Source organism: Dromiciops gliroides, chromosome 6, assembly GCF_019393635.1.
Source record: "Dromiciops gliroides isolate mDroGli1 chromosome 6, mDroGli1.pri, whole genome shotgun sequence".
Taxonomy (NCBI): Eukaryota; Metazoa; Chordata; class Mammalia; order Microbiotheria; family Microbiotheriidae; genus Dromiciops; species Dromiciops gliroides.
Window position 1 is genome coordinate 69,441,582 of NC_057866.1, and position 144,179 is coordinate 69,585,760.

At 38.7% G+C, this 144,179-nt stretch overlaps 1 protein-coding gene across 1 annotated transcript; it reads left to right on the top strand.

The window, feature by feature from the left end:
- Positions 1-11,449: 11,449 nt before the first annotated feature.
- Positions 11,450-83,343, top strand: SEPSECS (Sep (O-phosphoserine) tRNA:Sec (selenocysteine) tRNA synthase). The gene is made up of 11 exons (XM_043973054.1): positions 11,450-11,662; positions 14,479-14,633; positions 19,027-19,145; positions 19,298-19,456; positions 32,286-32,439; positions 45,333-45,435; positions 48,417-48,546; positions 48,672-48,763; positions 65,794-65,887; positions 76,866-76,956; positions 79,024-83,343. The coding sequence occupies exons 1-11, from the start codon at positions 11,549-11,551 to the stop codon at positions 79,334-79,336; spliced, it is 1,524 nt and encodes a 507-aa protein (XP_043828989.1). The 5' UTR covers positions 11,450-11,548; the 3' UTR covers positions 79,337-83,343.
- The last annotated feature ends 60,836 nt before the right edge of the window (positions 83,344-144,179 follow it).

Genomic DNA, 144,179 nt, shown 5'->3' on the forward strand with positions numbered 1-144,179 from the left:
GGACCCATGGGTAAACATCACTTCCTGATGCCAAACTGACCTTTGAAACCCCAGAAAAGGTCACTTCCGGATGCTAAAGTAACTTTTCAGGCCAGAGCTCACAATCTCCCTCACAGCAGGTGGTGTCATTCCAATTCTCACATTAAGTACCTACTCTGTATCAGGCACTGTGCTAAGTGCTGGGGATACAAATATACGTGTGTGTGTGTGTATATTTATACTTATATATGTATGTGTGTGTGTATATATATATATATATATATATATATATATATATATATATATGTATGTATACACACATATACAGAGACAGTCTTTGTCCTTCATTCTTAAAGAGGACCATGATGTCATGACATTCAGTTAATTGGATTTAAGTGAGGGAAGGCTGTGCAAAGTCACCAACTTCACTCTCCCGATCAGAACCATCTGGGTCCAGTGGCAAGATATAAATCAGGACGAGTAGGATGTTTAATGCAATTGGGGTTGTGACTTGCCCAGGGCACATGGCTAGTAAGTGTCCGAGGTCACATTTGAACTCAGGTCCTTCCAATTTTGGGGCCAGTACTAGCTGCTTTCAAGGAGTTTATAATCTAATGAGGGAAGAAGATGCAGAAACAAAGTTGATAAGCAGGGAAAAGAATGGGGGAAGAGGGGGAATGCATTTTATTTTGGGGCATGATAAAGTACAGCTGAGTGGGAATTGAAGAGTGGCTGGCCTAGGAGCCCAATTTATGTGGAGGCTTGAGGAGGAGTTAGTGTTTTGTGAACCAATTGCTTAGCTTTTCCTCAGGCATAGATAACTAGAAAAAGTCATGGGTAGGACACAATTAAGCCAGTTTTGTCTTTCTATAAAATCAGAACTCTGTTAGAATGTAACCCAGTTTTCCAGGATCTTCAGGGAGAGGTTAGCGTAAAGGATCAGGGAGACTCAAGTAAGCTTGGAAATGCAGAGAGCAGATGAGCCCAGACACTGCCTTGGGAAATTGATTGGAGCAAGGCTGGCAGCTCTTGTGAAGGACCCTGGTGGCAGTAAAAACAAACACAATTCAGCTGCAGTGTTTTCTTCTTTCCTTTCCCTCAGAGCAGTTGCTGAAGATGTGGGCAGCTGGGTTGCACAATGGATGGAGCATTGGCTCTGAAGTCAGGAGGACCTGAGTTCAAATGTGACCTCAGATACTTACTAGCTGTATGATCCTGGGTGAGTCACTTAACCCCAATTGCCTTAAACATCTGGGGCCATCTCTAGTTGTCCTCATACACATACACATACACATACACACATGTATATATACATATACACACATATATGTTTGTGCATGCATACATGTGCACATGTATATATATTTATGTGTATTTACATAGACACAGACACATACATATTTCCATTGGACCCAGATGACTCTGGAGGAAAGAGTAAAGTTGGTGACCTTGCACAGCCCTCCCTCACTTAAATCCTGTTCACTGCAAGTCATGATATCACTCTGATGTCACTGGCCTCTTCCATTCTGAAGGACAAGCAACAATAGTCATGCTGAAGATGTGTCCATGGGTTTTAAACTTGTGCAGTCCTCTCCTTTGTGTCCCCTTTTCAGACTAGCTGGGAAGAGGAGCGGTGGGATGGTGCCCTGTCCCTGCTACAACAATCCTAAAAGTAGAAGCTATTTGAAAGTCTTTTGTTGTACTGTTTGGGATTCTATGCTATATTATTGTCTTTTTAAATTTTGGTTTTTTTTGAGGGGCAATGAGGGTTAAGTGACTTGCCCAAGGTCACACGGCCAGTAAGTGTCTGGGGCCGGATTTGAACTCAGGTCCTCCTGAATCCAGGGCCGGTACTTTATCCACTGAGCCACCTAGCTGCCTCCCATATTATTTTCTTAATAAATCACATAATTTCTAAATGGATTGGAAGTTGTGAATGAGGGAGAAAGAAAAGTACAATTTATGAGTCAGGGACCTGAAGAAGATAAAAGAAGAGGGTTTTATATTTTTGGTAATTTGGGGCATATCCCATATTAGAGAGGATAGACGTGAAGGCAAAAAGAGCTGGGTTCAAGTCCTCTCTCTGACACATATTAGCAGCATGACCTTAGGGCAAATCACTTAACCTATTAGTGCTTTAGAGAGTTCTCTAAGTCCTTAAGTTACAGAGAAGTGGTAGACATACATGTATTGATATACGGAGTTTTCTCTCTTGGGATTTTTGTGTGCCAATGAAATCACAGGTCTAGTACCTATCTTTATCCCTATTTCAAACCACGTCTTATATGGTAGACTACTCATAGGTAGTCAGAACGCCATCTGGTGGATAATTAATGTGTTATCATCATTTAGGTGGTTAATTAATTAATCACATGACATTTTACTGCCCTCTATAGTTACAGAGAGCACAGGAATGAAGCAGGTGTAGGTGACTATAGCATGGCAGAATCTCTATTACCTGCATCTCTACCTAGCCTTTACCACCTGTACCTGCTGTCACAAAAAACAATATAAATGTTGATTAACCACTAATTTAAGGGCTTTATTAAGCCCTTACTTTGTGCAAAGCACTGGGAATACCAATAGAAGAGTAAGGTGGTCTCCACTCTGAAGAAGCTCACATTCTATTGGGGGAGACAACCCATATGGAAGTTTTCTGCAGCTAGTCAGATGGAAAGGTCCCATGGTCCTTAGGGTACAGGGACAAAGCAGAGGGTAGTGCCTCTTCTTCTTTTTTTTTTTTTTGGTGAGGCAATTGGGGTTAAGTGACTTGCCCAGGGTCACACAGCTAGTAAGTGTTAAGTGTCTGAGGCCGGATTTGAACTCAGGTCCTCCTGAATCCAAGGCCAGTGCTCTATCCACTGTGCCACCTAGCTGCCCCTGTGCCTCTTCTTTAATGTCATTTCCACTGACAAAATCATATTTTGAAGGTAGACCACTGAACAATGTCAAAGACTTTGGTGACAAGGACTTTCTTTTCTTGGACATTAGTAGATGTGCTGGAAGGCTGGAGGATTTTCTCCATAGGAGCTGCTTCCCAGGATGATGTCTGAGGATACTGGGCTAAAAATATTGCTGTTCCCAGGGCTCTTGGGTTCAGGGTTCTCAGTTCTCCAGTAGAGCCAGAAGAGAGATGGCGGTCAAGGTGGTGCTGGTGTTTTGGTTTGTCTGGCATATGCTACCTTCCCATCTCTCTTCCAAGGGTATCTTGCTATTTCAGGTAAACTGGTTTTCCTACCTGGAATGGGGCAGTTGGTAAGTCCTGTTGGTCCTTTCTTCACAGGACTTGCTTCCCCTGATGATAGCTATGAGGCCTGGACTGGACTGGAAGCAGAAATGGTGGTCTGGGGAAGGGGGGGCTGTGCTTTCACTCCTAGGGCTCCTGTGCCTGTTGGTGGCAGGTGGTCAGTAGCTGTTGCTGGTAATGGTGAGGAAGATGGGGCACATCTCCACAATGATTTTTGCCTTTCAATGATGGCTGTGGGAGGTGGACTAGAAGTACTTCTGGTGGTTTGGGGGATCACTGCTATACCCAAGGCTGTTGGGTTCCAGGTCTTGGACTGTCCTCATTAGGGGTTATGGGGAGATTATGGTCAAGGTGGTGGTGGTAGCTTGACTTACCTGGCACATGCTGCCTTCAGACTTCTTGTAAATAATATGAAATACAATTTAGAGCAAATATTTTTTAAATGCAGCTAGTCAAGTTAAACACTTTTCTCACTATGCTCCCATTGTTGTTATAACTGCTGAATACGATTCGGTGCATTGTGTTACAAATTAGAACTGACATAGAAGGAAACCCATAAAAAATACATTGTCAAGGGCCTATAGCATCAGAAAAGGAAGGTGGACCAGTCGTGTTACAAGAATAAGACATTGTCGATGGAAAATCTGAGTGGTACCCTAAAGACATCAAAAGAATGAGAGGGAACCACCCATGCATTGAATGAATTCTTTATGGAGTATTTATGGGGAAAAAAAAAAACAAAGATAAAAATTGCAGGGAATAGGAAGGCATGGAAAGTTGACATCTGCATTGGCCCAAGTGCTATTCACACTGATATATATAGTCATGAGTCTACCAAAGAATCAGTCTCATAATGGGTCTTTCTAATTCTGCTTAAATGCTAGTCTGGAACTTTCTCTCACCTATGGTACTTCATGCATCAAAAAGCCCATGACCCTTAAAATTTTTGTAGTGTATAACTTTTATTCTATTGCCTCTTTACCTAAGAGCCATCATGGGCTGGACTTTTCATGTTGCTAGTTGGTGTTTAGCTCTCTCAAACTAGTTTATCTCTCTCCTAAAATAGAGTTATCTTGCTGATCTTAGGGTAGGCTTTTGCCTTTTCTTACAGCACCACTTTACTATTATTTTTTCTTCCAGATCAGGAGGAAAAAAAAAGTACTCTAGGGCTTTAGTCTAGTGTGTGAAAAATTCTATGATTGCTTTTTTTCCCCAGTCAGTAGAGTATCCTTGGAAACCAAATGAATCATTGTACTAAACTCTCTTCTTCCAAATTCCCTTAGAATCATAGGATTAGAAACTCTTGGAGATCATCTAGTTGAATCTCTTTATTTTTGCCCGACTAGACTTCAACTCTCATCATAGATAGTGATTGACAGCAAAAGGTGAAGGCTAGGGAAAACAAAGAGGGTAAAAGGCATAATTTGCATAAAAGGATATGTCTTGGGTATGGTGGTAGATTAAATTATTATTATTATTATTTTTAAATCCTTTGGATTTTTTCCCAGTTCCCGATTTCCAATAGGGAAACAGATATATTAGGAGACATAGCAGCCGAGCTTCTGATTCTAGGGATTGGTTTGTATATTCCATCTGCCCATAGGATTTGGGGTGATATAATTAATGATGATGATGATGCTAACAACAACAACAATAATAATAGCTAGCATTTACATAGCCTTTTAAGGTTTGTAAAACACTCTACATATATTTTCTTCTTTGGCCCTTAAAATAACTGTGACATAAGTGCTATTATGATTTCCATTTTACAAGTGAGGAGATTGAGAGTCACAAAGGTTAAATGAAGTCATGGGCTAGTTTTCATGGTTATACAGCTAGTCAGTGACTGAGAAAGGATTTAAACTCAATTATTCCCCACTCCAGGTTCAACGCTCTTCATGGTGTCACCTAATTACCTTTATCTCTGCAATATTGAAAGATGAATATTTACCTTTACCATGGGGGCAGCTAGGTGGAGCAGTGGATAAAGTACTGGTCCTGGATTCAGGAGGACCTGAGTTCAAATCCAGCCCTGGACACTTGACACTTACTAGCTGTGTGACCCTGGGCAAGTCACTTAACCCTCATTGCCCCGCCCCCTCCCCCCAAATTGAAATTCCTTGATACCTTTACCATGAATGGTGTAGTCTAAAAACAAACAGAAAATACTTATTAGAAGTGATATTAAGTTCTTAGAGTTGGAAAAAAATCTCTTTCAGGAATAGATTGGTAACTTCTGCTGTGTTTGAGAAGTCTAGCAAAGGTGAGAAAGTGATTCATTTGAACTTAGAAAATCTGGTTTCAAATCATGATTCTGTTACTTACCTTGGATACATCACTTAATTTCTTTGGTTTTCAGTTTTTGTCTCTATAACCATCACCAACCTAAAGAAATAGAGAGGAATTAACAGAAGTTAAAACAAGCTTGGTGGATGAGTGCATATATGTCTCCCATAACTAGCCATGTTGGCTAATGTCATGTCATAATTATAGCCACCAAAAATCTCAGACATCAGTGAATAAAGTCTTAAGCAAAACTTTGTGGCCTATCCTTGGGATATTGTGTCAGAGGTAGATCATTGCCCATTGAACTTGCCAGTAGAGATGCTTAGGCTTAAAAGGAAGTGTAGGAGGGGCAGCTAGGTGGCACAGTGGATAGAGCACCGACCTTGGAGTCAGGAGGACCTGAGTTCAAATCCACCTCAGACACTTAACACTTACTAGCTGTGTGACCTTGGGCAAGTCACTTAACCCCAATTGCTTCACAAAAAAAAAGAAAAGGGAAATGTAGGAGCCAATCCAAGACTGAACTTCCTTTGGGCATAGGTATGTATAGAGGTTGGACATCTCATCTTGTGTAAAGGCATTCGACACCTGTTTCTTCTTCTTTTTGTGTCAGGTTTGTCTTTCTGCCTCTTCCCACACCTGTATTCCTTCAGGAAAAACTCTAAAACAAACTTAGTTCAAGTCTAGGGACTCCCCAAAAGAATCTCTTCTTTGAAAGATGCTTAAAGAGTATCAGGTATGGGGCAGAATTTTAATTTTGCCTCATATGAAATGCCTGAGATACAAAGGAATCAGTCATGCATGAACAAATACAGGAGACATAAAACAATGCTTCCTGGTATGCTTATTATATTCCCTTCAGAAGGTAAAAGTCCTTTGGGGGACTGTGGAAAAAAATGTTTTTCATTCACCTCAGACCTGCAGTGTCTGAGCAATTCACAGCAGTTATCCTGGAGGGTTGGCAATGTTCTGGTCTCTTGGCCAGCTAGGGCCGGTCTTTCTTTAGTTCTGCCTCAGCACTTTTCTGGTGTCATGAGTCCAAGATGCATGCTATTAAGAGATCCTTCTGGCCTGCCATTGCTCAACTCTGGAACTCTTGAATTTAGGAGTAAACATTAGGTAACTCCCATGATTGGAAATATCCATTTGCCAGGATTGCTAGTCAGTCAATAAGCATCTATTAGGCACCTACTCTGTGCTGGTTCCTATGCTAAATGTGGAAGATACAGAGAAAAGCCAAAAACAAAAACTAGATCCTGCATGGCTGGCAGATTGAGTTGGCCATGCCAATACTGTCATGGGCTCTGACAGAAGGGTCTGTGAAGGCTCTATCCTAAGGTCTTTGCTTTGGCAAAAAGATTGCACCTCTTTTTCAACCTGCATGATTGCTGACCCTAAATTCAAAATATTGTGCTTCCAGAACCCTCATGATCCTTGAACTGGCTTGAATTCCTGAATCTAGACATCTGTGGTCCTCAGTTCTTAACACCTGCCCCCCCTTTTTTCTGTAACTGCTTCTTGAAACCTGTTTCTAGCACTCATTTCTCTCTTTCTTTTCTGTTCCTTGTTGCTATACCCTCCAGGCAAGTGAGCATGTAGTCTAGATTTTATTTATAAGGGAGAGGAGGAGATGCAGTATACCAGGGTAAGGTAATAAGATGTGCATATAAAATAGAACTGCCATATTGAGTTTCCCCTAAACTTTCTAATCTAATTGTCACAAAAGTTTCCTAGACTTGGCCTGAGTCTGTCTCTTGGGGCTAGGCAGAAGTGTCTAGTCTTTTCCCTCTTCTAGGCCAGAATAGAATCTTTTCTACAAGAACATCCTAAGGCTGAATTTGAGATTCATCTACTTGGGCTCACTGAATTGAGTTCATCGCTGGTTTCCAATCCCAATGTCTCAACCAATTACTAAGCCTCTTACTGGTGTGGTAGGTTTATGGCACTCCACATCACTATTTGCTATCTCCCTTCTTCTTTCCTCAGACTCAGATGAATGGGGTGCTGTTCACTTCAAATGATGAAATACTTCGACCCTTCCCATGTTATTGACAAAATTCACAAAAGACAACCTTTTCTCTTACTGGACTTGGCCTATCAATAGGATCTTTTCAGACAGTATGTTCAGTACCTCCATAAGAGTCGCAGACTATGACTTATACCTGTCTCTGTGGCAGTTCGGTGCCCTGCAGAATTACTCCTGGAATGTGTAACACACAACAGTAATCCTTTATTGCTCAGCTGCCCTGTTTTTTTTGTTTGTTTGTTTTTAATGGGGAGAAGGACTCCTGAGAGAAAGCATGCTTACTTTATACCTCCCACTTTTAAAATCGCACTATCCATAGTAGCATTGTATCTATTGTCTATTGCCTTTTGGTGTGGAGGTGAACTTGAATTCTGGAAAGCTACATCAGTGAAGCACAAGTGCTGGCGGGTCCTACTAAGGTGACAAAATTTTGAGTTTTGAGCTGATGACAGACTACCTATGTTTTTGTTGTCCAAGGACCAATCTTGTTAAGTTCAGATAAACTCACTACTGGGTTAGCTGCAGGGTGATGACTTTTCTTTAGGCTTCAACATCTCTTTAACACTATTATGTTTTAGAAGGTTGCCCCCCCCCCTTCTCTCCACTGTATAGAAAGGTTTTGGTCTCTGTCATTGGAGAGAGGATGTACACCCACAACGTTATATTTACTTGAAATATATAGTATGAGCGATGCCCTGTGCTAGGCACAGGGCACCAATCTTTTCTTTGGTAACAATCTCTAATTCTTCATTTGGACTATTGCCCACCACGTGAGGCTTCTGCCCCTAAAGGTTCTGTTCAGATCCTCTCCCTGGCAACAAGAGGAAAGGATATTGATTTGACACCATTCCAACTTTCCTTTATCCAGTCATATTTTTACTTCCTCATAGGCTTCAGTGGAACCATCTGGCTCAAATACACCATTTAGTAAGTTTTAGATAGGCCTTTTATTTTCCACTTGGTAAATATTTATTAGATATTCGCGGTATGCAGAGCCCTGTGCTGGGGGGATGTGGTAAGGGTAATATTGAGATAGAAAGTTTAGTTAAGTCCTAGTCCCTTCCCTCATGAAGCTTACAGTCTACTCGTTTCCATATGCACAAATAAGGCCATGTCTCTAGAGGCAGGATAGATGATAGATACTTAGCATTTTGCTTGTTTAACTGGGTTTACTTATATCAGCCTAGTTTTCTTACAGTTCTATTTCTGAGATCACTACTTTTGAGCTTTAAAAAGAATGTTTTAATTACTTTAAAAAAATATCTTAAGGGCTCTTTTTTGTACTTGAATGGGTCCCATTTGTGCATTTGTAGATAACATTTTTTCTTTTCATTCTCTTTTATTGTTTTTGTTTGTTTTTGCAGGGCAATGAGGGTTAAGTGACTTTCCCAGGGTCACACAGCTAGTAAGCATCAAGTGTCTGAGGCCGGATTTGAATTTAGATCCTCCTGAATCCAAGGCCAGTGCTTTATCCACTGCGCCACCTAGCTGCCCCTTTTCATTCTCTTTTAAAGAGAGGCAGCACAGTGCAGTGGAGAGTGCTTGCCAGTGTCAGAAGAGTTGGGTCTGAATTTAGTGCCTATATATAATAATGTATAATTATATATGAATGTAGAGCCTATATAATATATAACAATATTACATTATAATATATAATATATAGGCACTAAATTCAAATCCAACTCTTCTATAGATATATTAAATAAACAAATAAATATTTAAATTAAATTAATATTATACAAATATAATATATGTATATATTGTGAGAAAATAATGGGCTTTGCCAACACCCAAAGGCCCCAGTTCGAGGAGATTGATTTGGATTGATTGGATTGACTGGCTCTGCTGTTAGACTCACTTGAAGTTGACTTGATTGAAACCACACCTGCCTGGCTCTCAAGAAGGTGTGTTCTCAGAGGCTGTGGCCTCTGACCTCAACACAGGACCACCCTCAAGTCCAGTGAACCAATGGATTTGAGTTATGCTAGCCAATTAGCTTGAAGCAGTGTAGAAGGATGGCCTCTCCTTGGGACAAAGGAGTAGCTTCCTCTCACAGTTTGGCTCTCCAACAGGTTGGTGAAGGAGGACTTGAGGAAAAACCAAGACAGGCTGGAACTCTAGGCTAGATAGGCCTTTTCTTAACTTTCTGACCCTGGTGTTCTCTTTTTACTAATACCTGGCATGCTTTAATAAATGCTTAATGCGGGGCAGCTAGGTGGTGCAGTGGATAGAGCACAGGCCCTGGAGTCAAGAGTACCTGAGTTCAAATCCGGCCTCAGACACTTAATACTTACTAGCTGTGTGACTTTGGTAAGTCACTTAACCCCAATTGCCTCACTAAAAAAAAAAAAAAGCTTAATGCCCCAAAACTTGTGCTATAGCTTCTAATTTAAAAGTAAACCCTAGCTAATTTTCCCTACACTTGGGACAGGAATAAAGCAACCACACATTAAATTTTAAACACACACACACACACACACACACACACACACACACACACACACACACACATATATATATATATACACATATAGTGATGTTTAAAATTTATGTATATACAATTTATATATATACAAACACATATATGTCTATCTCTATCTATGTGTGTGTATATAGATATATATAGATGTATAGATTGGCCCTGTGATTTTGGGCCAGTCATTTTGCCTCTGTCTTAGTTTACTCATCTGTATTATGGAGCTAATCCTTATCCTATCTCAGAGGGTGGTAGTTGAAAAATGTATTTTCCATCTTAAGGTACTGCAGCCATGTGAGGTATTATTTTGTATTGTTTTGTCAGTTGCCATGGATAAATAATTTATCAACTTGTTGCCACCCCTACTAATGATATTTTTCTTTTTCCTAGCTAGGTTGGCCCTTGTTGAGCACTCAATGCCTTTTCTGCATGATAAAACTTGCCAGAACTTAAGCCCTGTAGTTAGCCTTTGAGAAAACAAGGGGTCATCAAGCCCCCAGCATGATAGGGCAAAACCTGATTGGTCAAATCCGTGGGTCCTCAAAAAGTATTGGTCAACAATTTACACAGGAAAACCCAAATGAATGAAAAATGCCTAATTTTCCAAATTGTTGTTGTTTGTTCTTCCTTCTCAAAGAAGACCATGACGTCGGAGTGATGTCATGACTTGCAGTGAAGTGGATGCAAGTGATGGAGGATTGTGCAAGGTCACCAAGTTCACTCTCTCCTCCAGAGTCATCTGGGTCCAGTGGCAAGATATAGATCAGGATGCCTGGAGATGGCTTCATATGTTTAAGGCAATTGGGGTTAAGTGACCTGTCTGAGGTGAGATTTGAATTCCTACCGATTTCAGGGCACCCTCGCTGCCCCAATTTTCCCACTGATGTTGCACCAGGTAGAGCTGATTCCAGGGTTCCTTAGCAATCACAAAGGATGGGCGTTCCCCATCTGTGCATAGCGGATTGGAGAGATGGAAGCCTCGCATCCTGGATACCCTGGTGACTAATCTCGCCTTTTGGGGAAGGGGCTTCCCATGCTAAACGATTTGATTCCCTGTTCAGGGGATTGATCGTGATTTCTGATCCCTGTGTTTGCCAACAGTAACGTGGGAAACATTTGTTTACTTCATTCCACCAGAAGTGTTGGTTGTTCTTGAAGGAGCAGGAATTGTGGAGGCATAATAGTGGTTCTAGAACTACTAGGGAGCGATCAAAGCTTTCAGCCAATTAGAAGAGTTTTCCCGGAGAAGGGGTAGGGCCCTGCCGCCCTATTCCCGCCCCCTCCCTCCCCCTCCGCCATACTTCCCGGGAGTCATCACGCATGCTCCATTCCTCTCTAGTCTTAATGGTTGCCGAGGACAGAAGGAGTGGAAGGGGGGGTAGGGGGGAAGAAAGCCGCGCGCTCGCGCACGCGCACGTGCACTGCGTCCCCGTCGTCAGGCGCTGACTCGCAGTCTACGCTCGCTCGCATCTCGTCTGGTTTCTCCTCAGTCTCCGAGTCGCTTTCCCCGCGCGCGACCGCGGCCGTGGGCGCCATGAACTGCGAGAACTTCGCGGCGGGCGAGCGGTTGGTGTCCCCGGCCTACGTGCGGCAGGGCTGTGAAGCCCGCCGCTCCCACGAGCACCTCATACGGCTCCTGCTGGAGAAGGTACCGGGTGCCCGCCCCGCCCCCCGGGCCGGCGGCCGGTCAGGGAAGCCCGGCCCTGAGCCCCGGGAGGCGAGCGCCCCCAGCGCGGGCGCTGTCTCCGCGGCCTCCCGGGCCTGGGGGGCCCGGCCGGGCCGGGCCTAGAGAGCCTCTAGGCGAGGGGAGTGAACTTGGCACCAGTCAGGCGTAGAGGGCGAAGTCCACCCCTCGGGTCACCGAGGACATCCCGAGGAGCGGGCGCCCAGCCCTGATGTCAGTCAACAAGCACTGAGTAGGCGCCTGCTGTATCCGGGCGCCGTGCCCGGGAAGCGCCGGGGATACCACGCCCCCCCCCCCCAGGTTGACAGTGAATAATTATAGCCGGAGAGTGAGCCCCAATAACAGTGGGAAGAGCAGGGGCCCCACAGACAGGCGCGGCTTCCACCCCGGCTGTGGGACCGTGGGCGTGTCACCTCTCCCCAGTGGAGCCTCGGAGCCCCACTGATGAAACAGAGTGGGAAACAAGCGTGAAAGGACGAGCGCCCCAGTGGCCCGAGCCTGGGATTCTGGGCCCCCTAACTCCTCAGTACCCACAGACCTTAACGTACAGGGGAGCCGCTGATCGGCCTAGGTGGAGATAGAGAACCGAAGGGCATCGTAAAGTCTGTCAATGTTAGGCGCCAGGTTCTGGGGATGCAAAAAGGGGGGTGGGAAGAGAGGGTTAGTCCCTGCTCTCCAGGAGCTTACAGTCTGAACAGCGCACAAAAGGAAGCTGAAAGGGGGAGGGGGGAGTAAGGGAAGGTACCTGGTGCAGACCGTTATGGAGAAACCCAAAGAATTGCAGCCGGTGGTGCCTGCCTTCGGTGGAGGCTTTGGGAGGAGCCCTCTGCTCTGCCCCCACCTCAGAAGAGGGTCAGTACCAGGTGTCAGGATGGTGAAGTTCCATGTGGCAGCATGCTGCTGGTGGGAAACGGAGATATGGCTAGCCTGGGGTTCTGAACACGTTTTGTGTCACGGACCCCTTTGGCAGCTATCTGGTAAAGCCTGTACACCCCGGATCAGAATAATTTTTGTTTGTTTGTTTGTTTGTTTTTTTAGTGAGGCAATTGGGGTTAAGTGACTTGCCCAGGGTCACACAGCTTGTAAATGTTATGTGTCTGAGGCCGGATTTGAACTCAGGTCCTCCTGACTCCAGGGCCGGTGCTCTATGAGCTCTATGAGCACCGGCCCTGGAGTCAGGAGGACCTGAGTTCAAATCCGGCCTCAGACACATAACATTTACTAGCTGTGTGACCCTGGGCAAGTCACTTAATCCCAAGTGCCTACCCCCCCTTGCCCCCCAAATTATAATGGAAGGAAATGCTAAATTTCAGAGGTTAGTGAAAATAGACCCCCTTTTTAAGAATTAAAAAAAAATTATAATTGAAGTTAGTGTAAGGTGTTTTTTTCTATTCAAGTTGATGGACCCCTTGAAATCCATTCACAAACTACCTGGAGGGTTAAGACCCCTCCCTAGGTTAAGAACTCCTGTTTTAAAAGAATACTTGTTCTGGGGCAGCTAGATGGTGCAGTGGATAAAGCACTGACCCTAGATTCAGGAGTACCTGAGTTCAAATCTGGCCTCAGACACTTGGCACTTACTAGCTATGGGACCCTGGGCAAGTCACTTAACCCTAATTGCCCTGAAAAAAAAAAGAATACTTGTTCTGCCTATCTCACAGGGATGTTCAATTCAACATACATTTTTTAACTGCCACATGCAGTGTCCTAGGTTAGGTGCTTTTCTGCACAGATGCTTGTATGGAAAGCATGTAAGTAAATGTTACCTATTAATATCTTGATTTTAATATTTTTTCTTGAGGGTGTTTGATTTTCTAGTTTTTCAAGTTAACATCATTTAAAATTAATGGAAGTGAATTGGAACAGTCCTAATTGTTAGCATCATCTCTTTCTTTGCCTATCCACATTCTCCATGGTATTGATAGTGTAGTAAGAATACAAGAAACTTTGATCTTAGGCATTTTAAAAATAAAAATAATATCTGATAGGTAGATGACTTGGAATCCAGTTCCTAGAGTGCTGGGCCTGGGGTCAGGAAGAACTAAATTCAAATTCATCCTCAGACACTAGCTGTGTGATGCTGGGCAAGTCACTTGCCTTAATCCACTGGAGAAGAACATGTCAAACCATTCCAATATCTTTGCCAAGGAGACCTCATGGATAGTATTGGTGTGCTGTGGTCCACAGGGTCATGAAGAGTTGGATGCTAACTCTATATACATTATCTCATTTGAGCTTTAGTATCCTTGTACAAATAGGTGGTAGAGGTATTTTTGAGATAAGGAAACTCAGGCTCACAGAAGTTGTTAACTATAAGCAAATGCTAATGGTCACAGTTCCTAAGTATTGGCTGTGGAATTGGATGGGCAGCTAGGTGGCTCATGGATAGAGTGCTGGTCCTGGAGTCAGGAAGAATCATTTTCCTGAGTTCAGATGTGGCCTCAGACACTTGCTAGCTGTGTGACCTCGTTTCAGGTCACTTAACCCTGTTTGCTTCAGTTTCCTCATCTGTGAAATGAACTGGAAAAGAAAATGGTGAACCACTCTTTGCCAAGAGAACCCCAATTGGGGTCATGAAGAGTCAGACATGACTGAAAATAACTGAATAACAAAAATGTGCAATTGGAACCTTTGTCTTCTTGATTCCAAGCACTTGATCCACTATATAGAACATAGAAATGGCACTAAAACTCTTAGAAAGGAGCACAGTAGTAGCACTTAGCTTCTGAAGGCCAACTTCCTTAATTATATCTTTCAAAACATATTTTCTTCTCCCAAAGGGTAAATGTCCAGAAGATGGTTGGGATGAAAGTACTGTTGAGCTGTTTCTTCATGAACTTGCCATTATGGATAGTAACAATTTCCTGGGCAACTGTGGTGTGGGAGAAAGGGAAGGTAGAGTAGCATCTGGGTTAGTTGCCCGTCGACATTACAGGTAATTTTTAAAAATACTGTGTTATGTATTGCTCTGTAAGAATGTTTAATTTTTTAAAGTCTTTGTAAAATGTTTAAAATGTTTTAAACACCAAATTATATGGTTGTTTTTATTTTCCAATTTTTTGAGAAAGATTTAGAAGTAAATATCTGAAAATTGTTCTTATTCAACTGCATCTCATTTTCTGAGTACATGTGGAAAAGTCTAAATTTCATTTTAGTAAATGGAACTGTTTTTTCTACTGACTCACCTTATAATTTTAGAGGTTTTTCACGTTATTTACTACTTATTTGTTGGATTAAGTTAATGTTAGGTTTAAGTGTAAAGATTCATGGGCCATTTAAATCTTTTGGTTTTAATACTTTCTTATTAAAGTGAAAACCATATTTTCATTTATCTATTTTGTTTTTTTTTACTATTTCTAAAATTTTATCATTTATTTTCAGTGTTCTTGTTAAATTTTGAGTTCCACATTATCTTCCTCCCATCCCTTTTCACATCTACTAAGAAGGCAAACAGGGGGCAGCTAGATGGCGCAGTGGTTAAAGCACCGGCCCTGGATTCAGGAGTACCTGAGTTCAAATCCGGCCTCAGACACTTGACACTTACTAGCTGTGTGACCATGGGCAAGTCACTTAACCCCCATTGCCTAAAAAAAAAAAAAAAAAAAAAAAAAAAAAGGCAAACATGATGTCAGTTGCATATATGAAATCATGTAAGACACATTTCCATATTAACTATATTTCCAGAAAAGCAAGAAACATAAAGAAAGTGAGAAAATTATACTTGTTTGCACTCAGAGTTCATCAGTTCTCTGTAGGTGGATAGCATTTTTTCATCAGGAGTCCTTTGGAATTTTCTTGGATTGTTGTTTTGATCAGAGTAGCCAAGTCTTTGACAGTTAATCATCATTCATCGCAACATTGCTGTTATTGTGTACAATGACCTCCAGGTTCTTCTCACTTTACTTTGTATCAGTTCATATAGGTCTTGCCATGTTTTTCTGAACTCACCCCCTCATCATTTCCCACAGCACAATAGTTCTCCATCACAATCATATGCCGCAGCTTGTTCAGCCATTGCCCAATTGATGGAGCACCCCCTAGATTTCCAATTTTTTACCACCACAAAAAGAACTGCTTATTATAAATATTTTTGTACCTATAGGTCCTTTTCCTTTTTCTTTAATTTCTTTGGGAAACAGACCTAGTAGTAGTACTGCTGGTTCAAAGGGCATGCAGCTTATAGCCCTTTGGGCCTAAAAAACATATTGTTTTTAAATATCTATTTGAAAGGAAAAAATAGTTATACCTTATATAAAACTTCACTATTACAGGTGTTTATTTAAGTCAAATTTGGGAGCAAATGTAGGTGACATACTCAGTCTAATGTAGTTTATTAAAATTTTTGTTATAAGTGGAACTCACCATAATGAAAATATACTCTTAGGCTGATAGCAACATTGAATTTAATAATGTATATGAAGGCACTTTGAATGGTTTTGCACTATAAAGATGTAATTGTTGAAGCATAAAATTTTAGAGTTCATCTTAATGATCCCATCATCATTTACAAACTGAATGTTGTCTGTCAGCTAGCATTTATCGAATGCCCACTAAGTGCCAGGCATTGTGCTACACACGAGGGATGTAAAGAAAGGCAGAAGACAGTCCCTGCTCTCAAGGAGCTCACAGTTTAATGGATTCCTATTATTAATGGACTATGTTGTTTTTTAAAATCATAATGAAACTCATCACTGGTATACTCTGCTTTATCACAGTCTGATATAAAAAAACCTCCTGAGTAGCATATCAGGAAATGGTTACTCAAATTACAGAGGGATTTTTTAAAAAAAGAAATTAGTGATTATTTCAAATTGTGAGAACCTCTATTCCATTTATAATATGCTTTAATTTAGGAACAACTTTTCTGACCTCTATTTTTTTTTGGGGGGGTAGGAACAACTTTTCAAGGAGCATTTTTTTGTGTATAGTCAGATATACCAGTATCGCAGTTCAATTCTTCAAACATTTATTAAATGTTTGCTATGAGTAAGACACTGCTAGGGGCTAGAGGTAAAGAGATGAAGAGTGAAACAGCCTATGCACTCAAAGCACATGTAGTTTAATGGGGTGATAGAGTGCATCTAAATGAGTATGATATAAGAGAGATTATGATAAATGCAAAAGACCAGTGTGAAATTTGCAGATAGATTACTTTGAAATGGGGAAATCAAGAAGGAAGTAGCCCGTGAAAATTAGGGCATACATTCTAGGGAGAGGGATGGGTCTACATGAATGCTTAGAGATGGAAGAAAACAATATTGGGGAACCATGCTAATAGTCCATTTTGATTGGTATGGATTTGATGAAGATCAGAAATGAGAAATAAGGCCAGAAGGGTATATTAGTGTCAAATTGTTGAAGACTAAGCAAAGGAATAAGCATTTTTACCTATAGGTTGTAAGGAGCCATGGAAAGTGTTTAAGCAGAGGGGTAACATTTTTAACCCTATGCCTTAGGAAAATTATTTTGATAATTGGTGATGTGATAAATTGTAGAAAGGAAGACCAACTACTATCAACAGTAGTTTAGGCTAGAGGTAATAATGACCTGAACTAGGATGGTGACTGTAAGTGGAACGGTATGAGAAAATAGTTTTAGCAGAATCATGAGGATAGGATCCAAAATGCAAGGGGTTGATCGAAAGATGAAGAGGAATGGAATCAGCAAGAGTATATTAGTTTTTCTAGTTTTTCTAGTTTTCTAGTTTTTCTAAAAGTTTACAGTGAAGAGGAGGAAGGAGATAGATTGATGCAAGATCAAGGGAAAGATTTTTGGAGGAATGGGGGTGACCTGAACACATTGTATGGCTGTTGAGAAGAATCCAAATTAAGGTTTTGAACCCAGGTTTCCTGGCTCTAAGATCCACTACTCTTTCTATTGTACCATCCTTCCAAGATTAAAAAATTACTATAAATTAAAATCTTTTTCTGTTACTTTTAACAGTTCTTTGGTATAGGTATTTTAGGATTGAAGGAACTATTCTCTCTGCAGAGAAGACCTGCCAAATCTTGATTAAGGGCTTTCATGTTATGCTATCCTTATTCACCTATTCCTTTCTAAATATTAGAATTTTTCTACTTAGATAACATTTGGATCATTAGACATTATGGAGCCTGTGTTGTTTGGGTGTATACAACTGGCCCTGTAGAAAAAAGAAAGAAAAACAAAGCTCATAAACTAAGTCTTTCAGACTTGTTACAATGTTGTTATATATGTTGTTCATCTGGTTCTGTTTACTTCTTATTGATCAATTCATGTAAGTTTTCCTGGTTTTCTCTGAAACTATTCCTTTCATAATTTCTTACAGTATAGTATTATTCCATTATATTTACATACCACAATTTCTTCAGCTGTTCACTAATTTACGGGCATTTCTTTGATTTCCAGTTCCTTGCCACCTCAAAAAGTGCCTGTTATTATTTTTGTACAATTGGGTTTTTTTCTTCTTTCTTTGATCTCTTTGGGATATATACTTAGTAGTGATATTTCTGGATTGCCACCGTTTTCTTATAATGATGCTACTATAGTATTGTGAACTATCATAGTAATAACTGGAACTTTTTTCATTGCTAAAGTTTGGGTAGCACTGCTATATCACCTAGCTGAATTTTTTTCTCAGGTCAGTGGTCCAAATAAATCCTGCCCCATAAGAGCTTAAATAAGGCACCCTAGGAAGGGTATGAAAATTGCACCCCTATGTTTGTACTCCCTGCTTGAATTTTGAGCCTGTTGTGTAACACATGTAACTTGATGTAACACAACATGGAGCTCAGCATTTTCTGGCATTAAATAATATTAATTTAAAAAGTAATAATTTAAAAGGGTCCTTTGATTTATCCTCACGTCATTTTTATAACTTAAGACTCTTGCTTTCTTTTTCTACCCTAATCCTGGTTCTGTTTGTAGGCTTCAGCAACAAGGTAGCAGTTTTCTTTTATTTGGGGAGAAAATTGCCATCCAAAAAAAAAATTAAAATGTTACTCACCCCTCCTTAGTACCCAGAGTGTTGACCAAATTTTAGCTTATTCTCCTGATTAAGAAAAGGAGGAATTAAAAGGGAAAATTTATTTTTCAGAGATGATTAATTGGTCACTTAATTATTATGGTTTCCATATTATAAATATACTTGTTGGGAATATTGTAGAAGAGATTCTCATACCTGGTAAAAATTTTAACTGAATATTCTCTAGGTACCTTTTCAGTCTCAGGTTCTATCCCTAAAACCTAGCTATTGCTTCTAATTTTCTAGGTTATCTTGTTTGCATACATGTACATAAATTATTTTGCATAAGACTTTTTTCCCATTGATTGACCCTTCTTTTGTTTAGGTTCATTCATGGAATTGGAAGATCAGGTGATATTGCTGCTGTGCAACCCAAAGCTGCAGGTTCTAGCCTTTTGAACAAAATAGCCAATTTGTTAGTTCTGGACATCATAAGGCTGGCTGGTGTGTATGATATTAATTGTGCTACTTTTTGCTGACCTGCTACAAATGAGGGAATTGGGCAAGATGGCCTCTGAGCTCTTTCCAGCACTAAATTTGTGATTCAATGAAGTACTTTTAGTTGACGTAATTTCTGATTGTTTCTTTATTTATAGGCGTTCGTTCAGTGGCTAACTGCTTTGTTGTTCCAATGGCAACTGGTATGAGTCTAACCCTGTGTTTCTTGACACTACGACACAAAAGACCAAAAGCAAAATATATTATTTGGCCACGGATAGATCAAAAGTCATGCTTTAAATCCATGATCACTGCAGGTAATGGAATATATTATTATTATTATTATTTTTTTTTTTTGGCAATGGGGATTAAGTGACTTGCCCACGGTCGGTCACACAGCTAGTAAGTGTCAAGTGCCTGAGGCCAGATTTGAACTCAGGTACTCCTGAATCCAGGGCCGGTGCTTTAACCACTGCACCATCTAGCTGCCCCAGAATATATTATTAATGTTGTATCAGTATTATTATATTGAGAGACAGTGTGGCTTAGTAGATAGAATGTTGGACTTGGAGTTGGGAAAAATGGGTTAAAATCTTGACTTCAACATTAGCCATATGACTATTGGAAAGTCACTTAACCTATCTGAGCCTGAGGCTCTAAAAATTATTTACTATGTTATCTTCAAAATCTGCATTTCTAGAAAGATTTCTTACATTGATAAAAATGACAGATCATCCATGTCGTGAGGTTAGTATTACCTAGTCTTTTAGACTTGTTTAGAATCATAAATCAAAACCTAAAAATTTATTAAACAGAATACAATAAAAACTAAGTACATATATACATCTAAAACAAAGCTAAAATACCATTACCATGAATCAAAGAGGTACCCTTTCAACTATTGAAAAATTGGAAAATAAGAATAATAGTAGCTAACATTTCCAACTTTAGGTTTTGAAGGTACTTTACAAACGTTATCTCATTTGAGCTTTGCAATAGCTTTGTGGGGTAGGTACTATCATTATCTACATTTTACAGATGAGGAAATTGAGGATGAGAAGGGTTAAGAAACTTGTCTGTGATCTCAGTATGTACATGAGATAGGATTTCAACCCAGGTTTTCCTGCTCTTAAGCTCAGCTCTCTGCTATGCCCTACTATCTCGAAGAGAAACAAAGGCTGATGACTGGGTTATGATATTCAAGGAAATTAAGAAGTGGACTCAGTTTAAGGTTATCTGATGAGGCAGAATCACTTCCACAATTTTCAAGAAGGATAAAAGATCAAAACTGAGCAAATAGTGTTACAAATTTAGAGTGGGATTTCTATATATTTGCTTAAAAGAGGCCTAGATCATAAGTTAGAGAATTTAGCATTTTTTTGAATAGTCTCAAATTAATTGAACTACTATATTTCTACTGTCATTCTGTAGTTGAACTACTTATCAAGTCATAAAAATATTCCACTTCTATCAGAATTGATTCATATTTGTGGAGTAATGCAAAAAAAACCCTCTTATTGCCATGAAAGCATCTATAGATTTCAAGGTCAGAAACCAAAGACTGATTCCATGACAAAACTTTTCATTAAGAATTCAGGATAACTGTTTTCATGCCATTGTATTTGCAGGAGAGTGAACCCCCAGGTTCTGTGAGGAATGATTTGTAGCTACTGTTCTTACTATGCAATTTTAGTAAATGCCATTTCTTTGAAAGAATTCAAGATATACTTACTTTTGCAAATGGTAATGTGGTTTGTGGTCTAAAGTTCATGTTTATTGTATTCTAAAGGTGTTAGAGGATGTAAAACTAAGTGCAAAATTTCTCTGTTATAGTTTTGGTAATTCCAACTCGTGTTAGACTTTCACACTTCCAATGAGGGAAAGGTAGAGTTGAAAAAAAAGACGGATGCAGATGCACAGGGAAAATTATCAATCAACACAGATTTTAAAGACAGATACAGAAGATGGAAGCAAAGGTCAGTAGTGGAAAATGAATACCTAAATGTGGCATGGTCCTGTAAGAATAGTACCTGAAGAACCAAAGCTCACAATGAGCTGATGTTGACAAATAAAACCAAGGACAACAAAAAAGATTTTGTTAGCTATATTGGATGGAAAAGGAGAATTGGAAAAGAGAAAAACGCACTACTTGGATTGCATGGTATGATGATAAAGAAATGATAGAGAAAAGACAGAGCTTCTCAACTCTTACGGAATCTTTGGACTGGAAAGAACAGAGCAAAAATAGCTAATAGGGAATTGATGCCTATGCTAAGTTGAGAGATGGAAAGCACTTAGCTGCCCTTGTTAAGTTCAATTTACTAGTCTCAGATGAACTGTATCGTAGGATACCAAAGAACATATATGTGAGAATGACTGCTGAGTCAGTGTGAGTGATCTTTGAAAGATTATGGAGTCCTGGAGTGGTGCCACCAAACTGAAGGCAAAGTTCTGATGCTCACAAAAGGGAAGAGTGGCATCTGAAAACTGTAGGCCATCTAAATATGACTTAGATTCCTGATTCCTGTCAGAATTCTGGCATGTATTGTTAGAGATGTTAGTATTCAGAAAAGTAAGTGGCTATATCATGAGGGTGAAGGATTCATCAAAAACGAGTCAGGACAAACTAACCTCACGGATTTTTTTTTTTTTTTTGATAAGTTACTAGACTTGTAGATCATGGGAATATGTGGATTATAGCAAAACAGTTGAAAAAGTCTCCCATGCCGTTCTTATTACAAGAGATGACAGAAATGATAGCATGGTTGGGTGGATTTGATGCTACTTCAATGCCTGAATTGAAAGAGTAGTCATTAATAGCCCATTGTCACCTTTGAAGGAAGCTTCTAGTGGAATCTGCCCCAAAGATTTGTGCTTTTCTTGGTACTTTTGATGTTTAACATTTTTTTAAATCAATGACTTGAATAAAGAAATAGATGGCACGTTTGTCAAATTTTCAAACCAGGGATAGATAACTTAATACATTGCATGACTGAGTTTGGTTACAGTTCTTGACAGACTAGAACATTGGGCTGAATCTAGTAGGATAAAATTTAGTACAGATAAATGTAAAGTCTTATACTTGTTTGAAAAGTTCAATTTCACAGCTACAAGATGTGACACATGACTACACAACAGTCTGAAAGATTTGGGAGAATTAGTGGATTATAAACTCAATTATAAGTTGGCAGTGATGGCAGTAAGAAAAGTGAATGTAGTCTTTGACGGTATTAAGAAAAGTGGCAGTACTAGAGAAGTGATATACCTTTTTTTTTTTGTTTTCCAGGGCAATGGGGGTTAAGTGACTTGCCCAGGGTCACACAGCTAGTAAGTGTCAAGTGTCTTGAGGCCGGATTTGAACTCAGGTCTTCCTAAATCCAGGGCTGGTGCTTTATCCACTGCGCCACCTAGCTGCCCCCCTAGTGATATACCTTTTGTATTTGTTCAGATCACACCTGGAGTACTGTGTTCAGTTTTGGGTACCTCATTTTAGGAAGGATATTGATAAGCTGAAGATCATCTAGGATAGGGTGATCAAGATGCTGAAAACGATCTTCAGGATATTGCTGCATGTGGATCAATTGAAGGAAATTGGGATATTTATCTTGGAAAAGAGAAGATCTAGGGGAGAACATTACAAGTGTCTTCAAGTGTTTGAAAGGCTGTCATGTGGAAAGAGGGATTTGATTTTTGTCTTCATGGTCCCAGAGGGCACAACCAGAAGCAATGAAAGATAGTCACAAAGAGGCAAATTTAGGCTTGAAAAACTAACAATTAGAAGTATGCAAAAGTGGAATGAATGGAATATCTTGGAAGTGGTGGATTTCTCATCACTGAAGATCTTTTCTTTTCTTTTCTTTTTTGGTGAGGCAATTGGGGTTAAGTGACTTGCTCAGGGTCACACAGCTAGTAAGTGTCAGGTGTCTGAGTCCAGATTTGAACTCAGGTCCTCCTGACTCCAGGGCTGGTGCTCTATCCACTGCACCACCTAGCTGCCCCTGAAGATCTTTAATAAAAGGCTAGTTGACCAATTGTTGGGTATGTTGTAGAGAAACTTCTTATATTTATGGATTTGACTAGTTGGACTCTGAGGCCCAACTCTGAGAATCTCAATGATTATACTTTATATCATTTGAGCTTGGTGATTGAATTTGGAGTCTAATTGAATTTAGAGAAAACCATTGCCAGAATGTTGGCCGGGTGATATATGTATATATTTTTTAGTCTTAGCAAGATCAACCTCTAAAGTGCTTTTGAAGTTTCAGTCTCTGTCAGTTGAAATAATGGATCACTAAAGCGTATTGTAATTTATACTTAGAGTAAGTGCCTAGTGACAAATTGATTAGGAATCATTCTTTCCTCTCATCACCAAACCTCTATTATTATCTTCCCTTTCTTTTTCTTCTTCCTTTTCTAAGACAGTAATAATTGGATATGGGAATTTCTTTTCTTTAAGGAAAATAAAACAACAAAAATAAAACCTGATGACATAGCTCCTGGCACTGAATTCCACTTATATTTATGAAACCATAACTGCTTTTCAAACTCAACAGAACTGATTATCTATGCCCCATATCTTCCCTTCTGAATGTCACAATTTCTTTTGCAGGCACAATCAAGCTTCTAGTTTTCCAGTTTCCTGACCTTAGTGTTCATACTTTGACTCCCCACTTTCCCTGTATTCACAGTGCCTCTTTTATGTCTGCTCCTCTTAACTCATAAAATCATCACTCTCATTCAAGCCATAATCAACTCTTGCCTGACCTATTGCAAAGATCTTATCTTTATGTCTTTTTTTGCCTGAAGTCCCTCTCTCCTTTAGTCTATTTCCCACATAAGTTTTGAACATGCTACTCCCTTTCTCAGTAGACTATAGGGTTCACTGTGACCTCTAGAATCACATATAAACTCATCTGTTTGGCTTTTAAAGCTTTTCACAACCTGGTCCCGTCTTACCTTTTCAGCTTAATTAGCCATTATTTCCCTTCTTACACTCTACGGTATAGCCATGCTGGCTTTCCTGGCTTTTCCTCACATGTGACCTTCCATCTCTGTCCCATTTCCTTTTGGAATGGTTGTCCTCCTCATCTGGAATGCAGTCCCTTCCCATCTTTCTCTTTTGGAATCCCTGGTTTCCTTTGAGACATAGCTCAAGTGCTACCTTCCACATAAGAATTTTCTTGAGATCCTTCCAGCTGGAATCTCAGCCAGAGTACCTTACACCTGCTTTGTATTTGTTTCATATATGCTTTTTTATATGTGTATGTATGTGTGTTTGTGTGTGTATATATGTGTATATATACATATATATGCCCAGAGTTTTGCATATAGGAACTTAATGAATACCTTTAGGCTGATAGATTGATTGGAGATGGAGCATAAATTTTGAAGCCATTACAATACTCTTTAAACCTTCTCATTCAAAAAATATTACTGTATCATGGTTTTACCAGTCTGCAGAGATCAAAAACACAGTTCCTGTCCCTAACCAGTACTGTTGGGGGCAGGGAAATAAACAGATAAAAGGGAAAAGAGAAATAGTGATAAAAATTATAGAAATAGTATGAAATAGTAATAGAACCCAGGCAACAGGAAATTAAAATCCTTTCACATCCCTAGCTTTCTTTTTTTTTTTTTTTTTTTGGACAGGGCAGTGAGGGTTAAGTGACTTGCCCAGGGTTACACAGCTAGTACGCGTCAAGTATCTGAGGTCAGACTTGAACTCAGGTCCTCCTGAATGCAGGGCCAGTGCTTTATCCGCTATGCCACCTAGCTGTCCCCACATCCCTAGCTTTCTAATGACAGGAAATATAAAGATTAATTATTAGCAAGGATACTCAGATATCAAATGGATGTGATTTCATCAGTTGGGAGGTTACCTCCCACAGTACAGATTACCACCCATCCGTGCTTGTCCTTCCTGTATGATTCTTGTCCATATCCTTCCATGAGTTTGACACAAAGGGGTCCACTTATTGTTCTCTAGAAGGCCTCTAGGCCTTTCTTTTTCCTGACTTCTTGCTGTCTCTCATCTTCACCATGTGACCATAGCCCCTTTCTTCCTTTCATGCAAATTCTTGGTGACGTATTTAACTTCTGTTCTTCAGATTTTTTTTCATTGTTTATATGTTGAAGTCTGTTAATATCCACCGTTCACCTCTCCATTACATTCTGCGGTATTAATTTTTAATTCTTCAAAGGCCATTGTATCCCATGTTTTAGGGCCATTGCAAACCCAATAGAATAATAGTATTTAAAAATGGGAGGTAATGCAATGGTACAGAAGAGTTCCAGGTAACTCATGATAGAAGAGGATCTCCAAATCCAAGAAAAAAAAAGAAAGAAAGAACTGTGGAGTATAGATGCTGATTGAACCATATTATTTCTTTTGTTTTGGGTGCTGTTGGTTTTTTTTTTTCTTTCTATTTTGAGGTTTTGCATCACTGCTCTGATTCTTTCTCTTGTAACAGGATTAATGCAGAAATAGGATTAATGTTATTATGTGTATATATATATATATATGTGTGTGTGTGTATATATATATATCTATGTATATGTATAGAGATATATAGATATAACCTATATCAGATTACCTGCTGTCTAGGGGAGGGGGGAGGGGGGAGGGAGGGGTGAGAAGGAGAAAAATCTGAAATTGTAAAGCATGTATAAACAAAAGTTGAGAACTATCTTTACATGTAATGGAAAAAATAAAATACCTCATACATTAAAAAAAAAAAAATGGGAGGTCTGGGGTCAGTAGTGGAGCTTTTCAGTTTCCCAAAGGCAGTCCAGCTTGTCTTCCTCTTGTCTGATTGTAGACTCATCTTGCTCATTTATGCGGTCTGTTCCAGGCGTGTGTGAAAACACACTCTCTGTTCCCCATCAGCTCTAGGGTGTCCATTCCCATGCGTGTTGTAATCTGGGCAAAATAGAGTTTTTATTCATTTTTATTCATTTGGGCCACGGACCTGAGTAATTGGAGGACATTGCAATCCAAAGGAAATTCCTGTTCAGTTTAGACTCTGTGATTGCCTTTATCATAGTGCCAGTCATATCTCTCGAGAAACTTCTTTCTCTTCTATGTTTTGCCTGGTGTTTTTGAGCAGAGTTGAACAGTTAGATTTTTTGTCATGTATGGGTTGAAGACCTTTTTTGGAAGAGTGGTACTTTTTCACAGGCAAGAAAATAGTGAGCGCAGTGGTTTCTCTACCACTTTCAATTCATTATGAAACAGTAAAGATATGATCCATTGCTGAATATCCCTTGTAAAAGCTAGCTTGTACCCTACTGTTTAAGGTTCATTGGGTTAATTCCAAGGGTTTCAAAGGTACTAAACATTTAGCTATTAATGTTACCTAGATGAAGTTACAAGATAAACACTGCTCTTGTGCCAGAAAGCAAAACCTAGTACCCACAGTATTGAATGTTCCAGTGGGGTTTATTGAAGGACATAAATTATGAATGAAGTGAATTAGATCTGACGGGATCGTGAGTGCAAGGAGTCCAAAAGCTCCATGATTTTCTTGAGTACTTCAGGTGAAGGGCGTACTCCTTGAGTTTGTCGAGTTCCTTTTAGTCTTTTTCCAGCTTTTTGTATGATAGAAGTGCTAATGTCTGTGTAATGGTAGCAAGATGAATCTTTGGAGTTTTCTTGTATCATGATGAAGCTATATTTCTGGTGTCAGCCTTTATCAGTAAGGTCCCTGTTCTTCACGTGCTCTTGAAGGTTCATAAGCCTTAGTTGCTCAGGAAGGTTTAAAAGCCTTAATTTTTCAGGCAGATGCATGTATGGATTCATGTATAGTCTTTTCTGAGTGATAATTGGCATGGGCACTTAAGATTAGTTAGTTGTGGGGTTTTTTTTACATTCATTGTTAGTCATTGAGGCAATTTGGCCTTGGTACATATTCAAGATCCTCACTTGCCTTATACATAGGTGCCCGTTTTTTTGACATGTTTTTATTGATATTTTGTGTTTGTGCACCACATAAATATCCTTCTGTATCCCTTTTCTTCTTATATAGGAGAGCTATCCCATATAGTAAAGAATTGAAAAGAAAAAAGAGGAAAAAAGAAAAAACCCATGAAACCAATTAATACATAGACAAAAAATGAAAATATATGCAATATTTCATGCCTGTGGACCTTCAACTTCTGCAAAGGAGTGTGAGGGACATTATCTTCTGATATCTCTTCTTTGGAGTTGAACTTTTTTTCTACCTTGCTTCCTGCTCACAGTAATTTTCTTTTGCTTTGTGGTTCTTTCTGTTTATATTGTTGCAGTTATTGTGTTTATTGTTTTCTTGGCCTCACTTCACTTTGTATCAGTTCATGTAAATCTTTCCATTCCTCTCTGTTCATTGTATTTGTCATTTCCTTATGGTATAGTAATATTCCATCATATTTCTGTACCACAATTTGTTTAGTCAGAGGTATCACATAGCTTTTTTCTGTAGGAAAAAACTAGAATGGATTGGGCCTTATAATTATAGTGTAAAGATAATATATAGCTGATAACATTGGCAGTTGGGTGGTTATCTCATCATGGTCAGTCAGCTTACCTTTGATACTAGTAAATATCCTGAGAATGATCTTGAGGGAAGCTACTGCTACCTTGGGCATAGGGGCAACATTTTGCAGAAGTTAAAAATCTGTTGCAGAAAAAAATATAACCTGTTGAACTTAATTCATTCTGATTTATGTAGCTTCAAGCAGCTATCCTTCAGACAGGATTACAATAAATCACACTTAATGCAGTAGAAGAATCCCAAATGGAGGTTGTGCTTGTAGTTTCAGAAACAATAATATGAACTTTATCCATTACTTAGTCTCACTCCTTTCTACAGGTGGGGATACAAACATCACAAAGTTTTTTCGTATAGATGGGAGAATAGGCATATAGACTGGTAATTGTTTTCTCCATAGTATTAGCTGGTTTTGTGAGATTTTGGTTTATTCCCCTTCTCAGATACTTTGCATAGAGAGCCTTTACCTCTTCTCTCTAGGTTTTGTGACATTATTCTCTTCTGATTCTTCTCTTACCTATATGACCTTTCTTCACTTTCATTTGATATACTTATCATCTAGTTCACATTCACTAATCATGGGTGTCCCACAGTGCTCTGTCTTGGGCCCCCTTCTCCCTCCAAACTATTTCACTTGATGAATTAAATTATCTTGTACATACTGAAGATTCACAAATTTAACCTCTCTGATGATCTGTGGTCTCATGTCTCCAGTTGCTTTTTAGATGTCTCAAAATGGATGCATCACAGACATCTTAAACTCAGTGTGTTCACAACAAAATTCATTATATTTTACCCCAAACCCCCCCTTCTTCCTAACTTCCTTATTTTGGTTGAGAGTTCCACAATCCTCCCAGTCACCAAAGCATACAACCTAGGTGTGACCCTCAACCCGTTACTCTTACCCTCTATGTCCAGTATGTTGTCAAAGCCTGTCATCTTACTTTTGTAATGTCTCTCTTATATCCCCTCTGTCTTCTGACACTGCTACCACCCTAATGCAGGTCATCACCACCTCGTGCCTACACTATTAAAATAGCCTGTTGGTCGGTCTGTCTGCCAGTCCATCCACCACTCAGCTTCCAGAGTGAATCTTCCTAAAGTTCAGGTCTGACTGTGTCCGTCTCTTCCCCTCCCTTCAGCCCCACCTTCAGTTAAACTCTAGTGGTTCTCAGTCACGTCTAGGATATAATATTAAATCATCTGTTTAGCATTCAAAGCCCTTCATAACCTCCCCCTCCCCCCTCCCCTGTCTTCTTAAACCCTATGCTGTTCTACACAAGTCCTGTCTTCCTGTGTTTCCTTATCCCCCGGCCTGCTCGTAGACTTTGCTCTCCAGTGACTCTGATCCTCCTTGGTGTCACACAAGAAAATCCATCTTCTGACTGAATGTTTTCCCAGGCTGTTCCACATGCATGGAATGTGCTCCCTCCTTATCTGGGCCTTCTGATTTCCCTGGCTTCCTTCAAGTCCCAGCTAAAATCCCACCTTTCACAGGAAGCTTTTTCTCTACACCCTTCATTCCAGTGATTTCCATCTGCTGATTATTTCCACTTTATCCTGTATGTAGCTTGTGTATTCATAGTTGTTTGCATGTTGTATCCACCATTACACTGAAGTCCTTGAGAGCAGGGACTGTCTTTTGTATTTCTTTGTGTTCTCAGTGCTTAGTACAGTGCCTGACATATAGTAAGCACTTAAATATTTATTGACCATCTGATTGACTGAACATGGCTCTCCTTTCTATGTACTTAATTTCACTCAGTTTTCCCCCCATCATTGTTCTCTTTCTACTTTATTTTTGGGGGGGGGGCAGGACAGTGGGAGTTAAGTGACTTTCCCAGGGTCTCACAGCTAGTGTCTGAGGCTGGATTTGAACTCAGGTCCTCCTGAATCCAGGGCTGGTGCTTTATCCACTGTGCCATCTAGCTGCCCCCCATTTCTACCTCTTTTATAAACACATCTGAGACAGTGATATTCAATTCTGGTTATTTCACTGTCCTTAATGGTGAAAATTTGTCATTGTAATCTTTTAAGACTTTCTATTTGACAAGGATATATAATAAATTCACAAATGTACATTGCAATAGAATGAAATAATCATTGATTTAAAAAACATATTTGTTCTTGTAGAAGCACATATGTAATTTAGTTCCTCCTTACTGTTTGCCTAATTGTTCTCCCTGTTGCCAGGCTCTCCTCTCTCTAGCCATTCCTCTGTAATTTGTCAGATTTGATATTCCTAAAGTATAGATTTTTAACCATGTCATCCTGTTTCAGTAACTTTCTATGGCCTCTAATTGAAGATAAAGTAAAACTTCTTTTTGTTATTTAAAACCCTTCACAATCTAACTTCAGTTTTTCAGATTGATTTCAATTTACTCCCTTTTAATTGAGAGGTTGAATGGTATATTGCAAAGAGTACTAGCTTTGGAGCCAGGGAGACCTTGTTTCAAGTCTTCTGTTGTCACATAGCTATATAGTGATCTAAACAATTTGTGGTGAAGGTGTCACCCATATTGGTAGAAGGAATTTTCTTATCTGGAATCTCCCTAAATCAAGTAGTTCATCTATGGAGGATTTATGGAAAAACATGGACAAGAATTACATAGGATGAGCAAGGGTAAATGCATTGTGATAGAGGAAATATACATATGCAGAAATGCCATACTGGATCCATCTGCTATTTCAGAAGGTGGTTATCTATTTAGAGTAATGGACTTGGAGCCAAGAAGACCTCAGTTCACATTCTGACTCAGGTACTTATTAGCTGTGTAATTCTGAGCAAGTCACGTAATGTCACTGTGCTTCAGTTTCCTCAGATGTAAAATGAAAGGGTTGGTCTTGATTTCTGAAGCTTCTTCTAGCTCTAAATTCATGATCCTTTGATACTATTTTAATGCAGTGAAATATCATTCATACTCTTCAAATTTAGTTCAAATATTTTCCTGGTGTGCATTCTACAGTTCAATCAATCTTGGCTTAGCTCTGCAACTCTTGGACCTTGGAAAAGTTAATCTCTTAGCCCTTAGTTTCCTCAACTTTAAAGGAAAGGAGTTGGGCTGCATGATTTCTAAAAGCCCATCTAATTTTTTAAATTCTGTAATCTTATTACTCTAGTTGCTTAGGTATTTAATTGTAACACTTTTTACTTTTTTTAACTAATATTTTAAAGGGTAGTTTCATCACAATGAAAAAAAATTGTGTTTGTGATTGATATGCAAATAGCCTTAAATGCAACACTTGCCAGTTTGATGTTTTTACCAGTTACCAAGGCTTGTAATCATAATTTCTCTTTTCCTTTACTTATAGTAAGTTGTCTTCAAATGTATGTAAAATAACCTCTGTATTTTTCCTACCTAATGTCTTACCAATAATTTCTGTATATAAATAACTGTGAGATTTAAAATTGGATATTAGATCATAAATCTCCCCTCTTTAACCTTTCCCTTAATTTATCTTCCAGACTAGTAAATGGAAGAAGCTTCTGGTTTTCTAGATAGACCATTTATTGTATGGTAGTCACAAGGTGATGTTGATTAGAAGGATAGGAAAGTAGAAACACGATACAAATCGTCTTAAGTCTAAGCTTAGTCTATATTCCGTATAAAGCTCACCAAAAGAGAAGGCCACCTTTGGGGAGAGAGAGACCGTCTGTGCAGCGCAGTCAGGAGACCAGCAGAGCAGGAAAAAACACTCCCACTTCCGTTCTCTCCTTGCCTTTTAAGCTCGCACCCCGGAAGTGGAGTCTGAAAGAACTGGCGTCTTTCAGTTATCCTAACCGACTGTTAAAAAACTTTCATATTTTTTTACCACATGCCTAAATGTATACTTTGAAAATAGAAGTATAATATCATTTATGTGTGTGGCATCTTTAATTTGTCCTGCTTTAATGATACATACTTAATACAACAAAATTCTGAAAGTTTTTTTTCTCAGTTTAAAATGTGCTATCTTTTTTTTTTCCCCCAGCAACAAACATTTATTTTATTTTCCATTTACATGTAAGGGTAGTTTTCAACATTTATTTTCATAAGATTTAGAGTTAAAATGTGCTATCTTTCATTGTTACTGTTTGTTTTTTGGGGGGTGGGGTGGGGCAATGAGGGTTAAGTGACTTGCCCAAGGTCACACAGCTAGTAAGTGTCAAATGCCTGAGGCTGGATTTGAACTCAGGTCCTCCTGAATCCAGGGCTTGTGCTTTATCCACTGTACCGCATAACTGCCCCTTAATGTTTGTCTTAATGTTAAACAGTTGCAATTAATTACTAAAATTTTATGTAAGTGGTAGATTAGTCCACAGGGATCTTCATATCTGAAATTCATTCTTTTCTCTAAAACTTCATCTTAAGTTGATTTTAAGCTTTGTGCCATTACTTAAATTGCTGTTACTTAATACTTAATTGAAAAAAGTCTTTTTGATCACCATTGTCTCTATATTTATATAAATATGCTTCTCTTTCTTATTTCTTGTACTGCTTAGGTAATCTTTTACCAGAAGCAATAATCAACCAAGCTTTAGTGATAGAATGGGATTGATTCCTACTATTTTTATAATCTTGCCTTAATATGAACAGTTTCAAACATGAATACTTCTTTTCTTTTTTGATACCTTTGTTAGGTTTTGAGCCTGTGGTGATAGAGAATGTATTAGAAGGTGATGAGCTCCGCACAGACCTGAAGGAAGTGGAAGCTAAAATCAAGGAGCTTGGGGCTGATAACATTCTATGTGTTCATTCTACTACATCCTGTTTTGCTCCAAGGGTGCCTGATAGGTAAATAATCCATGTATGTTATTTCTAAATGTTAACTGATTTTGTTAAACAAATGTAGATATCTTTATTTTAATGTTTAATTAACTTTTGGGAATAATTAAGTAAATTGATCTCTTCCTAAGGGGATGTAGAGAAAAGCATGTGAAGGAAAGCATAATGGAATAGGAAAAAGATATATTGAAATAGGAGAAGAAAAAAAGGAGTTAATGCAATGTAAATGATTCCTTTTACTTCTTTTCACTTGAAGAGATTCAGCTGTCTCTACCTTCTGCCTATTTTAAAACTATGATTGCTTCCCCTCCAATACTATTAGTTCTTCTTCATGAAAAGATAATTTTTGTCATCTTATTTAAAAGATGTCTTCCTGCTATGTTGGATGTCTTTTTTTCTTGTGTTCATTTATTTCTGCTGCCATCTCTAGTTCAGTATTCCTTTACTCAAAATGGGCTTATGTTTTCAACACTTCTGACAGTCATGGGCGGGAGCTATCAGTGATATTTGCTGTGCAAGAATAAGAAAATGATCTTATGATGATAGATGAAGATTAGCAACGTTGAGTATATACCTTATAATGATACATATCAAGCTTTTAGCTCAAGATAAAACAATGCTTAAATTTGTACTTTAATGGTGTTAAGACATAGGTCCCTTAGAAAAAAATTAAATTAAGAAAATCTTGCTTACAAATTATTTTTTAATTGATCATATGTTAATCTTAAACACAACGGCTCTTTTCCTTTGTTTTTATTGGATCATATAATGCATAAGTGTAGATATTTTGCTTCCCAAGTGAAAGCAAGTACAAATTTTCTAGTTCAAATTGTAATTTGTCCTAGTTTAAATCACTCAAATATTCATTGAGTGCCTACTCTATGCAGACATTGTACTGGACATTGGGAACACAAAGAAAAATGAAACAGTCCTGTCCCCTGGTTCTATTGGGCAAGATAACATGCTTACATAAGCATATACAAAATAAATATGTTAATTGTGGGGTGGATACAAGGCAATAGCAGCTAGAAGGATTAGGAAAGGCCTCATGTAGGAGGTGAAGGTTGAGCTAAGCCTTGATGGGAACTAGGGATTCTAACAGGTAGAGGTGAAGAGGGAGTGCATTCCATGCAGGCATGGTAGACAGCCTCTGCAAATACACAAGAGGGAGATGGAGTTTCATGTGTGAGGAACATCAAGAAGGCTAGTTTGACTGGACCACAGAATGTATGAAGGGGGAACCATGTATATTAAGATTGGAAAGGTAGGTTAGAAGCAGGTGGTTGTGAAAGACTTTAAATTCCAAGAAGAGGAGTTTGTATTTGGTCTTAGAGGTAATTGGGAGCCTACTGACTTTTATTAATCAATATAGAGGCGCAGTCAGACCTCTGATTTAGGAAAATCACATTGGAATCTATGTGGAGCATCCTTGCATTGAAGAGAAAAAAGATTTGAGGCAATGAGACCAATTAGGAGGCTTCTACAGGAGTCCAGGTGAAAGGTGATATAGGCCTGAATTAGGGAAGTTGCTGTGTGAGTAGAGAGAAGGGGATAGACAAGACTTGACTACTGATTCAATATGTTGGGTCAGGGAGTGAGGATGAAGCTGTGTGACTAGAAGGGTGGTTGTTAACCTTGACAAAATAGTGAAGTTCAGAAGCAGTGAGATTGGGAAAAAACATTGAGTTTTATTATGGATGTACTAAGTGTGTAATCCTTGCAAGACACTTAGCTCCTTGAATAAAATGTTTCTGGTTTTTTAAAATCTAATTGTATGCTTTTAAGTTTAAAAAAACATCTATTTTCTGTTCCCTGTCCCCAACCCCACACCTCCAGTAAGGAAAACAAAACCCTTGTCATAAACATTCACAGTGGAGTAAAACAAATTTCCACATTGGCCATTGTTTTGTACCCAGAATCTACCGCCTCTTTATTAGGGGGTGGATAGCAAACATTTATTGTTAGTCTTTTAGAATTGTGATTGGCCATTGTGATGATCAGAGTCCTTAACTCTTTCAGAGGTGTTAGTCTTCACAGTGTTGCTATTGTTTAAATTTTTTTCATGGCTTGGTTCTCTATTCATCAATAACTTCCAAGTTTTTCTTTCTTATAGCACAATGATATTTCATCATATTCCTATATCATAATTTATTTAGACATTGTCCTTGTGATGGGCACCTCTTTAGTTTCCACTTTGCCACTATAAATATTGCTGTTATACAAACGGGTCCTTTTCTTCTTTTATCTCTTTGGGGTTTAGTTTTATAGTGGTATTGTTAGGTCAAAAGGTATTCATAGTATAGTGACAATTCCAAATTGCTTTCTAGAATAGCTATATACATTTATAATCCTTGAATAGGCATTTAATTTGCCTGTTTACCACAATACCTTGAACATTTATTATTTTTCTTTTTTGTCAGCCTTACCAATCTGATGGGTGGTATGAGGTAGAACCTTTCATTTGCATTTTTCTTCTTTTTAGTGAGTTGGAACATTTCAGAAGCATTTTTCTACTTAGTATCTTGGGCTATATCATACAGTTGGAATGTTTCATGCTTTGGATTTCTTTTTCTGAAAAGTACCATTCATATCTTTTAATTATTAATTCGAGAATGGCTCTTACTCTTAAAATTTGAAGCATTGTCTCATGTATCTTAGAAATGAGGCTTTTATCAAAGATACCTGTAGCAAACTTTCCCCCCATTTTTCCCATCTAATTTTAGTTGCATTTATTTTTATTTATGTACAGATGTTCTAATTTTATGTAATCAAAATTGTTCATTTTATTTTCTGTTATCCTCTCAACCCCTTGTTTGTCATGACTTCTTCTTCCCCATTAATACATCTGAAAGGTAATTTTTTTCTTGCTTGTCTAATTTATGTTGTCAGTACGTGTGTTTAAGTCATGTAACCATTTGGAGATTATCTTGGTATATGTTGTGAGATTTTGTTTTGTATAGTTAAGTTCTAGCTAGACATTGCAAAGTCATGCAGTAAAAATCATAGTATGGGAAAAATGGGGTTAGGGGCACACAACTCTCAAAAACCTTTGTTAGTAAAGTAATATGTTTTTTAAAAGATAGGAGCATAATAAAAACAATAGCACGATTTTATACGTGTTAAATGGTTGAAAAATACATAAATACAGCAATAAATATTGGCATTGACCATGGCTTCAGACTGTCTGGGCTTCTACTTGGCCTGCACCCAGGTTCCCAGTGGGCCAGGTTAGCAAAGTGTCAGGAAAGTTGAGTAGGCCACCATTCCTGGCCTCTGGGTTGGAGGCCGGAAGGTGTGGTGGTGTGGACCAGCCCTTCTTTGTCAGCAGCTCCTACTACACCAGGAGATAAACAGTAACTATGGCATTGGTTTTGTTTGTGCAAAAAAACAAAAGCCAAACCAGAAGTTTGCTCGCAGAAGTGGGCAGGTATCAGCTTGTGAAGAAAAGGTTTTGTTCTCTCCATTCTTGCTGTTGCTCCAGGAAGGAATCATGCATAAGCAAATTTGAAATTTTTATTATGTTCAAATTGTTCCCTGATAAAGCAGTCGAATTGGAACAAATTTACATTTTCAAAACAAGTGTTAATAGCAGAATTGATTATACTTAGTTTCTGTGAGATTATATTTCAGTTATTCCAGGCCTTTTTTCAAATAGTTGCTACATCAGTAGCTGGGGGTCTTTGAATTTATCATTAGGTCATTGTGTTCATTTTCTTCTGTACATATGTTGTATACCTAATCTATACTATTGATCAACCTCTGTTTCTGTTGTCAGATCATTTTGATGATTACTGTTTTGTAAGTATGGTTTGAGATCTAGTATTGCTTGGCCCCTATTTCCTACTTTTTTTGGTCATTTCCATTGATATTCTTGACCTTCTGTTTCTCTTGAGGAATTCTGGTTTTGTTTTTTTCTAGCAAATAATCCTTTGCTGGTTTTGTATGGCATTGAAATAAGTAAGTTAAATAATATTGAGCATTTTTATTATATTGGGTAAGCCTACCTATGAACAATAAATATTTTCTTATTATTTAGGTCTGTCTTTAATTTTGAAAAAGTGTTTTATAATTGTATTCATGTAGTTCCTATGTGTGCCTTGCTAGGTTGACTACCAAGTATTTTATGTGTTCTATAGTTTTAAAAATAGAATTTGTCTGTTTTTTCCTATTGAGTTTTTTTGTGTGTGTGAGGCAGTTGGGGTTAAGTGACTTGCCCAGGGTCACACAGCTAGTAAGTGTGTGTTAAGTGTCTGAGGCCGGATTTGAACTCAGGTACTCCTGACTCCAGGGCTGGTGCTCTATCCACTGTGCCACCTAGCTGCCCCTCCTCTTGAGTTTTGCTTATGTTAAGAGAGAAATGCTGATGACTTGTATGGATTTATTTTATATTTTGCAACTTTGCTGTTATTATTTCAGTTATTTTTTAGATGACTAGGCTTTTCTAAGTAAACCATTATTTCATCTGCAAAAAGTGAATTTTTTTCCTTCTTGCCTATACTTATTCCCTTAATCTCTTTTTCTAATTGCTATAACTAACATTTTAATAGCGCTAACATTTTGTCAAATAGTGACACTTGACATCCTTGCTTTACCCCTGGTTTTATTGGAAAGGTTTTGGTTAATCCTTATTTCATAAAACATTGGCTCTAGATTTTGGATAAATGCTATCATATCAAGGAAAGATCCATTTATTCCTTTGTTTTCTAGGTTTGTTTGTGTTTTAAATAGGAATGGGAATTATATCTTGTCAAAAGCTTTTTCTGCATTTATTGATATAATAATATGATTTTTGATAGTTTTCCTAATGTTAAATCAACCTTGCATTTCTGGAATAAATCCATTCTGGTCATAATGCATGATCTTTGTGTCATATTACTGTAGATTCTCTGCTGATATTTTATTTATAACTTTTATGTCAGTGTTCATTAGAGATATCAGTCTTTAGTTTTCTCCCTGACTTAAGTATCAAAATCATATTTATATCATAGAAGGAATTTGGTAGAGGACTCCTTCTTTTCTAAGACCAAGGCTAGGACTGCTGAATCTGAGAATCTCTGCCCTGCTGTCAGAACCACACAGCTTCAACTCTTTCTTTTGCTTGCCCAATAACCAGCCTCAGCCTAGACTGCTTCTTGCATTGCTGTGCTTCCACAGTTTGACAGTCCCTAGGCATAGGTCTGCTTCTCAGTCCACACTGGATTTTTAGCCCTACTTCCTGATATCTGCACATAATCAGGCTTGCCACTGCTGGATCTATGATGACCTCTTCATGCTCTAGGACATAGCTGAAGGCCCAGTTCAGTCCTGGGGTTCAAATGACTTTGTGAGATAACCTTCCTGACTTGGCCTTGATCTCAGTGTCTATAGACCTCTCTCTGTCTTCCTGTTCTGACTTGGGATAGATATGTGGCTTAGTCAATCAAACATTTACTGAGTGCCTTTGATGAGACCAGCCCTGTGTTAAGCTGGGATACAAAAGGAAGCAAAAGACAGTTGCTGCCCTCAAGGTATTTACAATCTAATGATTATAACAATTCACTGTATTTTCTAGTGTTTTTTCCCCCAAGTAAACAAGCATTTTGTAAGGGATTTCTATATGTAAGATACTGTGCAAAGCAGGGAACACAATTGCAAGCAAAAAGAAAGATAGTCCCTGCCTTCAAGGAGCTTGCATTCTAATGGGAGGAGATAACTCAAAGAAAGGAACTCAAGGGATGGGAAGATTTGGAGAGTAGGTTGAGGGATGGCTTGGTAAAGAAAGTAGAATGAATTATCGATGCAACGTAGTAAGGATTAAAAACTCGGTTGGCTCAGGCTTCCTTCTTAAAGTGATGGTTCTGGGAAGAGCCAGCCATTCAAAGGGAGAGGCCACAGACATGGGGGAATACTTCTAGTGTGAATTCAGGAGTGAGTTGGGGTGAGCTTTTAGGTTAAAAGGTTTCTTTGGCAAGGTAGAAAATGTCTTGGGGGGGGGTGGGTCAGTAGTGCAGCTCAGAGAGACATGCATTCATTCACTTTCTAGCTAAAATGGACTGTTCGCTCTTTGCCCAAGATTTTAACCTCCAAATCCATGCTCAAGTCACTGCTTTTATGTTGAGTGCCTCCCTCCCGAATCTCTGCCTGTAGAAACCCTGTGTGCCCTTCAAATCTTAGATACTATATTTGCTCCTCTCTTATGTCATTTACATTCTTTTACTATTTGGAGTCATCTGTCTAATTATTTTAGCCGTGCTACTGAATTATAGGCCTCTTGAAGACAGGCATAATTTCTTTTCTTTTCCTTTTTTTTCCCTTTAACATTTTAGTTTTCCCCAGTTACATGTAAAAAACCATTTTTAACATCCATTCGTAAACATTTTGGGTTCCAAATTCTTTCCCTCCCACTTTTCCCTCCCTCCTTCCTGAGATAGTAAGCAATCTGATATAGGTTATACATGTGTGGTCATGTAAAACATTTCCATGTTCGTCATGTTGTGAAAGAAAGCAGACAAAAATCCCGAGAAAAATAAAGAAAGCAAAGAAAAAATATGCTTCATTCTGCATTTAGACTTCACCTTTTCTTTCTCTGCAGATGGATAGCATTTATGTCATTTGAAATTAGATAGGGTGCCTATCTCTGTCTCAGGTTTTAGGGAACTTAGCTGGGGTTTCTAATATATTGCTACTTAGAAATTAGACACTTTGGCCTCAGTTTGGGGCATCAAGCACTTATTTATTAAAGCATATTAAATATTAGTAAAGAGAGAGCATGTGGCTCAGAAAGTTTAGAAGGGAGAGAGAGTGGGCCATGTGGCTGCTCCTTCTCAGTCCCTGGCCAAGAGAGTGTGAAAGAGCATAAGCTTCCTGTGGGTCTGGAGGAGAGGCAGCCCTTCCACACTGCTCAAAACTGATTGGCTAGCATCATTCAAATCTATTGGTTTGCTGGATTTGAAGGTGGTCCATGAGCTAACTTCCTTTAGGTAGTCAGGAAGGTCAATCTACATTTCCTTTGAAATTCTCCTGACTCTGGGCTGGCCTTAAGAAAGGTCAGGCAAGGCTCTCTGGGCCCCCCAGAACTCAGTTATTTTCTCACACAGTTTTCATCATAAGTCCTTCAGAATTGTCTTGAATCATTGCGTTGCTCAGAATAGGTGTTATTCACAGTTGATCATCATATGATATTGCTATTACTGTATATAATATTCTTCAGTTCTGCTCACTTCACTTAGCATTAGTTCATGTAAGTCAAGGTTTTTCTGAGAGCATCCTACCCATTATTTCTTATAGCACAATAATATTTTATCACAATCATTACAACAACTTATTCATCCATTCCCCAATTGATAGACATCTCCTTAGTTTCCAATTCTTTGCCACCACTAAAAGAGCTGCTATAAATATTTTTGTACATATAAGTTCCATTTCTTCTTGTTTTTTTTATCTCTTTGGAAAATAGACCTGGTAGTGGTATTGTTTGATTAAAAAGTATGCATGGTTTTATAGCCTTTTGGACATAGTTCTAATCTCTCTACAGAATGGTTGAATCAGTATACCACTTTACCAGACATATGTAAGTGTTCCAATTTTCCCATATCCCCTCCAGTGTTTGTCATTTTTCTTTTCTGTCATATTAGCCAATCTTAAGTATTTTTTGTACCTCCTTTACCAAGTTGTTGATTCTTTTTTCATGTTTTTTGGCATCACTCTCATTTCTCTTCCCAATTTTTCCTCTCCTTCTCTTACTTGATTTTCCAAATCCTTTTCCAATCCTTCCATGACTTGAGACCAATTCATATTTTTCTTTTGAGTCTTTGGATGTGCCACTTTTGACTTTTTTTCTTCTGAGTTTGTGTTTTCATCTTACCTGTTACCATAATAACTTTCTGTAGTCAGGATCTTTTTCTTCTGTTTGCTTATCTTTCCAGCCTATTTTCTGACTTTTAACTCTATGCTAAAGTGGGGCTCTGCTTCCAGAGTGGAGTTGGCATTGTCCCGAACTTTAGGCTTCTTGTGTAGCTGTTTTCAAAGATAATTCTGGGGACCTGTAAAGTTTAGGTTCTTCCAAGGTGGTGTGATCTAGGGAGTTGTGTGTTTACTACTTTCTTGGCCTGTGCTCAGGTTTGTAAGCATGCTCTCTTTTCTTTCCTGGAATTGTGACCAGGGCCCCAGTTCTGCTGTAGTCACAAGCCATGCTGTACTAGTACTCCTTCTCATCCTGTGAGGACCCTGAGATCCAGGACTGTGACAACAGTCCAAGCATTAGAAATGTAACAGAGTCCTGACCCCAGTGCCAACAAAGGGTCCCCCCTGTTAATGTCCTTCTGATCAGTTTTCTGACCCTCTTACTTTCTGTGGGCTGAGAAGTCTGGAAACCTCCATTGTTGCCACTGATTCAGTTGTTCTCAAGGCCTTTTGCTGGTTTTCTGGGATATGGCCTGCACTAGATTTTGCTCCACTCTTACCCCATTGCAACAGATCTTTCCTGCCAGCTTTCTAAGTTGACGTGTGTCCGGAAAATTGTGAGTTCTGTCAATCTAGAATTTGTTTTGAGGCATTATTTAAAGTTGTTTGGAAGGGTCAATCCCTGCCATTTCTCTGCCATCTTCCCCACCCGCCTTTGTTTTCTTCTCAGGTTTCCTGGTCACAACTCAGTTTTGTTATCTTTCTCAGTCTTTGTTGAAGTAGTTGTAGGAGAGAGTTGAGCTATGTACTGTTTCCAACTACATTATCTTTTTTTGGTCTTCAGTTTTTCCAGTTTTGAAAACAACATTTCTTCTACTTTGTAAATTTTATTTTAATACTTAGAATGGTTGTTTTAATATGCTTTAAAGAAATATAGTGACCTTTTTCTTTCTCTATAGCTTGGGGAGACTTTAGTTTGGCTTAAACTCCTGGATAGCACATAATTTAGCAATAATGAATGTATGTTAAATTTCATTATAACACAAACAGTTTTTAGAGGACTACTATAAAAATGTAAATAAAAACCGTTCATGGTAATAGACTTGGCTGTTTTTAAGAGCATAGGACTTAGCTTTGTAGGTTATAGTGCTTTGCTTTTAGTAGGCATATTCTGAGTAACTAGGCTAGGAGAAGGACTTCATTCTGATTTCATTGGACAAGTCTCTCGTCATTCCTTAGACCCAGTTCCCTCATCTTTAAAATTAGGATAAGAATACTTGCTCTGTGTACCTCATATGAGAAAATATATTTAAAAGCTTCTTCCAGAGCTAAGATGGCAGAGTATAGGTCATGACATAGCTGAACTCTCCCAAAATTTCCCTCCAAACAATTTAAAAATAATGCTTCAAATAAAATTTTGGTGTGACAGAGGCAACAAAAGGTCAGAGGGAGACATTTTTCCAGCCTGTGACAACTTAGGAGGTCTGCAGGAGAGGTCTCTAACACTGAGGTGGTTGCAGACCTGGAGTGTAATGGTAATAGCAATGTTGTAAAAAATGATCAACCTGAAAGACTTGGGCTACTCTGATAAATATACAGTGATCTAAGACAATTTCAGAGGACTCATGATGAAAAAAAATGCCATCCACCTCGAGAGAGAGAGAACCAATGAACTCTTGAGTGCAAATTGAAGTATAATTTTCTTGCTTCCTTTTATTTTGGCAATATGGCTAATATTGAAATATGTTTTGCATGATTTCACATGTATAATTGATATATTGTTTGCCTTCTCAGTGGGTGGGGGAGAGGTGAGAGGGAAGGAGAGAATCTAAACTCAAAATTTAAAAAGAAAAGAATGTTAAAAATAAATATTTTTTTTTTAAGTGAGGCAATTGGGGTTAAGTGACTTGCCCAGGGTCACACAGCTAGTAAGTGTTAAGTGTCTGAGGCCGGATTTGAACTCAGGTACTCCTGACTCCAGGGCCGGTGCTCTATCCTAAATATTTTTTTAAAAAAAGAAAAAAAGGGGCAGCTAGATGGCGCAGTGGATAGAGCACCGGCCCTGGATTCAGGAGTACCTGAGTTCAAATCCGGCCTCAGACACTTAACACTTACTAGCTGTGTGACCCTGGGCAAGTCACTTAATCCCAATTGCCCCTCAAAAAAAAAAAAAAACACCAAAAAAAAAAAGAAAAGAAAAGAAAAAAAAATCTCTTCTCCCGACCTGTTCCTGACTCTCCAGACTTTACCACCCTGCTTTGACTGCTCTCTCACCCTGGAAGTTCCCCCCTCTTTTTGTACCTTTTTTCTCTGGAAGATTCCTCAACCCCTGGGATCCCTTCCTCCCATTAGTGAGTTCTTCCTGAACCTCCATTTTGAGGAAAGGCTGAGGCCAGCCATCCTTCACCCCTCTCACAGTGACTCAGTGGACTTTGTCACCATTCCATTCTGTGGGTACCTTTCTCCTTCCCCACTCCCCTTTCACCTCCTTTTTATATGTTGTCTTCCTATATTAGAATGTAAGCTAGCTGAGGGCAGAGATTGTCTTTATTTTTGCTTATATTTATATGCCACATATCCCTGTGCCAGTCCCTGGCACATGATAATCTTTTAAGAAATGCTTATTGACTGACTATGGTATAAAGTTCTAGTTGCAGATATGAGTAATTACTTTATCTTAATAGGAACAAAAGTTTGTCAATTTAGCTATTTTGTCTCTTTCAAATTAGAGAGCTTTTGTTTTATTTGTAACTTGAGTACTTGAAAAAATCAGATGTATTAGTAATAAATAACTTCTGTAGTATCTTAACAAATCTCTTTGATGTTTTTATATGACCTTGTACTTGGTTAAAAAAAATGAACATGTAATAAGATTTTTCACCAGCCTAATAATGATAATAATAATTAATATGTATGTGGCTCTTGAAGATTTGCAAGGCATTTTACATACATTATCTTGTTTGAGTCTTATAGCATCCCTATAAGCTTACTCCTTTTGTCATCCCTGTTCTATAGATGAGGAAACTTGTGGAGGGAGGTTAAGTGACTTGCTGAAGGTCATAAATATCAGAAGCAAAATTTGAACCCAGCTCCTAACTCCCAAGTCTGGTTCTTTTCCCACTATAATGTGCTGCCTCTCCTGCTTTATAATACTGATAAGGGAGATGGAAATGAACAGAATTAGGACTGTTAGCTGTTTCTCCATTTTAATGATATTTCTTTACCCAAAGGCTTCTGGTAGGAGGTGAGCTTTTAGTTGAAACTTAAAGGAAGTCTGGGGGGTCAGTATTGGGAGCAGAGGAGGTAGAACATTCCTGGCATAGGAGACAACCAGAGAAAAGCACCAGGAAACTAGTGGTACTGGATCGAAGAATCTGTCTCAAGGAGTAAGGTGAAGAATATTGGAAAGATAGGAGGGTGCTAGGTCTTGAATGGCTTTGAATGCCAAACATCATTTTCTGTTTGCATCTGGATGCAATAGGAAACCACTGACCTTTATTAATCAGGGGAGTGATTGGGTCTACACTTTAATGGCTAAATGGAGGGCAGATTGGAGTGGCTAAAGGTTTAAGGCACGTAGACCCAATAGCAGACTATTGTGTCCATGTGTACAGTGATGAGGTCCTGCATTGTGGTAGCAGCATCAGAGAAAGAAGGGGCATATTTGAAATATGTTGCAGAGTTGAAATCAATAGACCTCGCTAACAGTTTGGATATGGGGAGATGAGAGATAGGAATCTAGGATGACTTCTAGGTTGTGAACCTGAGGGACTCAAAGGATGGTGTTGCCCTCTATAGGAATACAGAAGGCTAGGGAGAAGGGGAGGGTTTAGGGTAAAAAATAAGTACCATTTTGGACATACTGAGTTTGAGATGTCTATTGGACATCTACTTCAAGTTGTCTGAAATGCACTTAATTCTCTTTAATAATAGTTTTTTATTATTGTAGTCCTTACTTCCTGGATATAATCAAGGAACTATTTTTATTTTTTATTTAGTTTAAAAATAAACTACTTGCATGTTTTTTAGGATTTGTAATGTGTTTAAATATTACTTCCCTTTAATTGTTCTCTTGCAAAACAGTTGTGTTTGAATTTGTTTATAGGTTTTATTTTTAAAAATTAATATGGAAATGCTTTCATTTAACAGAGATTCAAGCACGTCACTTGAAAATTACAGACATAGCAGTGTTATACATTTTTTTAACTTTAAAAAAAATCACATACTATAAAAGAAAATATTTACACAATAACCAAAATGATCTCACAGACTGTTTTGCCTGGCATTTAAAGCACTGTAGCATTTCTAGTCTGCGCTCATATTGTCCTCCTTTATACATATTAACTCTCCTGCCAAACTGTACCACTCCTTTCAGTAGCATCAGGGAAACAAGTATTGCATTTGCATTAATTTTGTCTCAAATGGCATTAATACAGTGTTATAGATTCTTTTATATTTCACATTAGCAAAAAAACCTAATTCCTATGTTGGGTGAGGCAGTTGGGGTTAAGTGACTTGCCCAGGGCCACACAGCTAGTAAGTGTTGCTCTATTCACTGCGCCACCTAGCTCCCCCTATCTATAAAAATTTTAAAAGTTGGCACCAACATATAAAAATAAGTTTAAAACATTTTATAATTTTTAACCTGCAAGTTTTCTTAGTCATGAAAATTCAGCTCTTAATTTTTTTTGTCAATGGAAACCATTAAATAGAAATTTTAAAATGCTTCATTAGTTTGACACGGGTCAAAACTTATCTTTCCTAGTATGTTAGATAATTAAATTGAAATTTTCTAAATATGTGCTGCCATTTATCACCTGATATTACTTGACTTGAAAAGTCCTTTGTTGCTGTAAAATAATAAAATGGATATTATTATGTTTGAGTGATACTTGTATCAGTCATTGAGCTTTACTGTAGTAAACGTGAGAGCTGAATACTGTTCAATGAATAAATAATTTGAATACTATAACTTTACAGTATGCCATGTGACTCACTAAATTGTATTTTTATGTTTATAGATTGGAAGAACTGGCTGTGATCTGTGCTAATTATGATATTCCACATATAGTCAATAATGCATATGGAGTGCAATCTTCAAAGTGTATGCATCTCATACAACAGGTAAAAAAAGGAGTTTTTAATTTAAAAAGTTTCCAAGTGTAACAAAGTTTATTATTTTTTAAAAACAGGGTAGTTTTGGAGTACATATACCATTTCTATTGACCAATTATTAATCGCCAAACCTTAGAATGCTAGTTCTGAAAAATCTGGAATTAGAGAATGTGGAAGTCAGTATAAGGTTATAGAAAAAGAGGAAGTGAAAACACATAAATGCATAAATTTTATTCTTTCAGAGGGATACCTAGCTCTCAAGTCTTCCTTAATGTATTTAGAATGGGGAAAAATCCAGTGCTCCTACCTCTTACTTCCATCTCAGTAAAATTCGAAGAGAAAATGGGCATTTAACTTGGTATTAGATGACTGGCTCAAGCTATAACTTTGTCGTGTATTAGCTGTAATGACCTTGGGCAATATTTGCCCTCTCTGTGTCTGTTTCCACATCTGTTAAATGACAGGGTTGAGATAATGATCTCCACATCTTCTATTCTGTAACTGTGTGTTACCTTTAAGCTCCTTCATTTTTCTCTTGTCTCATAACCTCAAGTGGACTGAGGTTCAGGTACCTAACAGCATCTATTTCCAGATGTTAGATCATCTGCCAATACTTTCCCCAACTAAACTATGTTGACCTCGGTCTGCTTTTCATTGTTGTATATTCATCTTCATGATGAAGGGATTAGAGTGCTGATGTGAAGTTTTGCTTACTAGTGCAATACTTCTTGGCATTCCTTCTTACAATATGGACTGAGTTTTTGTTTTGAGAACTCTTAAGAAATATTTACATTGTATACAATAACAACAACATTGGGTGATGATCAGCTGTGATAGACTTAGCTCTTCTCAGCAATATGATGATCCAGACAATGCCAAAAGACTCATGATTTAAAATATTCACCACATCCAGAAAAAGAAATATGGAGGCTGGATGCAGATTGAAGCATACTATTTTCACTTTTGTTGTTATTGTTGTTGTTTTCTTCTTTCATGTGTTTTTTTTCCTTTTGTTTTGATTCTTCTCTTACAAACTGACTAATGTGGAAATATGTTTAACATGATTGTAATGTATCACCTATATCAGATTGCTTGCTGGTTTTGTGGGGGGGGGGGAGTGAGAAAAATTTGGAATTCACAATCTTAGAAAAATGAATGTTGAAAACTATCTTTACATGTAATTGGAAAAAAAATACTATTTTTTAAAATTTAGTAATCTAAGATTCAGAAAATGTAACTCTAACCATAATACTTGTGTTCTTAGCTCTTTTTTTAAAAACCATATTCTATGAGGCTGCCACTTTTTCTCTTCATTATGCTAGTGGTAGGATTTATCACTGGTCAACTTGGGCCATGGGGTAATCAAAAAAAAAATAGGAATTTACAAATGAAGTTAAAGATTTAAAGATTTTCATTAGGACTTACTGCCATTTAAATTTTCACTTGGAAACATTTATTAGCAATATAATTAAATAATTTTAAAATAATTATGTGATAGGGAATTATACAGAGAAGTATTACTTTTAGGATTTGCAAAACAAAATCAATCTCAATTTCTGAAAGTTTGATCTTAGGGATAAAGTTTTGTCTTGTTTTGTTTTGCATTAGTCGTGGTTAAGTCATAGTTAAAGCAAAACTTGGTGTTTAAAGTAAGTCATGTAAAACAGGAATTCCAATTAACCAGGAACTTCAAGCAACTGTTGGCCAAATAGATAATTGTGATCTTTGGAATCTTTTTAGTCATCCTAAACCTTATGGACAGTAGTCAGAGCTCCTTTATTTAGGTGTAGAAAATACTGTTGAAAAGTTACTATTAAATTTTGGATGTGTGTCACTGGTCTCTCAGTAACTCTGATGTTTCTAAGAAATAATCGAAGTTTCGGTTTCTAAGTTTCAATTGCACTATACTTCCTATTTGGACTGAGATAAATGTTGAAATGTATTGGAATATTAGCTGTTGTTAAGATTCATTTGGGGCAGCTAGGTGGCATAGTGGATAGAGCACTGACCTTGGAGTCAGGAGGACCTGAGTTCAAGTCTGGCCTCAAACATTATCTGTGTGACCCTGATTGCCTTCCCTCTACCACCATACTCCTGAAAGATTAATTTATTACTTTGAAATAACAACTGAAAGATGGAAGCAGTATAATGTAAATGTGTGCCCTAAGTTCCAGTGATTTTTAACCACTGAGAATAGCTTAACTTTCTGTGTAGGTGCTGCTTTTTTTTTTTTTTTAATCTAGACCCTACAGGCCACATGCTATCTCCTCAGTGTTTGTTTCTGAGACCTTTCTCTTTGGGGAGCTTATCTCCTTTTCTCTATTTTTCCGGGGAGAGTGGGAAAGCATGAATCTTATACTCAAGTTACTCTTCTGTTATAGATGCCATGTCCATTATACATGCCATGTTCATTCTTGCTTCTTTGCGTTAGTTTATGATGTTTCACCAAATGGAATGCTGTCTTGGTTATACCTTCTGCAAGTCCAAATCTTAGACTTCTTTGAACCACAGTTCAAGTTGTACGTGCATTTTTTATTATTCAGTTGGATATTTGTTAACATATCTTGTCTGTTAAACTAGACTAAAGGATCTTTGAGGATGGGAATTTTTTATTCTTTTTGTATTCCCAGAATTCCAAGAAAAATGTTGCTATATATACTTATTGACTTGATGGATAGCTATACTGTGGCAGATTTATAGATATTAATTTACATTTATTTTCCTTGAATTTTGTAAAGTACTAAGACTAAAGCACACATTTCTATACTGCTTTACTCTTCTAAAAGTTAAAATTGGTTTATGAAGAAAAAGACTAATACTTCTGGTAGTTAGTAGAATTAAACTCATAAAAAGGTATTTTTATTTAATTTAACTTCATTTAATTTGTACTTATTTTAATAAAATTCCTTGGTATTTCTTTACTGCAGATATTGTACATGTGATTGTAGCCTACCAATAAATTCCTAATATTTCATGTCATTTGATTTTAGGGTGCTCGAATAGGTAGAATAGATGCCTTCGTTCAGAGCTTGGACAAAAATTTTATGGTTCCAGTAGGTGGTGCTATCATTGCTGGCTTCAGCGAATCCTTCATTCAAGAAATCAGCAAGATGTATCCAGGTAAGTATCCAGGTAAATAAGCTAATTGTTCTTCAGAAGAAATTGTGCATATTTTGCCCCGTGATAACTTTTCTTTCCCAGAGCAGTGTCTTTTTATGAGAATAATCTGTCCTTTATTATTTCAGGAAGAGCTTCAGCTTCCCCATCTTTAGATATTCTTATTACCTTACTATCCTTGGGATCAAATGGCTATAAGAAGCTATTAAAAGAAAGAAAGGTAAATGTGTTTCTAATTGTAAATATATTATATATTGCAACAACACTTGTTGGCATATATGATTGTTGTCTGGGAGTGCTGATTTAAGCTAGTATCAATGGCTAGGGAACCTTCTCTGATCTGGACACAGTGAAAGCTCATATACTTGGTGTCAAGGGTATGCGGGTCATTTCTTTTTTTTTCTTCTTCTTTTTTTTCCTTTCTTCTTCTTCTTTTTTTTTTTTGGCAGGGCAGTGAGGGTTAAGTGATTTGCCCAGGGTCACACAGCTACTAAATGTCAAGTGTCTGAAGCTGGATTTGAACTCAGGTCCTCCTGAATCCAGGGCCAGTGCTTATCCACTGTGCCACCTACCTGCCCCGCAGGTCATTTCTAAGCAACAACTTCTGATTAGCTTAAATACAGTTCAGATACCACTTAAAAGTGGAGGTTCTTGAATATCAAGATGATGCTGAGGAATTTTTATTTATATTTCTATTCTAAGATTGGTGAGCTATTGAGGTCTGAGGAGTCAACTATGAGGGAAGGTGCTAGGGCAGGGATTTGACATTTGCCCTTACTTCACAAGTCTGCTCTTGCAAAAGCTGGTCTCATGATATGGAAAGGCAAGAAATGCTTAAAATGTTTTCTTATAGCTTTGTTTCTGAAAACTTATTTAATAACAAATCCAAGAGGGTAGGTATAGTTTGTGGTGGGTCAAATGAGTAACAGTAGTGTAAGATTAAGTAATATATCATCTGTCTGAGGGATCTTTTAGAAGCTGGTTGGAAAGTTAACTGCCTAAAAAATTAGTTTCTGTTTATTGTAACTTCTCAGCTTGTCATCCCATGTATATGGTGGATATTCAGTAACATAAGTATTAAGTTAGGAGTTTGTGTGTTTAATTCTGCCTGGTCTTCTCTGCCCCCACCCAATTTTTAGAATCACTCCATGGAAGAACAGTTATTTTATCATAACAATACTTGTATATTTCTTAAGATATACGGGATTAAAAATCAAGTCCCCTGGCAGTGAATTCCAATAATGCTGTCTAGATTATTTTATAATACTAGAATGTAGTTGCTTTTGGTATTCCTTAAAATAAATGGACTTATTAGAATTTATAAATATTATTATATTTGTCTTACAACAGCAACCCAACAAAAAGAATTGAACCAGGGTAAGGAACAATTCAAAAAATATTTTACCTGAAATTTTACCTATACAGAAGCAGAGAATTTCATGTTTGCATAAGGTATTAAGTTTTCTTGGTCAGATTTCTAGTGTACTCATACTCGGGACTAGACCAAAATTAGGTGTTAAATGGTGATTTGAGTATGTAACTCCCACAGATGATGCTTTTAGTTCAAGAAGCTGATCCTAGAATTACCCTGTCACACTGGAGAACCTCTTCCCCCTCCCCCTTTTTTTTCTGAGACAGTTTCCCAAAGGAGTATGCTATAGTAATTAGCAATTAGCCAGATAACTGAAAAAGTTTTAGCTAGTACAAGTACGAAACAAGACACTAAAAGTTTTAGACACAAGAATTTCAGACAAATAATGAAATAGGGGACGGGAAAACTTGTTCATTTATAGGACAGTTGTCAGAATAAAACACTGTCCATGTTGAAAAAAGGATTCCAGTCCCAAAGATTGAAATTTAATTGTCTTTGAGATAATGTTTTTCCCCTAATTATAATTTTAAAATGTTATTCATTTGGAAACTGAGACTCTGTGTTTGCAAGTGAACGTTACAGACTTTTCAGGATTGCATTTGAATGCAGTTGAACATATGAAACTCTGTTCCCCTTACTTCACCTAAACTTATCCTCTAAATCTTTAGTGTCATACTCAAAGAAAAACCAGGTCACTATTCTCTACATAAAAATCCCTGCAGGCCATATATTGGCTTAGTTTTAAAATGTAATGGATTTTGGGGTGTTTTTTGTTTGTTAAAAATTTCCCAATTACATTTTAATCTGGTTCTGGCTATATTGAAATGTTGTGTTTGATACCTCTACTCTAAATGATTAGTAAGTACTTAATTAACTGAACCAACTTAGCCTTCAGGGCCAATTAAGGGAAGCAGGGATTAGTCCTCACTGGCTTAGTTGAAGAGATTAGACATATACATATACATAAAAAGATGATGAATAATTATGGTATGGTGGAAAGTGTACTTGACCGAGGCAAGAAACCATAGTTTCACTCCTGGTTCTGCCATTAACTAGTTATGTGACCTTGAAAAGTAACTTTACCTCTCTAGGTTTCATTTTCTGTAAAGTGAAGGGGCTGGATAAGATGGAACCAAAGCCTTTACAGCCTGAATTCTGTGATTTTACTGCCACATGGTACAGAATAAGCACTAAATGAATGTTAGAGCATTTAGAAATAAGTGCTATCAGTTAGGAAGGAGAGATAACTGGAGCTATAAGTGACCAGCAAATGTTTTATGGAGACATCGCTATTAGACCTAGTAGCATAAAAAGCTGGTTAGATGTTAGGGAGGAAAAGAGAGGGGAGAGTCTGGCAGAGGCACAAGTCTTGGAAATAGGAATATGAAGGGTGTATTCAAGACATTGTAAGCAGGCCAGTCTGATAAGAATAATGGCCCAAACTATTTTACTTTGCATTAAGATCCTCTAAAATCTGCCTGCAACGTACTTCTTCAATTTCATTCCTTGCTATTTATTCTTATAGTTACCTTGGGGTTATTGAAGGCTTTTGGACATAGAGTGATATGCAGTGTTTTAGGAACCCTGATTCTTCATGGGATAGAAGGAACCTTGACCTCTTGAAAGCTCTGCCAGCAGAGTACTAACTCTGGTCTCACCTACCAAGTGAAAAAGCTTTGAACCCACGTGGTCCTGTCAATGTATAGCCTTACTAACTCAGTACTGAAGGCTGATTTTTTTTTGGTGCCAGTAACTCATGAAATTTTCTAATCTACTAAGGCATAGATGAAGTTTCAGTCTACATTAGTTGAAGAAATAATCATATCAGTAATGTCACTTCAGATATCTTTTGAAGTATTAAACAGTGTGGTAGCATTAAATATGCTGGGTTGGAGTGGGAGATAAGTGAAAGAGTTAAGAAAAGAATGGTTCAGGAGAACATTGTATACAGTAACAAGATTATACAATGATAAACTATGATAGACTTAGCTCTTCTCAGCAATACAATGATCAAAGACAATTCCAAAAGACTCATGATGGAAAATGCTTTCCATATCCAGACAAAGAACTATGGAGTCTGAATGCAGAACAGAGCATACTATTTTCATTTTTCTGTTTTTTGTATTTTCCTTCTCATAGTTTTTCTGCTTTTGTTCTTGGTTCTTCTTTCACAACATGACTAATGTGGAAATATGTTTAACATGATTGTACATGTATAACCTATATCACATTGCTTGCTGACTTAGGGAGAGAGGGAGAAACATTTGGAACTCAAGGTCTTACAAAAATGAATGTTGAAAATTATCTTTACATGTTATTGGAAAAAATATTACTAAGTGGAAAAAAAGAAAAAAGAATGGGTCTGACTACTTCTTGGGCATATCATATTGGGGATTTCCTTTGAGTATGGGTTAGGCAAAATGACCTGAAGTCTCTCGGAGCTCTAACAGTTCTTTGGTAAGACTTAACCTAAAAACTCCCCATATGTGAGCAAGAATCTTGTTTGAAAAGTTATTGTGTTTCTGTTGTGTGTATATCATTATACTATGGTGCATATATAAAAGCCTTTGTCTTAAAGGAGCAGTAATCTCACTTGGGGAGAGAAAACACTAGAAATAACCAGCAAATAATGATAAAGCAACATTTATAAGGGTATAATGGTGTACTGAGTCCTTGGGGGAATACAAGAATCAAGATAGAAGGTTTTATTTATTAATACTATTTGGGAATAAAAGTATAAACAGAAATACAATTCCTTATTTTACTTATTGGTGTTCCCCATATAGGAATATTAGCTTGCATTGATCAGCCTGACATATAGTCTGACATAGCTATCAGAAACTCTCCAGGAATACTTCAGATTGGGACTAAGAAGAAAATACAAAGTAGTGAAGGAGAGTGTTAATATTTTAGGTTGCTCCATTTAATTAGAGTAGCGTGGTCCTATGTGTGCTCACTGCTCTCCTGAACTATGCTCTGGTCTGTTAATGACCACAAGCATACTTCTCCACCCAGGGTCCCCATACTGCTTTGGCCATAAAACTCTACTATGCTGGTGCTCTTCTTCCTCTCCCTGGCACTCTGACCTGGAACCAAGTATGGGCAGTACAACAGAATACTGCACCCAGTACCAGCAGAGAATCTCTTCTAATCTCCTTCTGACCAGTTGTCCAATTCCCTTACTGTTTGTGGACTGAAAGCTCTGGAAGTTCCTGATTCAGTTACCCCCCAAGGCTTCCTGCTGGGTAACCAGCCACTGTTCACCTATAGAACCATGTAACTGGGAATTGGGGTTCCATTTTATCAATTTATTGTTCTTTTGTAGTACCCTCTTGATTCTGAAAGCTAACTTGATCTTATGTTGGAATTTCCTTGCCATCCTCATAGACCACGAGAATTATCTCTACATTTTTGAATTGTCATACTCCATACTTAGAGCCTCATGAGTTTTGCTCTTTTTATTTTATTTAATTTTTTGTTTTCATAAGATTTTTAGTTCCAAAATTTTCTCCTTCCCTCCCTTCTTTCCCCCCTCCCCAAGACAGAAAACAATTTGATATAGGTTATACATGTACAATTAAATTAAACATTTCTGCATTAGTCATGTTGTGAAAGACAAATCAGAACAAAAGGGAAAAACCTCAAAAAACAAACAAACAAATAAACCCAAAGTAGAAACAACATGGTTCAATCTGCATTGAGAATCCACAGTTCTTTTTTTCTGGATGTGGAGAACATTTTCCATCATGAGTCCTTTGGAGTTATCTTGGATCATTGCAGTGCTGAGAAGAGTTAATTCTGTCACAGTTGATCATCACACAATGTCGCTTTTTACTATGTACAATGTTCTCTTGGTTCTGCTCACTTCACTCTGTATCAGTTAGTGTAGGCTTTTCCATATTTTTCTGAAATCAGCCTGCTCGTAATTTCTTATACCACAGTAATATTTCTTTTCTTTTTTTAAAAAATAAAAGTATTTTATTATTTTCCAGTTACATGTAGAGATAGTTTTCAACATTTGTTTATATATGATTTCCAATTTCAAATTTTTCTCCCTTCCCTCCCTCCCCCCTTCCCCTCCTTCCCCCCTTCCCTAGACAGCAGGTAATCTGATAGAGGTTATATATACATTAAACATATTTCTGCATTAGTCATGTTATAAGAGAAGAATGAGAGCAAAAAGGAAAAACCTCATAACAGAAAAACAACAGCACCAAAACCAAAAGAAATAGTATGGTCCACTCAGCATCCATATTCCATAGTTCCTTTTTTTTTTTTTTTCTGGATTTGGAGAGCCTTTTCCATCATGAGTCCTTTGGAACTTTCTTATACTGTTGGATTGGTGAGAAGAATCTAGTCTGTCACAGTTGATCAACACATAATGTTGATAATACTGTGTATAATGTTCTTCTGGTTCTGCTCATCTCACTCATCATCAGTTCATGCAAGTCCTTTCAGGTTTCTCTGAACTCTTGCTGCTCATCGTTTCTTAAAGCACAATAGAATTCCATTACATTCATATACCACAACTTGTTCAGCCATTCCCCAGTGGATGGGCATCCTCTCGATTTCCAATTCTTTGCCACCACAAAGAGAGCTGCTATAAATATTTTTGTACATGTGAATCCTTTTCCCATTTTTATGATCTCTTTGGGATACAGACCTAGTAGTAGTATTACCGGGTCAAAGGGCATGCACAGTTCCATGGCCCTTTGGCCATAGTTCCAAATTGCTCTCCAGAATGGCTGGATTAGTTCACAACTCCACCAATAATGCGTTAGTGTTCCAATTTTTCCACAGCTTTTCCAACATTTTTTATTTTCCTTTTTTGTTATTAGCCAATCTGATAGGTGTCAGGTGGTACCTCAGAGTTGTTTTAATTTGAATTTCTCTAATCAATAGTGATTTAGAGCATTTTTTCATATGGCAATAGATAGCTTTGATTTCTTCATCTGAAAACTGCTTGTTCATATTTTTTGACCATTTCTCAATTGGGGAATGACTTGCATTCTTATAAATTTTATTTAGTTCCCTATGTATTTTAGAAGTGAGGCCTTTATCAGAAACACTGGCTGTAAAAATTGTTTCCCACTTTCTGCTTCCCTTCTAATTTTGGCTGCATTGCTTCTGTTTGTACAACCTCTTTTTAATTTAATGTAATCAAAATCATCCATTTTGCATTTCATAATTTTCTCTATCTCTTGTTTGGTCATAAATTATTCTCCTCTCCATAGATCTCAGAGGTAAACTATTCCTTCCTTTCCTGATTTACCTATGGTATCACCCTTTATGTCTAAATCATGTACCCATTTTGACCTTATTTTGGTATACAGTGTAAGATGTTGGTCTATGCCTAATTTCTGCCATACTATCTTCCAGTTTTCCCAGCAGTTTTTGTCACATAATGAGTTTATCCCAGAAGCTGGAGTCCTTGGCTTTATCAAATAGGAGATTACTGTAGTCATTTGCTACTGTGTCTCTTGTGCCTAACCTGTTCCATTGATCCACCACTCTATTTCTTAGCTAGTACCAAATAGATTTTTTTTTTTTGATGAGGCAATTGGGGTTAAGTGACTTGCCCAGGGTCACACAGCTAGTAAGTATCAAGTGTCTAAGGCCGGATTTGAACTCAGGTCCTCCTGACTTCAGGGCTGGTGCTCTATCCGCTGTGCCACCTAGCTGCCCCTCATACCAAATAGTTTTGATGACTGCTGTTTTATAGTATAGCTTCAGATTTGGTATGGCTACTTCACCTTCCTGTGCGCTTTTTTTTTCATTAGTTCCCTTCATATTCTTAACCTTTTGTTATTCCAGGTGAATTTTGTTATTATTTTTTCTAACTCTCTAAAATAATTTTTAGGTAGTTTAATTGATACGGCACTGAATAAGTAAATTAATTTAGGCAGAATTGTCATTTTTATTGTATTAGCTCAGCCTATTCATGAGCAGTTGATATTTTTCCAGTTATTTAGATCTGATTTTATTTGTGTGAAAAGTGTTTTGTAATTGTGTTCATAGAGTTCCTTGGTTTATCTTGGCAGTAGACTCCCAAGTATTTTATATTGTCTGCAGTTACTTTTTTTGGGGGGGGGGGGGGTTGCAGGGCAATGAGGGTTAAGTGACTTGCCCAGGGTCACATAGCTAGTAGATGTCAAGTGTCTGGATTCAAATTTGAACTCAGGTCCTCCTGAATCCAGGGCTGGTGCTTTATCTACTGTACCATCTAGCTGCCCCTGTCTGCAGTTAATTTAAATGGAATTTCACTTTCTATCTCTTACTGCTGAGCTTTGTTGGCCATGTATAGAAATGCTGATTATTTATGTGGTTTTATTTTATATCCTGCAACTTTGCTACAGTTATTAATTGTTGCAAGTAGTTTTTTAGTTTATTCTTTAGGATTCTTTAAGTATACCATCATATCATCTGCAAAGAATGATAGTTTTGTTTCTTCCTTGCCTATTCTAATTCCTTTAATTCCTTTTTCTTCTCTGATTGCTAAAGCTAACATTTCTAGTACAATATTAAATAATAGAGGTGATAATGGACATCCCTTTTCACCCCTGATCTTATTGGGAATGCTTCCAACTTATCCCTATTACATAAAATGTTTGCTGATAGTTTTAGGTAGATATTGCTTATTATTTTAAGAAAAGCTCCATTTATTCCTTTGCTCTCTAGTGGTTTTTTTGTTTGTTTGTTTAGTGAGGCAGTTGGGGTTAAGTGACTTGCCCAAGGTCACACAGCTAGTAAGTGTCAAGTGTCTGAGGCCAGATTTGAACTCAGGTCCTCCTGACTTCAGGGCTGGTGCTCTATCCATTGCACCACCTAGCCGCCCCTTCTGGTGTTTTTAATAGGAATGAGTGCTATCTTTTGTCAACATCTTTCTCTGCATCTATTGAGGTAATCCTATGATTTTTGTTAGTTTTGTTATTGATGTGGTTGATTATGTTGATAGTTTTCCTAATGTTGAACCAGCCCTGCAAAAGGAATGCTTTTTGAGGCTGAAGGCTATCTCCATGGACATGCTTGAAAGCAGTAGGGAAAGAGCCAGTCGATGGAAGATGAGGGGAAAAAAGGGGATGGATGATTAAAGAGGCAGGCTCCTAGAGAAGCCTGAAGGACATGGGACAAAGAGCACAAGTAGAGTGGCTGGCCTTGGCAAGAAGGACAATACCTTCCTTGGAGACTAGAGCAAAGGAGGGGATGCTGTTGAGAAATTTAGAGTTTAGAATTGAGGAGCATAAGCATATGTCATGCTTATGATATACGACTTCAGTTTTCTTCATAAAGTATGAGGTGCAGTCTTTTTCCTAGAGGGGAGGAAGAAGGAATGTAGATCCTGGTTTGTTTAGAAGAGCCTCAGGGGAAGTGCAGTAAGGTGACATGGGAAGAATAAAAGACTTCTTGTGCAAAATTGAAGGCTTAATTGAAATTAGATAATACAAATTTATAGTAGATTTAGTCAGTATGATTGTGCAAACTTTCTCCAGCAATTGTCCTGCAACCTAACTGCTGTTCTATCTCATGACCCTTAATTCAGTACACTTTCTCCTTTACCTTAATTGTTAGACATCTTTTTAGGTATATGTGTCTTATCTATCCACCTAGCTCTGTAAAGACTAAGAGCATGTCTGGTTAGAGGAATACAGATGATGGAGGTTCAGGTTTATAAGGGATAAATTGCAGTAAAGCCACTTAATTACAGGTCACTTTTTGAAGGGAGAAAAATGAAGGCAGAGAAGCAGTAATAGATTATGACAGTAGGGAGGGCCAGAGTGATGAGTTTTGGAAAGCTGAAGAATAGTTTTGATATGAATGAGGCATGGGGGAGAGAAAGATAAGAGATTGTGATAAGAGAGGAAGAGAGAAATGATGAAATTAAGGGTATGACTATCCTTCTGTGTGACTGAAATGGAGTGAAAGTATGTCATAGGGATTTAGGAGGATGTTAAACTGAGCACCAAGGGTGTTTAAGAGGTTTACCAACACTTGTATTGAAATGTGCAGGTAGAAGAGAATATTATGAAGTATAGAGGAAGACTGAATCAGGTATTGAGCTCCTTGAGAAAGATGAAGAATGATTTGGGAAACTGGTGGATAACTACTTCCAGTATCTAGATGAAGAGAACCACCAAAAAGGAGAAGTTGTTGACTGATTGCGGCAGGAAGAGGAACTGAAAGGTTTATTAAGAGGCCCCAATGTGTAGGGGAGCATGAGAAAAAGTGTGACCCTTAGTGGAAAAGGGTGCCCAACAGTGGAACAAATTTACTAAAATTTCTGTAAGTGATTTATTTTTGTCATCAGTGGCATAGGAACCATTATATTTGGATTCCTAAAACCACAGTCTCTGTGATGCTATCCACAGTAGAAATTGCCCATAGGAAGATGAAAGGAATTGGGGCTGGATGAGAAAAATCCATGTTCCAGTCCAGTGGTGTCAAGATAGAAACAGGCTGAGGCAGCTAGGTGGCATGGTGGATAGAGCAGCGACCCTGGATTCAGGAGGATCTAAGTTCAAATCCCATCTCAGACACTTGACACTTACTAGCTGTGTGACCCTGGGCAAGTCACTTAACCCTCATTGCTCTGCAAAAAAACAAAAACAAAAAAACCCAACCAAAACCAAACCAAAACAAAACAGAAACAGGCCACAAACCTATACATAAAGGATCCCTGAGGCTTTATATTGACTTAGAAAACCGCATATTGATATAAACTATGCTCTGTAGTATTTTTTTTTTTAAGATTTCCCAATTATATTTTATATAATCTGGGTTGGGCAGGACTGGGAACTCTATTGCTGGCCTCATTGGGCTACATGTTTGATACCTATGTTCCAGGCAATATAGTCTTTAGAAACTTAAGGAAAAGCATGTACAGCAATCACAGGATGAGAAGGCATGAATGTGGTACAGTTTTCACCAATGGAAATACCTATATCAATAAGTGGAAATTAAAATAGATGACTTTTAAATAATGGTTTAAAGTTTACAGAGGATTTTATATATGTTACCAATTTAATCACTTTAAAATCCTCGCTATTTTGTTTATTGAGAACAAGGGATGTTTGTTAGAATTTTCAAAAGTAATGAAGTACTTATTTTGGGATTATGTCTTTACAAGTAAATAAAACTTTAGGTTTTAACAACTTCATCTAACAAGCAAATCTTTTCATTGAAAATGTGGATATTCTCCATAAACCATAATTGCAGATATGTATTATAAATATTGGTTTTTTATTGGATTTGTTGCAGAAGTAAAGGCCTCTTTTGTTTAAATGTACTTGCTCTTGAACTGTGAAAATTTAATAGTGATAGTTTATTGGTTCAGCTCTGGAGTAGCTAAGGCAGAGCTATTATGCTCTCAGCTAGAGCTATTTATATACTATCACTGAGAACTCCTTTTTATATTATTGGCGTTATTGCCTCCTAAAAAAGGAGTGTTAAAAGAAAACTTAGGAATTTTTTTTATTCTATGCCCTTATTTGCAGCAATGATATTTTTAGAGGTTGTTTCATCCAAACTTAGATCTTTACAGAAAAGGCTTTATCTTCTTTGCAGTAAAGGCAGACAAGGACTCAGCTTGAAGTCTTTCCTTCTCAATCCTTCTGTTTCGAAGGGGTGAAAGGATCAGATGGAGTGGAACTCAGTGTGTGAATTGAACCCCTTTGCCTTTGGCCCCCTCCTGATGAAGAAATCTACTTGATCAAGGAGAGAAATGCCTGAAATTATCTGTGGAAGCCTTTTAGAAAAAAGTTTAAACTACAAGAAGCTGTTGTTGCATTTCTCTCTGCCAAGTGAAAAATAGACCTTAGTGGTTATCCTAATTCCAGTTTTGCTTTAAAAGAGAATATTTATCTTGGACAATTTTTCTTTCCAAAGAAAAATGTTCTAGTGTCATAGGCCAGGTAAACATTCCTTTAGAATTTGTCCCTGTGAACCTCAGTTGTATTGGTTATATACCAAGGATAAGCTACTGCAGGGTTACTGGTGTGTTGTTTAAAATCTAAATTGTGGGTTCTAATCTACCCCCCCCCCCAGTCTTGGGGGGAAGCTGGCTAAAATCACTGATAAATTTAGCGAGTTTAGGCTTTTAAAGATTTACTAAAATAAGTAAGTTAATGAAGAGGGAGAGAGATTGAGAATAGATTCCTTATAGCATGGAAATCCTAGCTCAGATCTAATTCGGTATAGCCAGAGAGAAAGAAAGCAGTTTCCTTTCCTAGCAGCCTATGTGAAATCTCTCACCAGCAAGTTGGTGTCCAAACAACTAAGAGGGCCCCCCCCCCATTCTCCATCTGTCCTCATGCTGGTTCCTCCTCACCAAAAAGAGACCTCTTCTATGAGCCAGCGTTCCCCTTCCTGGTTCCTCTCTCTCTCCCCTAAAGGGGAGGTCCTTCAAGCTGGTTGGTTGAGAATGGTCTCTTGCTGACATCAGTAGTACACCAACATGTCACTCAGGGCCGGCCAGCCAGGTGTGGCCTCCATCCAATTATCCTTAAGTAGGTACTTAGTTTCTCATCCTCACCCAATTCAAACAATACCAAATCAGTCAGGTGGGACACTTGGGTGACTGCCAAATTCCATTATTTTATCCCACTGGGTATCTACAGTATGAAATAGAATGGACAAGAATTGCTTCTATAGGGATGTAAAATATTAAAAATCATATTATTAATAATAGTTACTGACATTTATACAGTACTCTATAGTTTACATTGTGCTTTAGAATATGATTCTCGGGGCAGTTAGGTGGCGCAGTGGAATCCAGGGATTCAGGAGTATCTGTGTTCAAATCTGGCCCCGGACACTTGATACTTACTACCTGTGTGACTCTGGGCAAGTCACTTAATCCTCATTGCCGTGCAAAAAAAAAAAAAAAAAGAATATGATTCTCACAATAAACCTTTAAAGAAGGTGGTACAGGTTTTATTTTTCTTATTTGATAAATGAAGAAACTGAAGTACAAGGCTAAAGGACTTAACCAAGGTCACTCAGCTACTAAATTTAAACCCAGGTCTTTGAATTCAAATCCACCTTTCTTTCTACTCTACCGTATTTCTCACAGTCATGGAATGTTTAAAACACCAGTGAGATTTATAGTCATCATTTTGGCTTGTAACATTAAAACAGTGGTGCAACTTTATTTAACCAATCTTCAGATAGCTTCAGTAGTAGAGTTCTTACAAACAGTGATTATAGTCATATAGGAAAGATAAGAGATCATGTATCAGATTTTTAAGTTGTTATATCCACTGATGGTATTATAGCAAGCATTATGATCTCAAACACAGCTACAGCGTGTGTGTGTGTGTGTGTGTGTGTGTGTGTGTGTGTGTGTGTGTGTGTGTGTGTGTGTAAGTTTAGGGTGGAATGAAACTGAAGAACATGAGGTTCAGGGCAAAGCCTCTACTCCCAGTCTCTAGACCCTGTCCAAGTATAATAAATCTGAAGTTCCTCCCCTTAGGACGCGGAGTTCATGTATTCCCACCCCTTGCTCTCTGCATCCTGTAAGAAGGAAGTGTAGCTGTTAGAAGTTTGAGATCTCTTGTCCAGGGTTTATAAGCTAAGGCATTCTAACATGGTGCCAAAAGGTTTGACGTGTCAGGGATAATTCCCGTGGGGCATTTAGGAAGCAGCAAATACTGTGGGAGGAAGAAGCAGGCAAAGTAGTCAGGTTTATTGAGCGCATATTCCTGACCAGAAACTTCTTGGGCAGGAGAGGGGCCACTACTTTGATGGGTTATTCACAGGTCAATTGTAGTGGGAGAGATTTGGCCATATAAGGGCAAGGGGGATTTGTATAGGGGCTCAACTGGGGTCAGTCCCTTCTTTCCTTGACCCTTAGTAGATTTAGACTTGGCCAGAGCTTGTTGGTTGATAATATTGTGGTGTAGAAGATAGATTTTGATATGCTAATTAAGCAACTCCAAGATAGTGGGGTTTTATGAAGGGGCAGGGCCTTTATGACTGGCAAGCAAGATGCTATAGAGCAGATGAGTCAAAGGTCATTAGGCGTGTGTGTTGTTAAGGGCTAAAATTCCAGCTAAACTGTCTAAAAGATCTAATGAGTGGTCACCAATAAATTATAAGCTGTAGCAAGAGTTAGACTTTTAAGCATTTATTAAGGAGAATAAGAATTTGGTAAAGAGAGAGAGAAAGGCCTACATTCGTCTATCTATTAAAGGGAGAGCACATTTCTAGCTCCTTTCTCTACCAGCGTCCTCAGGAAAGAGAGCGCGAGACAGAGCGCCAGTCTCTTCCTTCTTCCTCCCACTAGCCAACGTCACTTCCTGATGCCAAAGAAAAGACTCCTGGTCTTGCCCTCAAAGACCTTTGCTTCATGGGCGGAACTCTTCTACAGTAAGTCTCCAGCAGGTGGCGTCATTCCAATGGTTACAGTGTGTAAAAATATACAAACAACTCTAGTAGACTTCTCACATGAAGTTGTCTTTGAAATCTTTGACTATTTCCTTGGTTTTTTTTTGTTTGTTTTGGTTTGTTTTGGTTTTTGAGTGGCAATGAGGGTTAAGTGACTTGCCCAGGGTCACACAGCTAGTAAATGTCAAGCGTCTTAAGCTGGATTTGAACTCAAGTACTCCTGAATCCAGAGCCAGTGCTTTATCCACTGCACCACCTAGCTGCCCCCTATTTCCTTGTTTTTAATGAACTATTACTTATATAATTGCACAATAATTATAGTCAAATATGAAATCCATTTTCAGCTTAACCTAAAAAGCGAAATAATATGTATTTCAAAGGAACACACTAATCATTGTGTCATCGTATAAGAATTTTTAAATGATTATTTAAGACCAACTTCTGCAAGACTTGGTGAATTTTTTGCTTCTCTGGGGGTTTTGGAGGCATTATGTTTCATGACTGCAAATCAATTTGCAAAAAGTCTACTGAAGTGTAATACTTTAATATAATTTAACATACCCAATACTAGCATCATGTACTATGGTGTGAAGTTGGTCTTTTTTTCCCTTATTCAGAAATAAAGCTGACATTAGCATTCAAGTATACAGTTCAGTTTATCTCTAGTGAGAAGTCTTTTAAAATTAAGTTAAATATAGTACAAAGGGCAGAGAGAATCAATAATATTTCATTTCTTTTAAGTAAGGTATTTCTATATATATTTGCTTGGAGTGCTTATAAATTTCTCATTATAGGAATATTTTATAATGTATGTCAGTTATAGATTTAACCATAATAAAAAATAGTACTGGTTCTGAAATATCTTTTATCTGCCCTGTAGAAAACTGCTTAGCTAAGTCTTTATATAGGAAATAGATGTTTAATATATTTTTAAAATAACTTTTTAAAATACAGTGAATGTTAATATAAAAGTAGTAAAACCTTAATACGCAGTAAGTATCTTGTACCACTTGCTATATAGCACTGTGACATGATGAATAGATTTCTGGATTTGAAACCAAGAGACTTTGGTTTGAATCCAGGCTCAGATACTTATTAATTATATGATTAATATCAAATCGCTTCACCTCTCTGAACTTCAGTTACCTCATCTGTAAAATAATAATAATTAACATTTATATAGCACTTGCTATGTGCTAGGCCCTGTGCTAAGAGTAGAAGTGCTTTATAATTATTATCTCATTTGGTCCTCAGAAGAATCTTGTTAGCTAGGTGCTCTTGTTATCCCCTTTTTTATATGAAGAAACTGAGGTAAACAGGTGAAGTGAGACAAAGACATAGTGTCAGAAACTGAATTTGAACTCAGCTAGAAAATACTACTTGTATGACTTATCTCAATACGGTGCTTGTGAAAAAAACAACACCAAAACTTTGTCAACATCAAATTGCTATATAAAGTGAATTTTCATAATGCTTAAATAATTGGGAATTCTCTCCTTACTAGAAAACACTGCACTTTGCGCATAGTAGGTGCTGAGTATGTATACTTCAGTTCTTCAGTAGAACTGTAATTTCATCATTGTTGCTATTCTTGTCAATGATACAGATCACAAGATATTCATGTTTGATTATCCTATTTGATTTTTATCCATGTCCTTCCATAAATTCTTCATGAGGTTTGGGAGGGGTCACTTTACATTGCTTTTATTTTTTTTATTTTTTTGAAACATGAGCACTGTTCATTGATTATCCCTGACTCTTGCTACATTATTGACCCATCTTTTCTGGTCATACATCTCTCTGGTGACATCTTTTATGCCACTTCCCTTGTACAATTCTTGGTTTTAGTTGTATTGCAACCTAATCATAACTTCCCTGTGCCTTTCCATTGCCTTCTGGGTGACCTTCAATTTGAATTCCCAGGAAACTGATAATCCATGACTTGTCATGTAGCCTTACTAGAAGAATGTTGTTAAAGCAATGGACTTTTGCTTAGGAAAGAATCATCATGTTCTTGAAAGTCTCATGTTATTGCCTACTCTCTACCTTTTCAGCTCAGGGCTTAGCTCATTTCCCATGGACAACATCTGTCTAAGATGTATATGCTAATAATGGACCATCTTTAGATTTTTTTTTTTAACCAATTGCCTATCATAGTCTGACCAGAAGACATTCTTTATTCACATAGTTTTTCTAATGTAGATGGTTAGGTTAAATCCTCTTGAATGATTATAAATGATATTTAGGAATCTCTGCAGTATAGCTATACATAGCTGTCAATAATAATGCAATTTTCAGTTATTTTAAGATTTTTATGGTCTGAAAGTTTTCATATTTCAGTGACAGTTGAAACCATGTTACCAAATATAAGGATTGTTGCAGCATTTTATACAGTAGCATGAACAAATGAATAGTAAAAATGACCACAGTGTTTCCATTAGAATATTAGAAATGAGCATTGAGCAATTATCTTTTTAGTGTGTCAATAAATTCAAAGAGCTCTAGGAATTTCTGTTGTTTGGTCTTTGGAAACAGTTTCTTAATTACAGAAGTAGCCAAAAAGGGGAGCATAAATTAACTATAAATCATACTCCTGAAATTTATCGCATAAGGGATGGTTATGGCAATAGTAAGAGTAAGAATTTACAAGACTTTAATTTTTAAAAATAGCCAAAATTTATATTTAAATATAAAAGTACTTTAAAGTTTTGCAAAGCACTTTGGAAATATCTCATTTGATCCTCACAAAAGCCTTGGAATGTGGTTGGTATTACTAATCCTATTTTATAGATGAGAAAATTGAAATTGAAAGGGTTTCACTGCTTTTAAGTTGTCTGAGGCAAGATTTGAATTCGGGTCTTCCTGACTCCAAGTCCAGCATTCTGTCCACTGATACTGTTTCTTGGTCTGTTTTTGGTTTGGGTTTTTTTTTTGGCATGGCATTGAGGGTTAAGTTACTAGTCACACAGCTAGTAAGTGGCAAGTGTCTGAGGTCGGATTTGAACTTAGGTCCTCCTGAATTCAGGGCCAGTGCTCTATCCACTGCACCACCTAGCTGCCGCCTCTTTGTCTGTTGTAAAAAGCCATGCATGCTTCCAGTTCCTGAAGGATGTGCCAATATTGAATTGACCTAGCCACATACCTTTTGTTTCTGCTCAATAAAATGTAAAGTTGTTGGGAACAGGGATTAATTTATTATGGTCTTTGTAGTCTCACTTCTTAGCATAGTGCTTGGTATATAGTGAATGTTTAATAAGTACTTGTTGAATAAATAAATGAATGAACAAATGAATTTTACTACATGGGATCAGAAGAGAGTTGAGACCTACTTTTAATAGCTAAAAGAATTCTTAAGCTCCTAGGGAGTGTCGACAGCTGGGTTAATTTATATGGCAGGTTTAATGTCACTATCAATTTATTTTTTCTGTTTATGTTAAGTTCTAGCAATTAATAAGTATTTTGACTTTTTTTGAATATCATCTTCTCTTTTTTTGCAGGAAATGTTTCTATATTTATCCACTGAAATAAAAAAACTATCAGAGCTCCACAATGAAAGATTGTTGGATACATCCCATAATCCTATATCACTAGGTAATTTTCCTTCTTATTTCTCATAAATATTTCTGACTTAATGAGCCTTAAACTACTTTCTAGAAGGAAATAAATCATTTTTGGTAGCTAGGTAGACTTTCTGGCTTCATGGGTTCCACTAACTAAATCCTCCAATTTAGTAAAGTTTCACATAACTTCTGCTTGACTTATTTGTAGGGGAGTGTCCTATACACTGAGAAAATCTCAATCAAAACAGACATATTCATAATAACTACTTAGAATGCTATGTATAACCATTATGGCAAGTAACAGGAATTCATTGGGTAATACATATTAAACCTTATTTGTGACATTGTTATTTTTCTTTGGAGGGGCAATGAGGGTTAAATGGCTTGCCCAAAGTCACACAGCTAGTAAGTGTCAAGTGTCTGAGATCGGATTTGAACTCAGGTCCTGAATCCAGGGCTGGTGCTTTGTCCACTGCGCCACCTACATGTCCCCTGTGGCATTCTCTTTTTTTTTTTCCACACTGTGAATATAAATAAGTTTATTGGTATGTGTGGGGATGGGGAGGCTGTAGGCTATAAGACTATCTCAGGCTCTCAGAGCTCTGGAGGCTGTATGCCACTGTCTTGATCCCTCTCCCCCACCCCCTTCTATATGTGTGTTAAGATAGCTTGGGAAAAGGGGGCATTTGTGGGATGATCTGTAAAGGCAGGGGGCTGTCCAAAGTCCAGAGACTTCGTCTGGTTTGGTGTGCCTTGGGCATTGCCAGAGACCAAAAGGTATGTCTGTGTTTGGATAGCGGCCCTGGAATGGTGCCAGCGTCCAGAAGGTGGGCTCTGCGCAGTGCCAGAATCAGGAGGGTGAGGCCAGGGCTCATGTCCTCTCATCGGTCCTGTGCCTGGAGTCGCTGCATCTGTAAAATCTGAGTCAGGATTCCCTGGACATCTTCATCTATCTGACCCTGGATGGCATAAAGCAAGTGGCTTCAATACAAGACCACCACTGTGCTGTGACATCTCTGTGTGTCCTCCAGCTACTGTTGCAGTGTCTTTACCTGCCCCTGGAGGGTGGCCACTTCTGGTGAAGGGACAGTAGACTGGCCCTTGGGGGCCTCCTTGAGGCTAAAGACTTCTTTGGACAGCTCTGTCATGATGCCAGCCTCCTTCCACACATCGCTTCCCACCCTCTGCACTATCTTGGCACTACCTGCCTCCACTTTCTTCATCTCACACCCTCCATTTCCCATGGATCATTCCAATTCCTATGAACATTCTTTTTTAAAAGGAGTTGTATTATTTTTCTACCAATCATTTCTTAGAATTTTTATTGACGTAGGGTACTCTCTTTATTGGTACAGATTGACAGTTTACAAACTTAGAAAGTAGGAGCACTGAGAAGTTGTTACGTGATTTTTTTTTTTCCCTAGGGTCAGAGCCAGCCATGTGACAGACAGAACTTGAACTCAGGTCTTCCTGACTCTTTATTCCCTGTAAATTCTTTAATTAAAAAGAGGAGTGTCTCTCAAAAAAAAAGGGTGAAAGCACCTATTTGTACAAAAATATTTATTTATTTATTGTATACAAAAACATCTATAACAGCTCTTTTTGTATTGGCTAAGAATTGGAAATTGAGAGGATGCCCTTCAATTGGGGAATGACTTAAATAAGTTGTGGAATATGATTGTGACGCAATATTATTGTGCCATAAGAAATGACAAGCAGGATGATTTCAGAAAAACCTGGAAAGACTTACATGAATTGATACAAAGTAAAGTGAGCAGAACCAGGAGAATGTTGTACACAGTAACAGCATGTACGATATACATATGTATGATGAAGAACTGTGAATGACATAGCTATTCTCAGCAATACAGTGATCCATACTTTCTGCCGCCAGAGAAAGAACTGATACTGTTTGAATACAGACTGAAAAATGCTATTTTTACTTTCTTTCATTTTTTCTTTCATTCATGTCTTCTTGTACAAAATGATTAATATGGAAATGTAATGAAAAACATTAAAAATTGTTTTAATATGTAATTGAGAGGAAAAGAAAACATTTAAAAAATATATGCAGGATGTTCCAAAAGTTTAAGCTGGGGCACTGGGACTTTTGGGATATCTTGTATTTGACAGTTTCTACAGAATGTACATATTTATTAAAATCTGCATCAGAACTACTGTTAGAAAAAAAGGAATGTCTGAATTCTCACATGTCCTTGAGTATAAGAAAATATATTACCTACTCTATTGCTTTTAAGGTACATTTATTTTTAATTATAATATTTTTTCTACATAAAGTACATCATAAAATATAATAATCATATAATGTACATTTTAACTGCTAAAATTTATTGGTTTAAGAAATCTGGATGCCTATCCAAGATGGCTGCCTAAACTGAGGAAGACCTTTCAGCTCCCATGTATCTACTCTAGCAAAAACCTAAAGTTCACAACAGACTTAGTAATGAATGATCAAGATTAAGCCTTTGAAAAACTATAGTAACTGGGTCAGTCAGAACCCTATAGGCAATAGTGCTAGCCAAGCTGGCACTAGCACAGGCAAACAAGCCAGCAACTTCCCAGTGCAACTTGAGATTGGACAGAGACAGATATTCTGCAGGACTATCTAGATGTAGCAAGAGTAGAGTGCTCTCTTTGGAAAGCCCCAGCATAGTGAGAAGCCCAAAGGAGAGACCTTGAAATCTACCGGGAGTCGTGGGCACCATTATGGTATAGCACTGATCAGACCGAGGCAGCCCAAGTGCTCCAACGTCCCTAACACTTTGTCCTGAGTGGCCATAAAGGGTCCTGAAGATCCAGTGCTCTGAACTTCAGAGAGGCGTAGCCCTGGGAAGTGCAGGTCAGTGTAGTAATCTATGTGACCTTGTGTGAGACCAAGGCACACTTATAATTTTACTCCATAGAGCAGAAGTTTAAATCTAACCCCAGCACAAAAACCCCAATTCAAGAACTAAAGCTGGAAAAATGAGTAAATGAAAGGAAGCACCTACCAGTATCAACAAAAATGTAGATCTAGAAATACCTAAAAATTCAACCTAGAAGGAATGAGTCAGTTTGTACCTAGCCCAGAAGGAAAGAGTAAGTCTTCAAGCAAGAGACCTTTAAGTCTCAGGTAAAATTGCATCTTCTACAGGAAGTCTTTCCCAACCCCTGTTAATTCTAGGCTTTCTGTTTTAAAAAATTTTTTATTTATTGCATTAAATATTTCCCAGTTACATATAAACAAATTTTTAACCATCATTTTTTAAAATTTTGAGTTCCAAATTTTCGCCCTTCCTACAGTCTCTCCTCCATTCTTGAGAAGGCAATTTGATATCAGTTTTACATCTGAAGTTATGTAAAACATTTCCATAGTAGCCATGTTGCAAAAGAAAACACAAAATTAAACAATAAAAAGTGTTTTTAAGTCTGTATTTGGAATTCATCAGTTATCTCTTTGGAGGTGGATAGCATTTTTCGTCATGGGTCCTTTAGAATTGTCTTGGGTCATTATCTTTATCAAAGTAGCTGAGTCATAGTCATCCTTACAATATTGCTGTTACTGTGTACAATGTTCTGGTTCACACTTCACTTGGCATGAGTTCATATAAGCAATTAATATTTCTTCCATTGCTTGGATCTGTCTTTATTTATGTGAAAAGTGTTTTGTAATTAATTGTGTTCATATTATTCCTGAATTTATCTTAGCAGTTAGACTCACAAGTATTTTCTATTTTCTGCAGCTATTTGAAATGAAATTTCTCATTTTATCTCTTCCTGTTCAGTTTTGTTGGTATTGTATAGAAATGTTGATGATTTCCATGAGTTCATTTTATATTCTGCAACTTTACTGAAGTTGTTTCATCTATTTTTTTTAGTTGATTCTCTAGGGTTCTCTAAGTATGCTATAATGTCATCTTCAAAGAACGATAGTTTTGTTTCCTCATTGCCTATATTTATTCCTTCCATTTCTTTTTCTTATTGCTATAGCTAACATTTCTAATATTGAATAGTAGTATAGATAATGGACATCCTTGCTTCACTCCTGATCTTATTGGAAAGCTTAACCCCATTACAGATAGTGCTTACTGGTGGTTTTAGCTAGATACCACTTATCATTTTAAGAAAGGCCTCATTGATTCCTATACTTACTAGGGTTTTTTTTTTGTTTGTTTTTTTTTAGTGAGGCAATTAGGGTTAAGTGACTTGCCCAGGGTCACACAGCTAGTTAAGTGTTAAGTGTCTGAGGCTGGACCTGAACTCAGGTACTCCTGACTGCAGGGCCAGTGCTCTATCCACTGCGCCACCTAGCTGCCCCTATACTTACTAGTTTTTAATAGGAATAGTCTTGTATTTTGTCAAAGGCTTCTTCTTATCTGTTGATATAATCATGTGATTTCTGTTGTTTTTGTTATTTATATAATCAGTTATGTTAATAGTTTTCCTAATATTGAACCAGCCCTGCATTCTGATATAAGTCCCACCTGGTCATACATAGTATATGATCTTTGAGATTTAATGCTGTAATTTCCTTGCTAGTGTTTTATTTTAAAATTTTGTGTCAATATTCATTTTTTTTTTGTTTGCTTTTTTGCGGGGCAGTGAGGGTTAAGTGATTTGCCCGGGTCACACAGCTAGTAATGTCTGAGGCCGAATTTGAACTCAGGTCCTCCTGAATCCAGGGCCAGTGCTTTATTCATTGTGTCACCTAGCTGCCCCCTGCATTGATATTCATTAAGGAAATTGGTCTGTAGTTTTTCTTCTTTGTTTTTGCTTTCCCTGCTTTATGTATCAAGACTATTTGTGTCATAAAAGGAATTTGGGTAGGACTCCGTCTTTAACTGTTTTTCCAAACAGTTTATGTAGTATTGAGATTAATTGTTCCTTAAATGTTGAGTAGAATTCACTTGTAAATTTATCTGGTCCTGGGGATTTTTTCTTAAGAGAGTTCATAGATGGCTTGTTCAGTGTCATTTTCTAAGATAGGGTTATTTAAGTATTTTATTTCCTCTTCTGTCAATCAGGACAGTTTGTATTTTTGTAAATGTTCATCCATTTCACTTAGATTGTCAGATTTATTGTCATATAATTGGGCAAAATAGCTCCTAATAATTGCTTCATTGGTGATGTAGTCACTCTTTTCTTTTTTTCTTTTTTTTTTTTTTTTTAGTGAGGCAATTGGGGTTAAGTGACTTGCCCAGGGTAACACAGCTAGTAAGTGTTAAGTGTCTGAGGCCAGATTTCAACTCAGGTACTCCTGACTCCGAGGCCAGTGCTCTATCCACTGCTCCATGTAGCTGCCCCCTTTTTTCATTTTTGATATTAGTAATGTGGCTTTCTTTTTTTTAAATCAAGTTAGCTCCTAGTTTTATTTATTAGTTCAATGCTTTTTTTTTTTACTTTCAGTTTTATCAATCTCTCCTTTGATTTTCAGGATTTCTATTTCTGGTGTTTAATTGGGGCTTTTAAATTTGTTCTTTTTTAAGTTCTTTAGTTGCATGTCCAATTCATCAATCTGTTCTTTCTCTCTTTATTGAGAGATATAAATTTCTTCCTAAGTACTTCTTTGGGTACATCCCACAAATTTTGGAATGTTGTTTCATTGTTGTCATTCTCTTCAATAAAATTGTTTGTTTCTAAGATTTGTTCTTTGATCCATTCATTCTTTAGGATTAGATTATTTAGTTTCCAACTGACTTTTAATCTATGCTTTTATGGCCCTTTATTAAATGCATTATGGCCCAAATTAAATGCATTATGGTCTGAATAGGGTACATTTAGTATTTCTGCCTTTTTGCATTTAGTGGAGAGGTTTTTATGATCTAATACATGGTCAGTTTTTGCAAAGGTGCCATGTATATCTGAAAAAAAGCCACCATCCTTTCTATTTCTATTCAGGTATAGAGGTCTAACTTTTCTAAGATTCTGTTCATCTAGACCTTTTTCTTATTTATCTTATGATTTTGATTTATCTAGTTCAAAGAGGGGAAAGTTGTGGGCCCCCACTAGTATGTGTTACTATCTATTCCTGTAATTCATTGAACTTTTCTTTTAAGAATTTGGATGCTATGCCATTTGGTACATATAACAGATTCTGCTCCAGTGCTTTATTTTAACTCTGTTTCAAGTATGTTTCTTATAAAACATTGTTGGATTCTGGTTTCTAATCCATTTTACTATCCACTTTCATTTTATGAGTGAGTTCATCTCATTCACATTTACATTCACAGTTATGATTACTAACTGTTCATTTCCCTCTTCCCTATTTTCTTCTGTTTATCTTTCTCTTTATCCTGTCCCTGCTCCAAAGTCTGTTTTACTTTTTTTCTGGTCTGTTTTACTTCTGACCACTGCCTTCTATCTTCTTTTTTATCACCACATCACCACATCACCATCTCCCCTTTCTCTTATCCCTTTTCCCTTCCACTTCCCTATTAGGTAAGATAGATTTCTAAGTATGAATTGATATTTTCTTTGAAAACCAATTCTGACAAGATTAAGGTTCAAGTGATACTCTTCGCCCCTTTGTCTTCCCCTCTATTGTAAAAGCTCTTCCTTGCCTCTTTTATGTGAGATAACCTGCCCCATTCTACCTCTTCCTTCCCCTTTCTCCCAGTGCATCCCTCTTTCTTACTTTTATTTTTTTGAAATCATCCCAACATAGTCAACTCATACCTGTGTCTTTTATGCATAACTGCCCTAATAATGGTAAAGATCTTAGGAATTACAAGTGTCTTCTTCCCCATGTAGGAAGTTTCCCATGTAAACAGTTTAACATTTTTCAGTTCCTTATATTTTCCCTTTCCTGTTTACCCATTTTTGCTTTTCTTGAGTCTTGTATTTGAAAGTCAGATTTTCTACTCAATTTTGATCTTTTCATCAGGATGCTTAGAAGTCCTCCATTTTATTAAATATCAGACCCCCCCCCCCCAACCCCAGAGTTATATTCAGTTTTTCAGGGTGGATGATTCCTGGTTGTAATCCTAGCTCCTTTGCTCTTCAGAATATCATATTACAAGCCCTCTGATCCTTTAATATAGAAGTTGCTAAATTTTGTGTTATCCTGACCATGGATCCATGATACTTGAATTTTTTCTTTCTGGCTATTTACAATATTTTTCTCCTTGATCTGGGAGGACCAGAATTTGGTTATACTATTCCTGGGAATTTTCATTTTGGGATCTCTTTAAGAATTGATTGTTCGATTCTTTCCGTTTCTACTTCACCTTCTAGTTCTAGGATCTCAGTGTTGTATTCCTTGATAATTTCTTGAAAGATGATGTCTAGGTTATTTTTTTTTTAATCAGGGCTGTCAGGTAATCCAGTGATTATAAAATTATAACTCCTCAATTTATTTTCCACATTAGTTGTTTTTCTGATGAGATATTTCACATTTTCTTCTAGTTTTTCATTTTGACTTTGTTTTATTGTTTTTTTGAAGTCTCATGGAGTCATTAGCTTTCAGTTGCCCAATTCTAATTTATAAGGAATTATTTTCTTCAACTGTCTCTCTTTTTTTTTTTGTGGGCAATGAGGGTTAAGTGACTTGCCCAGGGTCACACAGCTAGTGTCAAGTGACTGAAGCTGGATTTAAACTCAGGTCCTCCTGAATTCAGGGCCCGTGCTTTATCCACTGAGCCACCTAGCTGCCCCCCAACTGTCTCGTTCCAACCTCTTATGTTGTTTTGGACTGGAAGACTGTTTCATTCTGACTTTTTGTTTGCTGTGCTACTCCAGAATTTGAGTTGCGGTTTTAGTTTAAAGTTGTTTGGAGGGGAATGTTGGGAGAGTTTGGTTAAGTGCTTTCTCTACTCAGTCATCTTGGCTCTGCTCCCAGAAGTCCTCTTCTTTCCTTTGTTAATTATGTCCTGTTTATCCTGTATGTAGCTTGCTTTGCATGGTTTTTCCTCTTATTAGATTGTAATCTCCTTTGGGATCCCCAATATTTAGTAGAGTGCCCAGCACATAGTCAACACTTCATAAGTGTTGATTTATTGGCTTACAGTAAAAAATACATTTTCAAAAGGAATACATGAATACCTACAAAAAAAATGAAGCAAAGGCTCTGGAGAAAAAATCAAAATGAGAATAAATAGCTTAGGAGGAAAAAAATGGTAAATCTACCCAAGTAATGAGCTCCCTGAAAATTAGAATAGACCAAAAAAATCAGTAACTCCATCAAAATATTTTTTAAATGAAAGAAAATGTAAGATAGCTGATCAAAACCAACTGGAAATTGGTAAACATGTCAAGGACAAACCCTTTAAGAAGAATTGGACTCCCTAAAGGCTGATTTTTTGAAAGACCTGGACATGATTTCAAAAAATCACAAATAAAACTTCTCAGATCTCTTAAAACCAGAAGGCAAAGGTAAAAGAGAAAGAATTCACATAGCACTTCCTAAAACATTTCCCCCTCCCCCCCCCCCAAAAAAATCCCAAGGATATCATTGCCCTAATCCAGGATATTCACGTCTAAGAAATATTGCAAGAATCCAAAAAGGAATTCAGGTACCAAGGAACTACAATCAAGATGACACAAAACATGACAGCTTCTACTTTAACTGTCAGGATATCTTGTAATACAAACATGAGTCAAAAGAAACACTGAAAGGTAAACATATTTGAACAATTGGAAGGGTATATATGATGATGTAGTGCTAACATTCTAATAGAAGAAATAGGTGTTTTCTCAGAGCTTTAATGTCTTCGTTGGATATTGGAGGAATTAAATAAGAAAAAATCTGGGTGTGGGTTCTGTTCTGAGGGTTTGAAGATGGGTAAGAGAAAGATAAAAGATAAAAGAAAGAAAAATGTTATACACTAGAAAGAGATAAGAAGATTGTGGAACTTGCTTGTATAATTAATGTAAGAAAGGTATACAAAAATGGCGGGGAAGGTGTGGCAAGGCAAGCATCAGATAAATCTCACTCTTATATGAAATAGACAAAGGAGAATTGAAAACACACAAGTAGTTTGGTTTGGAAAAATCCCAGGAAACTAAGTGGGGATAAGGAGAAAAGAAAGGGGTAAGAAAGGCTGGATGGTAACGATGGAAGTAGTAACCTTTAATGATAAAGCAAACCTCCTATATAAGAGTGAGGGAAAAATTCATCAATGGGAAAATGGATTTGAACTGAGGTCTTCCTGATTGCAGGCCCGTGTTCTATCCTCTTTACCACCTGTCCGCCCAGTCTTAGAATTGCCTTTTTATAAATAAGACAGCATGGATTAATAAAAAGAGTATTGGACTTAAAGAGGGCAGAAAACCTTGGTTTTTGTGTCCCAGCTTTGACACTTCCTAGCTATGTGAACATGGACAAGTCATTTAATTTCTGTGAGCCTCAGTTTACTCATTGAAAAAAAATGGTTTTAATACCTGTAAAAACACTTTGTAAACCCCAAGGAATGATATAAATATGAGCTATTGTTAATAGATATAACACAGCTTGGTCTCATTTTATATATTAGAGGTATTCCTAGGAAGGAAAAATATTTAAGATGTATATATTTTATGATCTGGAATCATGCCCAAAGAGTTATAAAACTGTATATACCTTTTGGCCCAGCAATATCATTATTAGGTCTGTTTTCCAAGGTGATCAGGCATAAAGGAAACAAGCCTTTATGTTCTAAAATATTTATAGCAGTTCTCTTTGTGGTGTCAAAGAAAAGCATAAAAAGACTGGTATGAAATAATGGAGTAAAATAAACAGAACCAAGAGAACATTGTGTACAGTAATAGCAATAATATTCAAGAAATAATTGTGAATAGTCTGATTATTCAGAGTATTACAAATGCTCAAATCAACTACAAAGGACCTATGAAGGAAGATGCTATTCATCTCCAGTGAATAGAAGTATGCATAGTATAATTTTACACATATTTGTAAATCTGTGACAAATGGTGGTCTTCTCTAGTGTGGTGTGGGGAGGGAGACAGTTTGGAACTTAAAATGTAACCAAAAAAAAAAAAGGTTTTAAAAGATATATCTTCTGCTAGCTATTCCCTATGCATCATGTTCCATCTTCTGCCTTTATGCTTTTATGCAAATTATTCCCCATATCTAGATCACTCTCCCTCTTCTATTTTCATAGTGTCTTTCAAAGCACAACTCAGGTGCCATCTCCTATGCAAGGGCTTCTTTGATGAACTTACTGTTCTTTTCCACTCTTTTCCACTCCTTACACACTCTCTTAAAATTACTTTACGTGTACTTAATCATTACTTGTGTAGGTATTGTATCTTCCTAGTAGGATGTAAGCTCCATAGGGGAAAGTACTGTTTCATTTTTTTGTTTGTATCCTTACTGCTTAGCACAATGACTTGCACATAAAAGGTTCTTAGTAATTATTTGTTGAATTGAATTGAATTGGAATCACATTTCCTGTTGACTACAGTATAACTTCAGGGGTCTGTTAATAGAGAAAAAAATTTTGGCAACAGCTATTAAAAATCACAATTTAAATTCTAAAATTTAATTTTAGGAGCAGTTGAGTTTTTTTTTTTTTAAGAAAATCTTTGCAGGAGAAGATAGGTTCCTTTTGCCACTTGTATAGGCTTTTCTTAATCAGTAAAAGCAAATGTAAATTAAAATACATTCCACTTAGAAAATTTTCATAAACTGCATTGGATTTGAATAATTAGGCAGCTACATTGACCATATCATTGTCCTCATTATTTACTTGGCTTTCTTACTAGCTGGAAAAGTTACACAGTGATGCTTTTAAGCCATTGAGGTGGTTATAATCAAATGAAATTGCATTGTTATGATGTTGTTAGTAGATATGCACATTGAATTTTGGCCATGATTTATTTCATACTTTAAACAAAATTGTCAGCCGAAAAATGACTAAAAGATGATGGTCCCTGCATTTAACACAGTGCCTGACACCAAGTAGCTGCTTAATAAATACTTGTTTCCTTCCCTTTCTGCTTCCCTGTTCTTGAAGTTTTTGCGGTTTCTGGAAAAACTGAGGCTGTATTAAGTCTCTGTTTTCTTTATTCAGCTATGTCCCTTAAAACATTGGATGAGCGTACTGACAAAGCTGTCACACAACTTGGATCTATGCTTTTTACTAGACAAGTGTCTGGAGCAAGGTAAGCATGTTTGAGAGAGGTGGTTTGTGTTTTGAGTTTGACTTTTTAAGCTTAATGTTTAATATCTATATTTTACAACAAACATTTATTTTATTTTTTCCAGTTACATGTAAGGGTAGTTTTCAACATTCATTTTCATAAGATTTAGAGTTCCAAATTTTTCTCCCTCCCTTTCTTCCCCCTTCCACAAGACATCAACCAGATTATATATGTACAATTCACAAGTGCTCTTTTTAACAATTCTTTCTATGGGGGTGGCTAGTTTGCTTAGTCCCTTGGGATTGTCTTGATTGTCTCGGATCATTGTATTGCTGAGAGTAGTTAAGTCATTCACAATTGCTCACAATACTGCTGTCACTTTGCACAGTGTCCTCCCAGTCCTGCTCCCTTTACTATGCATCAGTTCATTTGAGTCTTTCGAGGTTTTTCTGGGATCATCCTGTTTGTCATTTCCTATAGCACAAGACCATTCCACTGCCATCATATACCACAGCTAATATCTGTATTTTAAATAATTATCATGTTAAGTATATGCCGAAACATACTTGGGGACGATTGAAAAGAAGACTGGTTCTTTCTAGAAGTACTATTAAGAACTTGAAAATGTCATCAAGCCCATACTCTTTGATTTTAGACATTTTATGCTTGAAGCATTCCAGAAAAAAAGAGCATCTTATTTATTTTTAAAAGATCTCAAAGTTTAAAAATCAAAACTTCTCTTGGTAAATAAGAAACTAATAATTCTACTTGGATTATTTTGAATGATGGCAAGTATTACTTTTTTGTGTTCTTGTAAACCCAAAGGTGATTTCACCAGCAATTTCTAATAAAAGACAACCATTGTCAAGAAAAAACTAAGTTCTTGAATTAAATAGAGTGTGGAATTCCGTCTCTGGAAAAATTCACTTGAAAATTTTACTGTATATCTGTGGGTATTTAGCTTGAAAAAATGTCTATAAAATCCGGCTCGTTTCCTTTGATTTTTGTTTGGGCCATGGAGAAAAATGAACTGAAATATTTTGATGTAACTATTCTTCTTTATTTGCTTCAGTTAAAGAGTTTACATTTTTCTGTGGAGTAGGGAGATAGTAAGGATTTCCCATCAGATGACAAACTCTTTTACCTTTGATTATTCCATGTTCTTCATTGGTGAATTTAGTTCTTTTGAACTTGTCATTTTTTTGCAGGGGGTGGGGGTGTGGGGGGGCAGGGGAATGAGGGTTAAGTGACCTGCCCAGGGTCACACAGCTAGTAAGTGTCAAATGTCTGAAGTCGGATTTGAACTCAAGTCCTCCTGAATCCAGGGCTAGTGCTTTATCCACTGCACCACCTAGCTGCCCCTTAAACTTGTCATCTTGACCTAACCTTCAGCTTTGCTTTTGTTTGTCTTTATATTGGTTGATTTTATCAAACTGATTACCAAGTGCCTCTAGTGCCTAGGACTTAAGAGCTTGAAGGGGTCTTAGAGGGCACTGAGTCTAACCTTTCGTTTTACAGATGAGAAAATAAAGCCTAGAGAGGGGATGTGACTTGGCCAAGGTCACAGAGGTAGTAACAGAGGGGAGATAAATTGGAGTTCTCTGGTTTCAAAAGGAGTGCTTCTAGCTGACTAAGGCCCTCTGCTCCAAGTGTACAAGTTTAGGTTTGCCAATACATAAAGTAGCCATGAAATAATAAAAATCAGGTGGTATATTTAGTTGCCTGCCTAACCACCATACCTACTGCAAGTGTGAAAGTGGCAAGTTGGGTCAGGGACTTGACTAGCCATTTTTCTCTATCACTTGCAATGCATACTTAACACAGTGCTAAGGACATAGTAGAAAATAAATAAGTACTTGTCGATTGAGTCATGCAAGACATTGAAGTGGGGTTACTGGTGTCACGTGGAAGTGTGGTATAAGCTTGTTTTTAGGGACCCTAGGGGTTTTGTTCTCTACTGATATATACATATATGTGTGTGTGTGTAGATGATTCTTTGCATTAAAATGTATAGGTGGTGGTATGTATGTCAGTAGCGTCTACTCTATTAAATAGCTAATAGTTTGCCAAATAAAATTTTCCTTTCAGGGTTGTACCTCTGGGGATTCTGCAAACTGTGAATGGCTACACTTTCAAAGGCTTTATGTCACATGCAAATAGCTATCCTTGTGCTTACCTCAATGCTGCATCAGGAATTGGAATGAAACAACAAGATGTAGACTTATTCATTAAAAGGCTTGATAAGTGCTTGAAGTCTGTGAGAAAAGAAAAAAGCAAAGAGAGTGATGTTGAGAGTGCAGTTGATAATTGTAACATCACTGAAGATGTGAATATTCAAGAGACGGCCTTAAATCTGGATAATGCACTTGTTCTCAATGAATGCAAAGAATTTTATTCCTGACATTTGCAGTTTTTCTGTTTATAGTTTCAAATAAATTTTAAAAAATAACTGCAATGAATAATAAAAAATTTTAATTCACAATTCCTTTGAAAATGTTTAGTTAATGTACTTGAAGAGAGTGAATTGAATTAACAAATTATTATTATCTTTTGATTCTTGGGCTGTTTCATAATTATGCCTCAATTTTTATAATTTTCCACAGAATAAAATACACTTAACATTTTTCTAACTGAAAAGTTGTCAGCTATGCACTTTTATTCAAGTAGTCCTTACTAATATAATGATAATAAAATTACCTATAATTCTCTTTGAAATATTTGAGCTGCTTTTTTTCCTGACTGTGCTCCATCATTTACACATCATATATGTTCTAAATTTATCCTGTTGTATAATTCATATTTTGGTAGATAAGTATATCCTAAGGAAGGTTGATAAAAACACACCCTTTAATTTGTTTTTATTAAAATAAAGTGCTTTTCAAGAAATGGTGAATTTTTCAAATTTTCTTTAGTTATCTAGTTTTACTTTTTAATGAAATACTTCCCTATGGGTCACAGTGTGATGGAGTGACCAGAGTACTATACTGAAAATTAGGTCACCTGTATTTTCATTGCAACCATGTCATTGTCTGATTGTATAACCTTGAGCAAGTCAACTAACTTCTGTGGTTCAATTTCCTTATCTGTAAAATGAAAGGATTTGACTGAATGATATTTAGGATCCCTTTCTGCTCTAAAATTCCCTGATCCCAGATTTCCTTGAACAAATACCCTGCATTTTGGCATACGAGAAACATAAGTGATGATCAACATGAGTTGTTCCAAAAATGCATTTTTATTAAAGAAAATTTAAAAATACATCTACATATGCTTTCCTTTAAGCTCATAATAATATTTGGTCTTTTGAATCTATCTGCTATAAAATAATATGCTTACATAATCTTTTAAGGGGCAAGCAATACTAGTATTGATTAACTCAAGCATAGTCAGACATATATATCTGCTGCTAGAGTAGAAAACGATTCAGTGTGAAAATAGTTGCTTCTCATAAGAGGTATTCCTGGAATTCTTTGACTTGAGCATAGGCTTATGTTCCATATAGATCAAAATGCCAGAAAAACTCCCAATTGAGATACCTTTGATTTCATGATTGTATCTTTTGGTTTTTATTGATTTGGCAAATAAACTTATTTTAAAGAGAGAATTTTCTGGTATTTGGGCTTACATGAAGCATTAGTTAAAACATTAGCTATAACAAATTCCACTAAATGTGAAAGGAATACTTTATAAACAAATTTAATGTTTTAAAAATTTTAGCAGTTATGTACTATTCTTCCCCCAAATTCTAAATTGGGAAAATTTGTATTCCAAGCATCACATTCATACCTGTTTTCATTATGTTATCTTTTAAATTTCAACAATATTTTAAAATTTAAATTTCCTTTTGAAATTTTTACTCACTTTGCATGCTACATATTCATGAATAAACACATTGTGCAATGATCATTAAAAAAATTTTTTTTACTGTTTGAAATGGGATTGTAGAACAAATAAAAAGCCAGCCAGATGTAACAGAATCTCTAGAGCCTAGGAAAGGAAATTAAGTAATGATGCAAATGTAAATGCTGGCATTGCAGCTTAATATACATGTAAGCCAAAATTGTTTTATAGAAAAAGTCATCTATATTGTGTGATCATCATTTAGCTTAAGAAAGGGTAGAGCCCAGAGACCAGCAAATGTTTTCATCTGCAATGTATCAGCAGTTCTTGGGCTTCAACTGCTGAGTAGATAACAATACTAATTGAAGATAAATTACATGAACCCACATATCAATGAGAGATATGGTATATTATTTCTGTTCTTGGTGTATAAAGTTTGAGCTGCTATTTTTATTATCACTTTAAACAATTTTAGATTTGTTTTGAATTCTTATTGGCCCTAAAACAGCTTTGTTTTAAATAAAAATAAGTATTTTGAGCATGTCCAACCCCCAAATATACAACATAAATGTATGTATGTAACACATAATGTTCATATACTGTATATTGTTAATAACAATAGAATCATAACATAACATGTTCATAAGCATATGGTCATATATTGTATATTGTTAATGACAAATCCTCCTATGGATGAATTCATAATTCCGTTCAGTTATATATTAATTCCAGCAGAGGGTATTTCCCATCCCTGTATAGGAAGGATTCTTATGTCGCAGTAACTCCAACTGCCTAGGCAGACAATAGTAGAATAGCCATGAAAAGAAAACTGAATTAAAACCAAATATCGGTCATTGCCTAATGTGCTTCTTACAACTGTGTACATTTTTATTATTATTTTTTAATTTTTTTGCGGGGCAGTGGGGGTTAAGTGACTTGCCCAGGGTCACACAGCCAGTAAGTGTCAAGTGTCTGAGGCCGGATTTGAACTCAGGAACTCCTGAATCCAGGGACGGTGCTTTATCCACTGCGCCACCTAGCTGCCCCAACTGTGTACATTTTAATGTATTTGAGGTCAGGTTTTTATTTACATTTTGCTCTTTTAGCCTCATGCTAATGATTATTTGGATTACCAATGGAGAAAGTGGCACCAAAAGGAACCCAGTGTCAGTAACTGTAATTTTTAAAGATTTAATTTTATTGGTTGATAATCCTTTTAAGCAATTGAATATAAACTATTATTTAGCACAGTTCCATTTATATATTAGAGAGCTTGATGATAACTTAAAGTGATAGGGATTTTTACTTCCATCTCAGTTAAACCTGAGTTTACTTTTCACTAAATTATTGACCCATGTAACTGGTCATTTTCCAAGGCATGTTTTATTTAACTGCACATTACATGGTATGGTATTCATGCTTAACTTATGCTGGTACAAAATTTTTTAAAATTATAGTCTTTGTATCGTGCTATTATTATGTCTTTTGACTTAAGTAACATTTAAAATTCAGGTAAAATTTGGCATTTGTATTTTATTTTAATATTCAGCAACTTATTCCCATAGTTAGAACAATTATAATCCATTCCAAGAACTCTCAAAGAAGCTAATTGATATGCATATAAACTTGGATAAAAATAGTTTTCTTCACCTTCCCATGTAATAGAAATTTCTTTGAGGACTTGAAATGGTTATCTTTTTTTTCCACTTAATTGACTTGTTTTTTTTCAATTTCATTCTTTTAAAACATTTTTACTTAATAGTATCTTATGGGTTTTTTTTTTTGCCAGTTACATGTAAAGATAGTTTTCAACATTAATTTATGTAAGAATTTGAGTTCCAAAATTTTCTCCTTCCCTCTCTTCCCTCCTCCTTCCCAAAGACAGCAAGTAATCTGACATAGGTTTAACAATCCTGTTAAACATGTTTCCAATGGACTCTTTTAAAAAATAGCAAATTTTCAGTAGCATTGAAGTTTGAGTATCAGAAGTGCTATAATGTCTTTAATAAAATGCAAATAGTTTTTAAAGTATTCATACTGTTAACAGTGACACAAACTGAAAAGAGCTGTTTGTATTTACAATAAACAGTATTTCCCCATAGTCTGCCATATCCCTATTAATTTTAATTGCATATTTAGTCCTTTGTATGATTAAGAATTATCACCTTATCCTTTTGTGCCTTAACTTTATTTTTATGCTTTTTAAAACTATATTGGATGCCACATGACAAATGCAGGATCAATAAGCATATTTTTGTAATTTCTCATCTAATGTATATTGTTCAATATCAAGCCATACAGGAATTCTAGGAATGTTTGTACTCTTTTGTTGTTAGCAAGTTGTGTAAGATTTAATCTTAACTAAAACATGAAGAATTGTCTATTTTTGTAGAATGGGTTTTTGTTTTACCATTATAATGGGAAACTGATACCAGTGAATGACAACTAATCATTCACTACTTGTTTTGCTAAATAAAAAAAAGTTGTTTCCAGAAATATTTTTGGTGTTTGATGTTAAAAATAAACAATACCTACATTTATATATATATTTTTAAATCATCAAGTACTAGTGAGTTGTTTTTTATTTTGTCCCATGTGCAAATAAAATCTGAAAGGACCTCTAATTATAATCTTTGTTCTTTTTTTCTGGCACAGTTTGTATCTTTGATCCAGTTACTCAATTTCAAACTTGTTCAGAAATCAACTAGAGCAGCCACACCTCTAATGAAAACCATGGACCATGATTCTTAATTAAAAAAAAAAAAGTATCCTAGCAGTCACTGCAAAGGATTTGTTAAAGGAGACAGCGTAAAACCTTTAAAGGATCTTCTAAATCATCTAGTTCTAGTCCTTTATTTGGAAATGCAAAAATCATACCAATGCACATCATTGTCCATTTCATACTTTCAGGGCTTTTTGTTTGAATTCTATAGATATAATTTTAATTTCATAAAGTTAAGCTGCAATAAGTTGTATTGGAATTCCATTGATATTTCCATTCCCCATTAAAATTTAATTTATCCTGTAGGACTTTGACCATTATTGTTCTAGTCCCTGGCTTAGCTTTAATTTTAAAAGTATAATTGATTTTAAATCAATTTTTCATATCTTTAGAATTTTATTTTTCCCCAATTATATGTAAAACAAATTTTCATCCTTTCCCCCTTAAGAATGCAAGCAAGTAAGGGGCAGCTAGGTGGCACAGTGGATAGAGCACTGGCCTTGGAGTCGGGAGTACCTGAGTTCAAATCCAGCCTCAGACACTTAACACTAGCTGTGTGACCCTGGGCAAGTCACTTAACCCCAATTGCCTCACTAAAAAAAAAAAAAAAGGCAAGCAAGTCAGTATAAGTTATACATGTGTAGTCATGCAAAACATTTCCATATTAGGTTGTGAAAGAAAATACAAAAAACCCTCAAGAAAAATAAACTTTAAAAATATGCTTCAATCTGTATTTAGATACCATCAGTTCTTTCTCTGGGGATGGATAGATTTTTCATAAGCCCTTCAGAGTTGTCTTAGAACATTGTATTGCTGAGAATAGCTAAGTCATTCACAGCTGATCATCTTACAATATTGCTGTTACTTTTTACACAGTCCATCTCACTTTATATCAGCTCATGTAAGTCTTTCCAGGTTTTTCTGAGAGCATCCTGCTCATCATTTCTTAGAGCACAATAGTGTTCGATCATAATTTCATCCCACAATTTGTTCAGCCATTCCCCAATTGTTGGGCATCTCCTCAGTTTCAAATTCTTTGCACCTGAAAAGGGCTGCCATAAATATTTTTTGTACATATAGGTCTTTTAACTTTTGTTTTTTTATCTCTTTTTGGATACTGACCTAGTTGTGGTATTACTAGGTCAAAGAGTATGCATGGTTTTATAGCCCTTTGGCCATAGTTCTAAACTGCTCTACAGAGTGTTTGAATCAGTTTACAACTCCACCAACAGTGCATTAATATCTCATTTTCCCCATATCCCCTACAACATTTGCCATTTTGCTCTGCTATTACCCAAACCAGTAGGTATGAGGTAGTACCCCAGAATTGTTTTGATTTGCATCTTTCTAATCAATAGTGTTAGAGCATTTGTTTTTCATTAGGCTATAGATATTTTTGATTATTGCATCTGAAAACTTCATATCTTTTGATCATTTGTCAATTGGGGAATGGCTCTTATTTTAATAAATTTGGCTTAGTTCTCTTTGTGTTTGAGAAATGAGGCCTTTATCAGACAAACTTGCTTCAATTTTTTTTCAGTTACTATTGCTAATTGCATATTCCCTCCCTATGCCATCTATTCTATTCTTTATCTCCTTTCACCCTGTTCCTCAAAAGTGTTTTGCTTCTGACTGCCCTATCCCCCAATCTACCCTTCCTTCTATCACCCTCCCCCTATGGGGACCAATTTTTAATTGGGGAGTGTTAGCTAACCAGCTTGCCGCAATATTGGGGCAAGGAAGGAGACCGGCAGCCTCCCTCAAAACAGAACAGGATTTATTTTAACAAGAACGAACTTAAAAAACACACACACACACAAACAGGATCAGTAGGATCAAGGGAAAGGAAATAAAAAGGGGAAAGGGAAATTATACAACCTGAAAAATACCACTGCCCAGGAATCAGCTGAGAATACATAGCAGAGCTCCTGTCGCCTTCCGGCTTCCAGCTAGAATGGCGAATTTTCCCCATTCCCAGAAACCCCACATAGCCCCTAACCAACTGGCTGGCCCTCTGACAGTCACATGACTGCCCTCACTAGGCTTCCAATCATTATAATTTTGCTAGGCCCATGTAGGCATCGGCAAGTGGTGATGATGTGAGGTGCCAGCACCATGGCTATGGCTACAACCAGTGGGTGGAGCACCATGCAGTTTGCAGAGCCCCAGGTCACTGCGTGCCAAGGCATAAAAACCTCAAATAACAATTCTTTACACCCCCTTATCCCCTTCCCCATCTACTTTCCTGCAGGGTAAGAGAAATTACTATACCCAATTGAGTGTGTTTGTTATTCCCTCTTTGAGCCAATTCTGATGAGAGTAAGGCTCACTCGCTCCCCTGCACTTCCATCTTCCCCTCCACTCCATAAACTTTTTCTTGCTTCTTTTACATGAGATACTATACCCCATTCCACCTATCCTTTTCCCTTTTTTCCAGTGCATTCCTCTCTCACCCCTTAATTTTATCTTTTAAAGATATCCCTACATGTTCAACTTACACCTGTGCTCTCTGTCTAAATATACTACATCCAGCTGCCCTAATACTGAGAAAGGTCTTATGAGTTACAAGTATCATCCTCCCATGTAGAATGTAAACTGTTTAACTTTTTAATATACCATATGATTTCTTTTTTCCTGTTTACTTTTTTATGCTTCTCTATAGTCTTGTATTTGAAAGTCAGATTTTCTATTCAGCTCAGGTCTTTTTATCAAGAATATTTGAAAGTCCTCTATTTCATTGAATTCCCATTTTCCCCCCTGAAGGATTATACACAATTTTTCCGAGTAGGTGATTCCTTTGCCCTCTGCAATATCATATTCCAAGCCCTCCAATCCTTTAATGTAGAAACTGCTAAATCTTGTGTTATCCTGATTGCGATTCCACAATATTTGAATTATTTCTTTTTGGCTGCTTGCAATATTTTCTACTTAACCTGGGAGCTCTGGAATTTGGTTATAATATTCCTAGCAGTTTTCATTTTGGGATCTCTTTCAAAAGGTGATCAGTGGATTCTTTCAAATTCTATTTGACCTTCTGGTTCTAATATCAGGCCAATTTTCCCTGACAGTTTCTTGGAAGATGATGTCTAGGGTTTTTTGTTTTTTTTTTAAATCATGGCTTTAAGGTAGTTCAATAATTTTCAAATTATCTCTCCTGGATCTATTTTCCAGGTCAGTTGTTTTTCCAATGAGATATTTCACATTGCTTTCTATTTTTTTCATTCTTTTGATTTTGCTTTATTGTTTCTTGATTTCTCATGAAGTCATTAGCTTCCATTTGCTCAGTCCTAATTTTTAAGGAATTATTTTCTTCAGAGAGCTTTTGTACCTCCTTTTCCATTTGGCCAATTCAGCTTTTCAGGGCATTCTTTTCTTCATTGGCTTTTTGTACCTCTTTTACCATTTGGCTAGTCTGTTTTTTAAGGTGTTATTTTCTTCTATTTTTTTTTTGTGTGTGTGTGTGTCTCCTTTACCAAGCTGTTGACTTTTTTCCACAATTTTTTTACAATTTGACATTTTTTTTCACAATTTTCTTGCATCTCAACATTTTCCCCTTCTACCTCTCTTATTTTATTTTCAAAGTCCTTTTTTTAGGACGTCTATGGCCTGAGACCAATTCATATTTTTCCTAGAAGCTTTGGATGTAGGAGCTTTGATTTTGTTATCTTCTTCTGAGGGTGTATTTTGATCTTTCTTGTCACCATAGAAACTTTCTATGGTCAGAATTTTTTTCTGTTTGCCCATTTCCCCAGCCTATTTCTTGACTTTCAACTCTTTGTTAAAGTGGGGACACTGCTTCCACACTGTCACAAGCTTCAGGGAGTTTGTACAGTTGTTTTCAGAGAAACTTCTAGAAATTTGTCAGCTTTTTGTTCTCTCAAGGTAGTATGACTTAAGGAGAGGTATGTTTACTACTCTCCCAGCCTGTGCTCTGGTCTGCAAGCAACCATAGGTCTGCTTTTCTTCCCTGGAACTATGAAAAGTGTCCCACTCTACTGTGGCCACAAACTCCAGTGTGCTTGTGTTTTTTCCTGGCCTGGGTCCGCCACCCAAGACTGCAACCTGGATGGGCATATGGGCAAAATAATAGAGTCCTGCCTCAGTGCTAGCAAAGAGATCCCTGTAATCTTCTTCTGGCCAATTGTTCAACCCCCTTACCATCTGTGGGCTGAGTTCCAGAAGCAGTTGCTGCTGCTGATTCAGAGGCTCCCAAGGCCTGTTCCTTGTTTGCTGGGGCTGAGTCTGCACTGGCGCAGCCTGCACTGGACTGCACTCCACTCTCACCCTGATACAACAGACCTTTCCTGCAGACCTCCTAAGTTATTTTTGGCTGGAAAATTATTTTGCCCTGTCTTTTTGTGGGTTCTGCTGCTCTAGGAATTGTCTTATGGCATTATTTGAAAGTTTTTGAAGGGATCTTGGATTGAGTTCAGGCAAGTCATGGCCTTTCCTCCACCATCTTGGCTCTGCCCTGATTTTAAATAAATTTTCTGAAACTTTTCAGGAAGCCACTTCTTCAGAGCTTTTTATTTGGGAGTCTTTCAGTTTCCTTTTGCATTTAAATTTGAAAATGCCTTCATCCTTGTATAGAAAATAATTTGCTTTTATTTTATACAAGGGTAATTTCAGGTCACAGCACAACAAAATTAACATGATGTATCATTCAGACAGAGAGAGATTCTCCCAGAGAACTCCCAGATGAGGGAACTCTCTACTAATGCAAATTGGTACCCTTTCTCTAGTAAGGTTGTTAAATGACTTAACATGATCACATACATAACCATTATATGTGTCAGAGGGAAGACCTGAACCCAGGTTTTCCTGGATCCAAGAATCAGCTCTCTATCCATGAAGATATTGTTGTTAGAGATAGACAAAGATCGATACATTGATAGAATGTGTTTATGTGAGCGTATGAATATATAGAGACCTTTAAATAATTTATATTAATTGATCAAAGCTTTTGATGTAATCAGCAAATCATAGCAAATCAATCAGTAAGGTTGTTGTTATACTAAAATTCATAATAGAATGATGAGTTATATAAGTTTTGCTATTTAGTTTCTGATCTATTCCCTGTTACCAGTGGAAAAGCAGGCAGGCCAGTATTATTTAATCTATTCTTTACAACCATGCTTGAAAATGGAACTAAACCCAGCGATTCTTGTTAGACTTTTGCAAATTTTAAAATTGATGATGAACTGATGGTTCAGCAGGTAGCCCACACTAGAAGTAGTTCAGAAAAGTATTATGGTTATCCCTTGTACAAAAAACAACCACACAAGGTATATCATATTGTAACACTATATTATTATAGGTTAATCAGTCTTTAGAATTTATAATCTTATATGTATTGTGAGAATTGGAGTACCACCAACCTGCTGAGAAAGACACTGCAGGGAAGCTCTGCCCTGAGGAGAAAGCTTGAGGTGACCTTTCTGGGGTTTCGAAGGTCAGATTGGCATCCGGAAGTTGTGCCTGCCACCTGGGGGTCGTGTCAATCAAAGTTACCAGCCAATTAGCTTGGAGCTGTGTGTGGATGGCCCTGCTTCCTGTTGCACAGGGGCTTCTGGGAGAAGTGGTGGAGGAGTGTGGTCTTTTATTGCAGGAACTGGCTGTGAGTGGAAGGAACATTCTCTCTTAGATAGCTAGATGAAGGCCTCTCTCTCTTTGCTAACTCCTAATATACTTTAATAAATGCTTAATGCCCAAAGACTGGTGGTAAAGCTTTTCTAATTTAAGGCGACCACACATTAGATTGGAAACATTACAGCTAGAATTTTAGGCTTTCGTTTACATACATACATATATGTACATACACATATACATACATATGTGTGTGTGTCCGTCCTGCGTGGCCATGACCCAATGCTTGACAATTCATAATTACCATTTAAGTTCTAATGGTGTAATGGAAGATCTGTTCACTTGCATTATCACACTTTTGGCATTGTACACATAGCTATATATTCTAGATGTATACATAGAGTAATGATAATTCCTGGTTGTCGCTAAATTCTAATGCTAAGTAATTGGAAAGTTGCACTAGATTTTTGCATCAGGTTTCAAGTCAAGATGTTCACTTACATTTTATCTTTCTTACAACAGAGATAATTAGGGGTTCTATGAATCTAGCCTTAGATTTCCAGATTTGGAAGAAATTGATATCATCTGCCAAGGAGGTGAGAAGTTGGAGGGAAGTGGTTTAGCCAAGGGAGTTTCTAAAATAAAAGGAAAAACCAGCTATTTGGTGGTATTGTAACTCCCAGTAAAATCAAACACAAGTACCTACCATGGAATAAGCCCAGATGAAACAGTCCCTTCCTCTGAGGAGCTTACATTCTGTAGGGGGAGAGAACATGTCCACATACAACAATATACAAAATATATGCAAAGTAAACGCAAAGTAACAAGGAGTGGGAGGAGATACCAGCAGCCAGGAAAGGATCATATAGGAGATGAAACATTATCTGGGCTTTGAGGGACCCTGAATTCTAAGAAGTAGAGGTTAGGAGGGAATGCATTGTCTCTAGATGTGATGAGGGCCTAGACCCGAGTAGTTGTGTGAGTGAAGAAAAGGGGACATTTTAAAGAGATGCTATAGAAGTAGAATTGGCCAGATTTGACTAATGATGGATATATGAGGTAAGGGAGAGTGAGAAGTTGAGGATGTCTCTAAGATTGCAAACCTGAGTGACTGAATGAATGGTAGTACCCTCAATAAAAAATAGGAAGCTAGGAAGAAGGGTAGGTTTTTTGGGGAAAGATCATGAATTCTGCTTAGAGATGTTGAGTTTGAAATATCTATGGGACAACCAGTTGGAAATGTCCAATAGGATGCAGAATGGGAGCACAGACACTCTATTATTACAGAGTGGCTACCATTTTAATCTCTTCATGACCATTTAAAAAATCTTAGACTTGATTTTTTTCATTTTTGGAATCAGCATTGGTTTTAAAATGAGATTCACTTTATATCCTTCTTTATCAGAAACCAATTTTCCCCCTGAAATATAAAGTATACCTGTTCAGTTCCTTTAATAAAGGAACACATACACAAAAGCAAGAAATATCTCTTTTCCCATTTAGTAATTCATGCCTCAGCTATCTACATCTTACATTAATAAAATGTTAAATAATAAAATATTTTACATTTATATATACATATGGAATACACCCACATATGTACGTATATCTCTATGTCTGTATTAGTCTGTCATGTATCTCAATATATAACAAATTTGATTGTTTTAATTTAACCAAATTGTTCAAAATAGCGGGACCAGTTATGTATAGATGCAGTAAAAAGACTGTTAAGTTATCCTCTTCTCCAAACTGAATAATCTCAACTTCTTTTATCTCCCCTCCTAGGATACATTTAGGATCATGTGACTTTGGAAGGGACCTAAAAGATCACTTAGTCCAACCCCCTCATTTTACAAATAATGAAACTGAGGCTGAGGGAAGGGGCAGTGACTTGCCCAATTAAGATAAGCAGTAGGTTAGAAGAGTTGGGATTCGAACCCAAGTCCTCAGATTCCAGAATCAGAGAATTTCCCACTATACCACACTTCCACTCTTTGCGGTATCTTTTGTTGCTTTTCTATAGTTCTCATTATTATTCTTTTCATTGTTTTAAGTGTTTCTAAATATAGTATTTTTTGTTTTTTTGTTTTTTTGTTGTTTTTTTTTAAGTGAGGCAATTGGGGTTAAGTGACTTGCCCAGGGTCACACAGCTAGTGTTAAGTGTCTAAGGCCGGATTTGAACTCAGGTCCTCCTGACTCCAAGGCCGGTGCTCTATCCACTGCACCACCTAGCTACTCCAAAATATAGTATTTTTCACAAAGGTCTAACATGGGATATAATGGAAGAACTGCTCACCTCTTGCATACCAAACTTCAAGCATTGTCTCTGGCTTGTGTCTACATATGTATGCACACACATGCTATAAGTACATATATGTATACATGTATGTGTATATCTTGTGTGTATGTGTGTGTAGTTATTTTGAAGAATCCCATATTCATGACTCAAATTGAACTTGAGTATGTGCACGCTCGCTCTTTCTGCTGTTGGTGCTCATCACTTATCTTATATCATCTGTTGGGTTGATAATTATATTGATTTTATAGCCACTGAACTATATCCTTCTCAGATAACCCTATTCTTGTTTTGAAACTAGACCTCCAGTTCAGCTATAGCACCTATAGATTCCAGGCTTATTCTCAATTCTTTGTAAGGGAATCAATTCAGTGCTCTATGGACAGAATCACAGAATCTCAGACTTGTACAAGATTTCAGGTTTAATGATAATAACTAACATGTAGCACCTCTGATGTGCCAGGTAGTGCACTTTACAATTATCTCATTTGATCCTTATTACAATTCTTTTTTTGGGGGGGGGATGAGGCAATTGGGGTTAAGTAACTTGCCCAGGGTCACACAGCTAGTAAGTCGTAAGTGTCTGAGACCGGATTTGAACTCAGGTACTCCTGAATCCAGGGCCGGTGCTTTATCCACTGCGCCATCTAGCTGCCCCCTTATTATAATTCTGAGAAGCAGGTACTACTATTATATTGATTTTATAGATGCCAAATGGTAGTTAAGTGACTTGCCCACAACTACACAACTAGTAAGTATCTGAGTCTGAGTTTTAACTCAGATCTTCCTGATTCCAGGACTGATGACCTATCCCCTCCACCACTTAGCTGACTTCCTTTTTATAAATATTTTTCAAATAACCTGTTGTGTAGCACCTAGGGCAACTCTAATGTTGCCCCATCATCTCCAGCCCACAGCTCATGAGCCCCCATTTCAATTAAACCTCCCTTAATAAGCATTAACAGAACACATCACACGACAGAAAAGCAAATGTCTATTTAAAACACGATGCAAGGAAAATTACAAAGGAAAAACGCACCCCCAAACACAAGGATTCTCATGACATCAGTAAAGAGGGAACATTTGTAGCCCAGATGACTAAACGCTCCTAGGTTCACTTTCTGGATGGAAAATACCCCTACCTAGGAAGATGCTCTTTATTGCTTCCCTATTGACCTGCTACTGTCCTCTCTTGGGCTGTTAACCCTGCCAAGCTACAAGTGGTTATGAGTCAAAGACAAAGACCTATGTGCCCAAAGATAAGGAAGCCTTTAGGATCTTTTATGTCAAGAAAACCCCAAACTGAAAGTGAGGATAAATTGCCAGGAGGAGTTTTTGATACCATATTAAATATGTGACTGGTCTGAACCTATTATTTTTCTTTAAAGCCAAAGGTAGGGATCGAGTAAAAATAATCAAGGGTTATAGACTAGCTTAAGTTTAGAGGTGATCCACAGGGCATATAGTCCAGTCAAGTGGGGCATGGACTTTATGAGGTAATTGTCATACCAAAAAGTCTTTCTAAAGCAGGAGCCAATAAGAAACCAAAAATAAGCAGGCCCAATTACAGAAATCACAAAAAAGCATGACTAAGAATTGAAACCTAGGAATCCAGAAAAAAAGGAGGCAGTGACAGCAAAAATCAATGGGATCAGAAAGGCTAACAAAAGGCACTCCAGAGAGTAGGAAATAGGAAAAGAGTACCCGAAACCAAAGCAAAGCAAAGCAAAGCAAAAATTTATGGATGAAAGAGGCTCTAGAAATGCAGGTCTAATTTGCTCTAATTTCCATGTCTATATCTTAGACTTTATTTGAAAAGTTTGTCCTTTTATCCATTTTTGATGTTTGCTTAAATATAGCTGTTTTCATAAAATTCAATTTTTTATTTCTAAAAATGCAAAAATCACTGGCTCAAACCAGTGGTCCAGTGCAAATGGTTACCATCTTGAATCTCAGAAAAATCACTGGATCCCATGATTTTATAACCACAAGGTACCTTAGAGATGATTTAGAGATCAATAATCCTCTCATTTTGTTGATGAGAACACTCCTGATGTCTAGAGAAGATGAGAGACTTGTCCAAGGGCCACATGGCTATCTGTGGTCAGTTAGAATTTGGATCTCAGTAAACCATGAATCTTGGGAGTCTGGATCACCCTCATAGGGTAACTCTTTGTTTCCTGTTGGTTATATCATTGCAAGGTCACTTCTCTCTCTCTCTTTTTTTTTTTTTTTTGTGGGAGGGCAGAGCAATGAGGGTTAAGTGATTTGCCCAAGGTTACACAGCTAGTAAGTGTCTTGTGTCTGAGGCCAGGTTTGAACTCAGGTTCTCCTGAATCCAAGGCTTGTGCTTTATCCACTGCACCACCTAGCTGCCCACAAAATCACTTCTGAATGAGATGAATGAACCCCCTTGGATACTGAATCTACAAAGGTAAAGTCACAGAGTACCTTTGTGACAGTCTTCCCACAATGTGTTCAGAACTGTAACCAGTAAATTTTGACCCTGGGGCAAGCAACACAATATATGATATACAAAACAAAGATGCTGCCTATAATGAAAGACCCTGGATCAGTGTGTGCTTGTATATATGTAGATGTGGGTATGAGAGGGGCACGAACAGAGTAAGGTATGACTGGGCTGGGGAAATCACTTCCTCTTTAATTATTCTCAGCCTCAGTTTCTTCATTATATAAATGAAGTGGGGTGGACCAGTTAACCTGGATGGTTCATTCTACTTCTAAATTTGCTTTTCTATTCCTGCTACTAGTCATTAAAGCTCAATTTCTCCAAGTGCTATGGCTCTGGAGGAGAGAGTGACACTGGTGACCTTGCACAGCCCTCCCTTACTTAAATCAAATTCAGCACAAGTCACGACATCACCTTGATGTCACCGTCCTCTTTGAGAATGAAGGACCAACAACAACAACCAGTGCCCTGGTAAAAAGCCCCAAATTCCCTATCCTAGTTTCTCTTCTGGATGTGTTTGCTGATTTCTCTTCTTGGATTTGACCCATCCTCCTCCCCACCTTCTCCCATCTCTCATTATTTACAAAGCCCCTGTAACTCTAACAGAACTTTCCTATGTAGTTAGGAGCCTTCCACACAATGACCTCCTGCTTAACTTTTGCTCCAGGGCCCGTAAAATACTTTTCCATTTATATTTACTAATTACAGGCAAATGGGCCTTGTAACATTAGGAAACTCACATTTTTGTTTGTATTTACAATCATCATCTATTTTCCATTTATTCTCTTCTATTTGTGTTAAGTGTATTTTTAAGCCAACTCGGTTTATGCTGTTCCCCAGGAAAACAAAACAAAACAAAAAACTGCTTATATTGCCATCCCCATGGAGCCCAGAGCTTCCTAGGCATGAAATTGACTGACGCACACAAAGGCAGCAGGTGCAGATACACATGTCACTAGCCACTTTTTTTTAGTGCGTGTTTATAATCAGCAAATGGATGTGGCTGGTTAAATGGTTCCCTAATACTGATGGAGAGCGGATGCCATTATAACTTGAACTCATATTGCCATGCAGATGGTGGAAATAAACATCCAATTTTGCACACAGTTTTGTTGGTTTTTCACTTTCAAAAGATCAAGTTGGTGTCAGGCGTTCTCTGTGACCAAGCTGCTCCAGGACAGGACGGTGCCGGTACCATCAGGCTTGCTCTCGGCCTTTCTCTTTGAAGTGGGACATGGCATGAATCCCTGGGAACCGGGAGGGCTTACAGTCTTGTAGTTGCTCCCCCCTCCCTGGCTTCCCAGGCAACTGAACATACTTTCACAGAAGCCAAATGTACATCTGCAAAATGCATCTGCATGAAAAAATAGTTTGACTTTGCTCACTATGGAAGCATATTTGAAAACCTCCCTTTTAGTTTCAGTGGAAATATTAGGAAATGCTATTTCTCTAACCTAAAATCTTTTTTCTTTTTGGAAAATGGAAAGAACAAAAACTAAGGCCTTCCTTTGAAATGGAATAAGGGTGATAATCAAACTTACCTCTTGTCTAGATAAGACGATTGCCTCCCTAATACCTAGAGTAATTGATACATTGACCCACCTGAGGACCGTGTCTGTTCTTTTTTGAAATACAAAGTTAAGATGATGGTCATAACTCAACTCAAGAGGAAAATATTTCAGGAAGGAACTATTGTGATCTTTTTCTTCTTTAAGATTCTTCTAAATGTTTCCTGAAAACGTTGGGGCAGAGTCATGTCAGAGGGCATAGGGACCTATGTTAGTTTAAATAGGTGGCACAGGGGGAAGAGCTTGGGCCCTGGAGTTAGAAGGACCGGAATTCAAATCTAGCCGCAGACAATTACTAGCTGTGTGACCCTGGACAAGTCAATTAACCCTGTTTGCCTCAGTTCCTCATCTATAAAATGAGCTGGAGAAGGAAATGACAAACCACTCCAGTATCTTCACCAAGAAATCACCAAATGGAGTCATGAATAGCCAGCTGCCATGATTGAACAACTCTCCAAGCTAGAAATGGCTTAGATATAGATCAATGCTAAATCCAGTAACAATTCTTTCTGGAAGACTTGAGCCTAAATCACAGAATACTATATTGGTACTGATATTTTTTTCTTTGACTTTCCCATCTTTCCCCTCCTACTACCCTCACTTCCGTACTTTGACAGCTCTTGAGGCTTCTGATTGTTCACTTCTTCTTGGGTTCAAGGAAATAGGCTGTGCCCCCAGGAAAACCAAAACCAGAATCATTTGTCTTTGTCCCGCTGGGACTGCTCTTTTCACATCCTTTATGCCTCTAACCTCTCTGCTTCCTTCTTTGCTTCCTCTTGCTCCCTCCCTGTAAAAAGCTACTCTTGGGAAAGGATTTGATCAACTTTTTTCACACTAAATTGCCAGTGCAATTTACCAAACATTTATAAATCACCTACTGTGGGCAAAGCACTGTTCTGTATCGTGGAAATATAAAAGTGAAAAATGATGCAGCTGCTTGGCCTGTATCTTATTGTCCTGAGGGGTTGTGATACATGCACAGATAACTATAATAAAGGATGCAATGTGATATGGTCAAAGAAGAAATCCAGACAAAATACACTGGGAGAATTTGAGGAGGAAGAGAAGATGAGAGGAACGGGAGGGCTTTGTGGAGGACGTGACACTAGAGATGAGCTTTGAGGAAATGAAGGATTTCATTAGGCAGAAAAAATGGAGTGTGGGGGATAATATGCACAAATACCCAGAGACAGGAGAGGGCAGGGCAAGATCAGAGAACAGATAGAATTCTGGTTGGGCTGGAATGTGGAGTGTGAGAATAATGTAAAATAAGAGAATTACAATACCCTTGCTCAGGTAGGTGAGGGCAGTTCCCTGAAGAACAGTCGTATGGTGCTGCTGATGTGTAGGGAGATGTGGCTCTTGATTGCCTGAGTGCCCTTTTGAGCCCAGGATGCTGGTTATGGCATATCTTTGAGCCCAGGATGCTTCTTATAGATGGCACACATAGGGGATGTAGACTTTGGAGAGACTGAAGAGGGAAGAGCAGAGCTGGAGAGAGATGGCACAAACTTTGGAAAGGCAAATGGGAGTCCCTGGAGCCAAATGTGGATTCTCCATGCCTGCACCCCTAGAATCTATTGTGAGCATACTTCTCTGGTGTGATCTTCTCTGAGATTCTCTTCCAGCCTTTTTACCCTTGTTATGTTCTGTTGCAAATGGTGGGGACCAATTTTTAACTGGAGAGTGTTAGCTAAGTGGCTCGCTGCAATATTGGGGCAAGGAAGGAGACTGACAGCCTCCCTCAAAACAGAGCAGGATTTATTTAACAAGAACGAACTTAAAAAAAAAATAACCAAAAAACACAAACAGGATCAGTAGGATCAAGGGAAAGGAAATAAAATGGGGAAAGGGAAATTAGACAACCTGAATAATACCACCGCCCAGGAATCAGCTGAGAATACAAAGCAGGGTCCTGTCGCCTTCCAGCTTCCAGCAAGAATGGCGAATTTCCTCCCCTCTGCTTCCCAGCAGACCCCAGACAGCCCCCAGCCAATTGGCTGGCCGCTCTGACAGTCACATGACTGCCCTCACTAGGCTTCCAATCATTATAATTTTGCCAGGCCCATGTAGGCATCCGTGAGTGGTGATGATGTGAGGTGCCAGCGCCATGGCTATGGCTACAACCAGTGGGTGGAGCACTGTGCCATTTGCGGAGCCCCAGAGGCCAGTGCTCGCGCTGAGGTTTTAAAAAAAAATTCTAGCCAAAAGATGGGGTCATAAAAACCTCAAATAATAATTAATTCTTTACACCACCCTCATCTGTATAACTTCCTTAATTTTTGTTCTACTCCTTGCTGTAAATAAATATGCTTGCTCACTCTCTGTGATTGTCTTTCATGCAACAAGAGCTGACATGAAACTCATGGGAGAGAACTAAGGAGACTGATAATAAGCAAGAAAAATGTCTCCCACATGCAGACTAGAGCACCTTCTCCCACAATACCCCATTACCAGTGTGGGGGAAGGTTATACAGCAAACCTTCATGACCAGAAAATACGTTTGACAAGAGCACATATTTAGGGAACAGGAGTAGCCAGGAACCATTATGGTACTTGAGCAAGTAATGCCTCTTATGTCAAAAAGCTTCTAATTTTCTCTGATGAGGTCATCTGGTGAGCTGCTTTCTCTGCTGAGCTAAAGTTCTTCAGTGTTTTCTTCTATCTGCTAAGATGCTCTCTGCTAAATGCCCCCATTGCTGTTGCTATTGCTCTCTGCTATGTATCTCCAAGCTTGCTCTCTGCTACCATCTGCTGCTCTTCCACTACTGTGTGGTCTCAGGGGGAAGCGTTTGACAGAGGCTTAGTTTAATAGCCCCAGGGGTCGTCTTTAGCTCTTTTGTAATAAAAATCTCCTAAGCCAGCTAGCTAAAGAAACCCTATGGTCTTTAAAAGTCTGTTTCTTAAAACTAAATTCTACTTTCTGGGCTTGGGCTTTCTGATTTCAGTCTCCTACTTGGCTAGCCCTTCTCAGATCCTAGTGATCAATCCATATCCCTTCCAAACATCTCCAATCCTTGCCAAGATGTGGTATGGCTGGGGCACATCTTGAAATGACAGTTGGGGCACCAATCAGGAGAGCAGGGCCTCACAATAGAGATTTCTCCAGGGTGGGAAGACAGTTGATGAGGAGGTAGAGAATTCAAGAGAGTGATTCAGGGTAGGCATAGTGTGCTAGGTTCTGTACTATGCCCTGGAGATAAAAAGAAGAAAAAAAACCAAAAAAACAAAAACTAGTTACTGATGTCCAGGAGCTTCTATTCTCTGGGGTGGGGGGCAGTACAATGAAATAAGTTCTGGTAAATTGAGGTTGGATGAGTGCTGAGAATGGGCCGTCAAATTGAGTAATTGAAACATAAAGCACTGGAGTTCTTAAGATGCTGCAGCTGGAAGGATGACTCTTATCCAGAAAATAAGACCACTTTCAGATGATTTTATGGGTAGAAAGAAAAAAATGAAAGGAATGGAATGGGAATAGAAAGGAAGGAATGGCTGATTTTTCATTTCATATTCACTTCTCTCATCACTGCTATCCCAACTGGACTTTGGTTTAATACAAACCACTGTCCCCTTTTAAAATGTTCATTTCTTTAATTTTTAAAAAAATCTCACTTTCATCATCTTTTGTTTTTATATTACTTTCATTTCTAAATATATAGCTCCTCCCTTCCCTCCCCAGTGAACCATCCCTTATTTAAAATTTTTCTTTCAAACAAAAATCTGCCTTCTTTTCTTCCCATATCCTAAGACCCTCCCTACCCCTCATCATTGAGAAAACAAGAAAAATAAAACCATTACAAACTTGTAGAATCAAACAAAGCAACTTCCCACATTGACCATGTCAAAAAAGTGTGTCAATCTTCACTGAGTCCAGCACTTCTATATCCAGAGGTGGGTACCATGTTATAGTCAGTCCTCTAGAATTATGTCTGATCATTGCATTCTTCAAAGTTGTCTGTCTTTGCACTACTTTTTTTTTTTAGTAAATAAACTGTTCTTCTAGTTCTATTCACTTCACTCTGCATCAGTTCATATAATTCTTCCCAGGTTTCTGTGAAACTATCTCTTCATGGTTTCTTACAGCACAATAGTACTTTATCACATTCATATACCAAAACTTGTTCAACCATTCCTGTTTGTTTCTAATTTTTTTTTGCCACGGTAAAAAGGGGCCACTCTAAATAATTTTTGGACATATAGGTCCTTTTCCTCTTTGATCTCTTTGGGGAATAGTTGTAGTAGTATTCTTGGGTTAAAACTTATGCACAGTTTAATAACTTTGGGGGCAGAGTTCCAAATTGCTTTCCAAAAGACTGGATTGGTCCACAGTTCTACCAACAGGGCATCAATGTATTGTTTTCCTACAGGACCCTCCAGTGTTTATTATTTTTCTTTTCTTGTCAATTTTTCCAATCTAATAAGTGTGAGGTAGAAAGTCTGAGTTGTTTTAATTTGCATTTCTTTAATTACTAGTGATTGAGTATTTTTTATCTGGCTATTTATAGCTTACCTTTCTTCCTCTGAAAATTATCTGATGTCTTTTGACCATTCATCAAATGGGGAATGACTCTTCTTCTAAATTTGACTCTATTCCTTATATATCTTAGGAATGAGACCTTTATCAGAGAAACTTGCTGCAAAGATCCCTGCTCCACCCCACTTATCTCCTTTTCTTCTAATTTTAGTTGCACTGGTTTTGTGCAAAAGCTTTTTAAATTTTATGTAATAAAAATATTCATTTTATCTTCTGTGATCCTCTGTCTCTTGTTTGATCATAAGTCTTCATAGATTTGGCAGGTAATTTCTTCCTTCTAATTTGTTTATGATGTCACTTTTCATATGTAAGTCATGTATCCATTTGGAACTTGGAATCTTGGTATACAGTATGAGATAATGGTCTATAACTAGTTATTGCCAGACTGCTTTCCAGTTTTTCCAACACTTTTTGTCAAATAGCTAGGGGAGTAGGTTTGTCAATAGTAGGCCACTATCAAGCCATCCATTATAATAAAGGTGTGTGTGTGTGTGTGTGTGTCAGTCAGAGAGAGAGAGAGAGAGAGAGAGAGAGAGAGAGAGAGAGAGAGAGAGAGAGAGAGAGAGAAGCAATACAGCAAAACCAGTTGACAAATCAGTATTATCTGACAGTATATATAATATTTCATGCCCACAGTTGCCCATTTCCATAAATAGGGGAAGTTACTCATCTTTTATTTAAGGAAACAATCTAATATCAATAGGTTTAACTTAATTTAGCTTAATTCAATTCAACAAACATTTATTAAGTATATATAGTTACACAGTATTCAGATTTTCTTTCCACTTACATTATTGTAGCCATACCCCTTTCTATGGTAAACAAACTTCTTGTGAGCTGTTTTCCCCAAAACCCCTACCCAACTCTCACTATGACAAGAATCACACAGAGGGAAAAAGGACATCTCTTTTTTTTTCTTTTTTTTTTTAAGGACATCTCTTAATAGCCTTGAGAAATGGGAATGGGGATTGGTGACTGTGGGCTCTGCCCTTGCCAAGTTTGGACCTTGGCTGACTTCACCCTCTTACCAAGAGCTATTTAAAAACCATTGACTCCTCTTCTCTTTTTCCTCCAATCTCCTTCTTGACTTCTGCTCTTTTCCTCTCCTTTCTTTTTTTGTTTTCTTTTCCCATTCTCTTTTCCTTTTCACCTTCTTCCCCTTCTACCTTTAAATTTTCCTTCTCCTCCTCTTTTCACCTCCTCATTTTAACCAATTGACACTCCTATATGTCCCCCTCATCCTTGAGCTCTAGGTAACTGTTTTTTGCTGATGCTTCCAAGGAAGAGAAATCTATCCTTTCACTCCTACTCTGGCTGCTTAGATTAGGCCTGGGATCTCTTAAATGATCCGTGGAAAAGAGTTATTCCAGAACACTCCTTGAATCAGCACTTCTTGAATTCCCCAAATAGGGTGTTCAAATAGGCTTCTAAATAAGGAAAAAAAGAGGGAAGGAAGCGTTCTAAATAAACCAGTGTGACTGCGCAGAGACCTCAGCTTGATACATGTGTGTGTGTATATGTATGTATAAAACATACACATATATAAAATGCATATAATGCAATATGTATTATAAATACTATATGTTAGACACACATAAAATATTTCTATAAATACCCCAGTAGCTGGAGTCTAGGTTTATTAAACTCTAGGCTATTATCAAGGCATCCTTTAAAATAAAAGTTAAAAGAGAGAAAGAAAAAAGTAAATCAGGGGCAGCAGCTAGGTGGCACAGCGGATAAACAACCAGTCCTGGATTCAGGAGGACCTGAGTTCAAATCCAGCCTCAGACACTTGACACTAACTAGCTGTGTGACCTTGGGCAAGTCACTTCACCCTCATTACCCCATTAAAAAAACAAAAAAAAAGTAATTCATCAAAACCAACCCACAATTAAGCAGTATCTGGATATATATATATATATATAAAATATTTCATGTCCTCAGTCCCCTACTTCTACAAAGATGGGAAGGAAGCACATTTTCTCATCTTTTGTGTAAGAAGGTGATTTAATATCAATAGGCTTATCTAATATCAATTGGCCTAATCAAGATATAATATACAATTATATGTATAATATGTGTATATACATACATGATTATATGAGATATATGAATTATATCATATATCAATACATCACATATATAATAGAATACACCCATATATGCCCATACATAGGTGACTTAGTAGATAGTGCACTGGGCTTGGAGTCAAGAAGACCTGAGTTCAAACGTGGCCTCAGATACTGACCTGGAGCAAATCACTTAACCTCCTTTTGCCTTCATCCACTGGAGAAGGAAATGGCAAACCACTTAGTATCTTTGCCAAGAAAACCCCATGGACAGCATGATCCATGGGGTCACAAAGAATCTCAGACATGACTGGATGGCAACAACCACAAGGGAAATGAGAAAACACATGAACAAAAAGAAATGAATACAAAAGATCTGAAGGAATAGGGCCACAAGGTGCAGCATAAACTGAGTCTTAGGGACCATGTTAAGGACAATAAAAGGGCTCTATTCAGAGAAAGGCCAGGAAGGGATAGGGCAGTGACTTTGGGGAACACAAAACGCTGACACTTGGCATTTCCAGATTGCAAAGCACTTTATGTACAAGATCTCATTTGATTCTAACTGATTCTGGGAGACAGACGCATGCATTACTATTGTATGCATTATTATTGCCTTTTAAAGATGAAGAATCCCGAGCCTTAGAGTGCTTGACTTGTCCAAGGTTACAAAGAGGTGTTCTAATATCAATATGTTTATTTTAACTTAGTTTATTTCAATTAAACAAACATTAATTAAGCACCCACTGTGTGCAAACCACTATTCCTTGCACAAAGAAGAAAAAAGCAAAAATACGGACTCGTCTCTAAAGTGCTTGTACTTCAGTGGTAGATGCATGGTGTATTCAGATAAGTCAACATGAGATGATTTAAAGGAAGAGAGGAGGAGAATCAGGAAGCCGTTTATGTGGGTGCGAGCACCCAAAATGAGCTTCGAAGAAAGCTCAAGATGATAAGATGGGCAAGTGAAGAGAGAGTGCCTTCTAGCCAATGGGGATAGTCAGTGGAAAAGTGCAAAGATGGGAGATGCAGTGCTGAATCTGGTAAACAGTAGGTAAGCCAATTGAATTGAAATACAAAGTATGTCAAGAGAAAAAATGTAAACTCAATCTAGAGGGGTAGTTTGGAGATAGATTGTGGAGTACTTTAAATGTCAGGATGAGGATCAGCAAAGGGGAGCCACTGAAGACGTTTGAGCAGGAGAATGATATGGTTAGACTTGGTACCCCTATAATTGGAAAGGAGGGAACCTGAAATCTGGAAGACTAGTTAGAATAGTAAGAATCCAAGCAAGCAATTTCAGGACTATTCAATTTCCCTTTTGTTTCTATCTTTTCCATCAAGCAGAAAATTCTTCTAGCTGGAAAGGACAGGACAAACATATTTTGGGGGGGGGCAGGGAAATGAGGGTTAAGTGACTTGCCCAGCTAGTAAGTGTCAAGTGTCTGAGGCTGGATTTGAACTCAGGTCCTCCTGAATTCAAGGCTGGTACTTTATCCACTGTGCCACCTATCTGTCCCCAGAACAAACATCTTTAAGAGGGAGCTGATGCCCAAGAGAGGTGCTCTGAGAGAATTCAAGTTTCTGGGTACAAATGGATGACATTGAATTAAACAAAAATTTATTAAGTATCCATTATAAAGAATGTACATACCTTATTTGGCCTTCCTTATAATTCTTCATTTACCCCTTCTCTAATGAACATATTGTATTTTGTAGTTTAGTCATCCCTGTTTTTGTCTCCTCCCTCTATTAGACTATAAACTCCATGAGGGCAAGAGATTTATCTAATCTAAAATTTGTATCTCCCTCACTGCCTCTGCTCTCTCTATAGTAGACACTTATTTAATACTTGTTAATTTATGTTATTGTTGGAACATGACATGCAAATCTCCTTTCCTTTTTTTTTTTTGATAGGTCAACTAGAGTAGTAATAGGAATAATGGTGGTGATGACAATGATGACAATATACATTTATATAATGCTTTAAGTTTTATGAAGCATTCTCTTTTCTACCCTAAACAACTACAGTTCTTTAAGTGTTATTGTTATGATTTCATTTCCAGACCCCTAACCAATCTAGTCACCTTCTTCTGGGCTCCCTTAAGTTTTCTCCTATCTTGTTGCCAATACTCCTCCTCCATTTTATTATTTTTAAATTTTTTTTCCTCCTCCATTTTAATCTTGGACGCACTCTGCTCCTGCCTCTTCCAGGTCTTTACTTCATCAATTCTCTGTGTGTCTCTCTGTGTCTGTCTGTCTCTCTACCTGTCTTTCTCTGTTTCTGTGTCTCTCCTCTCTAGTCTCTCCCTCCTATATGAACTTGCTCAGTCATTCTGTTTTAAGAAAGCTTCCTCTAAATCTTGCTATATATCATCTCGAGTTACTATCACAACGTTTTTCTCCATTTCACTGACAGACTTTTGAGACCACACTTGCTTTCCTTATTTCCTTCACAGTCTACTTGGTTCTTCACCTCTTTGCTGCACTTGACATTTTAAATCACCCTTTCTCTTCTTGAAACAAGCTCTGTTAATAGCACTACCACCCTCCCTATCACCTAGGCTTGAAATGTATTGTTCCTGTTGCTTCCCACAAGACAGTCAGTCACTAAACCATGGCTGTTTCACCTCTGAGATACCTCCTGAATCCATTCCCTTCTCTTCATTTCCATTGATACCAGCCCAGTTCCATTCCTCATTACCTTCCATCTGGACAATTTTCATAATGGTTTAGTTTTAGTTTTCGACCATAGTCTTTTAACTAATGTCCTTTTTGGTCTTTCTCTCCCCCCTCCCCCAATTCATTTTACATACTGTTGCCACATTAACATTTGAAAAATACAACTCTGATTCATACAACTTCATTGTAAAGGCTAACCATCCACTATGAAAAAATTCCAAGTTTTTTTTTTGCTTGGTATTCAAAGCTCTCTATGTTTTGATTACAGGATAATGTTCTAATCTCATTTCTCAACATTTCTCTTCATTACCTCAACAGCTCAACTGGACTAATAGCTGTCTCCTGAATTCCAGAATATCTTCATATTCTTTCTGTGAGCATGGGATTCAGAATTAGAGAACCTACATCTGAATCCTGGGTTTTCCACTTACTTTAGGCAAGTCACTTAAACTCCCTGAGCCCCAGTTTCTTCATCTGCAAAAATGAGAGGATTAGATTAAATGACTTCTGAATTCCCTTTCAGCTCTAAATCAAATCTTTTGATCCTATCTATAATCCCCAACCTGACTTGTCCTTCCCTTGTCAATTCCATGTCCTTGGATCTTATCCATCGTTCAAGGTCCAGGTTTACTGTCCAGGTCTTATTTCCTCCAAGAATTCTTCCTTGATTTCACTTTCCAGAAGTAACCTATTCCTTTTCTAAACTCTCAGATCACTTTATACTTTTCTTATTGCTCTTTACCATTATATCTTTATTATTTTTTTTAAGTGAGGCAATTGGGGTTAAGTGACTTGCCCAGGGTCACACAGCTAGTAAGTGTTAAGTGTCTGAGGCCGGATTTGAACTCAGGTACTCCTGACTCCAGGGCTGGTGCTCTATCCACTGCGCCACCTAGCTGCCCCTTTACCATTATATCTTATATTTATTTGTATACCTAAATTTTCTCTCCTAATAGATTGTAAGGACCATGTGGGCCAGGGGCCATTTCTCTTTCTTCCTTATCTCTTTCCACATCCCCAATACCTAGTATAGTGCTTTCCACCTAGTAAAAGCTCACTGACTATCTATTGAAGGAATGAAGAGATGTTTGAGATGATTATAGACTGGATTTCCAACATAAAGACATGGTTCTGAGACTTTAGGGAATGGGAGGGAGGAATGCAGAGTCACAGTTAAAGCAGAGTAATAGATTAGTGGTGTCTCTATTGGATTGGGAAAATTCCTTTGGCTCTTTTCCTTTGCCCAAATTAAATGGTGGATTAAAGGAAATGCATAAAGAATTTCCTGATAACATGGAGCAATCCAAGATGAGTTTTATTGAAAGCTCCTGAGTGTGGAAATGCACATGAATTTGTCAACCTTTGTGCTAGGATTTTACTTCTAGAATAAAAGTCAGTAACTGAGAAGGGGCTGTCAAAGACAAAAATGCAGTCCAAGCATTTTTTTTTTTGAAAGCAAAAAAGAATGTAAAGAAATGATCTTCTGAAAAAAACACATGAATTTGGCCAAAGAAGATCAAGACATTGAATACTAATAAGTGCCCTATTAAACCAGTGTCTTTTCCAAGCCCTAACTATAATATATATATATATATACATATATACATATATATATATATATATGTGTGTGTGTGTGTGTGTGTGTGTGTGTGTGTGTAAACCAGCTTGCAAATAGTGTTTTAAAATATACACACTGAATCACAGGGAAATGTGTGTATGTAAGGGAAATGGAGTGGAATGTAGATCATGGACAGAAATAAGCTAGAAATCTGGCCCTGCTAAGGTTGTTCACTTCAGCTGCACGGGGTTACTTATTGGCATATAACTGGATTTAATTAAAAAGAAAAAAAAAAGCCCCAACCCTCCCTTACCCTGAAACTGCCCTCTGGCTCTTCAGTGCCCACTGTCTCCATGAAGGCTTCTCTGATTCTCTGTTGGAAATCATTTTCCCCTCTCTCTTGGATACTGATCGTGTTCTGCTTTGGATTCAAGTTATTTGCATAGGAATTGATAAAATATTTGTTAAAGTGAATGTGTCTTATGTGCTCTACTAGACTGTAGGCTCCCACGGGGGCAGAGACCTCTATTTGCTTTCATGTTCCAGTGCCTAGCATGTCTTTTGCATGCAATGAGTACTTAAAAAATGCTTCTTAAACACGTTATTGAAGCCTTCTATTCCTGTCTCCTTTGTCTCTCAAACATATTGTTGTTGTCAGCCAATTATTGAGAAGGATAGAATATATATTTTTTAAATTTAATTTTCTTTCTTTCTTTTTTTTTTTTTGCTGGGCAATTGGGGTTAAGTGACTTACCCAGGGTCTCACAGCTAGCAAGTGTCAAGTGTCTGAGACCAGATTTGAACTCAGGTCTTCCTGAATCCTCGACCAGTGCTCTATCCACTGCACCACCCAGCTGCCCTGATATAATATATTTTTAAGCATTTTCTTTGTGTGGAGCTCTTTATTAGGTCCTATTCAATTTAAGAAACATTTATTAAATGCCTTCTTATGTACAGGGCACTATGCTAGCACTGGGGTTACAAAGATGAGACAGTCCCTGCCCTTGGCTGGGGGAACATAACATGGTTTGTTGTGGTTGTGGTTGTTTTTCACTTTAAATTTTTAAAGTATATTTTTCTCAATTACATGTGAAAAGAATTTTAACATTCATTTAAAAATGCTTAAGCTCCAAATGTTCTCCCTCCTTCTTCTCCTTCCCTTGAGAAAGCAAGCAATTTTCCATAGATCATACATGTGCAGTCATTCAAAACATATTTCCATATTATCCATGTTGCCAAAGAAAACAGCCCCCCGCAATATAACCCAAGAAAAATAAAGTAAAATAAAATATCCTATGATCTACATTCAGCCCCCATCAGTTCTTTCTCTGAAGGTGGACAGCATTTTTCATTATCAGTCCTTTGGATTGTCTCAGATCCTTGTGTTGCTGCGAATAGCTAAGTCATTCACAGCTGATCACCATACAAATATTTCTGTTACTGTATGTAATGTTCTCTTGGTTCTGCTCACTTCACTTTGCATTTGTTCATGTAGGTCTTCCCAGGTTTTTCTGAAGCCATCTTCCTCATTATTTGTTTTCTTGTGTGTGTGTGTGTGTGTGTGTGTGTGTGTGTGTGAGGCAATTGGGGTTAAGTGACTTGCCCAGGGTCACACAGCTAGTAAGTGTCAAGGGTCTGAGGCCGCATTTGAACTCAGGTCCTCCTGAATCCAGGGCTGGTGCTCTATCCACTGTGCCACCTAGCTGCCCTTGCTCATTATTTCTTACAGCACAATAGTATTCCATCACAATCACATACCACAACTTATTTAGTCATTCCCCAATTGATGGACATGCCCTTGATTTTCAGCTCTTTGCCACTATAAAAAAAAAGCTGCTATAAATATTTTTCTAAATATAGGTCCTTTTCCTTTCTTAAAAATCTCTTTGGGACACAGACCTAGTAGTGGCATTGCTGTTTCAATGGTTAAATCTATTCATACAACCCTACCCTTATCCTCTCGCTGACCTCCAATCTTGCATCTTTAATTGCCTATTGGATATTTCAAACTGAATGTGCATATTAAACTCAACATGTACAAAACGGAGTTAATTTTCTTTCCTCCTAAACACTCTCTTCTTCTTAACTTCCTTATTAATGTTGAGGGTATCACCATCCTCCCAGTCACCCAGGCTTGCAACCTAGGCATCATCCTCAACTCTTCACTCTGTCTCACCTCACCTCTGTCTCAGGACTTATCAATATTATCTTTGTGACATCTTCAGTATATGCCTGCTTTCTCTCCTTTGCCATTGCCACCACCATGGTGCAGTTCCTCATCACCTCATGCAATAATCTGCTGGTTTATCTTCCTGTCTCAAGTCTCTCCCCATTCTATACCATCTTTCATTCAGCTGTCAAAGGGATTTTTCTCAAGTGTAGAGCTGACTATGTCTCCCCTCCCTCCAGCTCATTAAATTCAGTTGGCTCCCTATCACCTCCAGCATCAAATACAAAATCCTCTCTTTGAAGTTCAAAGTCCTTTATAACCTGCTTCCTAAGTCATTTTTGCACCTCACACACTCATATGATCTGCAATCCCTTGGCCTCCATCGTGTTCCTCACACAAGATACTTTATCCCCTGATTCTGGGCATTTTCACTGGCTGTCTCTCATATGCAGAATGTTCTCCTCATCTTTGCCTCCTGCTTTCCTTGGCTTCCTTCCAAACCTGGTTACAAGCCCAACCTTCTCCAGGGAACTTTCCCCATTCCCCCTTAACTCCAGTACCTTTCCTCTGCTGATTATCTTCAATTTATCTTGTCTATATCTTGCTCATACATAGTTGTTTCCATGCTGTTTCTCCCAGGAGATTGGGAGCAGGGACTGTCCTTTTCCTTTCTTTGTATCTCTCCATTGCTTAATACAGTTCCTGGCTCATAAGAGTTGCTTAGTAATTGTTTATTGACTGACTGAGTGTGGCAAATGGCACCAGATCTGTATGTTGAAGGAAGTGGGGATTTGGAGGACTTTTAGGAGGGAATGCATTATAGGAAAGGGCCAATACTAAACCACAGATGTAGAGAGCACCTAGTAGAACTGAAAGTGGGTGTGATTCTGAATAGAAAGAAATGATCTCGGGGCAGCTAGGTGGCACAGTGGATAAAGCATTGGCCCTGGATTCAGGAGGACCTGAGTTCAAATCCGACCTCAGACACCACTTACTAGCTGTGTGACCCTGGGCAAGTCACTTAACCCCAATTGCCTCACCAAAAACGAAAGAAAGAAAGAAAGAAAGAAAGAAAGAAAGAAAGAAAGAAAGAAAGAAAGAAAGAAAGAAAGAAAGAAAGAAAGAAAGAAAGAAAGAAAGAAAGGAAGGAAGAAAGGAAGAAAGAAAGGAAGGAAGAAAGAAAGAAATGATCTCTCATTGGAATTATAGCCTTTGAGGCATGGAAGGAGGTGGGGCAAAGTCTAGAGTCAGTATGAGGCAGTGGGAATTGTTGGCTAAGGGCAGGGACAGCTGGAGCCAGCTCCTACTAAGAAAAGCTGATTGTTAAATATTTAGTGTGAGGAGCTAAATCTGGAAAATTGGAAAATGCTACAAAATCAGGACTTTCTTTATTGTTTTGTAGATTGCTTAGACTTAAGAAAGTAATAGAGAAAATGTTAGTTGCATGCCCAATTCATTAATCTCCTCTTTCTCTTTCTTATTCATGTAAGCATTTAGAGCTATAAATTTTCCCCTAAGCACTGCTTTGGCTGCATCCCATAGATTTTGGTATGTTGTCTCATTATTGTCATTCTCTTGGATAAAGTTATTGATTGTTTCTATGATTTCTTGTTTGGCCCATTCATTCTTTAGAATGAAATTATTTAGTTTCCAATTGATTTTCATTCTACTTTTCCCTGGCTCTTTCTTACATGTAATTTTTATTGCATCATGATCTGAGAAGGATGCATTTACTATTTCTGCCTTTCTACATTTGACTATGATGTTTTTGTGCCCTAATACATGGTCAATTTTTGAAAATGTGCCATGTACTGCTGAGAAAAAGGTATATTCCTTTCTATCCCCATTCAATTTTCTCCAGACATCTATCATGTCTAACTTTTCTAGTAATCTATTCACCTCTTTCACTTCTTTCTTATTTATTTTTTGGCTAGATTTATCTAATTCTGAGAGGGGGAGATTCAGATCCCCCACTAGTATAGTATTACTATCTAATTCCTCTTGTAACTCATTTAACTTCTCCTCTAAGAACTTGGATGCTATACCACTTGGCGCATACATATTCAATATTGATATTACTTCATTATCTATAGTACCATTAAGTAAGATGTAATTTCCTTCCTTATCTCTTTTAATGAGATCTATTTTTGCCTGCACTTTGTCTGAGATAAGGATTGCTACCCCTGCCTTTTTTACTTTAGCTGAGGCATAATATATTCTGCTCCAGCCTTTTACCTTTACTCTGTGTGTATCTCTCTGCTTCAAATGTGTTTCTTGTAAACAGCATATTGTAGGGTTCTGGTTTTTAATCCACTCTGCAATTCGCTTCCGTTTTATAGCAGAGTTCATCCCATTCACATTCACAGTTATTATTACTGACTGTCTATTCCCCTCCATTCTATTTACCCCCTTTGTACTTTTCCCCCCTTCTTTCACCCTATTCCTCCTCACCGACGTTTTACTTCTTACCCCTGCCTCTCCCGATCTGCCCTCCCTTTTTATCACCCCCCTCTCTTTTCTTTACCCTTTTCTCCCTTGCTTTTGTCCTCCCTTCTATCAGTCTGCCCCTTCCCTTCCCCTTTTGTTTCCCTAAAGAATGAGTTAAGTTTCTTTATCCCAATGTTATTCCCTCTTTGAGTCAAATCTAATGAGAATAGGGTTGAAACCATGTTCCCCCCTCCTTTCTTTCCCTCTATTATAATAGGTTTTTTCCACCTCTTCATATGATATAATTCATCCCATTCCACCTCCCCTTTCCTCTCCTCCCCATAGACTCCCTTTTTATCCCCTTAATTCTTTTGTTTCATCACATCAAAGACAATTTATATTTATACCCTCTATATAAAGTCCTTCTCTCTGCCCAAATACATTTACAGTTCTTAAGAGTTATGAGTATTATCTTCCTGTGTAGGGATATAAACAGTTTAACCTAATAGGGTAACTTTTTTATCCCCCTCTGTTTACCTTTTTAAACTTCTCTTGAGTCTTGTATGTTGAGATCAAATTTTCTATTCAGTTCTGGTCTTTTCACCAGGAAAGATTGAAAGTCCCCAATGTCATTAAATGTCCTTCTTTTCCCCTGAAAGAAAATGCACATTTTTGCTGGGTAATAGATTCTCGGCTGCAATCCAAGCTCCTTTGCCTTCCGGAATATCATATTCCAAGCCTTGCGGTCCTTTAATGTTGAAGCTGCCAGGTCCTGAGCAATCCTGACTGTGGCTCCATGATATTTAAATTGCTTCTTTCTGGCTGCTTGGAGTATTTTCTCCTTCACCTGATAATTCTGGAATTTGGCTACAATATTCCTTGGATTTTTCCTTTTGGGGTCTCTTTCAGGAGGTGATCGGTGGATTCTTTCAATGATGATTTTATCCTCTGATTCTATGATATCAGGGCAGTTCTCCTTAATAATTTCCTGGAATATGGTATCTAGATTCTTTTTCTGGTCATGGCTTTCAGGCAGTCCAATGATTCTCAAATTGTCTCTCCTCGATCTGTTTTCCAGATCAGTTGTCTTTCCAATGAGGTATTTCACATTTTCTTCTATTTTTTCATTTTTTTAATTCTTCTTGACTGATTCTTGGTGTCTCATGGATTCCTTATCTTCCAACTGTCCCACTTTAATTTTTAAGGCATTGTTTTCTTCAGTGAGATTATGCACCTTTTTTTCCATTTGGCTAAGTGAATTTTTTAAGGTATTGTTTTCTTCAGTGAGATTATGCACCTTTTTTTCCATTTGGCCAAGTGAATTTTTTAAGGTATTGTTTTCTTCAGTGAGATTATGCACCTTTTTTTCCATTTGGCCAAATGAATTTTTTAAGGCTTTGTTTTCTTCAGCTTCCTTTTCCAAGCTGCTGATTCTTTTTTCATAGTTTTTTTGTTTTGCTTTCATTTCTCTCCCCATTTTTTCTCCTACCTCTTGCAATTGATTTTTAAAATCGTTTTTGAGCTCTTCCAGGAAGGCTTTTTGTTCTTGCGACCAATTCACCTTCCCTTGTGAGGCTTCAGATGTAGCCAATTTGAGGCTATTGTCCTCATCTGAGTTTGTGTTGGCTTCTTCCCTATTGATACAGAAGCTCTCAATGGAGAGGGCTCTTTTTTGCTTCTTACTCATTATTGCAGCTTATTTATTTATTCTTTAAGTTGAGGTCTGCTCTGGGGGCACCAGGGTCCCTGTTTTGGGCTTCTTGTGCAGGTGTATAGGTGCTGTGTGACTGGGCTTTTACTCTGAGGCCTTTATGGTGTGTGGAGATGCCCCGCCCTGCACTTCCTGTCTGATTGTGCTCGGCCAGCCAGGCGCCAGACCCTGGCGTCTGATCCCGCCGTTCGTGGCCCTCTCGGCCGGTGCAGGTAGGTTTTTCCACTGTCCTTCTTGGCCACCAGATTTTTGAACCAGGTTCCGGGAGCCTCAGTTGTTCGGCTGTGGCCCGCAGCTCCTGCTGACTTGCCCCAACCCCCTTGGCGCTGGGTTGCTGCCCTGCGCTGGGCCTCCCTTTTGCCCGAGTCAGACCGACCTTTTCCTGAAGTCTTCTAAATTATCTCTGGTTGGAGGACTGTGTCTCTCTGTCTCTTTGCAGGTTCTGTAGTTTCAGAATCCGTCCAGAGGCTTGATTTAATGTTCGTTTTGAGGGAACAGAAGGAGAGCTCAGGCAGCTTGCTGCTTCCTCTCCACCATCTTGGCTCCGCCCGAGAAAATGTTAGTGATGCAGGTTAACCTTAGAAGTGTTTCCTGTACTCACTCATTGTACCCCTCCTCCAGTGCAGCTCATTGTTAAACATTTACCAGCACTTGCCTGGTTAAAAGTTACTTTTAAAAGTCTTTCCTCATATTTCTTAAGAAGTTTTAACTTTATGCCCCTAATCGGTATTTTTACATTATCATTACCAATTTATCATTTATTAAGTAGCTGCTCACAGACCTGTCTGGGGAGTTGAAAAGGAAGTAGAAGAGACTTTCTATGCCCTCATTTTCCTAATCAAAGGAGGTCAGATGCAACGAATTATGAGCCCTGTCATGTCCTTGAGAAAATCCAGGACCTGGAGCTTTAACAGACCATGGGGAACCCATCAATGGAAGGGTTATGTAGAGCAGCTGGGGGTAGTCAAGGACAGCTGAGAATTACAAAGACGTGAAGCCCATGGGGGAGAGTCAACAACTCTTTGCTGGGGTGTTCTAGGATTCAGGGTGAGGTGAGATTAGGAAACAAGTTTGTGTCTGTGAAATCTCTCTACCTGCAGAAGTGAAAGTTGAGAATGGAGCCAGAGAGGAGACAACTGGAGTTATGATCCTCTTGTCAGGTAAATTCAATTCAAATCAAAAAATTATTTTTAAGCAGCTTGGGGGAGAAAAGAGAAACAACTTTTAGTCTTTGGCCTCTAGAAATTTACCATCTAATTAATAACCAGAGGGATACAGTAGGCGTGATACAAAATATATTGTGGTAAAATCAATAAAAGATCTGGGCAAGGTGCTATGAGAGATTTGAGGACGGAGAGGTCACTTTTACCCTGGGAGGTGAAAGAGGCTTCACTCAGGCCGTGGAATCTAGGCCTTGAAGGAAGAAAGAGACTTAACAGATGAAGATGTTGGGTGACATCTATTCCAAGAATGGGTGATGGCATAAGCAAAAGCCCAGAAAGGCTGAATGCTATTTTTAGGAAGTTGGAGGGTAGAGTGAGAAGGAAACTATAAGACAGAGAAAGAACAGTGACTGTCAATACCAAGAGGAATAAGGAGGAGAGCCAGAGATAAGTCACATACTTTTGGGTGCCTCTGTTTTCTGTTCTGTAGAACTGGATTATGTGATTTCTAGGATCCTTTCCAATTAGAAATCCTAAGGATTAAAACTCATACGTGAACACAAACCTGGGGATAGTTATAGGCGTGCTAGCCAGGTAAGGAGCCCTACAGGTCAGATGTTTTTACCCGTACACTTTTGCGAACAGTTTGTTTTGGAGACTAATCTATAAATATGCAGAGATATAAAAAGGAGTCAGGAAGCAAGAAGGGGATGGGAGTAAATGTGAAGAAATGGATCAACGTGATTGGCACCAAGTAGCTTACAAAGTAGCATCAACATGTGCAGGTGAGCTGCCAGGCTTAGATATTTATTTATGTTCTTTAACTCCTCAAACCTGTTGAAGCAGCTACAGTCTCCTGCTTCAAGGCTTGCAGGAGAAAACCAGGGCATTCTTTTCCCTTTTATAAACAAACCAAGTAGAAAGCCTTGTTCTTCACTCAGTTCAGACATTTATTAAGTGGCGACTGTGTCCTCTGGTCCCATGCTAAGCAATGAGGAGATAAACAGTTGAATGAGATATTCTCAGGTAGTTCCCTGTCTAGTACAAGGTTATAAATCTCACCTTCCCCATCCCATGCTTCCTTTACCCACAAAGAACTTCATCCTTTTTTTTCCCAGGTGAATAAATATTTTACAGTTATTACTGTGAGTCACGAGCCAGGGAGACCTTGAAGGGTGTTAATTTCAGCACTGGAGGGTGAACAGGGACCATTTTGTACTATTGACACTCAGTCCACTTATTTGTAAGAATAACTACGGTTGGGCAGCTAGGTGGCGCTGTGAATAAAGAACCTGCCCTGGATTCAGGAGGACCTGAGTTCAAATTCGACCTCAGACACTTGACACTTACTAACTGTGTGACCCTGGGCAAGTCACTTAACCCTCATTGCCCTGAAAAAAAAAAAAAAGAATAATGGCTTATATGAGGTTGTCCTACAGAAAGTTTCAAAATTAAGAGCTCACTGCTTAGCATTTTTGAGGCCCATCTCAGCCTCCCTCCTCCAAGAATTCTTCCCTGATAATTCCTATCCTATTCCCCAATTACCCTATAGCACCTGATATCTGTGTCATACATTCTGGTGCTCACTTAACTGCCGGCTATATCTTCCTTACAAGTTGTCTTAGGTAGTTCTCTCATTGTTTCATGTATATGAGTCTAGTTGCCCCCAACTAGACTGTAAGGTTCCTGAAGGCAGGTACTGTTGTATACTTCTCAGGCTCTCATAGGGTCTAGCATACTGCTTGGCACATAGTAGGCATTCAAAAAATACTTAAATGCTTATGCTGTGTTTCTTCAAGTAAGCCGAGCCACCTATGTAGGCAAAGTAGAATTAAGGAGAAAATGTATGCATTTGTTCTCTTACAAAGGTCAATGCAGAAGGCTAAAATGGTGACTTTACTTGCTCACTTACTTGTGTTTTTCTTTTAATAAATACATTCTGAATTTTAGAAACATCCAATACACACAATAAAACTGTAATGATAATAATATATTTTAGATCTTCAATGGATATCATTGATATGGATATTCCCTTCATTGGTACCCAATGCAACTTGTATAATCCTTATTCATGTCTTCTCAGAAAGTCTCTATAGATGATCTACTCACCATGCTGGAGACCTTTATCTTAAAATATATATATATAGACACACACACACACACACACACACACACACACATATATATATATATATATATATGCACAGTTTTGGGGTTATTCATCTATTGCTCCTTATTCTCATTAAATACTGCAGTCTTTTAACTATTGCTTTCATGATCAAGGCTGTTTCTGGTGATTTAAAAATTGCGTATCTGTATTTTGTCTCTTAGAAGAAGGGCAGCTAGGTGACTCAATTGGATAGAGCACTGGGCCTGGAGTGAAGAAAATTCATATTCCTGAGCTCAAATCTAGCATCAGATACTTCTTAGCTGTGTGACCCTGGGCAAGTCACTTAACCCTGCCTCAGTTCCTCATCTGTAAAATGAGGTGAAGGAAATGGCAAACCACTCCAGTATCTCTGCCAAGAAAACCCCAAATGGGGTTACGAAGAGTTGGACACAAGTGAAATGATTCACAACAATGTGGAGAAACAGAAGTTGAGAGAGTTTGCTAAGTTGGATTCTTAAAGGCAATGAGAAATATCATTTCATAGGATGAACATGGAGTGACCGGCAGCTCCTGTGCCAATGGTTGCAGCAGAGGTAGAGAAAGTCTATGGAGACTTTGACAAGAGCCTCCAAATCAAGTCAACATACACTTAGAAATTCATCAACATCTATGTGAGAGTGGGCACAGGGGAAACTGATGAAGGTAAGTTTGAAAATACAGCTCAAGGGGGTGGCTAGGTGGCGCAGTGGATAAAGCACCGGCCCTGGATTCAGGAGGACCTGAGTTCAAATTCGGCCTCAGACACTTGACACTTACTAGCTGTGTGACCCTGGGCAAGTCACTTAACCTCCATTGCCCCGCCAAAAAAAAAAAAAAAAAAAGAAAAGAAAATAGAGCTCAAGTGTGAGAAATTAAATGGACCAAAGGCTTACTGTAGACCACTCAGAAACCTCTCATCTAAATATCATTAATGCTTTCTTCTTTTATCCATTTATATCAGAAGAGAACCAGAAGGTTCTGGACATGGTAGACACCAAACATCCCACAAAAAATGAAGTAGACTATCTATTAATAGAAAGAAAATAATTGATTTTGGTGTGGGACTCACTACATAAGAAGCTATGTTCAACCAGGCCATCAGAGCAAAGGTTAAAATCAGTACAAAATTAAAAGTAGGAAAGAGTGATTGAATTAGAATAAAGATACAATGATGAAATCAGTGCCAGAAGAGATACAGTCAAATGACTGTGGATTGAGGTTTTTTAATGACTTAAAAAAGAACATTAATAACCAATAACCCACATGCCTACTTTCTGATCTTTATAAAAATGGTCTATACAGTTAACAAGGGTATCCTTGATGAAAACATGTGAGAGGGGAACAGGTGAAGGATTATTTACGGCAGACCACATTTTTGTAATCAGTTAACTGAGAGCTGAAATAATTTCACGATCCCATCACATCTGTTATTCGTTGATTACAAAAAGTACAAAACATTGTCCTAAAAGTTGTTATCTAACAAGGAGTCTCATGCACATATTCATATATTAAGATCAAATAAAATTTCCTGACAAATACAACCATTCTATAAGGCAAAATACTATAGCTATGAACACCTTCACTTTATTGGCAGAATTCCAAATTGTTTTCCAGAAGGGTTGTGCCAATTCACAACTCTACTAATAATGCATGAGTGTGCCTGTCTTGGGGTAATTGTGTCAGGAGCTCTGTGGGCTTAATGTCTTTCCTCCGCCACCTGAATGTGCCTGTTTTTATACAGTCTCTCCAATGGTGACTACTCCTGTCGCTTTTTTTTTTGTCTTTGCCAATTTACTAGATATGAAGTTAAAACTTTAAGTTGTTTTGATTTGCAGCCCGTCTTTTATTTAAATTGTGCTTCTAACTACCATTTTCTACTCTAATTCTTCCCTCTCCCTTCGCTTCATGGTCTAACAGATGCTTTTGCTCCATATACCCCTACCCACTATTTCTGACTGCTGCATACCAATGGGATCTATTGGCATTTACTTCCCAGCATCCTCCAGCTGTGCCACATGGCTAGAAGTCAAACCTGAATGATACATGGAAGAAACCATCCAGGAGTGTGAAGCCATATTTTATTTCATTTTTTTAATAAACAAAGGCCACAAGCAGGAAAGAGAGACATAATGTTAAATAATTAGGAGCGTGTCCTTCGCTAGCACATTCTGTACTAAGGAAAAAGCCAGATAGGAGTGATTTTCCTAGATTCATGAAGCTTCAGAGATATTTTTATGCCTCCACTGAAAAACCTTCACTGAACGATAAATGTTTCTGAGGCTGCTGACGGCCCCCAGATGAAAAGTCTTCCCAATTTATTGCAAGTCAAAGAGGCTTGGCTTGGGTGAGTGACGCTGGCACCACATTAGAGGAACAGCTGGGAGATCAATTTGGGTAGGGGGTTATTAGCCGTGAGTTAGGTTTAGAAGTGTATCTTTGGGGAAAATGGATCTTGGGCAAGGAACTCTCACTGCTGTGAGTGATTCTGACAGCATCCGGAGCAGCTTGGTAGGATTTAACTGCCCTCAGCTGCTAAACACCAGCCACCGATTAGAAAGAGGACATAGTGCATAAGAATAACAACAAGTTGACTGAGACCCCCTGATGGGAGAGCTGGCTGGCCCAATCACGGGGAAATTCAGCTTTGGTCCATTTCATCTGCAGGAAGAACGGCATGGCATTCACTGGCAGCCAGGAAGCCTCAGAGATGGACCATGCTGAGTAATCCAGTAGTCACAAATCAGTACACGATGTTAGGATAAAAGATCAGATTAATAATGGGGAAGAGGATAGCAAAAGGAGCCTCCAATAAAACTCCAATAGGTAATAAATGTTTTTATTTGCATATTACTTCAGGGTTACAAGTGGCTAAACATACATATTCTCTCTCTCTCTCTTTTTTTGTGGGGCAGTGAGGGTTAAGTGACTTGCCCAGGGTCACATAGCTAGTAAGTGTCAAGTGTCTGAGGTCAGATTTGAACTCAGGTCCTCCTGAATCCAGGGCCGGTGCTTTATCCACTGTGCCACCTAGCTGCCCCCTAAACATACATGTTCTCATGTGATGCTCAAAACCTGACTGTGAGGTACAGTTGTTATGATCCCAATCATATGGACGGGGAAACTGAGGCTGAGAGGTCAAGTGATTCATCTGGTTGCACAGTTAGTAATTAGCAGCACAGATGGCATTCAAACCCTAGCCTCCTGGTGGGAAAGTCAGGACTTTTTCCACTGCACTACCCCACTTCTTACTAACAGATGGTTTATTTCCTATATGCTTCTCCTGGGGCCCACTTAAAGAAGGCAACAGATCCAAGATCCTGAGAGATCTCCTCTAATTAAAGGCTCTATGCTTAGAAGCAGCAGCAACAGCTGTATTAGCCTTCCTGGGCCAATTTCTTCAAATATTCCAAATGCCTCAACACCCTGAACTGTGCGCTTGAGATGTTTCCAAGTGCAATAGAGATTGTATGCCTATCAGACTGAGTCACCATGGGCTGGAAGGTTGTAGTGAAGAGCAAGGAGATGTAATGGAAAAGACCGAATTCAGTGTCCAGAGACTAGTCTTAGATCTGTCACTTTAGCTGTGTGAGCCTAGACAAGTAACTCACCCTCCCTGGGCTTTAGCTTCCCCACCTATCCCTTGGAGGCTCGGACCATGTGGAACCCTATGGACTTCAGTATTGGACACCACTATTTCTGAAAAATTTCTAGGAACATCTCTCACATCTATCCCTTTCTCTCTACTCACACAGCTACCACCTTAGCTCAGGCCCCCATCACCTCTAAACTATTGTAGGAGCCTTCCCAAGTGTTTCCCTCCTTCAAGTCTCTCCTGCCTCCTGTCCATCCTCTACAGAGATACTAAAGTTGCATTCTTAAACCATAGGGTTGGCCATTTTACTCCCCATTCTTGATAAATTTAAATAGTTCCCTGTTAGCTTTTAGGATCACATACCAAGCGTTTTATATGCATTATCTCATATGATTCTCACAACAATCCTTTGATTACTATTCCCATTTTACAGATGAGAAAGTCGAGGCTCACAGAGGTCGCTGCCCTAGCTATGCTTACTAGCTGTCTGACCTTGGCCAAATTACTCAACCTTCCTGTGCCTCAGTTTCCTCACTGGCAAATTGAGGAGGTTGGACAGGTTGGCCTCTGAGGCCACTTCCAGTTCTACATCTGTGATCTAAGGAGATTATGGAAATGGTGCATCTGATTATGGGTGAATCTAGCCTTGCCTTTTACATCCACACTCTGTTCTGGTACTTCAGGTCAGAGTCCAGTCACTCAGATGTTTCTACTCTATTATACTGCTCCTCTCTTCACTTTCCCCTTACTGCTCTCCCCCCATCCCATTGCAACACACCATTTCTATGGTGACAAGATTTGTTTTGTAAACATACTTTGTGAAACATATTAAATTCACCCTTCCTGACAAATTGAGATTATAGGAGCATATATTTGGAGCCACTAGGGACTTCAGATTGCCAAATTCACCCCCATTCATTCCTCATCAGGCTGAAATCTGGACTTCTCCACTTTCTCCAGAAAACTCTTTTTTTTTTTTTTTTTTGCGGGGCAATGAGGGTTAAGTGACTTGCCCAGGGTCACACAGCCAGTCAGTGTCAAGTGTCTAAAGCCAGATTTGAACTCAGGTCCTCCTGAATCCAGGGCCAGTGCTCTATCCACTGTGCCACCTAGCCGTTCCCTCTCCAGAACACTCTTTATCCTGGAAGATCATTTCAGCCCTGGAATTCACACTTTCGAAGTACTCTAGTGGGTGCAGCCCCTTCCTCTAATTGGATAGCTCCTCCCAGAACCTCCGTTTAAGGGAGAGTATCCAGGCTAACTATCTCTTTATTTCTGACCAGGCTGCACTCCCCATTCCATTCCCCCACCATATCATTCTCCTTTTTATCTTCCTTTTATGTGTCCCCCACCCCCCCACTGGTATGTCAGCTCCTTGAAGGCAGGGACTATTTTTCCTTTTGCTTGAGCTTGTATTTGTATTCCCATTGCCTACTACACAGTAAGCACTTAATAAATGTCTGTTGACTGATGAAGTGACTTGCCTGGGATTACACAGTGTCTGAATCAGGATTTGAACCCAGGTCTTTTTGGCTACAAGGCCAACCCTTTAACCACTACATTACACCATGCCATACTAGCAGCAGAATTGTGGAGCTCTGGCTCCCTGTTTTGTCAGCACTGTCTCTATTATAGGAAATTTCTAGGTCTTACTAAGCCTGTAGGTTGTGGGGTGGCTGCCCATGCAGAATACTCAGGAAAAGGACGTGATTCTTGAAAGATGATCCTGTTCAAATTGGAAACCATAACTAAGAAGTGCTTTGGCCTCCAGGATTCTGTGTGTGTGTGTGTGTGTGTGTGTGTGTGTGTGTGTGTGTGTGTGTGTGTGTGTGTGTTTGGGGTGGGGGGAGTCAGTCTTAAGCAGAAGGGGCCAAGAGCAAAGAAAGCCAAAGGCTCACCTTGCTAGGAGAGCAATCAGTTTCAATAGTGGGGAAACTCCCTTAGGTGACCGCCTTAGTGGAACCCTTCTGTGGATGGAGCCTGCCCAGGTAGCTGCCTACAGAGCCAGCCCCCCAGCACTCCACATTAACATAATGTGGAAAATCCAATTTATGCTTGTTTACTCCTGTTGAAGCTCTGACTGGACGCTTCTCGAAAGGTAAAGCAGGGAAGAGCTATGGAAATGTCAAAAAGCAATTGATGCAGCTAAATCATGGTTGTCATCTACAGAAGCATCCATATATTTTGAACCTGCTTTCCTGGCAATCTTGGCTGAGGACACCTCTCCTATTGGTGGGGGAGGGTGGCAGCGGGGTAGGGGAGGAAATGCTGGGATTTCAAAGAGGCTGCCAGATGGCAGTGAGAGGCCCAGTGCACACATGTCACCCAACCTGACAGAATCTGAAATTATGCAGATGGAAAGGCAGCCCTTTCGATACAGTGGATAGGGTTGATGAAATTCATTGAATACCTATGCAGGGAATAATGCACCTTGATAACTGACCATAAACTCTTACTAAAGGTCTTTTAAACCGAGACCGGGGGCACGTGCAATGATCGCAGGTTCAGTCAGCATCCGGGGATGATATTCATTGGAGTCATCCTCTCTGGAACTAAATAATGCAGTTGCTTTTTCAAGGTTGCTGACATAAGTCCAGCCAAGGAGTAGCAAACAGTAAACAGCTTTTCCCCAAGCTGTCCTACATGCATGGAACAACCTCTTTCTCCTCCTTTTGCCTGATGTACAACATCCCTCCCCTCTTTTAAATCACAGCCCCAGCTCCCTCTTCTCCCCTCTAGGAAAAAAAATAATAACTGCATTCATATAGTACTTTACGGGTCACAAAGTACTTTGCTCATAGCAGTCCTAGGAAGGAGATACAATGAGTATAAGATGTAGTATGACTAGGAAACTTAGAGGTCATATGAGTCAAGCCTGCTTATTTTATAGATGAGGAAAAGGAGGTCCAAATAGGTTTATATGTTTTACCCAAGGGTATATGCTTAAGGGTGAGAACTAGGGTTTCAACCCAGGTCTCCTGATTTTAAAGCTGGTCCTCTTTCTCCTATACCACATTCTTAGGTTAGTAACACAACCCTACTAGATACCTCCTTTCCTGCTGATTACATACTGGTTTATCTTCTCTTCTCTAAGAGATCTTAAACTCCTTTGAGGTTTTACAGCATTATCTATTCTTTACTATGTTACCCTTACTTAAGAGATTCTTTTGTGTTATGAAGGACCTAGGTGCACATTGGCAGACATTTGCTTCTATCATTACCTCCACTCAGAAGAGTTGACCAATTCTGTAGAGGACACCCTCTCCCAAGGGGTCGTCGCCAGCACATCTTACAAGCATACAGGTTCACAAGCCTCAAAATGTGAACAGTTTTATTTGAAAGTTAAGGGAAGGGGCAGCTGGGTGGCACAGTGGATAGAGCACCGGCCCTGGAGTCAGGAGGACCTGAGTTCAAATCCAGTCCCAGACACTTAACACTTATTAGCTGTGTGACCCTGGGCAAGTCACTTAATTCCAATTGCCTCACCAAAAAAAAAAAAAAAAAAAAAAAAAGGTAAGGGAAACAAATTTTGTACCAAAGACCATACAAAACAATGATGCCTACTAGTGTAGCGGCCTTCTCACGAGAGGCCTGATCAGTCTCATTAACAAAGTACTACCCTAGGTGGGAGAGGATTCAAATTCGGATCTTCTTGGCTCCAAGGGCAACCCCCTTATCCACCATACTGCACTGTGTGGGACAGGGCTTTTTCCTACACACTAAAGATCCCTTCCATAGCCCTTTGGTCTGCATAGCCCCTTATCTTCAGTAGTTCTTGCCTCTGCCTGCTCTCAGCTTGTATCACTGATTACTGTTCCCCCTGGTTGCTCCCTATCGTTGTTCTGGGCCCCTCTTCCTCTTCAACTCCCAGAAAGCAGTAGTGATTCTTCTCCTATCCCTTTCTGCCCTCCAACACTTGACAGTCATAAGGTCCCTTCCATTCTCTTTAGCCTTGAGCAGTGCTGATCATTTATCTTATCAGGGGACCAACTCTCTGACAAACTGTCCATAAGTCATGGTTGGCTTCTGATAGGTTTACAACTTGAGAATGCACTTTTGGTTTGGAATGCCACCATTCTTCTGAAGTCTTCTTTGGTTCCAGACTATCACAAACCAGAGTTCTCTCAGGAGACTAGAAGAATGAAGAAGATCTGGATCTGCAGTTAGGGAACTTGAGTTCAAATCCCGACTTTGCCACTTACTATATGTGAGACCTTGGGAAAGTCACTTTATGTCTTTGGACTTCGGTTTTGTTATCTGGGCATGGATCTGATGACTTCTAAGGTCCCTTCCAACTTCAAATTTATGAGCCTGTGAACGACATTAAAAGTGGGTAGCCCAAACCCAACTTCCTGTAGCTAAGGTGGCTCATTACCTTTATAACTTTTCTTCCCCATTGTCTGGATGCTGTGCTTCCTACTTATGTTAGCATTTCCCGCTGGATGTGAGAACTAGTGGGGAGAGCTGCTGCTGTTTGTCTCTCCAGTCTCACCATTTCCACCCAAGTCGGGTTATCCAGCCCTCTAAGGCTACTTACAAAACATATAGGAAAGGGAGGAGGGAAGAGCAGAAACCTTCCAGTGCTATTTTTTTTTTTTATGAAGAGAGATTTGTGATCCTTGCCAGAACTAATATTATATAGCCCCGACTTTCTGGAATACTGCAGTACACCTTGTGACTGTTCAGGATGGGGTGAGGACTATTTTGGCTTTTATTACATCCCCACTTAATTCTCTGCAGCAACTCTTTCGACCCTTCTCTTTACACAAGCCCTAGCCCATGCCTCTTATTTAAGACACATGACCCAGGCTCCTATTTCACAGGGAAGTTTGGGATCATTCCATCTGAGCTCTCTCAGCTTCCTTCCTGACTTCCTCTGAGCTTTTCAGCATCATCAGTCAGTCTCTTCCCCTTTCACTTTGGTCCCAGATGTACATTCACTTGCAGAGGTCCTCCCCTTGCTCCTACACCCACCATGGTGCAAGTGAGCATTTCTTGTATCTGCATATAGACTACTTCATGGTAACAGCCTATCATGCAGGACATGCTACTACCCCCACTTCTATGATACCTCATTTACTGACAATTCCCTAACCATCAGAATCTTAGGCAGGTCACAGTTGTTCCAGATCAGCTGGGTCTTTACTGCCATTCCTTGGTTCCTGATAATCTTACTTACTTTACTGGTCCATGTGGTCCTGACTTAATCCTGTGTGTTCCAATATTCTACCTTAGAGTGCCATATATTGTAATAAGGACAGCTCATCTGGATCATAGTATCATGGAGTTAGAGCTGAAAGGGACTTTGGAGTTCACTAGCCTAAACAGCTTATTTTATAGATGACAAAATTGAGGTGTAGAATAATAAGTGACTTACCCAAAGTCTTACAAGTTAACTTTAACAGCTGACCTTTATATAGAGTATTAAGGTTTTCCAAGTATTTTACAGACATTTATGATCTTCAAAACAGCCTTATATGGTAGGTATTATTAATTTCATGTTACAGTTGGGGAAACTGAGGTTCAGAATGAAGTCACACAGGTGGTAGGTACCTAAAGTGGTATTTGAACCCAATCTTCCCCAGTTTTAAGTCCAGAGCCCTTTTCACTGTCCTACCTTGCCAAGGGTTCTAGGAAGCAACTATCTTAAAATGTAACTAGATAAAGAGACTGTAATCTAGGAAATTGTAAAGCATTCCTTTCTTTTGCAATATTCCTGAGAAGTGGGGCAGCTAGGTGACACAGTGGATAGAGCACCGGCCCTGGAGTCAGGAGGACCTGAGTTCAAATCCGGCCTCAGACACTTAACACTTACTAGCTGTGTGACCCTGGGCAAGTCACTTAACCCCAATTGCCTCACTAAAAAAAAAAAAAATTAATTTAATATTCCTGAGAAGTTAGCCTCCATTTCATGACCTTTGGTGACAGAGAACTCACTCCTTCCTTAAGTAGTCTATGCCATTTTTGACAGCAATCACCATTAGGAAGTTTTTCCTTATATTCCTCTCCTTCAATAACTTTGGCCCCTAGTTCTGCCCTCAGGAATCACAAAACAAACCTAATCCTTCTTCCTTAGGGTAGTGTTGTCATTACTCAAATACAATGATCATATTCTCTCTCAGTCTTTTCTGTGATCAACACATCTAATGTAATTCTTCAATGGATCCTTGTATGTCATGGCTTCAAGTCCTCTCACCATCTCGGTTAGTCTCTCATGGAAAGTAACACATAAGAAACACTCCAGCCTAGACAGCATCACTTCTAAAACATGACACTGAATTGAGCACACTAATTCAGATGAAGTCTGACCAGTGAGCCATTCAATTGAATGCCTAACTCCTCTGTTCTGGCAACTACATGTCTATTATGAAACCTTGGCTGACATTTTCTTTTCTGGATGCTACCTTATACTCATATTAAACTTACAATCTACTAAAATCTTCAGTTATTTGCAAATTGGCTGCCCTCTGCCCAATGCATTTAGATCCATCCCATCATATCAGGTTCTAAACATATTTTTGAAATCCTGATTTTATTATCTATCTATCTATCTATCTATCTATCTATCTATCTATCTATCTATCTATCTATCTATCTATCGCAGGGCAATGAGGGTTAAGTGACTTGCCATGGGTCACACAGCTAGTAAGTGTCAAGTGTCTGAGATCACATTTGAACTCAGATCCTCCTGAATCCAGGGCCACTGCTTTATCTACTGCACCACCTAGCTGCCCCTAGATTTTATAATGTATTGGCTAGTGAGGCAATGTTATATAATGGATAAGGAGCTAGCCTTGGTGTCAGGAAGAGCATGTAGCATCACAGATTTAAATTGGGAAGGGAGAGATCATTAATTCCAATCCCCTCTTTTTACAGAGGATGAAATTGTGGCCCAGAGAGTTTAAGTGACTTGTCCAAGGTCACACCAGGTAGTAAGCAGCAGAAGCAGGATTTAAACTCGGGTCCTCTGACTCCTCCAGCACTCTTTCTATGTATTACAATTAGTTCAAATTCTGACTGACACATACTATTTGTGTGACCATAGGCAAATTACTTAATCTATCAATACCTCAGGTTATTCTCTAAGACTATACATTACCCACAAATTGTTGGTCTGCATTAACATAACAATGGAATCACAGGTTAGTCAGTCAACAAACATTTCCTCAAAGGCTTAGTATTTGCTAAGCACTGTACTGATCTCACCCTCAACCCCCTACAAAGTATTATCCATCTCTGCTTTTTTCACCCACAAATTGTATTGGCATTTTTCTCATGGGTAAAATGAAGAAGTTGGACTAGATAATTTCCAAAGTTCTATTTAGTTCTAAATCCTATAATTGAAATGGGGAGGGATTTTTGTGAGTGGGTCTTGGCGGTCAACCAAATCTTTCCTAGGCAGCTCCTTAACTTACTCCAGCCACCCATAAGGTTTCATGAGTTCCTTTCCATACTGAGGAGTGTTTGTGCTTTTTATACATAATAGGCCCTTGATAAATGTTCCTAATTGTCCACTCAGGGACATAGAGAAAAAGAGAAGTGAAGGGAAGCCTTCCAAGACTAATTCAGACCAGATGCATTTAGAAGACTGCGACTTATGCACTTAGGCTCACTATGCCATTTTTCAAACTGTCTTTTTTTTTTTTTTTGGCTCGGTACTCTTTGAGACATTTTAAACCTTTCCAAACAACCAGCAAAATGAGGAAGCAAAATGTTGTCGTTGCAATGAGTCATGAGATCATAGCCGGCTACAAGCCCACTGTTTCAGAAAGAGCTTCAGGAAGCCCCTGGAAAGAAAACATCTGTTTGCTTGTATTTTCTATGTATTTGTGGCATGTGTTAGTTCAGTTTGTCACTTGCCAGTCAGTAGCAGATCTTACAGAGTCCTGGGAGAGAGGGTGATAGGGAAGAAAAGTCTAGGATTAAGTCTAAGAATGTATTACTGTTGCTTATAAAAGTACTTGGTACCTGTAGCTTGTCTTCAATGGATAGGGAACCAATCAGTTGCTAGGGAGGGAAGTTGTTTTTTTTCTTTTTTTTTTAGTGAGGCAATTGGGGTTAAGTGACTTGCCCAGGGTCACACAGCTAGTAAGTGTTAAGTGTCTGAGACCAGATTTGAGCTCAGATTCTCCTGAATCCAGGGCCAGTGCTTTGTGCACTGTGCCACCTAGCTGCCCCAAACCATTGTTTTCATAAAATAACTTCCCTCCCAGGGGCAGCTAGGTGGTGTAGTGGATAAAGCACTGGCCCTGGATTCAGGAGGACCTGAGTTCAAATCTAGACTCAGACACTTAACACTTACTAGCTGTGTGACCCTGGGCAAGTCACTTAACCCCAATTGCCTCACCAGAAAAAAAAAAACCCAAAAAGAAAATAATGGTTCCTCACCCAAGAAAAGATTAGGTTACACTCAGTTCTGAGGTCTCTTTCTCACCTCTTTGACCCTCATATGCAGGCTCTATTTATTTGTATAAAGCTGAGGAAGGAAAGTCACATTGGGTCTATGCAGGCATGGAAGAATATGTAGAAGCTATAGTGGGGCAGATTTTCCTTTCAATATCTGCTTTATTCCTATGACTTTTATGCTGAAAAGGGAGTTAACCACAGGAATTCTGTTGGAAATTCTTGCCCCAGTAGGTGGTAGGGTTGGAAATTGGAGGGTGCTGGTGGTAGGAGTAAGACCAAGACATCACTGATGTTTTACCATACAACTTTCAGAAGCACACACAGAGGATAATATTAGAGCCATTAGGTATTGCTCTGCAGAGAACCACCGAGAAGGGGAAGGCGGAAGTTGCCGAGGTCAGTGTGAGAATAAAGATGTGTGATTATTAAAACTGTCCCAATATGTAATGGCTTCTCTTGAGGAAGTAGATTTCCCATTGTTGAAAGTCTTCAAGTAGAGGTCAATACCTCCATGTTGGAGATGTTGTAAGAGTCATTAGTTTGGGGGCAGCTAGGTGGTGCAGTGGATAAAGCACCAGCCCTGGATTCAGGAGGACCTGAGTTCAAATCCGGCCGCAGACACGACACTTACTAGCTGTGTGACCCTGGGCAAGTCACTTAACCCTCATTGCCCCCCCCCCCCCGCAAAGTCATTAGTTTGTAGGATACATCAGAGGTTGACCCTTGAGGTTCTTTCCAATGTGGAGATGCTATGATAGGTATGACAGTGTGTCTGAAGGACAGAAACCAAGGAGATAAGAGGATTAACAACCATGTTATATGAGGATCACTTGAAGAAATGGTTATATTTAGCCTAGATTTTGGTTGAAGAGAGGGGGAGACAGGCATTATAACAGTCAAGGCTATCCAAACTGGAATGGGAGCCTGTAGAAGGTATAGGGAGTTCTGCACTGGAAGTCTATAAGTTGATTGGGTATGTGGGGGGGGGGGAAGGTATTTTATGGGGAAGACCAAATGTGAACACTCTATAGGTCTGCCATCCCAAAGTGTATGAGTGTTGGCTGAGTTGATATCCACAACTGAGAGGTTATGAACACAATTTACGGTTGTCTTATCAGGTTGAAAGTGCAGAGTCAGAATTCAAATACAGGTCCCCTTCCTGAAATCCTGTGCTCCCCACTGCCCCAGAAAGACAGGAGCTTCAGAAAAGAAAGGAGATCTGGGCTGGTAAAGATGGAATCTGAGAAAGGCACTCAGATCTAGGGCTAAGGCTTGAAGTGCTGGAAGGGTATCCTCTTAGCTAGCTAGATGGACATGCTTAATAAGAACCACTGAGAGGGGGTAGCTAGGTGCCACAGTAGATAAAGCACTGGCCTTGGATTCAGGAGGACCTGAGTTCAAATCCAGCCTCAGACACTAGACACTTACTAGCTGTGTGACTCTGGGCAAGTCACTTAACCCTCATTGCCCCGCAAAAAAAAAAAAAAAGAAAAAAGAAAAAAGAACTAGTAAGATATACACTTGCTGAGTCTTGCAAATCTATTCAAGAAGATCTTAAATTAAAGATGAAATGGGAAGGAGAAGACTGCCTACATACATCTACCAAGCCAGGTGCTACAGAGAACAAAAGGTATAACAGGAAAAAGAAAAAAAGTTCACCATTAATTCACTGGAGACAATACCTCAGAAAGGAGTCAGCCATAAAGTCCATGGTGTCATGTGTTTATATAAATGCCCAAAGAATGGACAATAAACAAGGTAAAACAGAGATCCCAATGTAAGGAAGTCAATTTGACCTCCTAGGAAGAACTGAGATTTTTTTTTTTAAATGCACTATATTAAAAATTTTTTTTTTAATTTTAGTGAAGCAATTGGGGTTAAGTGACTTGCCCAGGGTCACACAACTAGTAAGTGTTAAGTGTCTGAGGATGGATTTGAACTCAGGTCCTCCTGACTCCAGGGCCCGTGCTCTATCCACCTAGCTGCCCAGAACTGAGATTTTAATGAAGCTGATCAGAATATGGCTCTTATTCTTAAGAAACAGAATAAATTTGCAAAGGTCAATGAAGTAGCATTGTATATTAAAATATATACTTTTGGGGGCAGGTAGGTGGTGCTGCAGATAGAGCATCTGCCCTGGAGTCAGGAGGACCTGAGTTCAAATCTGGCCTCAGACACTTGAGCCTTAGTAGGTGTGTGACCCTGGCCAAGTCACCTAATTCCCAATGCTTCCTGCCCCCCCAAAAAAGGACATATACTTTTGAGAGAAAGTCTTGGAATCTGAGTGGGGAAGCATGGTGGAGAGCATCTGAGTAACAATCAGCCAAAGGAGAAACGAGTTGTATTGTCACTGACATGCTATAGAGCTTCTAGACAGGAGGAAGAAATAGTCAAGGAAATTAGGAAACTAATTATTAGCCTGGCTATAGGACCATAGGAGACTTCAATTATTTGGACAACTCCAGGTCTTCTTTCTGTGTGAAATGCAGAGAAGCTGACAAATTCTTGACTGACCTAATAATAGTAATTTCCTTTTTCACAAGGTGGGAGAGAGTGAGAAGGGGAACTTTTGTTCTGGATCAAATTATGATACAGAGGAATGGATTGCTGAAATAGAAATGGAAATCTTTGAAGTTAAGTGACTACTTCATTTTTGAAATCATGATAGAAGAAATGTAAGCTACACAGAGAGTACCATGAAAGTTCTAGATTTTGTGAGAACATATTTCAAAGAATTGAGAGAAAAAAGTTCTATGGCCTGAACATTTTTAAGAAAAATCAGTGTGTGTGTGTGTGTGTGTGAGAGAGAGAGAGAGAGAGAGAGAGAGAGAGAGAGAGAGAGAGAGAGAAAGAGAGAGAGAGAAAACCTCTTATGAATGAAATTATAATCACCAAAACATAAATGATTTCATTGAGGAAGAAAGAGGGGAGTTGTCTACATAGATGTACACATACAGGGAACTCATCAACCAAATTAGATTTCAAGAAGACACATACAAGCAAGGGTATGTATTGTTGGAGGATTACCAAAGAGTAGCATCAACTTGTTACAGTAGAATAACGAATGTTTAAGGTGGTTTTGAAAGTTAAGGACAACTGGAAGAGCTACATTGGGGGCAAGATAGGCAATCACAAAAGGATATGGCCACTATTTGGGGTGGATTGGGAAAATGAAAATAGACAATGATGAAAAGATGGAACTATTTAACCTTATTTTGCTTCTATTTTCTCTGCTAAGGAGAATGATGATTGGACTGGGAAGGCTAGGAAAAAATGGCAAGGAACTGAAACCTAAAGCAAATTAATAATAATAATAACAATGACAATGATGAAGATAAGTAACCTTTATATAGTGTCTATGTGCCAGGCACTGTGCTAAATGCTTTACAATTATTCATCTCATTTAATCCTCACAATAACCCTGTGAGGTAGGTACTATTATCATCCTCATTTTATAGATGAGGAAACTGAAGAGAGCACCTAGCTGTCTTCCAAGAGTTCAAGGCACCAGGTTCAGACAAAACCATATCCCGTGGTACTAAAAGAATTGGTGATATAATTGCTAAGACACTTGCCAATGATCTTTGGGGAAAAAAACATGGAAGACTGGGATAGGCTTCTTGTGGAAGGTAGGATTTTAGTTGAGACTTAAAGGAAGTTAAGGAAAAAGTAAAAGAAAAACTCCCTAATAATCACAGCTATCCTAAAGTAGGATAGGGAGGTAGTGGGTTGCCCTTCTCTGAAAATCTTTGAGTCAATCCTGGGTTTCATTGAGGAGATTTCCATTCAAGTATGGCTTGGACCACAGGGCTGTTGAGATCCCTTCAAACTCCGAGATTCTATGATTGTGGCTTAAGGGTTCCCCTCAAACAAGCCAGCTTTGATAGATCAAAGAGATAACTCTGTTCAGCAACTCTGTGATTATCAATACTAGGTGAGGCATCAATGTGGAGACACATACTCACCAAAGCAGAGTGTCACATCATGGATCATGTCCTGTGAATAATCTAAATGGAAGAGGGATTCCCTAATGGATGGTAAGGGTCTCCAAAAGTTCCTGTACACAGGTGACACAGACTGATTTTTGCTGAGCCCTAGAACACTACAGGGTCTCTTTAATGAGATCCAAGATCAGACAAAATAAATTAGCTTTGTAATTCCCACAGGAAACACTGAGAGGACAAAGATTGCATTTTGTCCACATTATGACATGGAGTTGGATAGGAAGCCCATTGAGTTAATCAGTATATATATCTTGGACAGTCACTGGAGTTAAATTGGATGCAGAATTGAATAGGAGGAGAAAAGCAGGATAGATCTCATGTGAGAAATTGTACAGTGATTTCTACCATCCTAAACCGTTCCCTGCTGCCAAAGGACATTTTAAAAAACACCAATATTCTCCTAGTGAAGCTGTATGGCTACAAATAATGGAACTCAGCGATCTCAGAAGGATCATAATTGTAGGTGACCCAAAGGACAATGGCTAGACGCATGGTGTGTGCTAGCAGATTGCTAAATAGTATCAATAATGACTTATATACAATATGTAATTATTAAAGAAATCATCCAGTATACTCAGGATAGGAAAAATAGGTGGGCTGGTCATGAAAGAAGAGGAAATATTAGACAGGCTTCCTAAATATAGCCCTAGTATTGATTCAATTCAACAAGCATTTATTAAGTGTTCAATATGTACCAAGCACACCTCTGACACTTACTAGCTGTGTGACCCTGGGCAAGTCATTTAACCCCAATTGCCTTAAAAACGTCTTGCTAATGGACTCAGATGGCTCTGGAGGAGAGAGTGAGGTCAGTGACCTTACACAGCCCTCCCTCACTTATATCCAATTCGGTACAAGTCATGACATCACCCCAATGTCATTGTCCTCTTTGGGAAGGAAGGACAAAGAACAACAAACACTTTTCTAGGCACTAGCCTTCATTCAAAAAGCTCACATTCTAGATGAGAAACAACATTTAAACAGATAGGTCAAGACAATATCATTTGAGGAGGGAGAGAACACTAACCCCTCACTAAATATTAAAAGAACTAGAGAAAGGTGCATTTGGATGGATCCCTTGTGGAGGATTCAGGAGAAAAAATAGATAAGATCTGAATGGGATGAGAGGGTGGGTGGATTTCAATCCGTTAGAAAGGCCACCTCCATGACATCAAGGAACAGTTAAAATACTGCTGTGTAATTGGGGTTTTCTCTCATTTTTCTATCTTATTTACACCAAGAAACAAACCAACCAACCTTGATTGTCTTCTTCCCTCCCTCCTCTCTTCTATCTGCTCTTTCTTACAAAATCTAGGCAAGGGCCAGCGTCGTGCCATGGGTGGAATTCATTATTAAGGGTTGATCTTGTATCATGGTAAACTTTTCAAGAATCTCCATCCCAACACTCCAGAAGGTGCAGAATGACATCAATTCCGCCGCCCCCCCATCTATCCACAAATTATATAGACATTTATTTCACTCTTTTGTGGCGTGGGTAGGAGACAGAAGGAGTAGTAAAATGAGCATCTCAGGATTAAAATAGCTGTTTGAATAAAACTTCCTTTTCCTTACCTGCAAGTTCATTTTAGAACTAAAACGTTTTCCGGCTTAGTCCCTTCAGGCTCCAGTGTTCAGAAAGGTAGAAGGAGGGGGCAGTGGAGGAAGAAAGAGGGTGGGGGTGGAGAGAGGGCGGTGTGAGGCTCTGGGGAGAAACACAAGTCAGCTATTCATCTCCCCAAGTTTATTTACTAAAACAACATTTTTATTACCAAGACATGTTAGAAGGGAAAATATGACAGCCTCCATTTTATGTGGCCATTGCTCTTTAATCTGAGCCCGCCTGAAGGTTTCCTATCAAATCAGTCCTTTCCCCCTCCTCCTCCTCCCCGCCCCCGCCTCCCGCCCCCTCTAGTCCCCATCCCTGTGATGCCGGCAAAAATGAATGAGGGCCAGGCCTGCTCTTTTCTCATCTGAAAGGGCTGAAATTGCTTTGTGTAAATGTGTGGAAAATGCTGATATTTGGTTTCTATAAATATCTCGCCTCCTGAGTGCGGTGTTTCATTTGTGCTCTTTCCTTGGACGGCTTGGCTGCTTATCACTTTTATCCAGGGCGCTGAATACAAATGAACCCCTGCTACAGTTTACCCGGCAACCCAAGATTTGGAACATTTGCGGCGGTTATGCTTTTAATGAGGGAGAGGAGCCGCTGAATGGAGGCGAAGATTGCCCATCAGGCCGGCCCAGGGCTGCCAGCGTGCGAGCCTTCATTTGCACGGGGTGGGAGCCGCGAGCGGCGGCCGGAGCTGCCCTGCCCTGCGCTGCGCTGTTGCTGTGATCGGGGAGCCAAGGCAGCCCTCCCCGCGGCTGGCTGCTGGCGAGGGCGCGGGGCAGCCGCAGAGGGCTATCTATAGCGCGCTATTTATAGCAGCGTCTCCTGGAGAACCTTGACAAGACACGTTAATGACGGGGATCCATTGCAGCGTAGCTGTCACGCTGGGGGGTGGAGGGGAGGGAAGGGGAGAGGAGGGGCGGGAGAGAATGGGGGAGCAGATGCCGCCAGCCTCAAGGTTGCTGCATCGGAAAATGAATGCCCTTCCCTGAAGGCGCCAGGTGGGAACCGTAGGTGGAGGAGCGCAATGGAACGCTCTCACTTTACCCCCCCCCCCCCAAAAAAAAGACGTTTTCGCCTCATAGAATTTTCCAGCTGGAAGGGTCCTTTAAGACATCATTCAGTCGATTTCCCTCATTTTGCAGGTGAGGGAACTGAGGCACTCAGTGTTTCTCCTCAAAAGAATGCAACATCCTGGAAGGCCAGGAATGTTTGGTTTGGGCTTCCTATCCCTTTAGCCCTTAGCGCAGTGCCCGCAGGGCATATGGTAGGTGTTTAATAAACGGAAAAGCAGGATTCTTCCCTTGTAGTGCTGCTGTTTGTAACATTCAGGACTAGATACAATCCAACTAGATTCTCAGATATTTACCCTCTCTAGATTAATTTTCCTCATTTATGAAAAGGGGATAGTAATGGTAGGGCATAGGTAAAGGGATGGTGGGGAATGGGTTCTCACTAGTTAGTCCCCCTCTTCTGCTTACATGTACATATATACACATACACACATAATACACATATACACATGCATACACACACATTTTACACATACACACATATACACATTATACACATGCACACATACACACATTATACACATATACACATGCACACATGCACACATGCACACATATACACATTATACACATACACACATTATACACATACACATATACACATGCACACATACACACATACACACATACACACGTACACACATTATACACATACACACATACATACATGCACACACACATATACACATATATACATTATACACATGCACACATACACACATACACACATACACACATACACACACATATACACATACACACATACACACATGCACACATGCACACATGCACACATACACACATGCACACATGCACACATATACACATATACACATTATACACATACACACATGCACAGTGCACACGTGCACACATACACACATTATACACATACACGCATGCACACATGAACACATGCACACACGCACACATGCACACACGCACACATACACACATACACACATACACACATATACACATTATACACACACATGCACACATGCACACATTGCACACATACACACATGCACACGTACACACATACACACATGCACACATTATACACATACACACATGCACACATACACACATATACACATTATACACATATACACATACACACATGCACACATATACACATTATACACATATACACATACACACATGCACACATATACACATACACACATACACACATGCACACATACACACATACACACATGCACACATACACACATGCACGCACACACGCACACATGCACACATTCACACATACACACATATACACATGCACACATACACACATTATACACATATACAGATACACACATACATACATACACACATTATACACATACACACATACACACATACACACATACACACATACACACATACACACATACACACATATACACATTATACACATACACACATACACACATTATACACATACACATATACACATTATACACACATACACAGATACACACATTATACACATACACACATTATACACATACACACATTATACACATACACACATTATACACATTATACACATATACACATATACACATATACATATATAACCGGGATTGTTACCAGAATTAAATGCCAAAATTGATACAAAGCACCTTGCAAACTTTGCTATGTAAATGTCATTAGCAGTAATGCAGGATGGTGCATGCTGTGGTAAGTGCTTAGTGCCTTCTTTTCATTTATTCATTTGGAGGCAAAGAATCGGAGTTCATCTCCAAGCTCTGTTACTTGTTATTTGTGTTATATTGTGTTTTTGTTTTTTGTTTTTGTGGGGCAATGAGGGTTAATGACTTGCCCAGAGTCACACAGCTAGTGTTAGGTGTCTGAGGCTGGATTTGAACTCAGGTCCTCCTGAATCCAGAGCCAGTGCTTTATGCACTGCACCACCTAGCTGCCCCCTATTAGTGTTATATTGGGAAAATAATTCAGCCTCTCTGGGACTCGCTTTCCTCATCAGTAAAATAATTTGGCCCTGAGGATCTCTAAGGTCTCTTCTGATTCTAAATCTATGATTCTCTGATCTGAATGTAGTCAGGATCCCAGGACACAAAGTATATGCCTGAAGGAATGGTTTAGAAAAAGCCCTGAAAAAACCTGGAATCTAGCCTTGGTTCCACTCTGGGACCTGGCGCAAGTCTTAGAACCTCTCTGGGGTTTCAGTTTCATCTTCTGTAAAAGAAAAGACTTCAACTAAAAGACATCTAAGATCCATTCCCAATGTAAAATTCAATATGGTCTTCTCCTTCTCCTTCTCCTCCTTCTCCTCCTTCTCCTCCTCCTCCTCCTCCTCCTCCTCTTCCTCCTCCTTCTCCTCCTTCTCCTCCTTCTCCTCCTCCTCCTCCTCCTCCTCCTCCCCTCCCCCTCCTCCTCCTCCTCCTTCTTCTTTGGTGGGGCAATTGGGGCTAAGTGACTTGCCCAGGGTCACACAGCTAGTAAGTGTCAAGTGTTTGAGGCAGGATTTGAACTCAGGTCCTCCTGACTCCAGGGCTAGTGCTCTACCCATTGCGCCTCCTAGCTGCCCTCAATATGGCCTTCTAGTGGGATTAGGTCAATTCCTGGTCAAGCTGGCTGGGCGAGTCACAGAGAAACCTGAGCAGCACTTCAGAAAAAGAGATATCCTACTCATCATAAAGCTAGGTGCCAATGGGAGTCACTGGGTCTGGATTGACCCTGCAGATCTCTCAGGATCCTGGGGAGAGCAGCATCCTCGGAAAGGTCTATGGCAGCCAGCATTCCCACTCGAGATAGGGGGCTTCTGCTAACTTTTAAGTCAGATGGCTTTGCTCTGCCACACCTTAAATATGTTAAAAAGGTTTCCCAGGGGGGCAGCTGGGTGGCACCGTGGATAAAGCACCGGCCCTGGATTCAGGAGGACCTGAGTTCAAATCCCACCTCAGACACTTGACACTTACTAGGTGTGTGACCCTGGGCAAGTCACTTAACCCTCATTAACACCCCCCCCCCCCAAAAAAAAAGGTTTCCCAGGGATTAGGTTAGGAGGGAGCTTTAAAGATCATCTAGTCCTGGTGTCTTTAACCAGCTGATATATTTCTGGGGGTCCTTGAACTTGAATGGGGAAAAAAATTATATCTTTATTTTCACCAGCCTCTAACTGCTATTATGAATGTAGGCAACAAACCATTATTCTGAGAAGAGGTCCAGAAGTTTTTCCTGTCAACAGGAGCTTCCTTGCCCTAAGAAGAGATTATCTCCTTTAACTAGAAGAAAGAGTGCGTGATTTGGAGGTCCCCTTGGTTTGAGCTGTTAAGAGCTTTTTGGGGGATCTAGTAAAGAAAACCCTTGGCTCCATTTCATCTCTTTTCATTTACCTGGGGTCTTCGAATAGGTAGTGTTGCTGTAAGCTAATAGTCTAAACCCTTGATCACTTTATATTTCTGGTTACTTGATTAGTTTGCTCCTCTGTTGCCCTCTGCCTACCCTTCTTACAACCTCAGCTTTCTTTAACTTCCAATAAAGTCCTGTTGAAAGGCTTGCTCGGGACATGGAGGTCATGATGGGTGCTTGAAGGCTTTGCTTCCTACCAAGATGTAAAGGTTTTTGTTTTGTTTTTTTGAGCCCTGGCTTAGTGATAGGACTGTTATCCGAAGATCAGTTAAGTTAAATGTAATGGGTATTGGTAGACAGAACACTCACGTTGAGAAACCCAGGCATCCTTGAGGAATTGACGTTTTGGAAGTATACCCTCTCCAGAGCTTTCTAGAAATACCATTTGGAGCCAATTTTTTGGTTTATCCTCCATTTCCTTTTCTCTTGCAGAGACCATATCTCTTGTTTTGTTATGGTAATAAAAGGGCTAAAAGGTATATAGTAGAGGGCTGATTCTGGGGTCAGGAAGACCAGGGGATTCCAGTGTCACTTCTGATGCATTCTCACTATGTGGCCCTGGGAGGATTATTTAATCTCTCAGTGCTTCAGGCAACTAGTATTCTAAATTTGTTTTTGTTATTGTTGTTCAGTCATATCTAACTCTTGGAGACCCTGTGGACCATAGCACACTAATGCTGTCCTTCTCCTCCTCCTCCTCCTCCTCTGAAATGAGGGTTAAGTGACTTGCCCAGGGTCATACAGCTAGTCAGTGTCAAGTGTCTGAGGCTGGATTTGAACTCTGGTTCTCCTGAATCCAGGGGCTGGTGCTTTATCCACTTCACCACCTATCTGCCCCACTTAACATTTTCTTCTATAGTGGATTAAGGGAAACAGAGATTAAGTGACTTGCCCCAGGATCACACAGCAAGTAAGTATCTGAGGTCATATTTGAACTCAGTTCTTCCTGACTCCAGGCTCAATGCTCTATTCACTGAAACACCTAGCTGCCCCTAATACTATTATGTTACCAAATGGCTTATCTTCATTTGTGGAGGGAGTTTTTATACTGGAAATTCTTTTCTAATGAAATCATAGGTTGGATTCCCTTCCAGCTCCCCCCTCCCCAAATAGTGGGGCTAGTGTAACCCAGAAATTCTTACAACATGAAGTATTCAAGTATATTTGGGAGATTTCTTATGGTTCTGGCTCATAGCCTAGGGGCAGCATGGGAAACTTGGAAGAATTCATGCACTGTATTCCAGGATACAGATCCAGATTGATCCAAGTTATGGATTGATTTCTCACAGCAAGCACATGATATTAAAGAAATAAAGTTTTATGGAAAAAGCAAAATAGAAGTCTTTGAAAGCAAACACTAACCTTGCTTCAGCACACCCAGCAGATGTAATAGAGCATTGCGTTTGGAGTCAGTCTGAAGACTAAGGTTCAAATCCCAGCTCAGCTACTTACTATTTATATCATCTTGGGCAATACTCATAATCACAGGAGCTGGGGCTTATATCATGCTTTAAGGTTTGCAGTGTTTTACCCAAGTTACCTGATCTCATACTCCCAGCAATAACCTGGTGATTGTAGGCACTATAATGAATCCCCATTTCAGATGAAGAAACTGAGGCTCAAGGTCACTGAGCTAGTGTCTGAGGATTCAAACTCGGGATCTCCCTAACTCCAGGGCCAACACTCTATAGGTTGGGCCCCCAGGCTACATCTTTGGGCCTCGGTTTCCTCACCTGTAAAATGACGGTTTGGAGTAAATGATCTCTAAGGTTCCCCCTCCCCCCAGATTTAAATGCCAGGACTGATTTTGTAAGGTCTATGTCACTTTTCAGTCACTTTCAGTCCCAGATCAGAAGATTCCTTTCCTTCTGCAGTTCCCTGCTGTTCCCCAAAGGTTCTGCTCACTGTCTTGGCACTGATCCATCTGCTGGTTCTTTCTTTCTTTCTTTTTTTTTTCCCCAGCAAGGGCCCTTAGGTATGGTTCTCTCTTGACTGCCTTTCTTTATATTGAGCATAATCTTCTCTCACTGAAGCTTCGCTTCTTTGCCACCTGTCCTAATGACCTCCTATTTTCTTGTGGAGGCTTGCCTGAGGAGCAGGGATCTGCCCCTATCCAACTTTGAAAGAATTCCTGGCTCCCACTCCAGGGTCAGATATGAATGAGGACTGTAAATCTTGATGTACTTCCTCCCTGTGATACGCGAGAGGGTTGTCCACACTCCCCACTTGGTCAGGAACCAATCTCTAATTACCTATCTTTATGTACTGAAGATTCTCTCTGAGGCAATAGTAGGGTCCAAATCACCCTAGACTATTTCAAGCATCACCAGTCCTTTCTAATGTGGAGGGTTGTGGGGGCTGTGGAAAGTTGTATATTATCAAAATTAGGGGTTCTTAACCTTTTTTGTTTTAGTCATTTTCCAAGCCCTGTCCTTGATGTTCTGGACTTCCAAACCATGCCTTCTCTTCTGCTGGCTCATCCTCTAACTTCCCTCAGTGCCTCCTCAACCTCCCCACTTTTCAGCTCCCCTTTCCTGTGTTCTCTTCCTCCATTAGAATATATGCTTATTGAGGGCAAGGACTATCTCTCTTTCTGCTTCTGTTTGTGTCCCCAAAGCTTAGCTTAGCATAGTGCCTGGTCCATAGCAATAGGTTAATAAATGCTTATTTATTTCCTTCCTTCCTTCCTTCCTTCCTTCCTTCCTTCCTTCCTTCCTTCCTTCCTTCCTTCCTTCCTTCCTTCCTTCCTTCCTTCCTTCCTTCCTTCCTTCCTTCTTTCCTTCTTTCCTTCCTTCTTTCCTCCCTCCCTCCCTTCCTTCCTCTCTCCTTCCATTTTTCCTGTGGCTGTCTGGTGGATCCCAGTCTCAGTATGAACTTTTAAATGCATAAAATAAAATATGTAGGATTGGAAAGGAAACCTAATATACTGAAAACCAGTTATGAAGTTTTTTTTAAAAAACCAAGTTCATGCACCTCAGGTTAAGAAGCCCTACAACCTTCTGCTTTGTATTTCCTCTGGGAACATTCATTCTGAGAGAGAGGTAGGGGGAAAGGTCCATGCATCAGTCACACTACTATAGGCCATCCTAGACTTTGGGCTATTGAGCTTCTAGGGATTCTCATTAACAAAGCTCAGTCAATTACACACCTTCATGTTATCAACTTAGAACTCTTATGGTAGCTGGACAGCTGGTCAATAACTTCAGGTCAGTCAGTTGGTTTCTCGATTTACCTGATAGAAGGCTCCTACCTTTCAGCCTCAGTCACGCTCCCTCCCCTCAGGCTGTGCTATTTCTAGCATTAGACAGAAGATGGAAAGGGAGGGGGGGAAGAAGTCAGGAAAGAGGAGAGGAAAGAGAAGAGAGTAAGGGAGGTGAAGCTAAGTAAAAATATAAGCTAAGTAAAGCACAGAAGTAAAAAGAGTGGAAGAAAAAGGGGAAAAAAGGGTGAAGAATCCAAGGGTAAAAAATTCAGTACTAATAAGAATTGGTTCATACATTTTATTTTATTTTATTTTATTGGTGAGGCAATTGGGGTTAAGTGACTTACCCAGGGTCACACAGCTAGTGTTAAGGGTCTGAGGCTGTATTTGAACTCAGGTCCTCCTGACTCCAGGGCCGGTGCTCTATCTGCTGCACCACCTACCTGCCCTGGTTCATACATTTTAGAGATAACCATGGCTTCTATTCCACCAGGGTGCAGGATGAAGCTAGTAGTTCTGATGAGATGGTAGCTCAAAAAAGAAGAACATCTTCCTCTTTTGAAGGCAGCAAACCCTCCCTGCCACCCTCAACAACAACAAAAACCCAATTTAGTTCCTAATGCCAATGCTTGCTTTCCCTGTAGGGAAATTTTGCAGTGAGAAAGAGAAGAGAAAAACAAGTCTTTGGATCAGTTTTTCAAAAAGCCATCAAACTCTCCCTACTTTCTCCTCAAAGATGAACATCTCCCCCAAAAGAGGACCCCAGTGAAGGTCTTTTTTCCTCTTGAGACTTGTGGGGAAAATAAGGTAGGAATTATTGGCAAGATAAGAATTTTCTGTGGTATCTTAAGATACTGAATTATCTTAAATGAGTGAGAATACTTTGGAAAGCTTATCAGCCTCAAGTCTAGCAAGTAAATCCAAAGTCAACTAGTCAAAATAAGCGGTCTTTTCTGGTCACCTTCCAGAGCAAGTTGGGTGTGGCTTTCCCAATACCCGATGTCCCCATTCCTTATAGTAGTTTTGGCAACTTAGGAGGATATCACAAAAGAGTCAAATTGGTCAGTGACCCTCGAAGCAAGAGACCTTTATTTGACATGTTTTAATTCATATAAGGGAAGACTCGAGGTTTAAGGGGAAGATCAGAGTGGGAACATGGAGAGACAAAGCCAGGTTAATAAGGGAAGAATACAACTAGACCCTGCATATGATGGTCTTCAGCTCCAGCACAGAGAGGAAGGGTGTGCTGAACTTCTGCACAGAATCAACTCATTTGCTTGGAACATCTATGGTTAGTTCTAAGATTGTGGGAGGCTGCCCAGATCTCCTCCCTCAGGGAAGCTTGCTAGCTGCCTCTCTTTAGCCTTGTCCCCTCCTCCCCCCACATTCTATGCCATGACTGACTAAGTAGCCAACCAAGGCTACTATGTGCACTAGAGCAGCCTGCACACAAGAGCAGCCAAAAATAACCTACTTCTTGGGACAGCAACAAAACAGTCCAGGGTTAGGGATTCTCTAGGGAAGGAAGGAGTCTCACCCAAGTACATCTGATTGGTTTCCTACTTTTGATGTCACGGGTAGAAAGACACTAAGGAATGGCTTCTCTAAAATTATAATTTCCAGCATTAGTCAGGAGATGGAAAATTTGGGGAACTTTTAGCATGTAGTTTTCCCCCAAATGGGCAGGTTACCAGGCAGGAAAAGGGATCATATGTAGAGAAGAAATATCTTGTCCCACACCAGCTCTGTAGATTTCAGAGGCAAAACAAAACCCAGAGGTGTTTTTGCACAATCACACTAGGACACAGAGTGGAGTAACAAGGGGTGAGAGTATTGAGAATACTTTTGCCTCTTGAAAATGAGGCATGAAAATGAATGATTACAACACATTGTTTTTTCTGAACTGAGGACGTTAAATAGTATATTCTGGGAGATCAGATCTGACAACTAAAGTTCTATTCAAAATTTTAATTGTGGTTGCAAATAATGAATTTGATGGCTCTTAAAAAGCCTTTAAGTACTCTGCTCTATATCCCTTCTTTTTTCTCTGTCAGAAAGAACATGTCAGAATCCATAATAGTCAGTATTTGTCATGGGCAAGCTTGTGAATCAGGTAACCTGTGTCTTCAGTTCCCTATTTCTCTTCTTTAGATATTTTCTCGTATTAAATGCTTTCTCACCACTTCCCCCCTTCTTGAATCGGTGCAGTTAATTTTGAGAATGGAAGTAAAGGATGTTATAATTATGTTGCTCCTTTCAAAAAAACCTTTGGGCCAAGGGTTGACCCAAGCACATGTTATCTTATTTGATAGCACAACCTCGGGTGAGGTGGGTAGGGCAAGTTATTATTGTCACCATTCAAAGAGATTACTTGCCCTGAAATTGAACTCAGGTCTTCCTATTCAAAATTCAAGGCACTACATTTATTGGTGAGGTTCCTGGCCTGGCTTCTCCTTAATTTTATTGTTGTTCCATTTAGACATATGATAGTGAGAACTAAAAGCGGTTTTGGAGCCAAAGAAACCATTGGCCAAACAACACAAGAGAGTTTGAAAACATTGGTCTCCAGTAAACGTAAGCATCTCAGCAGCTAACTGGGCTCTTCCAAACCAGTGTCTCTAGCCTGCCAGATTTGAAATGTATGCCCACCCCTATTCTGTGTTTTGGCTAGAGAATTCTTTTCTTTTTTAACTGCAATCCAATCCATTCAACGGACCATTCATACTCAATGCCCTGTCAGCTGATCATCTTTTCCTTTTGTGTGGAAAATGAAATTGCATCTGTAAATATCTGCAGTAGTTTGTGAAGAGATTTCGGTTCATTGCCAATTCTCGAGTTCTCTGATTGCCAGCAAGGGATAGTGTCCTGGGTTAAGGACTGTGAGGGAATACAAGAGAAGTAGAAGGTGTGGTTCCTTACTTCAAGGGCCTTCCAGTGTCACGTAGGAAATCATAACAATAGTTAGCATTTATGTAACATTTTAAGACTTGAAAAAAGCTTTGCAGATGTTGACTCATTTTATTTTC

Excerpts from the sequence above, each read along its gene's own strand:
- SEPSECS (XM_043973054.1), top strand. The coding sequence starts at position 11,549 with ATGAACTGCGAGAACTTCGCGGCGGGCGAGCGGTTGGTGTCCCCGGCC. Across the intron at positions 11,663-14,478 it reads TACGGCTCCTGCTGGAGAAG|GGTAAATGTCCAGAAGATGG; the intron begins GTACCGGGTGCC and ends CTTCTCCCAAAG. Across the intron at positions 48,764-65,793 it reads AGCTATTAAAAGAAAGAAAG|GAAATGTTTCTATATTTATC; the intron begins GTAAATGTGTTT and ends CTTTTTTTGCAG.